At 36.6% G+C, this 144,179-nt stretch overlaps 2 protein-coding genes across 3 annotated transcripts; one reads left to right on the forward strand and one right to left on the reverse strand.

The window, feature by feature from the left end:
- Positions 1-31,557: 31,557 nt before the first annotated feature.
- On the forward strand, positions 31,558-94,838 carry LOC131162940 (agamous-like MADS-box protein AGL11). 2 transcript variants are annotated; one of them, XM_058119568.1, is made up of 9 exons: positions 31,558-31,744; positions 32,824-33,021; positions 62,935-63,007; positions 78,596-78,657; positions 79,599-79,698; positions 92,535-92,576; positions 92,819-92,860; positions 94,163-94,317; positions 94,564-94,838. In XM_058119568.1, exons 2-9 carry the CDS (start codon positions 32,840-32,842, stop codon positions 94,565-94,567), a joined length of 660 nt encoding a protein of 219 aa, XP_057975551.1. In that variant the 5' UTR covers positions 31,558-31,744; positions 32,824-32,839; the 3' UTR covers positions 94,568-94,838. The 2 variants fall into 2 exon arrangements, with proteins under 2 accessions (XP_057975551.1, XP_057975552.1); XM_058119569.1 differs by lacking the exon at positions 92,819-92,860 and having other exon boundaries at positions 31,605-31,744.
- Positions 94,839-97,948: 3,110 nt separating this feature from the next.
- LOC131161381 (immune-associated nucleotide-binding protein 9-like) lies at positions 97,949-119,670 on the reverse strand. Its single transcript, XM_058117117.1, has 6 exons — positions 119,440-119,670; positions 118,831-119,063; positions 116,414-116,691; positions 108,843-109,007; positions 108,628-108,762; positions 97,949-98,340 (listed from the first exon to the last, which is right to left on the reverse strand). The coding sequence occupies exons 2-6, from the start codon at positions 119,060-119,062 to the stop codon at positions 98,128-98,130; spliced, it is 1,023 nt and encodes a 340-aa protein (XP_057973100.1). The 5' UTR covers position 119,063; positions 119,440-119,670; the 3' UTR covers positions 97,949-98,127.
- Between the last annotated feature and the right edge of the window lie 24,509 nt (positions 119,671-144,179).

The following is a 144,179-nucleotide window of genomic DNA, read 5'->3' on the forward strand; positions in this document are numbered from 1 at the left end:
TCTGGTTCAGTCGACTAAAATGACTTAAAGAATGCATTTAAGTTCTGATTTTCATTTGAAGTCACCCTTATTCATATAATATAACTTTTGAGTTATAAGAGACTTTTCATGTTATGTTTTAGGGACCTAAAGTCAATCTATGACCTTGAGCATTAAGTCCAAAAAATCCGACGTAATCCTAACAGTTCTGTGGTTCCCTATGGTCATTGAGCTTATTTGTCCTATCATGCATGCAGTGCATTAGTTATTATAGACCTTTGATAATAATTACAAACCCTTGATAAAAAAAATACAACTTAAAACAAAAATCATTCTTCATGCGCTGCTCCTTTACAATTCCATGGATTATATCGGGTTATGCTCGTTTAGGTGCTCTTTATGGCTTCCAAATTGCATCATCATCTGTGGTAACTAAAACATAAACATGATCAAATATTCAAAGCACATAGATGAGATATTATGGTTTGTCATAATCAAAACAGGGATCTGACCAAAAAGTAAACACTTACTTTTCTTTCTCGTAAGCTGCGTCAAAGGACCCGACAATCTAGAAAAACTCTCGACGAATCGACGATAGTGTCTCGCCAGACCCAAGAAACTTCTATTCTCATGCACGTTCTTCGGTCTTGCCCAGTTAACTACCGCCTCCACTTTACTCGGATCCACTGAAATCCCCTTCTTGGACACTACATGTCCCAGAAATGCAACCTGCTCCAGCCAGAATTCGCATTTCTTGAATTTAGCAAAAAACTTCTTCTCTTTGAGTACCTAAAGAACCAATCTCAAAAGAGCTTCATGTTCTGCTAGACTCCTCGAATAAACCAGGATGTCATCGATAAACACCACCACGAATCGATCTAGGTACTCATGGAAAACCCTGTTCATCAGGTCCATGAATGTCGCAGACGCATTCGTCAATTCGAACGGCATCACCAAGAACTCGTAATGGACATACCGGGTCTGAAATGCAGTCTTTGGTACATCCCCTAATTTCACCCTCAACTGATGATATTCATATCATAGATCAATCTTGGAGAAAACCTGTGTGCCCTTTAGCTGATCAAACATATCGTCTATACAGGGTAACAGGTATTTATTCTTCACTATCACCTTATTAATCTCCTAGTAGTCAATGCACATCCTCATTGACCCATCCTTCTTCTTTACGAACAACACCGGCGCTCCCTAGGGTGATACGCTCAATCTGATGAAACCCTTATCCAGAAGTTCCTGTAACTGCTCTTTTAACTCCTTTAGTTCAGCCAGCGCCATTCTATATAAAGCTTTAGAAATGGGTGTCGTCCCTAGAGCTAACTCAATGGAAAATTCTACCTCGTGGTCAACAAGTAATCCTAGTAAGTCCTCTGGAAAGATATCCGAGAACTCCCTTATCATTGGGATATTCTCCAGCTTCAGTCCTTACTTTGGTGCTTCTTTCACATATGCAAGATACTCGTGGCAGCCCTCTCAAATCAACCTCTTTGCCTGAATCGTTGAAAGGATCTATGGTGTAGAACACACATGTGACCCAATGAATTTGAACTCTTACTCCCCTGGAGGTCTGAACACTACCTCCTTTCTGTGGCAATCAACGCTTGTGTAGCTAGATGCTAGCCAATCCATCCCCAAAATGACATCAAACACATACATGTAAAAAACAATTAGGCTAGCAGGCAACATCCTCCACTGAATCTCCACTGGGTAGCCTTTGATCACCTTACTACATACCACAACTGACCCCATTGGCAAGACCACCCCTAACTCGGCATCTAACAACTAAGTCTCTGCCCCATATAATTTAACCGAACCTCGAGACACGAAGGAGTGCATCGCACCTGAATCAAACAATACAACAGCACTATTCGACAAAAAGGAAATAATACCTGTCACCATGTCACCATAATTCTCTGCATCCCTCAGCGTAAACGAGTACACCCACGCCTGGTTGGTGTTCCTTTGGTGACCACCTTGGGGTGCCTGATTACCTCCCCGATATTGAGGCTATGGAGGTGCATAGTTCAATGTCGCGCGACAGTCTCGCGCCATATGTCCAACCCCACCGCACCGATAGAAAATAGTTTGTCCTCCCCTGCACTCACCCTAATGCCTTTAATGGCATCTGGAACAAATAAGACGCTAAAAACTCCCCTAACGGGCTTGAGATCCCATATCCTATCGCTAGCTTGAGAAAGTACCAAGCCGCCTTCATGAACCCTAACTAGTGCTGGTCTGAAACCCCCTGAGGCAATGGGCCTCTTCTTTTAGTTTGCGGCTCTCTCCTCCTCCTGAATACTGGCCTCAACTGTCATGGCCCTGTCCACCAGCTTAAAGAAACTTTGAGTCAACAATGCCACCACTTGTGCCCGTATTCCCTGCCTCAAACCTCTCTCGAAAAATTCAAGCTTTCCTCGACTCATTTGGGACCATATGCGGAGCGAAACGGGATAGCTCCATGAACCTAGCCATATACTGTTGTATAGTCATGGGTCCCTAGGTAAGATGCAGGAACTCCTGAGCTTTCGCCTCTTAAGTGATAGTAGGGAAGTATCTATCAAAAAAGACCTCCTTGAAACGGCTCCAGGTGATAGATGTATGTCCTGGATATTGTTCCTCAACCATCTTCACTTATCTCCACCACCTCTTTGCTTCTCCTACCAATTTAAAGGTGGCAAACTACACCTTTTGCTCCTCTGTGCACTCCAGCACCCCCAGCAGCTCCTCCATCCCCTAAACCCAATCTTCAGCTGCAATCGGGTTCGCTCCTCCTAAAAATGCCGGAAGATTCATCTGGGTCAACTAATGAAAAGTGCAACCCCTATTAGCCAGTGGCTGATCCTACTTCCTGGAGTCCCTCCAAGTTTCCTTCCTAACCTATCGTGCTATACTTCGCAACACTGCCGAGGCATCAGCATCGTCCTCGCTGGAGGTATCCACATGATTATGCCCTCCAACCATGACATCCTTTTCCCTGGGATCCATCTTGAAGATATGATAGAAACAGACTTAGAAACTCCTCATTTTTCATAATTGAAGAAGTATGAAATGAAGAAACTACTAATACGTATGAATTCTCAATTTAAAGATTCATTCCTCTAGTTCTATCACAAACCGACAAGGTATCAATCTCCAACATAACACTGACTCCACACATGTACTCGACCGCCCTAATGTCTTAACCTAAATTTCCGAGCTCCAGTTTCTCAACCCAGAAACGAAACCATCGATGGATTTACCATGGTTTTCCTGAAATCGTCATTTTAGGAAAAACACAGAAAACCGTCAAAGGAACTCCGCCTCTAAGCTTCCAGACCAAAACCCAACCCAATATACCCACTCTCATCCTTATCCTATCTTCACCTATACTCTGGTAATTATCAACCATCAAATTCTATAGAACCAAGCAAACATAGGCTCTGATACCAACTGTAATGCCCTGACCCGCCACGTGGGGTCGGGTGCTACTTTAGTGACGTATGTGTACCTAATACCATAGTCAATACATAAATATAGTGGAAATAATGAAAAATTCATCAACATACATTACTAGAGTGCTAAACTACTTTTATACACAAGGGTCTCCAAGAAAATCCTCTTGGTAACTTCTCGTCGACGAGACACGCATCCACGTCGGCGATCCCAAGAAGCATGTTCTTTAAAATTTCCTTTCTTTCCTTTCCTTTATTATTTAATTGGTATAATTCACTAGGTCTCTACACCTAAATTCTGACTTAGCTGAAGATCTAGAAACAATATACTGCTTATTAGACTTACAACTAATTAGATTGTCACCCAGAAAAACAACAAAACTAGTAACAAACCCCCTAGTATCTCGACAAGCTGCCCAATCTGAGTTTGTATAAACCTTCAGTTGAAAATTACCTAAAACAGTAGAGAAAAATAAACCCAAACCCACTATACTTTTGATATATATTGCACCCCTCTATAAGTTGCAATCATATGGGATGTTCTAAGTTTACTCATGAATTGCTTAACCTTTGACAAAAAAGTCAGTATGACCTTGTTCTAGTCAAATATCATCAACCTCAAACTAATTGCTGTAGTGGAAAATCTTGAGTTCATCACCATCGCTAAATTACAACCAAATTCTGATCCATTGGTTATTCAGCTGGTTTACAACCAGCAAGCCACCAATCCTCAATCTTTCTAATGAATACTTCTTTGACCAAATGATCCCTTTAGAAGACCTAGCGCCTCTAAACACCCAAAAATATTTCAGAGGCCTAAAACTTTTAACCTAAATGATTATTCAATAAGTCTTCAAGAATCCATAGCATTACATCATATTGCTAGCCATTAGAATATCATCAACATATCTAAAGCATGATATAGTTCTCCCTTCAATCTTAAAAAAGAGATATCTGTTTTTTGATTGAGTAAAACCGCATCTGTCAAGTAATAGAACAATTTAGCAAACCAGTATCGTGAAGCTGTTTTAACCATACAATGATTTTTTAAGCTGGCAAAACCAGAGTTAGGCTCCCCCTGGCTATCAAAACTAGGTGCAGTACATTAACTCTCATGAAGGTTCACCTGAAGAAAAAGCATTATTCACATCTTTTGAATACTGTAGCTAGTTCTGACACAGCAATTGAAAGAAAAAGACGAACGGTAGCAAGTTTTTTGGCTACAAGTACTAAAGTCTCATTTAGTAAAACCCTCTATGAGTGGACCCTTTAGCACAAATCGAGCCTTACACTTTCAAATTGCCTTAGAATTAAATTTTCAATTTATAGACACCATCTACAGCCCAACATGATTTTTGCCAATAGTTAAAGGAACTACATCTCATTATCTTTTGCTCTAAGGCTGAAATTTCTCTGCATCACTCTCCTTCAGGACGGGAAGAATGGCTTAAGCAAGTTTTAGGTTCAAACGATAGAGTGGGCTAGAACAAAATGCTTATGAGAAACAGATTAATTTCTCTAAGATAGTAAGAGCTGAGAGGATGGGAAGTTTTCTGCAGAATAGAGCCAACACTTGTGAATGAGATGAATTAGGAAATTGTACATGGCCTGGTTTGAAGTGATAAGACTGAAGATATGTAGGAGGATGCCTTCACAACGAGTTGATCTCCTAGGAGATCAAACTTGGGGAAGAGAGACTGAAGTATGCTCTGAAATGTTGAAACTGAATCTGAGTTAGATAGGAGCAGGAAGATCAGATGTTGGGGAGTAAAGAAGAAAGGGATTCAGAATCTAGAGCAATGTGGGTAAGAACAAAGAAAAATTTTGGAGAAAAAGAAATAATCCAAGAAGGAAAAATGTGAGAAAGATTGGTAAAGGAACCGCAATTTCATGAATATTACCACATCTAGAAATATATCACACCTGGTTTCCAAATTTAACAATTTCTAGCGTTCTAACCTAGAAAGATACCAAGAAAATTAAGTTCACAGCTCTATGAGAGATTCAGCTCCATTTGAGAAAGTGTAGAACCAAACACAAGCATTCAAACACTTTTAGATGAGAATAAGAAGGTGGCTTATTTATAAAAGTTCAAAGCTCTTATAAGAACGAACAAGACATTGGAGTTTGTTAATAAGGTAACACTGTAAGAACACTATCCCCCACCCCCCCAAAATAGATATGAACCTTAGCGTTAAAGAGCAAGTCGTGCCACATTAAGAATATGTTTGTGTTCCTTTCACAACAAATTTTTGTTGTGGTGTAGAAACACAACTCAACGATGATAACCCCTTTAGAAGCAAGAAAGATGTTAAGCAATTCAGGTCCTTTATCACCTAATATAATTCTGGATTTTTGAAGAAGTTGGTCTATATGAACAAAAACAAGATTGTACAAAGAACCCCTTATGATTTTGATTTCATTAAAAAAATCCAAGTACTCTAGAAAATCACTCTACTATGGAAAAAAGTACTGAAAAATCCTTCCTTTGTAGAATTGACTATGCCCCATATATCACAATACCAATGAACAGAACCAGTAATCTTATTATTGTTAACTGGAAAGGGCAACTCGTTTTTGTTTTAGCGAGGATAGGTAAGTAGATGGACCAAATTCAGAAGACAATGAGGATATGTTTTATTTAAAAGATGTCATATGTAAAAACTAGGATGTCCTAATCGAAAATCCCAAGGCTACATTTTTGACGTAACAAAACCAAGTACTAGAGTGGTCACTGTGCAAATCAAGAGAGGAATTGGAAGTATTCAATCTGTACAGGCTATTTTGCAATTCACCCGTCCCAATAATCTTCCAAGTTGCCAAGTCCTGCAGAAAACATTTGTCAGCTTGAACAATTAAGCAACAATTTAAGGTAGAAGTAATCTTGCTGACTGAAATCAAATTGAATGAAAAAGTAGGGACACAAAGCACATTTTTCAGGAGGAGAGTAGGACTAAAAATAATGTCACCAATATGTGTGACATTAGTACAAGCACCATTCAGTAATTTGACTGAATATGGCACTGCTGTTGGTGGATTAGTATATAAACTTGGAGAATGAACCATGTGATCTGAAGCACCACTGTCAATCATCCAAGTATATGGAGTTAAAGAATGTGTAGCAAGACAAAATGAAGTGATATGACTTGAAAAATTTGGTCATAAAGCCATATTGGCTGAAAAAATAGAAGTGGAGGATGACTGTGGCTTGAGGAGAGCCAACAATTGTTGATACGAACTATAGTAAGGGACATATGGGTGGATGAATTATCATCAACCACAGAAGCTTGTTGAACTGAATTTACAGAAGTAGATCCAGCCTTGGTTCTGTCCTTGAACTTATAGTTAGGAGGATATCCATGCAACTTGTAGCATTTATCAACAATATGTCCAGCTAGACCACAATGACTAAAAAGTTGTAATGACCCAAAGAATAATGGTAAATAAATAATAATAAAATAGGGAGAAAAGGAAATAAAAAGGGGGCTTAGAAGGTCGTGTTCGTTGACGACGCAACATATTGAGCTCGTCAACGAGGGTGCTCTTCGTCGGCAAGGAAATACCGAGAGGGGGTTTTTGGTGATTCTAAATTTCGTCGAAGAGGGGAGAGTTCGTCGACGAGTTATCTTCATGACCTCGTCGACGAGGTGAAGTGGCTCGTCGACGAGGTCCAGTGTATAAATAGGCCAAATCTTCATTTTTGGCTGAAAACTTACACGCAGAATTTTCTTTCTCTCTCCTCTTCGGCTCCCACCCCTTCTCTCTTAATTTCTGGGTTCGTTCTTTGCCGGATCGACAATCCGAACCCACCAAGAAACTCCTGGGGAAGTTCTCTGCACATCTCCTGGAGTGGATTGTCGGTGGGACGAGTTTGAAATTCATCCCAAATTCAGGGTAAGACTTTTATTTAGTATTTGGTCTTCTTTGTAGTTGTAGGAAACATAGTATGCGTAGAAATACTGAAATTTTGTTATGAAAAATGTCATTTTTAGGGTGTTGAATGGGAAACCCTGTGGGTGCAAGACTGTTTATTTTAGGGGCTTTTCAGGACTCGGGTAAGGGGATAAATTAAGTTAGTTATTTTATGAAAATGTATGTATGTTACTACAACATCTAATTTCAGGAAAATAAATATATTTATACATGCTTTATGTTTGGGAAATACTACTGTAAACGATGATATGTTTAAATATGTATGAAACCTATTTCATGTGGCATGAGTAAAATTTATAATGAAATACTGTTTTCTGCAAATATGATAAAGATATGGATTTTTATAATGGAAAACTGACGTACGGGCCAAGAATTTTATATGATTTGCCGGTGTACGGGTCGAGCTATGGATATGATTTGCCAGCGCACGGGCCAAGCTATGGTAAAATATGAAATGCCGGCGTACAGCCCAATGATTTTATAATGTATATAAATATGAAAAATGATGTGATGATATTGATTTAACAATTAATAGTATGAAATATCCATGTATCACAGTTTGATTATATGCTATATGTTATCAGAACCTGGTTGGCTTGGTTTAGGCTAGCACTTGCACAGTATAAATGTTATGTGTTCATGATCATCATGATATTGTGTTAACGCTACTGTACGGAGTAGCATGAGGACGGATAGTTGATGTGGTTTTAAGAAGTGTGAGCGCCCCTGGTGTATGAACCAGGTCAAACAAACCCATCGGACTTACAGACTGTACTTTTGACTTGATAGTGGTTGGCCAATCATTGTTAGGTCCCGCCTTCGGGTCACACAACCTAGTCATGTGGGGGTAATACATGACAACAGCCAGCTAACCTACCAGGGTTGTTTTCGTATTATTACTATGGTATGAGATGAGTTATGCTTGTAGAAATCCAGTATGTTCTGTTACGCTATGATTAAATATGTTTTTCCCAAAAATGACTAATACAGTTACTGAATATGTTACGTATATGATTCTATGTATAACACAGAATTACTTATGTTGCCACACACTAGTATTAGTTTATTTCCTTTACTGAGAGGTGTCTTGCCCCGAATTACATGAAATTTTCAGGAGCCCTTGACAGGAGAGTGGATAAAGATCCGTTGGGATAGATTCAGCTGACCTGCCCTTTTTGAAGGGTAAGTATTTTGTTAGGGTCAGATGGTTTTGGTGAGAAGTGGCTTTAGAATTCTTTTTGGGATGTATATATGAACATAATGGATGTAGTAACTCTAGTATTGAAATAAATGGTGTATGTTTATGATATTAAGATTTTATGTTTCCTGCTGCTTAGGCTTCCGTGTTGTGTTTCTGGTATGTCCCTGGTATCCATGGGTTCAGGTTGTTTATGACCTACTGGATTTGATATGTTGATATTGTATTTTATTATTTTAAAAGGAAAAAAAATATATGTGAAAATTAAGCGGGTCGTTACAAAAGTAATCTAGAACAATCATTTCCTTTAAAATTGATCTTAAAAGAAGTCTCAGATTTTGTTGTCAAGGTAACTGATTCAATAGAAACAAGAGCATTTCTAATGCCTCGCCTCTCTTTTTGTATAACAAGGGAAAAAAGCATTATTAATAGAAGGCAAGAGATCCATCATCAAAATTTGACCTCTCACATTATCAAAAATATCATTAAGTCCCATAAGAAATGTCATAAGGTAAGATTGATGATGATATTGAGTAAGAACATTAGATGAATTGCATGTGCATCCACGATAATAACAAGGTAAATGCTGATAGTTCAGAAGTTCATCCCACAACACCTTTAAATCTGTAAAATACATGCTCACATCACTTTGATTTTGGCGTAGGGCAGAAATAGCAGTTTGCAACTCAAAAATCCGAGGTCCATTGCCTTGCGAGAAATGCTCTTTCAGCTCAAGCCACATTGCTCTTGAGGAATTAACATATATAACACTCTAAGCAATCTTTGAGGACAAAGAATTTAGAAGCCAAGACAAAACAACAGCGTCACATTTGCTCCAAGAAGAAAACAGAGGATCATCCTTGGCTGGAACAGAAAGAGATCCATCAATGAAGCCAAGCTTATTTTGTGCCTTCAGAGATAGAAACATTGATCGAGACCATGAATGATAGTTATTGTTGCTTAGTTTCTCGCTCACCAATAGAACTCCAGGATGATCGGCATTGGTGAGAAAATAAGGACTGCGTGGATCAGATTCGACATTTGTAGCGGAATTTGCCGAGAGAGTTTTAGGAGAAATTTCTGTCATGATCGAAAAAGAGGGAGAATCGAGAACGAAGAGAAATGAAGAAGGAGATTCAACCTTCGTCCGATTGATTCGTCAAACGCAAACAGAAATTCCTAGCGATTTGATTTCAAGTCGCGCGCACACTCCCGCCTCGACACTGTCTGATACCAAATCAGAAAATGAATTTCAATTCTATATATAAACTGTGAACAACACAAGGTTTATATAGGCAAATACCCATGGACAAAACAGTAATTTACCATACCTAAATACAAACTAATATTACTGAAAATAAAAATAGGAAAAAAAATAGTAAAACTTAATAGGCACACTTAAAGTGTCTCTTCAATGCATAAATTTAAAATACAAAGACCCAGAGAAATCGTCCATACAAGTAATCCAAGAAAAGGAAGCTCTTTTCGGAGGTTTGAAAGCATGAATCTCATGATATAAATTTATATTTGTAAAGATTTAAAAAATACAATATAATCTTATACAATGTACCATTCAAATCTATACAAATCCTATTTCATGCTAAGAAGCAGGGTAAATTTTTATTCGTCAATTGTTTTAGAACGTGACCTTGTCGAGGGATGCTGTCATTTGTTTTCTGCAGCGGGCAATCCAAAATTATGATAAAAAGTGCAACGACACATTCCAGAAGATGAAGCCCAAATAGAAAATAATAAAAAGATTAAAAAAAAAAAACTCCGGTATCATTTCTTGAATCGTGTAAACAGAGAGAAAAGAGCACGCCAGTCTATGGAGCATTCAAAGAAAAAATATATATGTTCAATTATTTAGGGGGTTGAGCTTCCTTCTTGATGTCCACAAAAGCTGCATACATATGTACTCAATCTTCAGCTTCTTCTTGCTGACCTTTGGTTTGCTTAATCTGTGCAATGGTGAAACGGGTGGTACAGGCACCTTGCTATACACATATATGGAGCGGCAGGCAGCGTTCATTTTTTGTTTTGAACTCATATCTCAGTGTTAAATCAACCAAGATCTACACTGCTTGCTGTAAAATCCATCCTTTCTTTACTTAGCTTCCTGACTATTGCATGTTCCTCAATACTTGATAAAAGATCTTCCTCACTCCTCGTCTTGTCACCGTTCAAATCCTTCCTTCCTCTCTCGATCTATAGGATGTCCCTCTGCAGGAAACCCTTTTTTGTGTTAACTCTCTTCCCAATTCTTTCTTTCCCCGGCCCTTCATGTACAAACATACATGCATAAATTGGTACCTAGTTTTTAAAATATTTTGTGTAAATTATTTTTTAGAGATCGAAGGAGATCGATATATGGGAAGGGGAAAGACACAGATAAAAAGAATAGAGAACACAACCAACAGGCAGGTAACATTCTGCAAGAGGAGGAATGGGCTGTTGAAGAAAGCTTATGAACTGTCAGTGTTGTGCGATGCTGACTGCTGAGTTAGCCCTCATCGTCTTCTCTAGCCATGGCCGTGTCTTCCCCTTTCCCTTTCCCTTTCCCTTTCCCACTTCCATTTCCGTCTTTCCTTTTTCCTTCTTTCATTATTTAATTAATTAATTTCCTCCTCCTCCTCCTCCTCCCTATATATAATGTATTGTTTTACTGCTAAACTTTTTTTTTTTAAACAATAAAACTGAATGAATTTTATTAAAACCAGAACAAGCTGACTCAAGCCAGAAGCTTGAGAAACTCCTGTCTTCTCCTCTCTCTTTTTTTTTTTTTGCATTTATTTCTTATTTTTCTGTATTGCATTCCATTTTTTATACTTTTCTCATGTATTTCCCTATTTTGTATTTTTCTCTGCTGTATTTGTCCAAACAGTGTAATAATAAAAATCGATTCTTATTATATTTGGATCCTAGACAAAATGAGATGTCTGACATTAGGCATGGTTGTCCAATATCAAAAAAGGATGAAAAACAAATAAAATCATAGAATAAAAGTTTTGTTTTGTTGAATTCAAATGTAATATTTAGTTAATCAAGTACTATTCGTGAAAATGGAGTGTAGGAAATACGAATATCTTCCCTTCGCATAATCCGTAATCCTCAATGCTAGCTCCAATTATTCAACCATTACTATAGGTTCCTTGCCCCTAGGTTTTAATTTAGAAGACTATGATTGATAGTGATTAGGTGATCCAACTGAGTGTAATTAGGTAAATAACAAATTAATAGTGATTTGTAAAATCAAAATCAAACCTGCCCCTTTCTTCCCCTCCTAACATACACAGGGCTTTGTGCATTTAAGTTTATGTGTTTTTTGTTTTTTTGATCAAGCTACTTGGGCGAGATGAAAATCAAAAATAATTTGCTTGGGAGCTTAAATTTAAAAGCTAAATTTGAATAAAAATATTATAGAAATTTCATTTATAAATTTAATTTGAAGCTTGAAAAAAATTCTTTTTATAATGAAAAGGAAAGCACACTTTCTAAGGGTGGTGCACCTATTCCAAACTTTAAAAACTAATTGAGTTTTTGTAGTGGGGGTCAATAGTTTTAACGTATTTTTAACTATTTTTTACTTGGGGAAAAAAATACCCTTCACCAAAATCACCTATCATCATCTTCAAAGCATGATCAAAAAAAGAAGGTTTCCATACTTTAATCTATGCTCTTTAAATGCTTTTTGTTTGACAGTTTTTAATTTTATCAAACCTTAATTTTATTTTCATGAATTAATTAAATGAAATGCAATATATAATTTTGTATAGATCCAATTTAAAATAAAAAATTGATGTACAACTCCAAACCAAAAACCTCCAAAAAAAGAACAAAAACAAAAACATATAACATCTTATTATGAAACTACTAGGGTCTGTTTGGATTAATAATTTTGCTTGAGGGAAAAAAAAAAGGAAGGGAATATAAAGAGAAAACTCATTTTCCCTTATATTTTTCTTTTATAGTAAATACTATTAAAAAATGAAAGTATTAATTCAATTATTTTGTTGGGGTTACAAAAAACTTTAATTCAATTACTACCTTTTTTTTTCTTTAAAAAAAAAAAAGAGGGCATCACCTCCTATTTTTATTAAAAAACCTCTTACTTATGGCGGAGGAATATTGTGGTTCCAACCTTGAGACTTGGAGACAACAAAATCAAACCCCAAGACTCTAAAATAACTTAACCAACTTATTCAAAACCAATAAACCAATGACCACCAACCTAACAAATAAATAAGAACTAAACAACTATAAGTGGAAAACAAACGAAATCTAGAAAATAACACAAAGCATCACGAGCGCAAGGAAGGAAATCCCAACAAATCCAATCAAATCATTCCCCTGACTTGCTGTGGAAGATCATCCTGACAACTATAATCGAGATATACCAGATTCACCCTACTTGGCAAAGAAATCCGCACTTTTATTCGTCTCCCTGTAAACATGCTCCACTTTGTACTGTATGCCTCTTAATGCTAGTACAAGCTCTTCCCACAATTCCCATAAGTTCCAAGCTAAACACTTCCCTGAATTTATCCACTGAACCAACAAAGCAGAGTCACATGCAATCTCCACTTGATTAAATCCGAGATCATTGCACAGTTTAATCCCTATAATAATCGCCTTCAATTCAATCATATTATTGGTTTCATAACTTAGTAATGAGGAAAAAAGCTACTTTAAATAAACTTTTTTCATCTCTTATCACGCCTCCACCACCACAATTACTTGGGTTACCTCTACGACTTCCATCCACATTCAACTTAACTCAACCTATCTTAGGTTTACACCATCTGACTACATGAAGAAAACGAACCCTCACATTTTTTACTTGAATATCCAAAGCACGAAGGATTGCAATATCTGTGTAAGAAGCAGGTGCACATTTAGTTAACTTGTTTGAAATGGATCTCAGCCAATATTTAATATCAAGTTAGACAGTTCTCATCGAATCATAAATTGATTCCATCCTGGCCCTACATCGACAAGTTCAAAGTCTCCAAATGATGAGACTAGGTACAAGACCTACCAAAATGCCTAACTATGAGGCTCGTATTGCACAACTAAATCAGACATTAACTCTGGCTTTCCATGTATTTGTTGCCATACAACTAACACCTAACGCCACTGCTACTTGTTTCCATACCTCCTGAGCAAAAGATCCCGTGCAATACACATGGTCTAGAGATTCAATCTTGGCATTTGAACAACAATCACATCGAGAGGCCATCTGAACCCCTACTTCTTTAATACGAGTATCAACCGGAAGAGAAGCGAACCAAGACTTCAACATACAAATTGACACCCTTTTTGGCAACATAAGGTGCTAGATCCATTTTGCAACTAAGAATTCCTCTTTACGCTCCCTTATAATTTCCCAAGCACTTGCCGTGGTAAATTTCCCATCTGTTGAAGGTTCCCAAATTACTATATCTGGACCCTCCTTGCAAGAAATAGCAAAGTTCATTACTTTCTTAGCCCAATCTTCACCCAACAGATCCACTAATAAATCAACATTCCACCCATCTCTATCCCAACAATCTCATGTTCGTAGCTTATGGTTTCTGATTTCCTGAACCTTAGCACAAAAGGGACCAGAGACTAACCATCGATCAAACCAGAAAGAGACTGACCCTTTTTTAATTTGAACATGAACATGCTTTAATACTTCAGGTATCACACGAACAATCGATTTCCAAAATATGGTTCCTTTATCTGGTTTCATTTCTCTCAAGTGGTGTCTATTATACAAATACTTGGCTTTAAAGAATTGAGTCCATAGATTATCCATATTTAACAATCTCCACACAAACTTCATATGCAATGATTTTTTTACTTCCTCAAAATCCTTAATACCCAAACCACCCTCACAAAGAGGCTTACATATATTAGACCAGGAACACCATTTCCTTTTCCTTTTATCATTTACTCCACTCCAAAAAAAAATTCAATAACATATAATTTATCTTTGTGAAGACAATATTAGGAATGTCCATTACTGCCAATTGATGAACCGCCATTGATGATAATACATGCTTAATTAAAATTAAGTGGCCCCCTTGAGATAAAAGCTTAAATTTCCAACCTGCTATCTTTTTCCTCAATTTAGCAACTAGGGCTCTAAAATACGGGCCGTAAGACGACCCAATACCAAAGGAACACCCAAGTATGAAGCAGGGAATCCTCCTTCCGCAAAGCCAGTTGTCCTTAACAAGGATCTCTTCCGAGCATAAACAATTCTCTTTGACAAAAAAAATACTTGACTTGTCTTTATTTATCATTTGACCAGACCAATCCTCATATTTCTTAAGAGTCTTAATAAGTATTCGAATGGAACTTCTCTTACCATTAACAAAAATAAGAATGTCATCCACATAAAGAAGGTGAGATAACAAAGGCACCCCATGAGGATGATAGTAAGCCCCTATCTTATTCTCCATAAAATTTTTCTTTAGAAGCCAAGAAAGAACTTCCTGTAAAATAACAAATAGATAAAGAGATAGAGGGTCTCCTTGGTGAAGCCCTCGAGAAGGTTTAAAGAAACCTTTATAAGTGTCATTCATCATAATGGAGAACCAAGGAGAGGAAATACATTCCGCCACTAAACCACAAAATCTCCGTGAGAATCCAAAGTGTTGACTCTATGAGTCCAATCCTGTTTTGATAATGATAAATCACTTGGTATTTGATTTGTGCATTGAGTTTGTGAACTTGAACTATATTAACCATGCACGGAGGGATAACGAGTCATGGAAGCCATAAAATAAAGCATACATATCTTGGTAAGATCCATGGAACTCAAAGAGTACGAGAATCAAGATGCAAGCGAAAAAGTTCAAGAACATCTTGGGAAGGGGTACTTAAAACTCATGTATTTACATTTTCATATGATTTAATTTGAGGCTCAACATATACCCTAGAATGACTTTAGGATTCATGCATTTTATGAACATCATTAGGGGACTTTCATGGACTTTGAAATATTCTTAAAACCCTGGAAAGTATTTTTATAAAGGACCCAAGAATGAGAGCAAAACAAAATTTTAAATTAGAAAATAAAAATTCAAGAAATGACCACTTCGGTAGCCTGAACTCAACCTCAGTCGCCTGAATAATTTCTTCAGGAGTCTAAAGATTAAGTTCGTTAGCCTGAAGAATTAATGGAAAACACAGAAACTGGCCGAGGCACTTCGGTCGCCTAAACTTGGGACTTGAGGCGCCTAAACTCGCCACTTTAGAAGCCTGAACCATACTTCAGTTGCCTAACCATGTATTCCAATTTAATTTTTCAAAATCTTAAGGAATTTCAGTCGCCTAGCCTTCGATCTCAGTCGCCTGAACTTGCAAAAAAATTTAAAAAATCAGATTTTTATTAAAAGAACTTGTGATATATTTCTTTGATCCAACGGTTGAGATCAACTCTAAGGGTAAGACACTATATATACTAAATATCTAAACCCTAGTACGCGAGCCAAGATCAACAAGAAGAAAAGAGAACATTTTTTGAAAGCGAATTGAGAATGTTGAGCACTTTGTTATACGATTGCCTGCACTTCAACTTATACTTATCAAGTTGGGTCAAATCAATTCAGAAAAACAAAGGGATCTCATATACACTTCTTGATTTCATTCTGGTATTGAGGTTTGGTAAAACAATCTTCTAATTAAGAGTTATTCTCATAGAGTTTCATTCTCTAAATAGATTTGTGGATTGATATTCATTTTTCAAAGAGCTTGGTATTGCAAAATTTATTTTTGGTTAAGTATTAAGAGGTTGATCTTGAGTGTGCGTATATATTAAATCACTTTGATAAGGTTACCACTTGAAAAGAGTTTTAGCTATTGATTAAATATTTTAGGTTCAAGTGAGTTTTTCCATTCAAAGAATTGATATTTTTAATATTACAAATCCACTTGATTAGATATCCTTGGAGTTCATAAATACATATATTGTTGAAGGATATTTTTTTTATATATATTTGCATATTACAAAGATCGTGGTGCGATTGAACATTTGAAAGAAAGTTTTTTATTTAGATCTTATACTATTCAAGACTCATTTTTTCAATAAGATCATATTTGATAATTGATCATCGCGTCTTCAAAGCTATTACTCATACAAATATTTTGGGAGATTTGACAAAAAGAGAATTGTGTGTTGAAGCATATCATACATAAATGATTGTATCTTTTTATACATTCTGAGCTTCAAATTTTATTATATGTTAATGTATTAGGAATTTGAATTGTACTCACGAGCTTTTGTTTGGAAGCAATTTTGAGTGTTTTTACAAATTTCATTGTATTTACGGTCCAGCTTGTGAACTGGGTTTGAGGAGAGAGTTGTATCTCTTGTAAGTAGCGGAATAAGAAGGAGTTGTACCTCTTGTAAGAGGCGGATTGTAAGGGAAGTTCCATCCCAATTTAAGGAGCAGGGATTATAGTGAAATCCTTGAGTGGGTTGCTCAAGGCAATGACGTAGGCCGAGTTAGCTAAACCTCGTAAAAATTGCGTTTGTCTTCTCTCTTCCCTTAACTCTTTACTTTCCGCACTACATTTTATTTATTCGTATTGCATGTGTATGTTGATTAATGTTACACACAATTAATTGGATAAAAAGAACTCATTGATAAAATAATTTTAATTCTGTCATAAATCCTTGAAATTGATTTATTAAATATACAAATAGGGATTAAGTGGTAATATGTTCAAAGAATTTAAAATATCCAATTCACCCCCCTCTTGGAATTATACTTAAATCAACACAAAGCTTTCCAAAACCAAGTTTAAAAAATCTCAAACAACCCTATCATATGCCTTAGTCATGTCCACTTTGATCATTGCATTTCCACCATTAGACTTCTTATGTAGAGAATGGACCATTTCTTGTCCCAATGAAATATTCTCAAATATACTTCTACTAGAAATGAAAGCTCCCTGCTCCAAAGAAATCAATGCAGACAATAAACCTGTCATCCTCGCAACAATAATTTTTGAAAAAAAAATGTAGATAACACTATAAAGACTAATAGGCCTAAACTTGTCAAAACTTTGGGGATTCTGAACTTTTGGGATTAGAACAATGTAAGATGCAGAATAAAATCTAAGAAGATGAGACCCAGCAAAAAAAATCTCTAGCTGCATCGATCACCTCTTCTTTTACAATATCCCAAAAATCATGGAAAAAAGCTAAACCAAAACCATCCGGACCTGAGCTACTATTTCTCGGGATAGAAAGAATAGAATCCCTTACCTCCACCTCGGACAGTTCACGACAAAGAGCAATATTCTCCTCTTTAGAAACCATAGGAGATATTATATCAATGAGATTAGTTGTTTGACTGGGGCCTACACCTGTTAAGAAGGTTCGAAAATACCTTACTGCACCCTCATGAACAGCCTCCATAGAATCCAACACTTCTCCATTCGGAAGTTTCAATGAATGAATCATAGTATTCTTCCTCTTTTGAAATGCATGATAGAACTTTGTATTGTTATTCCCCGCCTCCAACCACTTCTTTTTGGCTAGCTGAAAAATACGAATCTCCTCCCTCTTTTCCCAAGCTTCCAACTCGAGTTTAGTAAGGAAGAAATCTTCCTCCATTTATGGCGAATCCCTTTCCTGAAGCTGAGCCTCTAGAAACTCCATACTTTCCTCCAATTTTTTAATGTTCTAATGCACATGTCCAAAAACCTATTTGTTCCAGTTTCAGATTGCAACTTTCATATGCTTCAATTTAGCAGCAAGTCTAACTAAACTCGTGCCATGTGATTCCTCCCTCCAGGTTTCCTCCATGCAAGACTTAAAGACTAATGAGTGCTCCACATATTCTGATATCTAAAAGGAGAAGGACCATACCGATGCAAATTTCTATGAAATTGAATAATCAATGGGTTATGATCTGAAGTCCTCCTCTTTCCATACTCAAAATAAATATATGGCAAAGATTGGAGAAGATTCGAATTATAAAGGACCTTATCCAATTTTTCCCAACTTTGAGAATTTCCACTGTGACCATTACACCAAGACATGTTGCTACCAGTACCAACCAAATCCGTAAGACCACAGTTGTCCAAGCAAGTATTAAATTCCTCTATAGCCGATAATGACCTCGTATGACCATGTAACACCCTGACTCCATACGTAGGCTCGGAGTGCTACCAATCCACTTAGTTACCTAATAATCCACATTTTAATATCATTTATGTAGCGAAAAATATAATTACAATCTTCCAACAAATATAATACCAGAATTTTCTAAATCTATCTATATTCTAACATAAATCATACATCCACCTATATTCACATATAAACATATCTCCAAAACATAATCCCCAAATACCAGTATGTTTTACAACCATCCATCACTCAGAAGACTTAAAACATAAAACATAAAAAATAAAATATCTACATCCCAAAATATTATCAAAATTATACCCTTTTCCTCAAAAGTGCTATCTCAGCTCGAGCTCTCTAAGCTCGATCTCGTGGAGGTCTTGAAAAAGATTAGTTCATATTTGAGTGAGCCACATCTCAGTAAGGAAAGAAACAATATATATTAAAACAGTGTGTGGCCAACATGAGTTTATATATAACATAATATTTAACATTTGAAAATCGTTAACATAATTTCTAAAACCGTTCTCTGAAACTAATCAAACACATACAAGGTATTTTACCCACGAGATTACCTAAGGATAGGGGTGATTATCCGCCCATACAAGTAGCACCCCTCTGCTTTGATACCATTTATAATGCCCCGACCCCCTACGTGGGCCTGGAGTGCTACTAATCCACTCAGTTACCTGATAATTCACATTCTAATATGATTTATGCAGTGGAAAATATAACTACAATCTTTCAAAAAATATAATACCATAATTTTCTAAATCTATCTATATTCTAACATAAATCATACATCCACCTGTAATCCCCAAATATCAGTATGTTTCACAACCATCCATTACTGAGAAGACTTAAAACATAAAACATAAAATATCTACATCCCAACATATTATCAAAATTATACCCTTTTCCTCAAAAGTGCTATCACAACTCGAGCTCTCTGAGCTCAATCCCGTGGAGGTCCTTGTTGACTTTTTGAGTCTGATTCCTATTTTGATGCAGACAAACAACATATTTCTTATGTGTGTATTTAGCATGTGAACAGGTCCATTTATTTAACACACACATAAGGAAACAACGATGGAAGCTTGTAGGATTTAAAGACTATACGATCAAGCGCATTCCATGAAGTTAGAAAAGAAAAAAGATGAAGAAGACGTTTTATTTGTTATATATGCATTTAATTTTATATCTCTGGTCTGTAATAATGCATGCACCTGCATGATGTGTTTGAATGCTCAGAACGACCATAGATAGACCCTAGGGACCAGCACATCTCACCAAAAATATTTTTCTAAAAAGACTTAAAATTATACAAAGTTTTTGGAATAGGTTTAGGGTCAAAATCGAGGCTAAAACGAAGTTTACGAAAACTTCGATCGACCGAAGGTCGACCGACACCGAATTTTTTCGATATCTTCAAAAGGACCTAGAAATAACCCTAGGACTCTCACTCATACACTTATATATGTTAGTAATTTGAATAGGGTGTTTGTTGTCTGAAATAGGACCGAAATGCACAAAGTGTGCACACTCGATTGATTGACCATTCATGTTTAAAAGTTCCCAATCAGCTGAAATCAGACTAGGTTAACAGATTGACTATACCCCAGTCGACCGAACTCACTTAGTTCATTTAAACCCGGTCGACCGAACTACCTTGGAATCAACTTTTTGACAACCTGGTTGACCGAGCCCAAAATGTATTCCAACGCTCTGGTCGATTGAGGGTCCTCGGGAGATGCCCTAACGCCCTGGTCGACCAAACTTAATAGTTCAAATCTTCCTGGTCGACCGAACCATGCTATTAAAAAAAAATCGCCTTTGGGAACCTCGCCTTGTTGACTAAGCTTCCAGTTCAATTTCCACCTAGTCGACCGAACCTCAAGAACTTCGGTCGAACGAACTTATCCTGGTCGACCAGTGCTCCCGGCTTGGAATTTTTTTAAGCTTTATTAAAACTTAATTAAACTTTTTCAAAATATCGAGCATTTCCCTCAATGGTCAGATTTGTTGAAAATTTATAAATACTCCCTAATAACTCCATATTAGTAACTTTGATTAACTCAAACTTTCTATCTAATCCATTGTTAATCAAAGTTTCCCCAAAATGTTTTTATTGTTTTAAATCATTATCTTGGGGCCAATTTTTTATACAAAACTCTCTAACTCTCTTCCACTCTTTCATTTCAAAATTACTCTTGAAGAGAGGATATTTGTAGTTGGGTATTTATTTTTACATGCTTACTCTCACTTATTCTTTATTCTTTGAAAATCGTTTTGAAAGTATAGCTTTAGTTTTCTCCCGATTATTTTCTTGATAAATATATTTTGGGAGAAGTTATTCATTGCACAAATATTTTATTGAGCTTAACACCAAGATTCTCCAAGTATTTCTAACTTGCATAAATCTTTGTTGGAGAACATAATACTCATTTTTCATATACATTCTATTTGTGCAAAAATTATTGAAAAATAAAAACCCTAGGTTCTCCTATATCTTTATTGAAATACCTTTTGGGAGAAAACTTTTTATTAGGGTTTAAATATAGTTAAGCACCCTTACTCCCCTGAGCATTATTTCATATCATTGGAGTGCATACTTTTATTGAACTTATTGTGTACATCTCTGCTTGTATTTTTCAGAAGCATTTTCATGAACAAAAATAGTTTTATTGTAATGATTGGGTTCAACCATTAATTGAACTGGGGAGTCTCAGTTCCATGAATAAGACAGGTTCGGTTCAGCCTGAAATTGAACTGGGGAGTTTTAGTCCCGTAAGTGAGACTAGTTCATCTTAACCTAATAATTGAGCCGGGGTTTTCCTCGTCCCGTAAGGAGATGATGTAAAAGGCTTTTGCTCCGCCCAGTTAAGTGAGCAGGTATGGTGGAATCCTTGGGGGGTTTGCCCAAGGCGGGGATGTAGGCTGGTTTGGTCGAACCTCGATAACAAATATGGCATCGCTTTCTCTATCTTATTTAAATTCCTATACTTTAATTTCAGAATGTGTATGAATGTTTATTTAATGTCAGAATTATTCTCATACACACATTTGATTTAAATAAGATACTGCACACTTGTATGTTTGCTTTTATTGTTAAACTCGCTTTACATATACGTATATATGTTGAATGGGATATGAACTGTGGTGAATCGGCAAAATGTTTTAAATTAGTAAAAAATGTTTTAAAACCCAATTCACCCCCCTCCTTCTTGGGATCACACCAATTCCAACAGTCCTCAAAAAATTAGTTCATATTCAGGTGAGACACATCTCAGTAAGGAAAGAAACAATATATATTAAAATAATGTGTGGCCAACATGAGTTTATATATAACATAATATTTAACATTTGAAAATCGTTAACATAATTTCTTAAATCATTCTCTAAACCTAATCAAACACATGTAAGGTCTTTTACCCACGAGATTTCCTAAGGATAGGGGTGATTATCTGCTCATACAAGTAGCACCCCTCTACTCTAATACATTAGGCAACCCAAAGGTTACAGTTAAAGCATGTTAGGGCACTCACCTTACTCAGTAAGCCCTCAAGTGATAGATTAATCTTATACTCACACAGTTTATGCAAAATTTTACCGGCGAAGGCTCCCAAGAATAGGATAATCTACCCGCTCATAAAAGTAGTTTCCCTTTGCCCTAGCACGTTATGCAGCCTATTGCTACATTTGATACAACCAGGGCACTCGCCTTTCTCAGCAAGCCCTCATGCGAAGAGTTTGCCTCACCCAAACGTAACATGTCCTACTAGAATAAATACTTCTAATACCATAATACATTATTATGTTTGTCATTATTCTGTATCTCTCAACTGCTCATGTTTTCATCTTTTACTTTTCATTTCATTTCACTTTACGTGACTCTTTCCTATTTTACATTGTTCACATTTCACATTTCATTTCCATTTCATTAATTTCCATTTTCATTTCATTTCATTTCATACCCAGCATCTTTCAGTTGTTTTACTCAACATCTTTCAGCTATTTTACTCAATATTTTTCAGCTGTCATACATTTACCCAACATCTTTCAGCTGTTTTACTCAACATTTTTCAACTTTTTTACCCAACATATTTTAGCTATTTACATGGTTGCATTAATACACACAAGCAGCATAGTTCATATCATATTTCATTCTCAATATATTACGTACTTAACCTGCAACTCATACATTTAACATATATTTGCATACAACTTATATTTACTCATGCCACACAATTTATCAATAAAATTCATACATATTCCTTATAAAATAAGTCAACCCACATTTAGAATTTAAACACTAAAAATATAATTTTCATTTATTACATAATTATCCTGAAAATATTTCTCACTTTCACTAGTTCATTTTCGCATATACGTATCTAATAAACAACCCTTAACTCAGAAAAACATAATATAAATGGTTGGCATTTTAAACTCATACAGAGACATATACACCTATATATAACACAATTTATTTTTCATTAAATTCATAAAAATTCTGGTTTAATATATATTTTTTCCCTTACTTGATTTCCTGCATTAAGCCAAAAGGGACCCTGGAAAGATGCTTGTGGCATTCACCCGAACCCTAAAATTAAAAATTCTAGTTCCATTAAATTAATCCTAAATAAAATATTATTTTAATATTTTCTAGGCTCATGAAATCCAAATCAATAATTATACCCTCAAATATAGTCAATTTATTTATTTTCCCAAATCTCACTCTTGCTTTGGAGTGGGGTATAGAAAATCCTAAATGGAAATTTATCCCAGGCAAAATGACGACAATCGCGACTAGGACACCGTGGTGGTGCCCGATCGTCGATTTAACGGCAGATTTAAAATAAAATTGAGAAATTAGGAAAAAATTATCTTACCCTAGGAATAGTACCTAAACCACTTTCACGACAAATCCACTCTAGTAGAAATGTCGGTGGAGGAACTAGGAATCTAACGATATCTTCCGTTTCCCGATCCGCCGCCAATCCATTGAGAAATTAAGAGAGAGGGAGAAATAGAGACGGAGGCGAGCTGGGGCGCACAGGAAATTTTCACTTGGGGGGGGGGGGGCGTGAGTCTTTGCAAAAACCAAATCCATCTCCTTCAGGAGAGTTACCCTTCCTTATATATATTATATATTATAATAATATATTATATTATATTAATATATATTAATATGTTAGGTTATATAATTTAATTAACGATTATCATTATTTAATTTAGTTAATTATTTAATTCAATTTAATTTAATTTTAAATTGAAATTTTTTTTATTTTTATTTATTTATTTATTTTTATCATTATTATTTTTTTACTTTTTTATTTTTATTTTTTTATTTTTCTTAGATCACTACACACCACCAATACGTTCTGAATATGAACGAATGATATTAAAATCTCCCGCCACTAACTAAGGGAAATTATCCCTCTTTACAAACTTCAAAACATTCCAAAGTTCTCGGCGATCTGTTTGACGACATTTAGCATAAAAAAATGAAGTCAAGAAATTATGTTCCACAAAACTAAAAATACCCGAAATAACTTGATCAGACATATGTTGTAACTCAAAGTGCACTTCCTCTTCCCAAAACATCCAAAGTTTACCCTCCACTGATGCATTCGCGCAAAAATTCAAAAAATTTAGAAAGTCAGCCCATTGCAACATCCGACTTTTATAAAAAAATGACTTTGAAAGAACCAAAATAGAAGGCAAAAATTTCCTCATTAACTTTTGTAAACGACTTTTAGACGTGCCTAAACCCCGCACGTTCCACACTAGAATTGTATTAATCATAAATCAAGTTTCTTTGGACAGGTAATAATCCATTGAGACTTCTTCTCACTTTGCCCATTAATATCCTTCAACTTAACCAACAAAACATGTAAATCATCATTCGAACAATAACCTTTTTCCAATGGGAGTTTCTCTTAAGTATTTGTCTCCACCTCCTTATCCGATTCACAATTATGTGGGACATACCTGGGCATGATTGTACACTCTTGTTGCAAGATTTCTGAAACCATATTACTAGATGTCATCAACTGATCACGCACTACTATACCATCTTCCACTAACAGAATATCAGCGTCGGGAGCACCCATGACTAGTTCAACAATCTCCTCCCTCTACATGATCTTATACTGTTTTGTGTTCATCTGCAAAATCTCCACTTCAGGCCTCGGATCTTTAGAACAAACTCCCCCTCTTCCATCTCTCTTTGTAGAACTGTCTCAACCACTGGCAAAATTTGTGATGTCGTTACACCCTCTTGAACATTAGCCACCTCTGAAGGTTCTTCAACAATGCATGAATCTATCAATTCTCTCTGAACTTTCTTCCCTTTATCCAATTTTTTCACATGCCAAACTTCTTATCGATTTTCTTGTCTAGCATTTTTCATATCCTTACTTCTATCCCCAATTTTCTGTTTCCTTTCACCCACTTGGCATTTTATCTTTGAATGCCCTTGTCTATGACATTTCTCACAATAAAATCCTTACTTTTCGTACCTCACTTCCTGCCAAATTTTCTGATTTGAAAAAACCACAATCGGGAAAGCATCCACTTGATTTGCCAATAAATCCACCTCCACGCACATTCTCGCACCTGTAGCCCTAGTTTGGTTAAGCGTAGCATTGTCAGTTCCCAGGTATCGACCAAATCTCGTGGCTAGAATTTGTAAATAATCAGGCATGTACATATGCATCGGAAGACCAGAGAGAAATAACCATTGAGGGGCCAAGGATGGTTCCAGCTTCTGATTAAAATCCTTTGTCCATCGAAAAAGATGAAATGGAAACCTAGCCAAAATCCTTCCTTCACGGGACCATCCATTAAGAAAATCTCATTCATTCTTCATCTGAACCAGTACGTGAAAATCATCCATGAAACTAACAGAAGGGATCTCCGAAAGGCCCCACGACTTTATGATATTTAAATAGATAACGTCAATGGATGGTCTAGAGCGCAAAAATTTTAAAACCAATGCAAATCAAAAATCTTCCGCCACTTTGTTCATCTCAGCTTCAGAGAATATGAAACCAATATCTCCATCCACATCAACAGGATATCTCATTGGTAGTTTGAAAGAGGAAGACGACGAGTTAACGGCATGAGAACGCGATATTACATGGGCATATGACAAAGGTCTTGAACCATTTTTCAAAAGAGGCCCCATTGGTGGAGGATCCCCCAAAGGGCCGGCAGGTGCCGCCATCAAAACTCTAGACCATAGGCGTCTTACTTCAACGAAATATTAGATGGTTGAAGAGAGATATACTTGATTAAGGATGTTTCGAGTACCGGTAGAAAAATGGCTTGCCAAATTCAATGTCCTGGAGATCCGGCAGATGGCGAGATGGGTGACTGTCTATGGTTGCAGCTAGTGACTCTGCTCTCTGGCGAATCGCGCACAGCGGGAAGAGGCTGGGGATGTGGATGTGGGATGCGAGCAGGGGAGAGTCAGAGCTCGAAGTCCCTGTGGGTGTCGAATTTCCCCCAGGTTCTAAAATCTAGACTATCGTCGCGAGACTCCTTTGCAAAACTCAGAATTGTGCAGGTTGCCGTTTGAGTCTCCTCTGCAATCCCCGAATGACTCCCTCATGTTCCCGAAATTGCCATCATCTCGAAGTCGTCATCATGAGAGCTTCTCCTCTGTAAATCACAGAAATGGCACAGACCGCCGTCTGAGTCTCCTCTACGAATCCCCGAACGGCACCGAGTCATTGTCGTCGTCGTCGCGAGAGCTAGGGTTCGTCGCCGTCATCGCAAGGGCTAGGGAAGGGGAGGAAAGAGGCGAAGAGCCTGGAGAAGGCGAAGCGGAGACGAGGGAAAGCAGTGATATTAGCTCAACATTTTGAAGGATTGATTTCTAATATTTTTTTTAGTTGTTATTTGTTAACTTTGATTTTTCTAAAGAAATGTAATTTTATTAAAGAAAAAAAAAAAAACAAGCAAAGAACTTGGAATTCTTAAAGAGGCCCTTATATAGAAAGAGTGGAGATGTGAATAACCTCCCATACTAGAGAAAATATATGAAAACTCTTCCCAGTCTAAAGATGACAAAAATGCATTGGACCTAGTCCACTAATATAAATTTGTATAGCATCGATCAAACATCATTGCTACTATGGAGCATTTGTCCCTGAAAATTCTATCATTCCTCTCTTTCCAAATTTCCCAGCATATAACTGTGCGTCGAGAAAAAAAATGATTGGCATTTTTATTATTAATGTTTGGTAAAATTCATATATGTCAAAAATAAAGAAAAAATGAGGAAAGAAGAATTCTTGTTATGGTAAAAACTTCATTTATTTCAATTATTTAAAAAGAAGAAAAACAAGAAAATAGAACATCCATTGAATTTCAAGTATTCAGTTTTACCAATAAGATGTAGAGACTTACTTCACATTTGGAATTATATAGAAATAACTATTTACTTGAAAGAGGTCTACTTAAAATTTTGGAAAAACATTAACGAATGATAGCTTATTTGTCAATATAAGCAAATAATAAGTTCTGTTTAGTGAACATCTTTAACTTAATCTAAAATTATTTTTATTTGAATTTTATAGTATAAAAATGCCTTACATTTTTTTTGTGCATAGTATTTTTAATTTGAACTTGAATGTTATGTATTTGATCACGTGTTTTTAAAAATAATAATATTTTTTGAACAAAATTAATAATTAAATGTAACGTGTGTGAAATTACACCCCATCCATAACACGGGTACTCAACTAGTATTTTTTTTTTTTTATTACATAGGAACTCCAACCACCAACGAGCCCTTCAGACCCTCTGATGCCGCACCAAACTGTGATCAACATCGCCAAGGCTTCTTTTAATTAATAGTAGAGATATTCCTTTAATCACATCATGTTTGAACTTGGAAACATGTCAATACCAAGGTGGGGTAGCCCATTTTGGTTGCCAAAATATTTGGTGACTATTAAAAAATCAAACAAGTATGGACAACTAAACTATTGGTTCCACAACTTGCCTATTTATTTTAGAAAATAGAGTAGTCACTTTATTTTAGTTTTATGAAGGTAAAGTAAAGGAAAACTTTTAGGAGTATCATTGTGAATAGGGGTAACAAATTTTTTTCATGGAATTCAAAGAACTAGCACCCTAAAACTTCCATTTTATGAATGGTTACTATATCTATTGTGTGTGTCTCCCTTTTCGGGAAAAAAAAAAAGATCTTTTAATCTCTATCCAACAACTATATCATGGATAGTTCATTAAAAAATTAAAATTTTCAGAGCAGTTTAACTTTTTGAAGAAAAAAACTATGAAACTTGAAAATGATGATTTTTCACTTTGTTTTTTAAGAGGAAAGCCATAAAATTGATGTCATTCATTATTAGAGGACTTGACCAATCTCATCAAATGTCACAAAAATATTATAATATCGTAGAAAAATAAAGTAGAACATGAAAATAATGAAGACTCAACATTCTGGTCAGATCGTCCATGAAGAGGTGAACGAATGCCTACATGCATATTCTACAATATTTAAATTTTCATGCAATTTTCATTGAATCCAAAGCACAACCCTACTCTAAATTAATCTTTGATGAGATGCCATCACTCAAAAGCAAAATGTGCATGTTGAAATCATGCAAAATCATTCATATATGCCAACTCATGTTCTCAAATAAGTTATAAAAAAGAATGAGATGCAACTAATACAAAAAATAAAAAGATGTAAAACTAACCTGAAGATTGCTTTTCAATGTAGATAATATCAAAGAGAAAAAATTCTTACTCGAATCAATCATGGAAATATAGGAGGGATGGAAACATGGAAACAAAAGAAAAAATGGAAATGTTGGTAATGAGAGATCTCCTCTAAGTATGCATAAAATTTCTTTAAGTCTTAGTCATTATACTCTATTTTCCCTCTCAACGTGTGCGCCAAAATGGTTCATGTATGATCTGTTTATAGGTCATGCTAAATTGGAGGAAAATAAGTTTGGATTTTTAATATTGAAAATTTAAGTTTAAACTAAAATAATTACCAACTACCAACATCCTCAATTGTTGTCTGACATGTGGCATCGATTGGGTCATGTGGCACAACCAAAATAACCAACCAATCACAAGGAAAACATTCAAAATTCAAATTTGCACTAAACTGTCAACCGCCCTAGGAGACTGGTTAACCATGTGCAAATGGCTCCAACAATCTTCATGTATGCATGAAAAAATAAGGAGGAGAAGGGACCAGTCGACTGCCTTGTGAAAAATTTGGTCTTCCTTTATTTATTTTTATCTATAATTTTGATTTTTTAAAACTAAGTTAAGAATTGTTTGGTAAAAGAATGACCATCAACAAAACCTAAATCAAATCGACAATGAACATAGGGCTATGTTTGTGTATGTTTTCGAGAATCTTGAGGTGAGAGGGGTCTTTATTTATGTAAGGCCACTTAATATTTAATGACTGGGTAATTTGAATAGATTGAAATATATGTTAAAATCAATTCGGTGTTTGATTTGGGAGACATGTTGTGCATGCTCCTGGGACTCATCAAGTAAGGGCAATCTTGATTTATTTATGCATGGTTGTCCAATATTAATGAATTTAAAAATAAATTAAATTTATATTTAATTTAAAAAAGGGATAGTTTAGACTATAGAACTGAGTCAAACTGGTTTAATTGGTTTGACCAGTCAATGGAGATGAACATAGGTTAACCCGAGTCAAATTGGGTTGACCTGGTCAAGGTAGATAGAGAGAGGCTAGGGGTCCCACCAATGTGTCACCCACCTAAATGTGATGCATGGCACCCACTAAACGGCTAATTTATTATCTTTATTTTATTTTATTTAGTTTTCATTTTAAAAAAATATAAAAAAATGACACATGGTAGGATGATGTCATCATGACGTCATCTACCACATGGCACTACACTAATGGCCCAAAATCAACAACACAGATTGGTGACATGCCAGCAATTTTGTCATTCATATAAAACACAACACGAACAGCCGAGATTTCACCACGTCACTAGGCGACAGCAGCTTGACGACACCCAAAACGTGTGGATGACGTGGACGCGCCATGTGTCACCTCCCAATTGATGACATGCGGCCAACTATCGAAAAAATAATTTATATTTTTTTTTCTTAATGTCTAGTCTACATTTGATCATTAGTAGTTACAAACCTAAACTATGATTGGTTAAGGGAAATAAAATATTATTGCCACACATAACAATCTAGGTGTTGACTTGATTAACCTTTAATAGGGAAATATTTTGGCCAAGGATGCTATAGTAATAGTGATCTATAAAGTATTGATACTCCAAAAAAATCACGTCATTCATACATGTATAGAGTAGGTATTTATACAAATCAAGTGCAACCCAGTAGATATTTATTTTCATTTTAATTTTAAATGCAAGCATGTTTAGGTAAGCAAGGGATGTGCGTAAGTTAGATAAGTGGGTATGCGTATGATGTTGACTCAATTGTAATCTTTTTTTTTTTCAAAAAATTAAAATAAAAACCAACATCTAAATATCAAATATAAAATTTTGAATTATGTAGCTATGGATTTCAAATCTTTGTTTCTTATCAAGAAAGAGTAGGATTATAACTAGTGTGAGGAGACAATGAAATACAAGAGATTTGTGCAAATAATTGGGAACCATTTGAGCTTGACAATGTTCTTAAAGCTGCAAACATTTCTTTTAATGAACGAAAGAAGTTATGCTATAGGTTGATGATGGCAAACCAACATTGTTACCGTTGTTTGATCATGAAGACAACTCTTTCTTTCTTTCTTTCTTTTCTTTTTCTCTTTTTGCCTTTAGTTTTAGAGTAAAGACACTGTATTTAAATTATTAATTCATACATTGTATCAACGTGATATGCTAACATAGAGATAATTTTTTTTAAAAGGTGCTATATTCAGTTTATCATAATGGATATTCTGTCATATTGTAATGTATTGCAATCATTTCATGTGTTTTTAACTTTGAGAACACATACTAATATTTTTTTTAACGATTAAATTTAGTATACACCAACCCAACACTACTAATTAATTCTCGTATACATATAAAATAAAATTAAGGTTGTATTACAATATTCAGACTATATATACATACTAGTACAAATGCTTGGTGTACTATTTTGAAGACAAATTAATTTTGTGTACTATTTTTTTAATATCTTATCTACGTACAGAAGTAGGGTTTAATATATATAAGTTGGTAGGGTTTGAAGGTCTAAAAATTCTATGCGTGGAATTAGGGTTTGATTTGAAAATTAACCATTTGTGAACTAGGCACAGAATTTTCCAGGAGTTACACGTACACCTGCTTGATTGCCATTATATGTATTATATATGTGTGGGGGGGAAAAGGTACTGGGCCTTGCCATTTATGAAAGAGCACAGAGCATCAAACAGGTAGTCCTCTTTTTCCTATCTTGTACATACACCAGCTTGTATTCTGCGATACACCAACCCTAACCAATCTAGGTATGAGATTTTATGCATATATACATAGAGAGAGAGAGAGAGAGAGAGAGAGAGAGAGAGAGAGAGAGAGAGAGAGCATAGCATTGGTCAATATTAATAACTGGGATAGATTACACGAAATTAACATGTTGTTGGAGGGCATATTAGTCAGTAAAGTATGTAATGGGCACTTTTCTTTGCAGTTTTCGGTTGGAACTTTGGCCTGTAAAGCACCCCAGTTCTCCTACGTCCTTTTATTAGCATTTGGCAACAACCCATTAATTCCAACGTCGTTTGCCTGGCTGACCACGACAATTCTCTCTCTCTCTCTCTCTGCAGAAAATTAAAAGAAAGAAAGTGATGTGTATGAGTGGAGGGCAGGCAAGGGAGTGAGGGAGGGAGTGGCATATATATCATCAAGTGCCTCGTCTGTGTATATATGAGCTTTGGATTTGCACAACCCCCAAGCTTAATTTCCGAAAGCTGATCAGTTATAGCTACTCCATCGCCCGGATCTAATTGGAACTAAGCGAGCTATAGCTACCCCCCACGCGCCCCAGCAGCTCCTGCAGGTAGTCTGTCTGTACATGTAAACTCGTTTCCATTTTCTTCTGAAATTTATTAAAGAAGCTAGCTAGCTTTTCCTCATGGAGCTCAGCTACCCTCCCTCTTCAATCCCTCTTTAATTAATATTATTACGAAGAAGACCGATCTCTTTCTTCTTCTTCTTCTTCTTCTTCTTCTTCTTTCTTTGACCTAGCTGTCCTGCTACCATTCAAGTTAACCTGATCATGGTTCCTCTCCTTTTGAGTTCAACCAGGTATTTTTAGTTACTTGATCTAACACGTTTTACTAATATTTTAATATTCATATTTTAATTAATTAGGCATATATATATATATATATATATATATATATATGAATATGTGTGTGTATAATATATATCTACAAATGTTTTGGAAGAAAAAATCAGTCTAGCTCCTAGTCTTTCAGGGGGTAAAAAAGGGGGTTGAGTTTACTTCTTGATGTCCACAAAAGCTGCATACATATCTGCTCAATCTTCAGCTTCTTCTTGCTGAACTTTGGTTTGCTTAATTTGCGCAATGGTGAAACACGTGGTACATGCACCTTGCTATACACATATATGGAGCGGCAGGCAGTATTCTTTTTTTGTTTTGAACTCAGATCTCAGTGTTAAATCAACCCAGATCTACACTGCTTGCTGTAAAATCCATCCTTTCTTTACTTAGCTTCCTGAATATTGCATGTTCCTCAATACTTGATAAAAGATCTTCCTCACTTCTTGTCTTGTCACCATTCAAATCCTTCCTTCCTCTCTCAATCTATAGGATGTCCTTCTGCAGAAAACCCTTTTTTGTGTTAACTCTCTTCTCAATTCTTTCTTTCCCCGGCCCTTCCCTTAATGTACATAACATATTTTAGTGTTAACTCTCTTCCCAATTCTTTCTTTCCCCGGCCCTTCCTTCATGTACATACACACATGCATGTGTGTGTGTGTGTGTATATATATATATATATATCTTTGCCCATTTAATTTAATTTTAGGAAGTAGTCAAGAGGCAGACGAAGAATATATTATTAGTTAAATTGGTACCTAGTTTTTAAAATATTTTGTGTAAATTATTTTTAGAGATCGAAGGAGATCGATGGGAAGGGGAAAGATAGAGATAAAAAGAATAGAGAACACAACAAACAGGCAGGTAACATTCTGCAAGAGGAGGAATGGGCTGTTGAAGAAAGCTTATGAACTGTCAGTGTTGTGTGATGCTGAATTAGCCCTCATCGTCTTCTCCAGCCGTGGCCGTGTCTACGAGTTTGCTAACCCCAAGTAACTATTATCTCCGCAACCCCCTTTCCCATTTCCATTTCCATCTTTCTTTTTTCCTTCTTTCATTATTTAATTAATTTCCCCCTCCTCCCTATATATAATATATTGTTTTACTGCTACACTTATAATATATATATATATATATATATATAAAATTTAGTGCATGAATATTAATTAATTGTTCCTGTTTTTATTTTTTATTTTTATATATATATTTTTTAGTGATCTGGATTAAGGATCCTCTCCTTTTGAAATCCCCTTTATATACATAAAAATATTGATTGAGTGGATTTCATGTTATAGGTTTGCATAGTGGCATTAATTATAACACTTCATCTAATAAGTGTCATTCATAAATGTAATATACAATGAAAATACAAAAAAAGACACACACACACACACACACACATATATATATATATATATAAACGTGGAAATAGCTATTAGATGCAGACCATGGAACAAAATCAGTTCCTCTCCTTTCCCCTTTTGGTTTCTGCATCACGTAAATTAAACTTGCAGTGTCTTCAGTCTATTGAACCTATATATATTCAGACATCTAGCTAGCCAGTACCAACATTTTAAAGGGTAAGGTACTAAGATGATTGTTATACAGAAAAATAATTACCAATTAATTAGTAGGAGAATGTATAAGTTAAATTTAATCCCATGGCTCTATTCCTTGACATAATAAAAATTAAGGAAACACGACTGATGACGTATTTCATATATATATATTTGTGTGTGCATGCGTTTGTTATATTTGTAGGATCTTAACAATTTCGTTTCTTATTGCAAAGTTGGGTGCATCTGGGATAATTGATTAAGCATGTGTGCCATTCTAATTTTCACTCCAGTTTTCTATTCACAGTCAAGATTTTCTCCTGCGTGATTCATGCATTTGCATGTGTGGGTGTGAGAGCATGGATACAATTAAGCAAAATTAGTTCTTATATTTTGTAGGAACTAATTTTGTTTCTACGTTCATAGGATAGGCTTATTGTATTGTTCACATTGAAACAATGATATGTGCTGATGATAATTTAAAAATAAAGCAATTATGTAAACAAAAATGTTTATGTTGTATCATAACCTAATCAAATCTAGTCTATGCCCTGATTCAACTTATATGGGACCCTTAATTAATTTTCTATCGGAAGAACCTCTAATACATCCTGGAATATGGTCCACTGTGTATGGACCCAACCCGTTTCATATATAAATGTATAATAAGTCACACATATATATATATATATATATATATATATATATATATATGTGTGTGTGTGTGTGTGTGTGTGTGTGTGTGTGTGTGGGTTGGGTTGTGTGTGCGCGCGCATAAGTTAACATTATATGTATGCAAAAGCTTGATAGTTTCATTCTTTTGGTAGGAATTAATATTGTGTTTTGAAGTATGAATTTCGAACTTTAAATTTAAATTTAGATAAATTTGAATAAATTTTAATACAACTTTGTGTTAAATAGGGGGTAAATGTATTTGACGTTAGATGGAATTTTTGAATGCTTGTGATTCGTATGTCACTTGATTATACCATTATTTGACACGTTGAAAAATCACTCTTTCGCCCAATTTATCTGTAGATGTAGGCCACGTTCAAAGCCAAATAATTAAATATTGGACATGTTGCATTTAGTGTTGCGTGCTTGTTTTAGGATTAATTTAATTACAATGTTTTAGAATTAGTTTAATTATACTGTTAATTAGCAAACACAACTAGCAAGGGAAGATAATAGGAATTAACCATGTTCCTATTTTATTAATTTGGCTGTGGTAATATGTTGTAATTTTCTGGGACTTGATCGAGTTCAAGTTAATTATGGTAGTTTGATTAATTATGAGGCCAAAACCTGATAATATCATATAATTAGTTGAGTCCACTGGTTGATGGAGAAATTATTACTTTCTCTGGTTGATGTATTAATTGCAAGACAAAATTTATCAGTTTTAATTAATTACTTTATCTTAATTAATCAGTCATTATACAATTCATAGGGTGCATAATTATATATATTAATTGGGATATTATTTACCATTACTATCTAGATAAATTTGATTATAATCGGGTTGCATATATTATTAACATCTAATTTTCAAAATATTGTACATGATTTATATGTTGTTTAAAGATGGTTAACTTTAATCAAGCTAGCTGTTCCAAAAGAAAAAAAATATTTATTAATGGGATATATTCAACATCTTCTAATAGTAAGTTCAATTTCATTCCATTCCCATGTATGCCTTAAATGTGTAGCTAGAATTATAGCATTAATCAAAATTATGTACATAGTAGTATTAGGTTTTTTTTTTTTTTATATGTTTAGTTTGCAAGTTATTCTCGTGTCAACTTATGTCTACCGCATTGTTCAAAGTTAGCATCCCCCAGTCCATGCTTTCCTTTTGCATTCATATGTAGTATTCAAAAATTGTGCATTTGATCTTTGTTGCTAACATTTAGTAAATGTACTAAAAACTAAAAGCCATCTTTAAATTTGTTCCATTTTCAATCCTCACTACATAACAAGGACAAAATTGCAAGGTATTTGTGAAACTTTAAACTTGTGTTCAAACTTTGATAAGGTAAATAAAATGTTGATAATGTTGGGGACGGCGAGAGTGATGATGGTCAAAGCACAAAATTCCAACACAAACCTTTGATAAGAAGTAAATATGTACTGGGTATTTGTTTTCAAAGAAGAACAATTGTATTTGCAGCACACTAAAACTACATAGTTTCATGTAGAATATATACAGGATTTACAAGCACTAGTTCTACAAGTAAATGCTAAAAATAAGGCTAAGAATCCGATCAGTTATAACTTTTAAAAACAAAATCAAAATTCAAAATTCAATCTTTGATTTACTTGCTGTTAGACCCATGATTGTTGTTTGATTTGCTGCTTGTTGATCTTCACCGGGATTTGATGAATCGTCCTTTATACGCCCCTGCAAGATGGAGGTGTCATCAGCTACTCCAATCTTGTTTCTGAGAATTTCTATACGTGACCTTAACAAAGGTTTTGTTAAGAGATCAACAAGTTGATCTTGAGTATTTACATGATGAACATTTAGGGTACCCTTTTGCACAATATCACGAACAAAATGTAAGTCAATCTGAATATGCTTCATCTGTGAATGCTGGACAGGATTAAAACTCAATTGGGTTGCTTCTAAATTATCGCATAACAGTTTTGGAGAGGTTGGAATAGTGAAGCCGAGTTCAAAAAATAAAGAGAGGAGCCATAATGTTTTTGAGGCAGCGTTTGCAAGTGCTCGATATTCAACTTCAGTTGATGATCTTGCGATGGTCCTTTGTTTTTTTTGAACTCCAAGATATGGGGTTAGAACCAAGGAAGCTTATGTAAGCTGAAGTTGATTTTCGATCATCAAAGTTACTGCCTAATTAGCATCGGAGTAGGTGGTGAGATTTGGAGATAAGCTCTTATGGATGTGAGTCCCATGAAAAATAATATGCTTCAAGTATCGAAGCAGTCTTTTTGCAGCTGTCCAGTGAGTTGTTGTAGGTTTATACATAAATTGAGACAACTTATTCACAACAAATGCAATGTCCGAGTGTGTAAGTGATAAATATTGTGGCCACCAATGAAACTTCGAAATTCTGTGCTATCAACCGACGATGTTCCATTAATTAATGTAAGCGTGCAGTGCTTGTGGACAGCAGGGTGGTAACATCTTTTGCACCTTGCATATTGGTCTTTGTCAATAAATCTCTGATGTATTTGTGTTGGGATAGGAAGAGCCCTTTTGTTGTTGGAAAAACCTCTATACCCAAGAAGAAATGAACCTGGCCCAGATCTTTTAAAGAAAATTGATTGCTAAGTTGGGTAATAATTGATGAAACAAAGGTAGAATCATTTCCTGTGATAACCAAATCATCCACATTGTGATACCCCGTGGAAAGAAATGTTTAAAAAGGATTAGATGTTACTAACCATATCAACAAGGTGCACATTTCTTTTCGAGAGCCATCCCTTAAGAACTCCACAGTCAAGCGTGATTGGCTTGGAGTAATCTTGGGATGGGTGACCTTCTGGGAAGTTTTCTCAAGAAGTGTGTGAGTGAGGACAAAACATAATGAAAAGGACACGTGTTGGTCTATGAGGCCAGTCATTAGTCCGATAAGACCTGCCCCCCTATTGTCTAGTCTAGGTGGAGGAAGAGAGACGCAGTACTCCCTGACAGACCCAGGTTGAGGCGTTACAAAATGGTGTCCGAGCAATTACCCAGCTTGAAGTGTGATGAGATTCACATCGCCTAGGTTTGGAAATGTGGGTTCGCAACGAGGACGTTGTGTTATGTAAGTGGGAGAGAATGTGATACCCCGTGGAAAGAAAGGCTTAAAAAGGATTAGATGATACTACCCATATCAATAAGGTGCACCTTTTTTTTTGGAAGTCTTCCCATAAGAACTTCACCGTTAAGCGTGCTTGACTTGGAGTAATCTTAGGATGGGTGACCTTCTGGAAAATTTTCTTAGGAAGTGTGTGAGTGAAGACAAAACACACTAAAAATAACACGTGTTGGTCTGTAGAGCCAGTCATTAGTTCGATAAAGCCCGCCCCCTTGTTGTCTGGTTTAGGTGGAGGAGGAGAGATGCAGTGCTCCCTCACAGACCCAGGTTGAGGCGTTACACACATACACCAAAAAATAGCAAATAACATATTTGGATTTGTAAATGAACAAGGAAGAGACGGCCTTGGAATTTTGGAAACCAAAATCCAAGATTGCTCCTTTTAGAGCTGAATACCATGCTCGTGGGGCTTGTTTAAGACCATAAAATTGCTTTCTTTTTCCTGCAGACATGGTTAGGTTTTGTCTCATCTTTGAAGCCTGAAGGTTGGACCATGGATACATTCTTAATTAATTTCCCATGCAAGAATGCATTATTGACATCAAGTTGTCTCAAGGACCACCCTTGTGTCACTACAACTGTTAAAACAGTCCTGATTGTGGCTGGTTTACAACTGAACTAAAAGTTTCCTTGTAGTCCAGACCTGGTCGTTGATTGTAACCCTTTGCTGCAAGTCTTACCTTAAAGCGATCAATTGGCTTTTCGTTTCACCCGAAACACCCATTTGCAACCTATAGGAGTACACTTAGGTGGCAAGACTAGATCCCATGTGTCATGTCTCATTAGAGCTGTGAGCTCTTCATACATTGCTTGTCTCCAGTGAGGCTCACGGAGTGCATGACTCACACAACTGGGTTCAATAGTAGGGGAAATTGGGTGTTTTGTGACCGCATGAAATTGTTTGGGTTTATATATTTGATTCATTAACCGAGTAAACCTGGGATGAATTCTTTGTGGTTAGGAGACTCTCAGAATAGGGGATTTCCGTGAGATTTCCGTGTGAGATTAGGGCAAGGTAATGTCTTGGTGTATAGATGGATAAGAACCCTCAGTGTGATGCGTAAAATTGGGTCTAGGACATGACGGAGTTTCTAAAAAATTTAAGTAATTATGCGAAGGATGATCAGAGGGAGTGCCTAAAGATGATGCGGAAATGGTGACACGATTCGAGTTCACTAGTTGGGGTTGCGGTGGAGGCGGCACACTTATGGGTGGAGCTGCGATCTGAAACGGAAGCTGGACGGAGTGTTGTGCAGGAAGAGAAGTCGTGAATGGGTTTTGTGTCTTATCGAAGGTAACGTGGCGAGAGATGTATATTTCTCGTAGTTAAATCAAAACACTTGTAGGTATTCTGGGTCTGATAATAACCTATGAATAGACACGGGATTGCTTTTGGTTGAAGTTTATTTTTGTTGTAAGGTTTCGTAAGTGGGAAACAAAGACAACCAAATTTTCGTAATTTTAGATAATTTGGTATTTGTTTGAATAAGGCTTCAAATGGAGATTTATTTTGTAACAAGGAAGTGGGTTGCCGGTTAATGAAATAAGCGGCGGTGGAAAAAGCATGAAGCCAGTAGGACAAGGGGAGAGACGCATCATGTAAAAGAGTGAGACCCGTTTCCACTAAATGATGATGGTGACGCTCGGAAATGCCATTTTTTTGTTATATGTGAGGAGCAGTAGTATAGTGACTTATTCCATGAATAGAGAGATATTGTTTAAGTACAATATATTCGCCACCATTGTCAGAATAAAGACTTTTTATTTTTGTTGCAAATTTTGTTTCAACGAGATGCTTGAATTAAGGAAAAATACTACTCACATTGGATTTTGTCGCCATAGGATAAAACCAAATGTACTTAGTAAAATGATTAACCAGGATTAAATAAAAATGAGACCCATCAAGGCCAACTATGTTGGAAGGTCCCCAAACATCTGTGTAATGAGATCAAGTGGTGCGCGACTTTGGAGACTATTTGAACGAAATGGTTGTTTGTGTGCTTTATTAATTGAGCAAGAGATACAAAGAAGAGACACTTTCTCTTTGTTTATTGGAAGCAAAAAATAATTAACAAGATGCTGAATAATTTTTTGAGACAGATGTCCTAGATGCTTGTGCCAACCATCGAGCGACGTCCGCTTGTGCACATTTGCAACTATTTTGGAAGTAGAGACCAGTGAGTCCAAAAACACGTAAACACAATTTTCGCATTCGCCTTTGAGAAGGACCGCCCCCGTGATCTGATCCTTCGCAAGAAAAAATGTGGGATGAAACTCAATAAAAACTTTATTTTGAGTAGTGAAATGATGAATGAAGACCAGGTTTTTACGTATACTAGGAACACAAAGGGTATCATTTAAATGAAAAGTGCGGGTGGGTGAATTGAATACCAAAGAACCTATGTGTGAGACACGCAAACTGATCCATCACCGATGACAATTTCATCATATTCGGAGCGAACCGATAAATTTGCAAGATCGTCAATGATATTGTGAGAAGTAGCCGAGTCAATGAGCCACTTGATGTCTGAAGCTGGTGCGGTAGAAATACAATTTTTGGATGCCTCAGAGAGATTTATTCTAGGGCAATATTTAGCTATACGGCCCAATTGATCACAAAGTTGACACTTAGGTTGATACCGGTGCTAGCCATTGGGTTTATTAAACTTCTTGTTGTCCTGTGGGCCGCTATTAGAGCAATTGTGGGCTGAATAGCCATTAGTTTTGGGCTAACTAGATTTATTACTTTTGGTGAAGCCCCTGGAATTGTTGTTTTCGCCTGAAGAATTGGGAAAAGTCCTCCTCCTAGAGAAGTTAGTTGTGGCGACGAGTTGCTGCGTAGAGGATTCAAGTTGACGCAAATAACTCTCAAGACTCATGAGAAGATCATGGAGTTCTTCAAAAGGGATTGGGCGTTCTCTCGCACGAATAGGAGCAACAATCTCCCGAAAGTCTGGTCCCAGACCATGGAGAATGTAGAGAGTAAGATCATCCTCAAAAATAGGATGATCGATGAGTGCAATCTCATCAGCAAAGGCCTTAATGGTGTGCATATAGTCTTGAATCAAACGATTGTCTTTCTTGATTAATGTAAGTTCCTCCTTCAATTGCATTGCATGACTCTGTGATTTACTGGCATACATCATTTTTAATTTTTTCTATGCTTGTTGGATGTGGTAGCAGCAAAGATGTATGGAGTTATGGTGGATGAAGTGGAGGTGAGAATGGCACTGAGAATTAATTTGTCCCGCTTTACCCAATGAGTTTTTTGAAGGGCAAAATTAGAGGAATTTTTTATGGGAGGACACAGTTTATCACGGGTAACATAGTCAATTAAATTTAGCCAATAAGTAGAGCTTCAAATTGGGCGTGTCATTAAGGAAATGTGGAGGGAGTGAGTTTTTCATTGATCTAGGTTGTGATGTTTAAGGCAATCATAGGAGCATCTGTGGTGGGTAGCAGATTGTTTGTGGGTGCAGAAAACATTTCAAGAGTAGGGATCGAATTCTCGTTGGAGTTTGATAGCTCTGATACCATGATAAGAAGTAAATATGCACTGGGTATTTGTTTTCATAGAAGAACAATTGTATTGCAGCACACTAAAACTACATAATTTCGTGTAGAATATATACAAGATTTACAAGCACTAGTTCTACAAGTAAATGCTAAAAATAAGGCTAAGAATCCAATTAGTTATAACTTTTAAAAACAGAATCAAAATTCAAAATTCAATCTTTGATTTGCTTGCTATTAGACCCGTGATTGTTGCTTGATTTTCTGCTTGTTTGATCTTCACCGGGATTTGATGAATCGTCCTTTATAACCTTCCCCTAGTCTAATAATCACACTGTAAAATAATTAATTATCTAATAATTTGAAATAATAATTAGTAGTAAAAAAGATATAAACCAATCGCACAATCACAAAGGGAACACCAAATTTAGTGGAAAACTCTTTGGTATGAAGGAGAAAAATCACAGGACCAAAGTCCACTTCCAATCTTCCACTATGTTAAATATGTAGTTGGTTACAATAAGTCTTCTTCGGTCAAAAATAAAGGCATATATCAACTAAAACATCAAAAATAAGAAATTCTTGGCATACAAATCGACGTAAGTCATCACCAACAAAAGGTGGAATCAAACTTCAAGGAAAATGGAGAGATCTCACCAAAAATAGAGGTTGTTGTCCAAGCCACGAAAACCAATGTAAATGACCTCCAAATTACAATCAACCCAATCAGATTGAAGAAAGACAAGTTATGAACATGGTATCAAAATTTCATCTTGATCGGACAATAAATCACCATATAATTATATTGATCAATCTAACTGTAGACACCTCTAGCCCCAACTTTCATCCAGTTTTCTTCTCTACTTTTTTCACCCTTCTTGGCTGCCACAACAATGCATGAAAAGTACTAACTCCGGCCACCCATAACTCCCCTAATTAGTTGCCTATGATCAATCATCTTCTAAGAAAATCACATCAAATTATTTAATGAACCAATCCTTTCATGACACCTACGTTGGGCTATTCCAAAACATAAAAATCTTCTTCTTCCACTTAGAAATGGATTCCAATTAGGCATTGGCCAAGACATCCAAATGGACCACTCACACGTGTTGGCCATCCTCCACATAAGGAAACCCAACAAATCTCCCCCTCGTGACTATGTGGAAGAATTCACCATACCGTCAATTATACAACAAGTTTTATGTTTCTTCCTTTTAAAAAAAAAATGGCATCTCCATTTATTTATTAATATACCCTCACTTTTGGCGGAGGAATACCGTAGTTACATGAAAAGTAATGGGAGATAACATATAGAAAAAACTTAAAGGCCTCCCAAAAACAATACCAACATGCAACCAAAAGAGGACTACAAATCCAAACAAATCAAAACAAGGAAGTTTTATGTTTCTTCCTTGATATATAAGGATTTTTCCATCATGTCTTAATCATTGTCATCAATATGAATCTTTCTAATTTCTAACAAATCAAAATCCAATGCATCTTTAATCAAATGGTATTCCACATTAATGTGTTTAGATCGTGAATGAAAAGTGTGATTCTTACAAAAATGAATTGCACTTTGACTCACAATGCAACACATACCTCTCTTGCTTAAATTCAAGCTCCTATAGAAATATTTTCATCCACAACACTTCTTTGCAAGCTTCAGGAGTTGCAATGAACTCCAATTCAATAGCAAAAATGGCAACACAATTTTGTAACTTTGACTAACAAGCCATAGCTCCACTTGTGAAAGTAATCAAGTACACTGATATAGACTTTTTAGTATTAGCATCTCTAGCCATGTTTGCATCTATGTAACCAACTAGTAATGGTTTCCCATTCCCAAAGTAAACACATATGGAGAAGGTACCTCACATGTACTTAAGAATCTATTCACAACATTCCAATGCTTTTTACCAAGATTGGAGAGAAATCTACTAACACCTCCAACTGCATAAGCTATCTCTGGCATTGTACAAACCATTGCATAGATCAAACTTCCAACTGCAAAAGCATATGGAACTATTCTCATCTCTTCCTTCTCTTTTTTAGTGGAAGAACATTGCTTGGAACTTATTTTGATGTGATTAGCTAGAGAAGAGCTAACTGCCTTAGACCTATCCATGTTGAATCTTCCCAGCACTTTCTTAATGCACTTTTCCTATGATAACGACAACTTCTTGGCTTTCCTGTAACGAGTGATTTACATGCCTAGGATTTTCTTTGTTGCATAATGCAAATAAAATACGAAAATTACCATCCTTTGAAAGCATTTGTGTTTTACATAATTAAATACATTTGTCCCATATTTAAAAGTTTAAATTTATTTAAAATTAGATTATTTGTCATATAAGATAGTATTAACTTTCAACTAAGTTTGCACAAATTCAAATTCAAAACCTGCAATTTAAGTTATAAGGGATTAAGGATTTTGAAAAAAAAAAATGGAGGCTATATGATCCTTCATGGACATGTTACTCTAGTAATCATTAGCTCAATAAGCCTATTGGTTCACAACTCTTACATATTAGGTTATATTTGTCATTCCTAATTTTTTTCCTTATTTTTTCTATCTTCATTTTGTTGCCCAATTTAACTTTGTTTATTCTTTTTATGTATTAGTTTATTAAAAAGATAAAATAAAAAAAAGTTCAGTCCTAGTGTGGTCATGGGTATCATGCTTCCATCTTGTTAGAGTATCCCTATAGAAATCTTCAACTTCAAATTTTGGGTTAGCTAAGGATTGTTTTTCAAGAGATAAAATGAAATTTATTCATGATTCAGTGGTCAAGCAAGCAAGGAGCTTGATGAGCCAAAACTGATGCAACAAAGCTAAGTCATAGTACGTCTATCAACCAAAGAAAAACAAAGTTTTAGAGACAACAATACTCCAAAACCTCCTAACACATTAATTTTTACACTTCCTTGTCCACTTGTGGCTACTATGGACCTAGAAGATGAGGCCTAGTAGTGGAAACTTTGAGAATAGCTAAAAAATTTCAATTGCCCATGTTGAATCAATCTCAACCAAAGGTAGCCATGATTTTTTGGAATTTCCCCCCCCCCCCCCCAAAAAAAATCCACTCCTAAAAATTGATTGCAAAAGCAACTCCAATATATAGAATATGTTATTCTAAATTGTAGTTGCAATCACTTAAGTTGAGCTGAATAGATTTTAGAACCACCCCCCCCCCCCCCAAAATATCCACTCCTAAAAATTGATTGAAAAATCGACTCCAATATATAGAATATGTTATTCTGAATTGTAGTTGCAATCACTTAAGTCGAGTTGAATAGATTTTAGAAATTCTTGAGGTTCCTCTCCTTTCAAATTCCCAAAACACCACTATTGATATCAAGAAGCTTAGCTTTTTCAATGTACCTTTTCATATTGGTGGATTTCCAACTATGGAGCAACTCTTTGAATGACTTTGGTATGAACCAATGCAGCTTTATCTAGCAAAAGAGTGTAGACTAAATGGTCCATGTGTAGTCACAAAGAATAAAAAGACGATCCACTTCTTCCGTGTGTTGTTTGCATAAGCAGCAGTAAGAAGTCATATACCAGCCTCTCCTCTACAAGTTATCCCCTACAAGAATTATGTTTCAAGCAACAAGCCATGTGAAGAACGACAACAGTCTTCATAGAACTATTTTTTCATAGACATCGATCTATTTGGTAGAATTTGAATGGACAAAAAACTTATTTTTCCTTAGGTTTGACAAAAAGGCAAAGACCTCCACTGAGATTTTAAAAATGTTACAGACTTCCTCTAAAGTTTACCAAAAGGATACAAACTTAACTCTCCTCAAAAAATTAATCCTTCTTGTAAAATACAAGAGGAGGTTTGTGCTTTTTTGGCAAATCTCAAGGTAGATGCTTGGAATTCTTGAAATCTCAACTAGATCTATGAAATTTTTGCAATCTCAAGGGAGGTTATTATCTTTTTACTAAATCTCAAGAGACATCAATGTCTTTTGCCCAATTTAATTTTATAGAATCAAAATGTATAAAATAGAATTAGGCATGTCTATAGTAATTATCATATTATATAAAGTTACCTCATCATTATAACAAATAGAATAAGAGCACGAGCAAAATTTTTCTAGTTGCTAAAGGAGGGAGGTCAAACGAAATACTTTTGATCCCTCACCTTGATTGTATCGAATATGAACAATCTAAGTTTAACCAGCATATCCCATAACTAGTCCTTTTGATCTTAACCTCGCTAGTTACAATGAAACAAATGCCCTCATTCAATTCTAGGATATCTATTTTCTGTTACTTCATTTTTCCCTAGCAAAAGGCATGTCATTCTTGACTCTCCTAGTTAAAGATTTGTCAGCTATACCATCATACATAACAAATGGTCTTCCCTTAACTTGTGTTGATAGCTAGGTAACCTATTCAAAGGCCTACTTATCATGTTATTTATAAGTAGTATGTCATACTTCATGATATTTATATGAGTGTGTGTGTGTGTGTGTGTGTGTGTGTGTGTTGGTTTAATACCTTGCGTGCATACTGTGCTCATCAACATTAGTTAATTGTTCTGCATGCATGTGACTCCATCTTGATTTTGGATTATATAGCCATTGGGTTGATTAATCTACTTAAATTGGAGCTCCTTTCTATTCTAGGTACTTAGTACAATGTAACTTTTAGGACAATTAAAAGAGTTTGGATGATTTATAAATGATTAAATAAATTATAATAAACTTAAATAATATGAAGTAATGAAAAAAATAATAATAATAATAAATAAATAAATAAAATACCATTCAAAAACTAAATTTTCAAATCAAATGCAGATAATTCTCATTTGAGAAACCAAGTATTCACAAACAAAAGCCAACAAAAACTGATCCAGCTCATTTAATTAATAACCTCCAACTTAAAATCAAATATAGAGAAAATGGAGAAGGTAGCTAGATAGCATTTGGGGCTTTTGCATGTATTAAAATGTTATGATATCTTTATCTCTACTATTTTAAAGTTTGAGTTCTTCTTTCTTGAATTGATTCTTAAATTACCTATAACATCCATATAATATAATCATAATTTTTCTAAAACATCCCTATAATAATTCATAACTATCCGAAATGCCCTTATAATTAATCATATCTACTCTTTAAATCAAAGTTATATACCGTTCATTTTCTCTATAATTATTTTCTCAAAATAATACAAATTGTTTATAAAAAAAATGTTGCGGAGCACTCATGGAGTATAAATACGTAGTTAGAATAAAAGCGATTCAACTAATTGGTTTGTATTTTTCTAATTTTAAAATATCCCAAACTTGTATTCGGGAGCATGAATTTTAATTCTCATATTTGAGTATATATTTGGAAGAAATTAAGTACAATTTTGTGTTGCATTCTATTAATCTAAATCCATATAAATCCAAATGAAGGTCTAAATTTCAAGCTCCCAAATATGTGGTAATAATCTACCTTAACAAAATAATGAAAAATACAAAAACAAAAACAAAAACAAAAGGCAAAGAACATTGACCTTTCATGAGATTTGACAAAAAAAAAAAAAAAAAAACATAGACCTCAACTATGGTTTGGCAAAGAAACACGCACCTCTCCTCAACTCAAGAATTTCAAGCTCCCGTGACATTTGATTTTTTGGACACAAGCTTGCCTATTTGCAAATACCAAGGAAGGTTTGTGTTCACTACACAAAAAATGAATCGTCTTCAATATTGCATTGACCCACTAAAACAGAAGCAACATAAAATCATTCCATCAATGCACGGCATACAGCTTTCTACCAAAAAAATGAAAAGAGTACCCCCCCCCCCCCATCTTATACTTAGGATTGTTGTGCTCTTGCCTTGAAGAAAGCCTACCATGATCTAGTCCCAAATTGAGGAGACATTATTGAGGAAATTTATCTTTTTATGTTATTTGTGTGTTTATTTTTTAAATACTTTACATATAGTAAATGGGTTATGTCTCTAATAATAATAAATGAAAGATTCATTTACTGTGTAGCATCTAAAAAAACATACTGATATATAGAGAGAAAGTATTATAATTCTTATAAGAGAAGCTAATGTTGTTGCATGACATTTTTTCTTCATTGCTAGCTTTCAAACTGTCATGCTCAAATCTAAATTTTTGATCTTTGGTCAAGTGGGAGGTCCTTCAGACAAGAATACTTAAGGGATAGTTTACCTCTTATCTTAAATTTCTTTTTGTTCGAGAACAAAATTAAAATTGGAGATGTTCTATATGAAAGTTTCAAATTTTAATAATTGAAACTTAATTGATAAGTGAATAATTTTCTCTTCGGGTGAGAAAGTAGCGCATGGTATGGATAAAATGATTTTTCTTCTCCTCCTTTTCATTAATAACTTTTGGCTGCTTAAATAGACAAAGCCGCGTACAAGACAACCAAAATAAAAGGAATTCAAACACACATAAAACAGAGCATGCAAATACAAGTAAAAAAAAAAACAGAGCGTATGAAAGAAGAAACGATTGAATATTTTCTTTATTACTTTGTTCATATGTACATCCCAATATATAATACAATTACCTAATCTAAATAAGGAAACAATTTCCTTACTGAATAATATCAAATTCCCCATATTTACCCACTTCCCTAATTTGTATATTATTTACATTGTTACTCGGGATTGAGATTTTAACACTCCCCCTCAAGTTGGATCATAAATATTAATCATCTCCAAGTTGCTAATAAGATCATCAAAACTCTGTCGTCCCAACCCTTTAGTGAGAATATCTACAGTTTGTTCTTTGGTTGGTACATAAATCATACATATAATTCCTTCTTCAATTTTCTCTTTGATGAAGTGTCTGTCCACTTCCACATGTTTAGTCCTGTCATGTTGAACTGGATTAAGAGAGATGTCGATAGCTGCCTTATTGTCACTGTAGAGTTTGATAGGAAAGTTCACCAAGACCCGTAATTCTTCCAAGAGTTTTCCTAACCATAATCCTTCACATTTCCCTTGAGCGACTGCCCTGAATTCAGCTTCAGCACTACTACGAGCCACCACATTATGTTTTTTGCTTCTCCAAGTTACGAGATTTTCCCAGACGAATGTACAATAACCAGTGGTGGACCTTTTATCTTCCACTGATCCTACCCAATCTGCATCTATAAAGATCTCTACTTCCTTGCTTTCACATTTCTTAAAGAAGAGTCCTCTTCCTAGGGATCCCTTGAGATATCTAAGGATCTTGTATACAGCATCTAAGTGAACTTCTTTTGGTGAATGCATGTGTTGACTTACTACACTGACTGCAAATGCAATATCTGGTCTAGTATGTGATAGGTAGACCATCTTGCCAACCAATCTCTGATACCTCTCCTTTTCTACTGGTTTTCCACAATCTTCAACCCTCTTTACTGTTTCAATTGGGGTTTCGCTAGGATTGCATCCCAGCATGCCAGTTTCAACTAGGAGGTCAGTAACATACTTTTGTTGAGAGACACTAATTCCCTTTTTCGTTCTTGCCACTTTCATGCCCAAAAAATACCGCATCTGTTCCAAGTCTTTAACTTCAAACTCAGTAGCTAGAACCTTCTTCAATCTCTCCATTTCTACAGTATCATCGCCAGTAAGGATTATATCATCAACATACACTATTAGAATTGTTCTCTTACCTCTTTCAGATTGTTGGAAGAACAGTGTATGGTCTGATTGCCCTTGTCAATACCCTTGATTCTTTAGTACCTTTGCAAATCTGTCGAACCACGCTCTAGGAGATTGTTTGAGGCCATATAACGATTTCTTGAGTTTACACTCTCTATTTTCTTCACTTGTTCTACTAAATCCCGGTGGTATAGTCATGTATACTTCCTCTTCTAATTCTCCATTTAAGAAAGCATTTTTAATATCAAGTTGTTGCAGTGGCGAATCTAAATTAGCTGCCAAGGACAAGAGAACCGGAACTGTATTTAAATTTTCTACTGGTGCAAATGTTTCAGTATAGTCAATGTCGTAAGTCTATGTAAAGCCTTTTGCAACAAGTCTGGCTTTATATCTTTCAATCGTTCCATCAGATTTATATTTTACTGTGAAGACCCATTTACCACTGGCTTCTTCCCTTTCGGTAGATCTGTCAACTTCCAAGTTCAATTTTTTTCCAGGGCTCGCATTTCTTCCATGACTGCCTCTCTTCATTTCGGTATATCTAGAGCTTCCTGAATGTTTTTTTGACATTTTCATCCTGTCAAGGTTAGAGACAAACGCACAATATCCTGTAGACAAACTTTTATAAGACATGTATTTCGACCAAGGGTATTGAGTATATGACCTGGTTTGTTTTCTGATTGCAATAGGTAAATTGATATCATTAGGTGCAGGATTATCAGAGGAAGACTCAATTACCAAATCGGGATTAGGCATGGGCTCATGGTTATTTGGAGCCATCACCGGTTCCAATGCTCTTGGTGCCTCAGGTATGAGATTCTCCCTCTTCTTTGTTTTCGGCTTTCTTGAGTAAACCAGTATGTCTGCGTTGTTTTGCTCTCCTACATCTCCCCCTGAGGGTAAGTGTTCCATTGTGTTTGGCAAGTCAGGAAGTAATGCAATGGAAGGCTCAATAGATGGGTCAAGGAATGGAGTAGCAGTAGTAACCGGAGAGAATGACGTAGATTCAGTAGTAAAGAGATCAAAGAATCGATCTTCGCTCCATTTCTCCCCCTGAAGAGAGGGCTTTGGGAAATAAGGAGTGGTGTCAAAGAAAGTGACATCAAGACTAACAAACAGTCATTTTGAGGCCAGATCATAGCATTTGTAGCCTTTCTAGGTAGGTGAATAACCAAGGAAGACACATTTAATGGCACGAGGATCCAATTTATCGCAATGGTGTGCATGGACATGAACAAAAGCAGTACAACCAAAGATTTTCAATGGGAGACTGGAAGGGAGTCGATATGTAGGAAAGTGTTCCTGGAATTTCTGATGATGGGTGACAAATGAAAGTGCTCGACTTGGCATTCGATTAATGAGATGTGTGGCTGTGAAGATGGCATCGCCCCAAAAATAATGTTTCATGTTGGTAGTAAACATTAATGCTCGGGCTACTTCAAGTATATGTCTATTTTTTTCATTTAGCAACCCCATTTTGTTGAGGAGTATCCACACAAGAGCTTTGATGAACAATCCCATTATCTTGAAGATAAGTTCCCAGGATGGTATTAAAATATTCCATACCATTATCAGTACGTAAAATCTGAATATGAGTCTGGAACTGTGTATGAATCATGGTATGAAAATCGATGAAAATGGAGCGGACTTCAGTTTTGTCTTTCAGTAAGTATACCCAACAAAGACGAGTATGGTCATCGATAAAGGTAACAAACCATTTTGTATTGGTGCGATTTAGGGAACGTGAGGGACCCCATACATCACTTTGAAACATAGTAAATGGGCGAGATGGTTTGTATAGGGATGATGGAAAAGAAGTACGACGATGCTTAGCAAGCTCACATACTTCACATTGAAACTCAGAAGCCATTTTATTTGAATAAATAGAAGGAAACAAATGTTTTAAATATTGAAAATTGGGATAACCCATCTGTGAATGGCATAACAAAGTTGACTATTTCTAGAAGTAGATGCAGAATCACAAATTGCGGTATTACATAGTTCACTCAAACTTGCCTCCTCAAAGTAGTAGAGTCCCTCATACGCTTTAGCAGTGCCAATCGTTTTCCCCGATGATAAGTCCTGAAAAACACAATGAGAGGAAACAAATTTGGTAGAACAATTCGAGTCTTTTGTTAACTGACTGATGGATAATAGATTGCAAGATAACTTGGGGACATGTAGGACCGATTATAAAGTTAAAGAATCAGATATGCAAATACTTCCTTTTCCAGCAACTGGTGAGAGAGAGTAATCTGCAATTTTTACCCTCAAATTCCTGGCATATGGTGAGTAGGATGAAAAATATTGATAAGACCCAGTCATATGATTGGATGCACCCGAATCAATTATCCATGGAGATTTGTAACAGGATGTAGTATTTAAAGCTGACAGATAATTACCTCGGTGAGCCAGGGAACCAGAGGAAGACTGACCCGATGTTTGCATTAATGAAATCATCTTATATAGTTGATCCAACTATTCAGGACTGAATGCACTGCTGGAAGAGGTATTGTTGTTCTCTCCTTGTAATCTTTCAGTTGATCCGTCAATGCTGGCCTGGTACACATGATTTTTTTTGTATTGTCTCGGTTTCCAATCTGTCGGTTTTCCATGAATCTCCCAGTAGGTATTTTTTAAATGACCTGTTTTTTGGCAATGTTCACACCATAATTTACCTTTTTGTGGTCGTTGACTAGGTCCCCCTGGGCCTTTTGATACAAGAGTCGAGACATCCAGCCCAGCGTGTCCAGCGTACCCATCTAATTTTTGGGCTGATACGGGTACAGGGAGGTCTAGCCCAGCAGGTTCATTTTGAGGTCGCAGCATCACACGCCTCCTCTTCTCTTCCCTCCTGACCTCTGCGAAGACTTCTTGGGGAGAAGGGAGAGGTCCCCGGCTAAGGATCTGCCCCCTCATGTTGTTGAGCTCTCAATTCAAGCCGACAAGAAACTCAAAGACCCTCTCGTTTTCGAGCCTCCTTCGGTATCTCGTGCTGTCATTGGAGCACTCCCACTCCTCGTCGATGCTTAGATCAAGCTCCTGCCAGAGATGAGTCATCTCCATGAAATACTCGGTAACACCTCTCTCCCCTTGCCACATATGCCACAATTGGGTCTTGATGTTGAAGATTTGCGAGTAGCTTTCGACGTCGGAGTATGTCTCACGTACAGCTTCCTAGACTTCCTTCGCCGTTGGCAAGAACAAGTAGACTTTTCCGATTGATGGTTTTGATGAGCCAAGCTATGACCATGGAATTTTTGGACCTCCATCTTTGCAAGGCTATAGCATCGGAAGGGTCTGGTTTCCTCCACTCACCGGTAAGATATCCGAGCTTCCCTTTTCCCTCAATCACCAATTTCATAGACTGAGCCTATTCACGGAAATTTTTTCCGTTTAATTTTTCCATGAGAGTGGAAAGACTGTGTTGTCCAGCCCATTCGAACCCCCACCGGATGTGGCCTCTGAGTCACCGATGATGTTTGCAAGAGAGGTAGAGCCTCTGCTATTGACGGTGCTGTTAGCTATCGTTTAGCTAGATTTAACAAAACCTAGCTCTGATACCATGAAAGAAGAAACGATTGAATATTTTCTTTATTACTTTGTTCATATGTACATCCCAAGATATAATACAATTACCTAATCTAAATAAGGAAACAATTTCCTTACTGAATAATATCAAATCCCCCATATTTACCCATTTCCCTAATTTGTATATTATTTACAATGATACTCGGGATTGAGATTTTAACAGCGTAACTGACAGAAAACTGCCACGACCATTCGCATGTAAATCTGCCACGATCCAATCCACTCATGCATTGTTCTTCACGTGTTTAATTGCCCTATCCACTACCAACGTCGCATGCATGCCGCATGTGTGACGGAAAACTGCCATGACCACAAGTAAAAAAAAAAAAGAAAAAACATAGCACGTCTATCCTCCTCCCAAATATTTGGGATTTGGCTTGAAACCTTTAGCTGAATATCGTGGCTTAACATTACTTCCCCCACCAAGGGGACTCTTGTCCTTAAGGTCCACATCTGGAAATTGTTTAAGCAATGACTGGTGCATCTCCCTCGTGGCCTCTTCAGCAGGTAAATGTTTCCATTAATTGAACCAAGTATTCTTTCTTCAAATTTATTGCCCCGTTTGACCCATCGAGTATCCAGAATGTGTTGAGACTCAAGTACGATCACCCCTTCATCAGTTACGGGTGGCAACTCAGTAGAAGGCATTGTACGCTCGCCAATAAACTTCTTTAAGAGGGAAATGTGAAAAATTGGATGAATGCAGGCTTCCACTGGCAGCATAAGTTTGTAAGCAACTACTCCAATTTTTTGTATCATGGGATACGACCCATAAAATTGACTTACAAGCTTTTGGTGGGCACGTTTAAAAATTGATTGTTGCCGATAGGGATGCAACTTAAGAAACACCATGTCACCTACTTCGAATGTTACATCCCTCCTCTTTTGATCAACCATTTGTTTCATGTAATTGATGGAGGTTTCCAAATTGGCTTTAAGCTATCGTAGTATCTCATCTCTAGTCATCAGATGCTCATCCACTTCATTGAAGGAATAAAAATTGTTACGATAAAACGAGACTAAGGGAGGCGGACGCCCCGTATAATGCCTAAAATGGAGTCATTACAGTTGAGGCATGGTACTTTGTATTATACCATAACCCAACCCAAGGAAGATAGGCACTCGACTTATGTGTCCATTGATGCACAAAGCACCGAAGATACTGCTCCACATAGCGGTTGACTACTTCCATTTGGTAGTCAGCTTGCGGATGATAGGCAGAGCTAAGTTGTAACTTGGTTCCCGAAATTTGAAAGAATTCTTGCCAAATCCTGCTAATAAAGACCAAATCACGATCACTAATAATGGATTTTGGAAGACCATGCAACTTGATAATTCCCTCCACAAATTTTTCAACCACACCTTTAGTAGTAAATGGATGAGTTAAGGTTAAGAAATGTGCATATTTACTTAACCTGTCAACTACTACCAATATTGTTTCCTTGCCGTTGGACATAGGTAGTCCTTCAATGAAGTCGAGAGTGATATCATCCCATACTTGGAAAGGAATGGGCAATGGTTGGAGAAGCCCCGCAGGTGAGAGTGTCTCTAATTTCATCTTTTGGCAAACTACACATCGCTTGACATATTCTTGGACTTATCGATACATTTTAGGCCAGTAAAACTGTTGAGCCAGCTGCTTGAATGTACACAACACTCCTGAATTCTTCCCCCCCCCCCCCCCCCCCCCCCCCCGGATTTTGGTGTCGTGAGCCTCATGTAGCAACCTTGTTCACCACTCCCCTTGGAAAGGAATGAGTACCCTGCCTTTGAAGTAGAATGACCTTTGTCGTTGTGTATATGGCCCATCGGTTTGAGTCTTGACCAATTGGGCGATTGACTGAATGTAAGGATCTCCTTCATATGCCTTCCAAACTTCATCCCGCATGGTCACAGAGGGTATATGGAGGTGATTAAGGACTAGATTGTTGGGTTTGCGTGAGAGGGCATCTGCAGCTGAATTTTCACAGCCTGGGTGATAAGTGATCTCATATTCGTAGCCTAGTAATTTGGCTACCCATTTTTGTTGCTCTAATGTCGCCAAACATTGTTCCAAAAAATATTTTAAGCTGCATTAGTCAGTTTAAATACAGAACTTCATCCCCAATAAATATGGTCGCCATACACGTATAGCTTCCACAATTGCAAGCATCTCTTTGGCGTAGGTTGAACATGATTTTTTTTGTAATTCCGGCCAGTGCACGGCTCATAGAGGTGATGGGCTTGCCTTGTTGAGTTAAAACAACGTCTATTCCCTCCCATGCAGTGTCAGTTTCTATGGTGAAGGGCTCATTGAAATTGGGCATCGCCAAAATAGGTGTGGTGGTCATTGCTTGTTTAGGAGTCATGAAGGCTACTTCGGCATGCTCGTTCCATCCGAACTGCCCTTTCTTGAGGGGATTGGTAAGGGATCAAGCGATGATGCCATAATTCCGAACAAATTTCATGTAATATCCTGTCAAGCCTAAAAAACCATGTAATTCAAAAATATTAGTTGGTTGAGGCCACACAACCATGGTTGCAATTTTGTGATTATCGACCTTCACTCCTTGAGGCGTAACAATGTGCCCCAAATATTCTAACTCCTATTGGTTGAATGCACACTTGTTGGCCTTGGCAAAAAAATTGATGCTACCACAAAATTTCCAAGGTTTGTTTAACGCCATATGCCTATCCCAAGTATAACTATATACGAGAATATCATCGAAGAAAACCAAAATAAACTTTCAAAGATACGATCGAAATATAGAATTCATGATGGCTTGAAATGTAGAGGGTGCATTACATAGGCCAAACGACATCACTAAATATTTGTAATGACCGTTGTGAGTACGAAAAGCAGTTTTGAGTATGTCAGAAGGATTTACTTTTACTTGGTGATATTCGGCCCTTAGATCGAGCTTGGTAAAGTACAATGCACCATGTAGTTCATCCAACATGTCATCTACTTTCGGAATGGGATTTCGGTCCTTGATGGTGGTGGTATTGAGTGCGTGGTAGTCTATACAAAATCGCCAACTTCCATCCTTTTTCTTCACCAATAATACTGGCAATGAAAATGGACTGGTGCTCGGACAAATGAGGTTGGAATTCAGCATCTCTTGAACTTGTTTTTCAATTTCTCCTTTTTGGAAATGGGCATATCGATATGGGCGTACATTAATTGGCTTGGTCCCCTCCTTAAGCGTAATGCAATGCTCTACCTTGGGCACAAGTGGCAGACTCGAGGGCTCCTGGAACATGTCTGTATAGTCTTTTAGCAACGTCTGCATGTCTTGCTTCTTATCATAAGGTGGGGCATCATGTGATGTTGGTCCCATGGTTGGTTGAAAGCACATCACAAATAACGCATGGCCTTAGTGGAACTCCTTCGATATTTCTTTTGTTGATGCCACCTGAATTTCTTGCACGTCCACACCTTGCAGCCTTTAGTCTTGATTTTCTCAAATAAAGTTTATGGCCAAGTGTTTCCAGTTACAAACCACAGAGCCAAGAATTTCGAGCCATTGCACACCAAGTACAAGGTCAAGACCTATTAAGGGCAAAGAAAAAAGGGTGAGGTAAAACTCGGTGCCCTGTAACTCCACTCATACCTTATCACATCACCCCTAACACTTTAGTATTTCTCCATTGTCCACCCGGACGAAAAATGCCTTTGTGGGTACGACTGGCAACCTAAGCATGCTTGCCAAACGATCGCTGATGAAATTATGCGTCGACCCATTGTCAACCAAAACCACTACTTCATGAGGGCCCATTCTTTCTGTTATGCGCATGGTTCTTGGACCCGTCCACACTGTTACTACATGCAACATGATTTCTGTTTCCATTTCATGTTCTCGTACCTCTCCTATTTCTCCACCTTGGTCTCCCTTCAACATTTGCTTATCAGTAATGTATTTACATACCACATTACCCGCATGCCTCTCCAAGAGTAATAACTGTGGTTTTTGACATCTATGCCCAGCTATGAAGTGTTCATTATAGTTGACATAGAGACCTTGAGCCCTTCTCCTTTGCATTTCCTCCCATGTTAAGCGCCTGATAGGCACAGTCAGGGTAGCAGGAACTACACGCGTGGTTTGTGGAGGAGCTAAAGGAGCTCTTGTAGTTGGTGGTCGCATGAACTGTTGCTGTCATGAAAGATGCTCATCTCGCATTCAAGCTAAATTAATGGCGTCCTTGAGGGATTGCAGTTTAAATATTTGAATCCCATCAGAAATCTCAGCCTTCAAGCCGCCCATGAACATCCCCACCAACGCCTTCTGTGTCTATCCATGCACATTGTTGCCAAGCTTCTCAAACTCGCATTGATAGTATCTCAATGTTCCCAGTTGCCTAATCCTTGAGAGAGATTCATCAAAGTCTTCACATCCTGACGGACCGAAGTGAGCCCATAATTCCTCTTCGAATTTTCCCCATGAGATTAAATGTCCTTCTTCTTGTAACGTCCTGCGAAGCCACTGCCACCACTGGTTGGCCTCCCCTTCAAGGTGGTACGCAGCCATGGGAACTTTTTGGTTTTCAATAGTTCAAGAATTGTTCCACTCGATTGAACCACTCTATTGGATCGTCTCCAGAGAAGCGTGGAAATTCTAACTTGGCTGATTTTTACGAGACGATTTGCTGACCCCATCTTGGTTGTCTCGGTGGTGATTGCCATGGTTTGAGGTCTCCAGATTAGAGAGCAACATATTCAAAAGTTGACTAAGAGTTTCCTCCAAATGGTGGAATTTTTTGTTCATACCAAACTCCATTTGCTCTAGTCCTTCTTGAACTGCACTGAGCCCATACTCCAAGTGCTCAATACGCTTCTTGTTCATACCAAACTCCATTTGCTATAGTCCTTCTTGAACTGCACCGAGCACATACTCCTAGTGCTCAATATACTTCTTGTTAGTTCCCATAAGTGACCCCGTTCTGATACCAATGATAAGTCCCAACACAGAAACTCAATTGATAAGTGAATTATTTTCTCTTTAAGTGCGAATGTACGGCATGGTATGGATAAAATGATTTTTCTTCTTCTCCTTTACATTGATAACTTTTGGCTACTTAAATAAACAAAGCCACGTACAGGAAAACTAAAATAAAAGGAACTCAAACACACGTAAAACAGAGCATGCAAATACACGTTAAATAGAGAGTAACTGACGAAAAACTATCATAACCATTCGCACGTAAATCTGCCATGATCCCCTCCACTCCTACGTTTTTTTTTCACGGGTTTAATGGCCCTGTCCACTACCGACGTTGCATGCATGCCTTATGTGTGATGAAAAACTACCACGACCACACGTAAAAAAAAAAAAACTGAGCACGTCTATCCTCCTCCCAAATATATGGGATTTGGCTTGAAACCTCTAGCTGAATGTCATGGTTTAATGTCACGGTCCAACTATTTTCACACCCTTATGAAGGGTCGTGCGGCGCTAGCTAAAGCACTCTTGTTTAACTAGCCAGTCAATAGTTTACCAACATTCATCCACGAAACACTTTCATTAGCATTCAATCAAATAGCATCGGAAACAGTAAGCATTCATGAAAGCAGTGGCAAGCAAGTAGTAAACATTGAATCTACGCAATTCATTAACAACACCTCCGTTAACATTGTGTGCTTAGCGAGGGAGGCAAGTAGGTTAAACATGTTGACAATAGCTAGTGAGTTTTACAATGATTGATGAACACTCACCCTCCCCTAAAGAGGTTTTTATGTAATTATCATCCTAGCACTAAGAAACATCAAAGTGATCGAGGAGTCAAACTGCCTTATTTGGCATACAAAGACTCTACTAGTAGAAAATAACCCTACACTAGTATTTATATGATGGAAACCCATCCTAAGCACTTGAGATAAGCAGTCACAAGCAAGCATAATGCCCTGAACAAGCTTACCTCATGATATTCTCCCCCACTTATGCCGTCGACATCCTCGTAGACTTTGGCGGTACGTACACTTCAATTTTGTCCATGAATGGTTGAATATCTTTTGCAGAAATCCAGCTGATTTCTTTGTCATCAAGGCATTTCCATTTCACTAGGAACTTCTACCGCTTCTTCCTTTAGGATATGAACTTTCTATCAGCAAGGATCTCTTCAACTTCATGTCTGTCAAGTTGCACTGTCTTCAACTCTGCTCTGTTGAACTGACTTCTGCTCAGATCATTGGTGTAGGCGTTGAATGGCTTGAGGCAGCTGACATGAAACTGTGGTATTCTCCCCTGATCTGCCCACTTCTTCATCTGCTTAGAAGCTTTCTCCAAATAGGCTTGGGCAAACTCTTCATTCTGTCTACATTCTCTAGTGAAGATGTACGCCTTGGGACTCTTTCATCTTTACGGCTCGCCCAATGAGTGAGGTAACAGTGGTAGCTGGCTTGTAACAAGCTCAAAATGGCTCTTGTTGGTTGTTGAGCTCTTTTGGGCATTGCCACAAAACGAAGCCACATCAAGTAGTTGCACACCACTCACCTGGTTGTCGTTGACAAAATGGTGCAAGTACTCATCTAACAGCTCTTGAATCTCTTCATCTATCCGTTTGTCTGTCGGTGATAACTCAAAGAGATATCAAGATGTGACCTGAATATCCTAAAAAATTTTGTTAAGAAGTTGTCAGTGAACATTAAGTCTCCGTCAAAAATAATAACTTAGGGAACACCCCAATGTATCACAACAGTCACAAGGAACAATTGTGTCATCTCCTTTGTCGAATAGTACTTTGGTGCGGCCATGAAAGTACCATACTTTTTCTACTCCCCCTTGTCTTGTTGGCAAATGAGACAAGTTTTGATATAATCAACCACATCATTCCGCATGTGCGGCCAACAATACATCCCTGGTAGTCCTGTCATTGGAGTCATTCTCTGCGAATACCCCTCAACGAACTTCCGGCAATATCTGGTAAGGCCAAGAAAGGAACGCAACTCCTTCCTTGTAGTGGGGATCTTCCGTTCTCGAATCATCCTTACCTTCTCCATACCCCTTCGGATACAACCCTTGTTCAACCACATGACCAAGGAATTTGTTGCTCCACTAAGCAAAAGAGAACTTCCCTTTCTTTACATACAGTCTATTTTCCCTCAGCCTATCGAACACCTTTTGTAGATGCTCGTCATGTTTCCTCTAAAACAATTCCGATGCTCCCAACAGTGCTTTGGAAAGGAGAATACATCTCGCTTCCAATTCATCAAGTTGTTTTCCCAACTCTACTATCTCTGGAGGCGTCATCCGACATGGCCCTTTAGTAGGTGGTTTCACTCCTAATAACAACTCGATCTCATGCCCCATAGTCCGTCGTGAAGGCAAATTATGAGGCAGCTTATCCGGCAACACCTCCTTGTACTTATCCAACACCGCTTGGATGGTCGTAGGCTCCAGCTCTTAGCCTACTTCTTTGTCTACCACCATCATGGCTAAACGTGTCTGCTCACCCTGACCCAATCCCTCATTGAGTTGTATGGCTAAAAGGGACTTCCCATTGTCTCCTTTTTTTGCAATGACTTGCACTATGCACGAGTGATCTCCCATCAGACATAGGGAACCAATTGAAGGCATCAGCACTGCCCTCATCCCCCTTAGGAACTTCATTCTTAGAATGATTGGAAAGTCATCCAATGGCACCACTATGAAATTTGCATGACTTTCCCACTGTCCAAGCTTCACAGTCACTTGCTTGGCTACTCCCAAAGTAGGCTAGGCTACAGAATTAACTGCTTTCATGCGTCTTGTATCCTTCTCTAAGGATAAGTTGAGTCTCCATGCTTTCGACTGCGAAAAAAATTGTGAATAGCCCCCATATCCACCATAGCGTGGGTACTCTTCCCATTGATCCTCAAGTCTATAAACATAACCCTTTTGCTCGTGTAACTTTCAGTGCTTTTTCTTGCTTTTCCAATGTGCTCTCCAGCCGCATTGAACCCACCTTTGGGGCATCATCCTCTTCCTCCTCACTTTCCAACTCTTTTCTTGAAGTGGAAGCTTGTAAGGCATTAAGTAATCGCTTGTGTTGACACTCACTCACTCTATGAGATCCACCACACAAGTAGCACGAAATTTTACTCTTCCCCTTTCCATTGGGTGTGTTGAACCCTTGAGACAACGAAACTTCCTTTGAGGTTAATGATTTAGAGTCAGCTCCCCCGCTCATGGCTTTGCTTTTCTTGAAAGACTTTCCACTGTTTCCCTCTCTACCAAACTGTTTGGATGAAGCGGTATCATCATCAGCGTAGTTAGTTAAGCATTCTGCAGCAGCTTGTGCAATTGACAAGTCTTGAATCCTTTGCCTATGAAGTTCAATTCTTGCCCACAGTTTCATCCCCTCTAGAAAATAGAACAACTTATCCTTCTCCGATATGTCTCTGATATCCAATATCAAAGCAGAAAATTATTTCACATATTCCCTGATCGACCTCATATGCTTGAGATCTCTTAGTTTTCTCCTTACATTATAGTCGACATTCTCAAGAAAGAACTGGGCCTTGAGCTCTCTCTTCAAGTCTGCCCAACTATCGATTACACAGCTTCCATTTTCAATTTCTCTATACTTGGTACGCCACCATAGTTTGGCGTCACCAACCAAGTACATGGTCGCAATATCTACCTTTGCCTATTATGAGGTCATCCTTACAGCGTGAAAGTACTGCTCCACATCAAACAATAAGTTCTCTAACTCCTTGGCATCATGGGCACCCCCATACGACCTGGGTTCTAATACCTTGGTCTTACTAATTCCCGGAGTGTTGGAGTTCCCCATAGCAAGAACTATCAGATTGACCTTTGCATCCAAATAAGTCATCCGCGACTGCAAAGTTTCAACTGTGTGGCGAAAGTCCTCTAACGTGTTGCCTATCAAACATGCTTGATATTTTTGTGATCCCATCACTTCATCAACAAGTTCTCTCATCTGAGCCGCCTCCGCGGCCACAGTATTGGTTGTTGCCTCAACTTGTTCTTCCAACACGATGATTCGCTCAACATTGTTTGGTGCCATGGTCACTTACCAAAGCTTTCCAAATCCCACAACGAAGGCAATCGAATTCACACAGCAACTCAACCTTGGGCTCTGATACTAAGTGTCACGGTTTGACTATTTTCACACCCTTGTGAAGGGCCATGCGGCGCTAGTTAAATCACTCTTATTTAACTAACCAGCCAATCGTTTACCAACATTCATCCATGAAATACTTTCATTAGCATTCAATCAAATAGCAGCGGAAATAGTAACCATTCCTGAAAGCAGTGGCAAGCAAGCAATAAATATTGAATCTACGCAATTCATTAACAACACCTTCGTTGACATTATGTGCTTAGCGAGGGAGGCAAGTAGGCTAAACACGTTGACAATAGCTAGTGAGTTTTACAATGATTGATGAACACTCACCCTCCCCTAAAGAGGTTTTTATGTAATTATCATCTTGGCACTAGGAAACATTAAAGTAATTGAAGAGTCATACTGCCTTATTTGGCATACAAAGACTCTACTAGTAGAAAATAACCCTACACTAGTATTTACATGATGGAAACTTATCCCAAGCACACGAAATAAGCGGTCACAGGCAAGCATAATGCCCTGAACAAGCTTAACTTGTGACACTTAACATACCCTTTTGAAAGTTTTGATCTTACTAAAAAACAAACCTAAGACATTTGCACTGGCACTCATTTTTGAGTTAGAATTTCTTGTTTCATGAAAAAAAAACAAAGTGATAGGGCTCAGGTAGTAATACATGCTTGAAACTTCAATTTAAAAATAAAAAAAAACTAGCTAGTTTTGTATATGTTGAGCTTCATTTCTTTTCTTCTTTTGTCAATTAAAGGCTTACATTGGCTTGATTACATAATGGGAGATAGACTATCCCCACAACATATCATTCCCTATCCCCACAACATCTCATTCCCACTTTTTCAAGGAGTCTATCTCATACCACATACTATTTTCACCTATTCCAGGACTTGAACATGCAACCGGAAACATGAAAGTCTCAAACTTTAATCATCGTGATGTTTCTCTAGAGACGCTGATCTCCAAAATGAGTATTTAGATAAAATTTACCAGTTTTAGGTGTATACCATTAGCGTTAAGCATATTTTTCTTCTTAAATGAAATTTATTATTCTACCATATTTTTTTAATTTAATTAAAAAATTATTCTATGCCTCTAACCTATTATGAATTATAATGAATTGGCGAGCAAATATTAATTATGTATAGATACAGATTTAATTATTTGACATATTTAATATTTTTTTAATACCACAACTAGTTTTTTATTTTTCAAATAATATTTTATGGTGAATCTGTAAGAATATATAATAAAAAGTTAACAGCATTTACATTAGAGAATTTTATTTTTCACTTCTAGCTACTCATCAGTTGTCACACGATCGGGATGAATGCGTAGTATATATTTAATGTTTGATGAAGTAAATTAAATCTTTTACACTTATTATTTTTTATAATATATAAAAATTCTTTTTCAAATTCTCTGATGTTTGCTCTTTGATCTATAAAATGTTTTAGTTCTTTGAAATATTATTAAAAAAAAAAGTTAACAATTGTTTTTTACAACTTAACAGACCACATAAATAATCAACCAACTAATGCGCGGATAACGTTTGATCATTTTCTTAGTTTTAGTATTTCACCTTTTCTTCTGGACTCCTGCCCCTCCCTGCTTGTGTGCCAACCTTCTTTTAATAGTTTAGTGTTTATTGCTTCTTTTTAACACTGGGATTTTTTATTGTTGTTGTTTTTTTTTTTTAAACCCGTGCCATGCAGCATAAATTCAACTATAGAAAGATACAAGAAGGCAACTTCAGAGAACTCGTCGGCTCCAGAGATCAATGCTCATGTAAGTAATCTCAATGTTACAATTACCATGAAATTTTGTTTTCGGTGCACAAACTTTTTATTGTAATCTGTCATTATAATCGTCAAGTGATGCCCAAAAAATTCCCACGAAAAACAGTTCTCAGCTATGTGATCCGTAATTTTCAACAAAACCCAAAAAGCCGAAGGCACAACAGAAAGATTTTAAATTTGAATGTTTGGTTTGATGAATGCTCTGCCATTGATGGATTCATAATGATAGAAAATCAAAAAACTAAATTCATGTTGAAAGTAATGCTATAGTGTTGCTAATTCATGGGTTGTTGATTTTACATCCTCAGTGTCTTGGGTGATTAGGCATTTACTGATAGGGAGGGAGGTGGAGGTATCTCATCTTAAGTTTGCAGATGATACTATTTTCGTCTTGGAGAATTGTGTTGGGAAATTTCTCAAGGTCCTTATTTTGTTAACAATTTTTTAGAAGAGTTTGAGGTTAAAGATAAATGTTCAAAGCAGGGTGGCAGGCATTGATTTGAGTCATGTTGACTTGGAGGTTTCAGGTCTTTTTATCTGATTGTGACTCTTGGGCTTGTTCTCTATGGTATCTAGGTCTTCCTTTAGGGGGATAGTCCTTTTTCTGTAGTTTTTTTGGATCTATTGATTTGAGGGAGTGGGGAGGAGTCTAGAAGGTCGGAAGAGGGATTATTTATTGTTAGGGGTGGGATCGCATTTATTAGTACTTCCCTTTCTAATATTCTCTTTTTTTTAATCCCTTTTTAGAATCCCTTTGGGTGTGGCAGAGACTTTGGAGAGAATTATGAGAGATCTTCTTGTTCAGGTTCAAAGGGATCACTTTGTTAGCTGGGATGTGGTTAAGAGACCAAAATCAAAGGGGTCATTGGGACTTGTTCATGTGGCATCTAAAGTATATCTTTAATTGGAAAGTCGTTATGGAGGTTCCCCTTAGAGATTAATTCCTTATGACACTGGGTTATTAATTAAAAGTAGGTATGGATTTCAATGGAATTGGTAAGATGCAAAAGGAAGTGGCAATGATTCATACAAAATCCCGTGGAAGTTTGTTGTCCAGATTGATTGTCTATTGTTTCCTCGTACTTATTTTTGGAGGATATTTGGCTGGGAGAGGTTTCATTGGTGTTGTTGGTGCCTCACCTTTTCATCTAGTGTTCATAATGCACCAATTCAGATTTTTTTTTTCTATTCAAAAAGGGACTCTGTTTCATAGGCTTCCATTTCTTTAGAAGTCTCAATGAAAGTGAGGTTGATGAGCTTGCATACATATTGGGTGTGTTGGATCCTTTTGAAGTGGGTAATCATTGTAGAATTGTTTTATGGAGGATAGTTGGCAGGGAGAGGTTTCGTTCTAGCTGTTGGTGCCTCACCTTTTCATCTTGTGTTCATCATGCACCAACTTCATATTTTTTTTTCTTTTCAAAAGAGAGATTTGTTTCATGAGACTTCCATTTCTTTAGAAGTCTCAATGAAAGCAAGATTGATGAGCTTACATCCTTATTTGGTGTGTTGGATTCTTATGTTCCTACCTATTAGGGAAGATGACCAGGTTTGGACAAGACATTCTTCAAGGTCTTTCTCTTCAAATCTTTCTCCATTAATCTTCTAAAACCTTCAAATCCTAGCGCCTTTTCCTTTGAATAAAGTTGTTTGGCAGGCAAAGGTTTCTTTTAAGATTTATGCTTTCATCTCGAGTCTAGCTCTCAACACGATTAATACAAATGAATTGCTACAAATAAGGAGACCTTATAAGGCTCTCAGCCTAGATGTTTGTATGTTGTGTCATGAGTCAAACATGACTAATGCCAACCTTTTTCTTCATTGCTGGGTGGAAAGACAACTTTGAAATACTGTATTTTCTTATTTTGGCAAGGTGTGGATGGCCCCACAAAATGTGTATGATTTTTTGTTGATGAGATTTTGGGGTTGTGGGAAGAGTAGAAGAGGAAGAGTTTCGTGGATTTGTGCAGTGTATGTGTTCTTTGAACTACATGACTCAAGAGGAATGAGAAAATTTTCAAGAATCACATGACTTTTCATTTTCTGGATCGAGCTATTTTTATTATCTTATTTTTTTTTTCTGGGCACACTCTTTTGAGGTTGTTTTTTATATTGGGAGGGGGGTGGGGGTGCATGTCCCTATCCAATCTTCAAAGGCATTGGAAGGCAGCATTGTTGTAAGTATTTTTTCCTTTTGCAGAGGATGCCTTATCCTCCATTCTTTATTCTTTTAAACTTGTTAAATCTTGATATACATTGTTGGCCAACAACCTAATAGCTTAATCTTTTAAGTAAAATGGTAATCTAACATGGTATCAAAGCGCGATCCAACCTAGACCCTATTCTTCTCAGTCATTGCTGGAAAAGCCATTCCCACAGGTGTCCTTCTGAGATCCACCTTCCCCCCTCATTATTTCACAAAACCAACCATATACTCGAACACAGAACCCTCCAAAGCCTAACCCCACAAAACTCCATCGCCAAAGGAGCTCCCACGCCACTCGCCAGCCAGATGCCGACAGTGCCGACCCCACACAGCTCAAAAATCCAGCCTTCTTCAGCCATGCACTCATGGTACTCCATTAATCTCTGTTCGGGGCTTGTTAAGGCTTTTTTCTGAGTTTTTTAGAGCAGTGGCAGTGTTTGTATCTCCAATTGTGACGTTATGCCAGTGCTATATCCGTCATTGAGTTGTTCACCTTGTCTGTGGTTGTGTCGGTGCTTCACATAGTTTGTGATTGTGCCGATAAATTTTGATTGTTCTTCTTGTTTGACATTGGTGTGGCTGCTGATTTATGAGTGTCAGGATGGAATCTATGAATCCAAAAAATTTGTTTCCTACATCGCTGCCACAGATAACAACTCAAAAGTTGGATGGGAAGAACTATGTCCAATAGTCTAAAGTTGTTTGCGTTTATTTAGTGGGATTAGGAAAATCTAACCACTTGCTCTAATTTGATCCTTCTAATTAGAAGACAAAAGAAGCGTGGGTTCAAGAAGATGCCTTGATTGTTTCCTTCTTATGGAATTCGATGGAGCCACAGATTGCACGTATGTGTATGCATCTAGATCCATGCAAGGATATTTGGAGATAGGAGTATTGCAGATTATTTTGGAGATATAAGGCATATTCATGAGGAACTTAACATCGTGCAACCTATAACTACAGACATTCGTGAGATGCAGAAGAAGAGGGTGCAGATGACAATCCTTCGTGTTCTAGCGGGCTTGAGACCCAATTTTGAGGTAGTCCAGACCCAAATGCTTAGTAATGCAGAGCTGCCATCATTTTTTTTATGTTTATTCTTGTGACCTTCATGATTCCTTTAGCATGCATTCTCATACTCCTGCATTTGGCTCTAAGAGGAAAGTTTTTGCTACACAGGGTGATTCTAGTTCTCTACCAAAAAACTACAAAAGTTTTTAAGGTGGTTCAAGTGGCTGTGGTGGTAGAGATGAATTAGGTAGAGGTACTCCTCACAAGTGCACTCATGTGGATGGAGTAATCATACTAATGAGCATTGTAGGGATCTCCATGGTAGCACTTCACATGTTGCCAACATAGCCACCACCGACTTCATACGTTTGGGGGCAGCCAATGTAGTCACCACCGACTCCCCATCTTTGGGTTCAAGTGGGGCCCAACATATTGTATCCATGTTAGAAGAAGAGCATTCTAAGTTCCAACATTATCAAACAAATAGCTTCTCTTCTCATTGCATCTCTTGCCCAAAGAGGTAATCCCAAAGTATGCTTGTCATCCAGTACTTCTCATCCTAGTCCTTGGGTTATAGACTCTGCTTCCATTAATCATATCATAGGTATACCTAGGTTCTTCTCCACTCTTCAATATCCTGCAAATTTACCTTATGTTTACACTTGCTGATGGATTCAAATCCCACTTCTTCTATTTCTCTTCTTTTGGTTTTGTATATTCCCAAATTTCTTTTCAATCTTGTGCCTATCAGTAAGATTACTAAATCCATGAATTGTTCATTAACAGTCTTCCCTGATTTTGTGGTTATTCAGGATTTGAAGATAAGGAAGATGATTGGTGGAGGGCGTGAAGCTAGTGGACTCTATCATTTTGAATCCTTTTACCGCCTGCACTACTGCTATGACACCTTTCCAAATTCATTGTCGCCTTTGTCATCCTTCACTGGAAAAGTTTAAATTTCATGTTCCTAGTTTGAGTTTTGTTTCTAGTCTTGATTGTGAGTCTTGTCACTTGGGAAAGCACCGTCATGTCCCTTTCTCTTCCTGAGTCAATAAACAGGCTGCAAGCCCTTTTATGTTAGTTCATTCTGATGTTTGGGGTCCTAGTAGAGTTGTATCCAAGTTGGGTTTCGGTACTTTGTGAACTTTGTAGATGATTACTCAAGAATGACCTGGTTATATTTAATAAAAGGTCATTTCGAGTTATTTCATGTATTTTGTGCCTTTTGTTCTAAAATAAAGACTCAATTTGGTTTGCCAATTCGAAGGCTTCGAAGTGATATTGCTAAAGAGTATTTTAGTGCACAATTCATTACTTTTATGGCTCAGTTTGGTATTATCCATCAATCATCCTATGCCCACACTCCTCAACAAAATGGGGTTGCAAGGAGAAAAAATAGAAATAGTCTTGAAATCACTCAGGCCTTATTTTATCATATGCATGTACCTAAAACTGCCTATTATCTTATCAACTGGATGACATCCTTTGTTCTTAGTGGTAAAATTCCCTACTCTATTCTCTTTCCTAATTCACCTTTACTCTCTCTCCCTCCTCGTATATTTGGGTGTATGTCCTTTGTTCATCAATTAACTGCTAGGGTGGATAAGTTGGATCCTCGTGCTATAAAATGTGTCTTTGTAGGCTACTCATATGCTCAAAAGGGATATCGTTGTTATAGTCATGTGCTACATCGCTTCTTTGTTCTTGCCAATGTTACCTTCTTTGAGTCTACACCTTACTACACCAGTCCTTGAGTGCTTCTGAGCTCAATGAGTCTCTTCCTTTGCCTAATCTTCTAGATTCTACTTTGTTATCCTTGCCCAACCAACCATCTAAGTCTCCATATAGTTCGGTTCCTTCTCATCATCTTGATCATCCTAATTTGCAGGTGTATTCATGATGGCGGCTCCAAGGAAGGTGAGTCCCCTCTAGCTTCTACTACCACACCTTTAATTGGTTTCCTCGTCTGATGATCATACTTCTCATTATGTTGATCCTCCTATTGTTGTTCGAAAAGGTAAACACACATGTACTCAACATCCCATCTCTAACTATATTTGTTATGACTCCTTCTCACCCTCCTATTATTGTTTTGTTACTGCTTTATCATCTACTACCCTTCCTTAATTTATTTTGAAAGCCTTAGCCCATTATGGGTGGAGGAATTCCATGGTTGAATAGATGAATGCTTTAGATGACAATGGCACTTGGGACTTGGTGCCTCTTCCTCTTGACAATTCTGTAGTTGGTTGTCGCTAGATTTACGCTATGAAAGTCAACCCTGGTGGTTTTGTGGCTCATCTAAAGGCCTGTCTTGTTGCTAAGGGATATACTTAGGTGTATGATCTAGATTATTCTAATACTTTTTCTCTGGTTTCCAAACCATGTTTTATCATCATACTTAATCAGGTAGGATACTTCTTGTTTTTTATGTGGATGATATTGTTATTACAGGTGATCATGATAAAGGTATTCAGAGTCTCAAACTTTTTCTACAAACTATGTTTCAAACCAAAGATTTGGGACCATTGAAATACTTCTTGGGTATTGAAGTATCTAGATCTCATATAGGAACTGATTTATCACAAAGGAAGTATGTTCTTGATCTTTTGGATGAAATTGGTTTGTTGGGATCTAAACTGATTGACACACCTATGGATACTAACGGCAAGTTAGTGTCGGATATGAGTGTTTTGCTACCTAATCCTAGGCAATGCCGGAGACTTGTTGGAAAGTTGAATTATCTCACAATTACTCGCACGGATATATCTTTTGCAACAAGTGTTGTGAGTCAATTTCTAGATTCTCCGAGGACTAATTATTGGGATGCAGTAATTTGCATCTTGAGATATCTCAAAGGTGCACCCAGGAGAGCTCTTTTATTTCATGATCCACAACCAGGACTGTATCTTGGTTGGTGATAATTTGGTTTCTTGAAAGAGTAAGTAACAAACTATGCTATCCAGGTCAAGTGCTAAATCAGAATATAGAGCTATGGCTCACACTACTTGTGACTTGTCTAGTTGAAGAACATGTCGGAAGAATTGGGTATTTCTTATTCTGAGCCTATTAAGTTTATGTGTGACATCAAGCTGCTCTTCATATTGCCTCCAACCCAGCCTTTCATGAATGGATGAAGCACATCGAAGTTGATTGCCACTTTGTTCAAGAGAAACTTGTGCAAAAGCTAATTTCTACCGCTTATGTGAAGTCTGATATGCATCTTGCTGATTTGTTTACCAAAGCGTTGGAGGGTTGCTCGTGTTAAATTTTTTTGTAACAAGCTAGGAGCATATGAAATTTATGCTCCAGATTGAGGGGGAGTGTTAGAAGTTACTAATGTCTTTTAGTATTATTATTAAGTGTGTTAGTATGTTAATTAGTGAGAGTTAGTAAGTGTATTATTGTCATTAGAATGTATTTAATTTGTATTATAAATAGAGGGACAGACCTATCTTAAAGTTAGGTCATTCATTTTAATCAAAATCTCAACATAGTATCAAAGCTGGTTACCAGGAGGTCTTGGGTTCTAGTCTTGTTGCCAGTGTTTATTGCTGGTGTTTAAAAAAAATTATTGTATTCCTGATAATATGTGTTACTTATCATGCATTTATCTCTCCATGTGCTATCGGGCTGCACATACGAGGGAGTGTTAAAGTTTGATATACATCGTTGGTCCACAACCCAACAACTTAAGCTTTTAGGTAAAGTGGTCATCTAACAAACCTTTAATGGAATTTTTTGCTATTTAAAAGAAAATATATAAACTGCATCCTATAATATTCTTGTTCATTGAAATTTCTCTTTTTTCCACACCAACTATATATACAAAAATTTCTACTACATATACTGGCATACCATTGCCAATAGTAGCACCATTTTCTCCATTGTCACAACCATATCCATCAGGTTTGACAGCCGCCATCCACCAGCCAACATCATATAAGCGCTTTGCCTATATTAACCATAGAAAGATCTCCATATGCACACCTTACCACTCCCGCAGGAAGGCCTTAATATGCACATATTATGGTTGTTTTGTGAACACAAAGAGAGAAATTGGGTAAGTGGTGTTCTATGGCTTAATTAAGAGAGATCAGCAGTTTGAATACAAAAAAAATGTTTTGTCACATATTCTTCAAGCCTCATTTTTTTTTCTATGTCCTTCAAGTTTTTTTACATGTTTCAATTTCTTTAATCCATACCATTTAATATGGGTGATGTTGGTTTATTTTGTTATGTTAGCAATTTAATTAGTTCATTCATTAATCCGTACAAAGTGTCTCAATCCCACAACCGTGTACTAGGAAGATCTTGGCTATATAAGGATGGAGTAAGTCTCAAGCGTTTACATGGGTTAAAACTGTGAGGCTAAATGGCCTAAAAAAACAATACCTAACCAAAGTTGGTTGGGAGCATTACAATTAGAGCCATCTAAGGGGTGCTATCATATAGGTGAATCTCACACATATGTGGACCACTTTGATGAGGCATCATTTGGCCATGCATTGGACATTATCCTGCATGCGGTATCTATGACTTAGCATCACTTTGCATCTCATGCCATCCCTTGTTCATGTATTGGTCATTGGCCTATATGCGGTAAGTGCAATTAGCATCATCACTTCATCATATGCATTCATCATCGACATGCATGTGCTCGGCTATGTGTTGCTACCGAGCCATGGATGACCTGTTGTGCTTGCATGGTAATGGTACACTTGCATTTCCTTTTTCAAGTGTTCCAGGCCTATAGTATAGATACCACGCTTCTATCCTTAGTAGACTCGTGTGTTTTAAGCGTTAAGTGTTCTTATTGTTGTCTAAAACCTCTACCCTCTTTGCCTGAATTAGGGAGGGACAAATCAGAGTGACATAGGATTGAATCTAGGTGGACTGTGGAAACAAAGCCACTCTACCATTTACAATACCCCGTCACGTATTTAAGTCGTCTGCAAAGGATTCCCCACTGCTTGGTGGAAATTTTACTTCAAGGCAAACTGCACAACTCATCCTCCGCTGTCAAAGATCACACAAGACAGCCTAGCACAACCCGATATCGAGCATGTACTGTGGATATCTTGGTTATATAAGGATGGAGTAGGTCTCAATGGAACAAAAGCACAAGGCTCAATGAGCCAAAAAAATGAGAATACGTAACTAGAGTTGGTTGAGACCTGTACACATACCATGGTCACCACTTAGTTTCTCTTAATGAATGTATCTTTTTGATTAGTGCATTTGGTCCAAAATCTTTTTCTTTAGAAAGATTTTCCTCAAGTCTGGATTGGTGGGAGAACATGATTCAACTTGGTCAGTTTGTGCAACTTCTTTGAATGATCTAGACCCATCGAGTCTTTTCTATTCCCAAGATTTCATTTCATTAAAGTGCAGATCTACTGAGATCTCCAATTGACTGACCTTTGGATAAGAAAGATAGCCTTTTGATTCATATTTGCAGCCAATAAAGCTATATTTCTCTCTCTGTTTTCTTTTTCATAAAAAATTTACATAATTTTATAGAGAATATCGAATCATCCTAAGAATTTGAAATCTCTTACCACCAAACAGTTGTCTGAAGTTGTTTCTGATTGATTTAGGATTTAGATTGTTGTTTAGCTGCTTGTACCCAAAAATTGTTTGGAAGGTCTTTCATTTTCAGCATGCTTCAAGCCATCTTGCCTATAGTCAGATTCTTCCTTTTCACTCCATTCTTTTGTGGCGTGTCATCAGTTATTAGTTGTCATTAGATTCCTTCACTTCTGCAATAGCTTATGAATTCTTTGCCATGATCTGTTCTGGCCTTTTGGGCACCTTCAATGGATGGCTATTTCGTCTTCCACCAACTTTGTCAAATTGAGGAAATTGAAGAATGCTTCTAGTTTTTGCTCAAGAAGCAGGCTCAATTTATCTCACGAAAAGATGAAAATATATTTTTTCTGTTTATTTCCAGGAGGAATTTCTTCTTGATCCTCATATCTTTGCATGTACAAGTTCAAGCGGGGCATTCTTTTCGCCAAGAAGCTTTTAGAAATGGCAGTCTCTGCATTTTTCCATGAATATACCATTAAAAATATTTTGATATTTTTCAATTTTTGGAAGTCCAATCACCAAGTTTTTAAGATTTAAGTGTTTTGTCGTTCAAACATGTATATCTTTAGTGCCCTAGAGTCATCAACTTTATTAGCGTTTTTTTGGTGACATGATAAGTGGAATGTCATTACTTGGTGTCATTTTGACATTTGCACCTAATGAGGTATTTCCGTTGTTTATTTTGCAATTGTCTCTACTGAAGTTTACTTAACTTTTTGAATTAATTTCTTAACGCTCAATAAAATTGAGTCAAACCTGTAACATAAATAACATCATCCCATCACTCAATTTGACCTTGGAGGATATTTGATTGCCTATTTTAACAAAGCATTTTTTTATTCCCAGTCATGAGAATATTGCAGCCACGGGCAAGGTAACCTTTGTTAAGTGACTCTTGATGTTTGCCTAAATAGTGATAGAAAACTTGTTATGGGTCATTCTCCTTGGAAAAGTTTACTTAATTATTTTCATTTTTTTGATACCAATGATCTCTTCGGGAATTTCTGGAACTTGGCAAGTGCTTGCATGTTAATCTGCACATTAGATTATTAGATTTACCACAAACTAAAATAGTTGATGGCAGATTGCATTAGGATAATTCTAGGTGATCATATTTTGTTTGAATATTTCAAATAAGAATTCTACATTAGTTTGAGGATATTTTTTTATATCATTAATTTTAATTACTTTAGGGATGATTAATTTTTGGATGACTAATTGAGTCTCACGTTGCTCTTTCCCTCTCTCTCACCAATCTCTTTCCCTCTCCCTCATGTCTGATTATCTCCCTCCTCCTTCCCCCATCTCTTTGCTTTCTCTTTCTATCTTCTTCTCCTCTTTTTGCTCTCTTTTCTCTTCCTATTCTCTTTGTCTAATCAATCAATTTTCTATCTCTTCTTCTCTGTTGCTGTCCACATCAATTGTAGAGCAAGATTTTGAGTTACCAATTCTATTTGTTCATTCGTTGTAATTTTCCTTTAGATTAAGTAACTAAAACCAAGAAGTATGGCCTGTGTGTCAATATTACCACTAACCTTTTATTGGGTTAGAGTAGTGATATTGGACAAGAAACCAAACAATTGCACTGATCCTTGTTTGTGATTAAAGGAGAAGAACTAGACAAGGGTTGTTATGTTTAATTAATTAGTTTACTATATGTCTTTAGTTTAATTAGTACAGAATTATGTGTATTCGGGGCTTGTTTGTAATATTTGTGTATTTCAGAGTTATGTTTGTAATTTCATCCAGCTTTAGGGGTAAATACGTAATTTCATGTATTAGTTGCTCTTTTATAAATAGTGTGTAAAAGCCATGTAGAAATTAACAAACAAATAAACAAAACCAAGCCTTAGTCCCACTAGGTGGGGTCAGCTATATGAATCCTTTTTCGCCAATTTATGCAATCATGGACCATTTCTTTTGATAGATTCAAGGATATTAAATCCTTAGTCACTATCTCTTTCCAAGGTATTTTAGGTCTACTCATACCCTATCTACTACCCCCCCACAGTATCTAAGTCACTCTTCCTCACGGGTGCACTATGTGGCCTACATTGTAAGCGTCCATACTATCTGAGTTGTCCCTTCCTTATCTTATCTTCTATAGGAGCTACACCTAACTTACCACGAATATGTTCATTCCTTAATTTATCTTTCAATGTTATACCACTCATCCATCTAAGCATTCTCATCTCAGAAACTTTTACTTTTTGGATATTATGTTTCTTCGTTGCCCAACATTCCGTTCCATATAACATAGTTGGTCTTATAGTTGTCCTATAAAACTTATCTTTCAATTTTAAGGGTATTCTACGATCAAAGAGCACACTTGAAGCACTTCTCCATTTTTCCCAACCTGCTTTAACTCTATGCATTACATCATCTTTGATTTCTCATTCAACTTGCATAATAGATCCAAGGTATCGAAATTTACAAGTGTTATTTATTTCTTCATCATCAAGTTTAACTTTGTCTCCAATATTCCGCCTATCATTACCAAAATTACATTTCATATATTCTATCTTATTTCTACTTATCCTAAAGCATCTAGATTCCAAAATTTCTCTCCATAATTCTAACTCAACCTCTACTCCGTCCCTAGTTTCGTCAATTAATACAATATCATCTGCAAACAACATACACCAAGGGACCTCCTTTTGAATACTCTTAGTCAATTGGTCCATCACTAAAGCAAAAAGATAAGGACTCAAAGCAGATCCTTGATGTACACCTATGGTGATTGAAAATTCTCTAGTTTCTCCATCTATAGTCCTTACACACTAGTCATTACTCCATCGTACATATCTTTAATGACATCGGTATACCTACTACATACACCCTTTTTTTCTAAAACCCACCATAGAACTTCCCTAGATATCCTATCATATGCTTTCTCAGGGTCAATAAATATCATATGCAAGTCCCTCTTCTTTTCCCTAAATTTTTCCATTAATCTTCTTAAAAGATAAATAGCTTCTGTGGCAGATCTCCCAGGCATAAAACCAAATTGATTTTCTGAGACCTTCGTTTCTAACCTTAATCTTTGTTCAACTACCCTTTCCTATAGTTTCATCGTATGACTCATAAGTTTAATTCCGCGATAGTTATTACAATTTTGAATATCTCCTTTATTTTTGTATATAGGTATTAAAGTGATTTTCCTCCATTTCATCTGGCATTTTCTTAGTTTTTACAATTGTATTAAATAAATTAGCTAACCATATAATTCCGTTATCACCTAAGCATTTCTAAACTTCAATGGGGATGTTATCTGATCCCATAGCTTTCCCATTTTTCATCTTTTTTAGTGCAAACTTAACTTCATTAAATAAATTTCATATTTTTAGTTTTTTCCCCATTTGACAATTCTAAGTTTAAGTCTTCTATTTGGTTTTCATTAAACAACTTACTAATGTAACTTCACCATCTTTCTTTAATGTCTTCGTCCTTAACCAAGACAATATCATCCTCACTTTTTATATGTTTTACATTTCTTAAGTCCTTACTCTTCCTTTCTCTAGCTTTAGCAAGTTTAAATATATCTTTTTCCCCTTATTTTGTACCTAATCTATCATACAAACTATTAAATAATCTATATTTAGCTTCACTAACGGCCTTTTTTGCATCTTTTCTTGCTTCCGTATATTTTTCAAAGTTATCTCTATTTCTACATTTTTGCCACGTTTTATACCAAATTCTTCTTATCTTTATGCTTTTTTGTACATCTTTATCCCACCACCAACTCTCTTTGCTATTCAAGAATTTTCTTCTTGATTCACCTAAAATCTCTTTTGTTATCTTTTTAATAGAGCTAGCGAATCTATTCCAAAGAGTATTTGTATCTATCTCCTATGGTTCGATCCCCATCTTTGATCATTTTATCTTTAAATTTTATTATATTTTCTCCTTTTAGGTTCCACCATTTAGTTCTCTTACACTAGTTTATTTTATCTTTTTTCTTCCATTTTTTTATACACATATCTAACACTAAGACTCTATGTTGTGTGATTAGGCTTTCACTTGGAATAACTTTACAATCCTTGCATGATAAACGATCAACCGTCCTAGTAAAAAAATCTATTTGACTTCTATTTTGTCCACTTTTAAAGGCTATTAAGTGTTCTTCTCTTTTCTTAAAGCAAGTATTCATTATACTTAAATCATATGACATAGCGAAGTCTAAGATCATCTCCCCAGACTCATTTTTGTCACCATATCCATATCCTTTATGTATCCTCACATAATTTTTATTATCTCTTCCAATGTGTCCATTCAAATCTCCTCCTATAAATATTTTCTCAATCCCTGGTATGCCTTGTGTAATACATTAATACTATCCATATCTTCCCAAAATTGTCTGTTAAGATTTTCTGCTAAGCCAACTTGAGGAGCATAAGCACTAATGATATTTATTATCTCTTGTCCTAATACCATCTTGATTTTTATAATTCTATCCCCTACTCTAGTTACATCCACAACGCTATCTTTTAAGTTTTTGTCTATAATAATGCCTACTCCATTGTTATGTTTTTCTTTTTGCAGTGTACCAAAGTTTAAATCTTGATTTATCAATTTCTCTAACTTTCTCCCCCACCCACTTAGTTTCTTGAAGGCAAATTATATTAATTCTTCTTCTGATCATTGTATCCACAATTTCCATGCTTTTACCTGTAAGTGTCCCTATATTCCAAGTTGCTAATCTAATTCTAGTTTCTTGAACTAACATCTTTACCTACCCACGTCTAGAATGATGCAGGAACCCTCGCATATTTGACACCGTACCTGGGCGCCGACACGGCGTGTCGCTTCGGAGCGACGACCTAGCCCACCCTCGCCCACTTTTCGCTACACCCAGGTGGTTCAAGTGCAATGCGTCACTCGTAGGGGATGCCCCAGCAAATATTCGGTAAGGATTCATATCATAGTGATCTAACAAATTTTACGCTGACTGTCAGCTACCTAACCCAACCCTCCTCCTTTACCCGGGCTTGGGACTGGCTGTGTGTGAAAAAATTTGAACATTAAGTGCATCACAGGTGAAGTTGCCATGTAGAAGTTGGCTGATGAATTTGAATTGAATTGAATGCGTGATTCCCCCTTGTATCGCCTCTCTCCTCTTCCTTCTTTCTTCTTCCCCATTCTTCTCTTCTTATCTCTCATGGATGCAGATCCTCGATGCTGTTCCACATGAAGTTGCCACTATTTTATACAAATTGGTCAACCATAAATGTGGTTGAAGTGCCAAAATATTTTGCAGACGCATCACCGTCTTAGCTAGCATGTCAAACATTGGTTGATATACCATAGTAGCTCAGTCCAATTTAATTGACCAACCTATATATAGTGGTGTTTATGTACTAGATTAAAAGATTAGCAATCAAATTGACGAGTTCACTATAGTTGATTGTTTTTTATGTAAATCATTTCTTTGGTCCTGCTTTGCTGCCATATAATTATTCTAGCGTCCCTTTCTCTCTTTCTGAAAGCCCATACCTTCTATTTTTAGGGTTCCTCCATTTTAAAATGTTGATTTTTGAAGGAAATTTCTGGCTCCAAATTTGTTCCTGGAGATCCAGACATTCCATTTTTAGCCTCAACAGAACCCATGAGCATGTAAAGGAAAAGACTAACAATCTACCTTAAATCTTGGAGAAATGAAGAGGGTTTTCATTTGAATGCTCTAATAATTATAGCTTCCCCATCAATACTGGTAGAGCAAAGCTAAATGTTCTATTGCTTGAGGTTGATACTTGATGCTGTGGCAAAACTGAAAGAAATGAGACTGACAAGGTTTGGCTCAAAATTATATTGGGTGTTGGCATGCTGTAGGAGGCCAGAGAGAGAGACAGAACTATGACATATTGTATCACTTGCATCAGGATATGTAGGAGACTTTGTTTTTATGATGAAGCTTACAGTAACTTGCATTTATTAGATATAAGAAAAAGCAAGCGTTTTAACTGTCAACTGATGTAGCTTTATTGCTGATTCATAAAACTTTGAGCACCTATCATATCTTGCATGTTTTTTTAAAAGAAAACCTACTAGGCCATTAAAAATTGCTTTTTTGACATGATTCTCAAGAACATAATTTTGAAAGTAGTTATACCACTAGAATAATTCTTGGAATTTTTTTCTTTCTAGCAGTTGTATTGTTCAATGTATAGATTTAATATTTCTCTATTACATAAATATTCAAGTCACAGAAACAGTCTCTCTGAATGTGGAGGTAAGGCTCAATAGTGCCCTCACTAGAACCAAAATATTGTGTGGAGTCTTTGTGCATTGGGACCTAGGTTTCACATTATTGCACAAATATTCACCTAGTTAAGATACAGCTTGAGGAATCTATTGTCAATGTGATAATTCATCAACTATATTAATTGATTTATTATATAGAGGAAATTAGAGGACCATGTGGCTAAATCTTTATGCTGACAATGCTCGTAAATCCGCCAGCAATGCTGATCTTCGTCTTAAAACACTTTTTCCATCTCATCCATGACAAGCACTACAATTAAATCATCATGATTTAGTTTAGCTCACATATGTAAAATTGTAACTACTATGCATGTTTACCATTTTTCTTGCAGTGACAATAATAAGTAGTTTTTTTTTTTCTTGGCACAATAATTAGTAATTGAGCTCAACAGTTCTCCTTTTATTTGATGGATGTACATTGAAGTATATGAACCTAACTAAAATATTTTCGTTCTCTACTGTTTACTTTTTTCTAATTTTTTTTTTTTGTGTAATGGGCAACTATAGTACTATCGACAAGAATCAGCAAAGCTGCACCAACAAATACAAATGCTGGAGAATCATAACAGGTAATTTCCAACACATTAATATTTCTGTGTGGAGGTAATAAGCTCCTCAACAAATATCAAATAGAAGAAATATCAAGCATGAACGTTAAAATTGACGTTTTATGAACTGTGATACCTAGGATCATCCTAGAAGACCCCAGGTTAAAAATTTTATTCTGCTTCAGTTGTTTTGGTGGTTCAGGTGTTCAAGAGAATTCAGCCACATTTCATCAAATGGCTTTCTAATAGCTGTAAATTCCTTTTTCCTAGTTTGTTCATGCTTTGAGTTGCAGGGGAAGGGGTTTATCTCTTGCTGGCAGGTTATGAGGGTATTTTTTTTTTATTTTTCTTTAGGCTTTCCCATTTTGAGGCTGCATCATTTTTTTTTTTCCTTTTCCCTCTTTCCTCCATTCAGACACCCACTGCCTGTGATTTTCAGGTCTTCTTTATTACATTCTTATCCCTTCATCTAACAATATTTCAATTGTTATTTTCAAAAGGAAAAATCTCCCCAAAGTCATGTTCCCCTATGCACGGAGGCATTAAGTACTCCCATGTATGCACAGAGGCATTCATGTGCACACAAACACAGAGAAATTATTCCATAAATTTGATTCACAAATTAAACCCTCACCATGAAATAGGGCATTGGAAGGTGCTTGATCTCTTATTTCTTTCACTATGCCCCACTACTACCAGGCAATATAATGCAGCTATTGCTAGTAACAATTTGGATTGATCAAAACCTCTTTGAAAATTGAAATATATATATACATAGGTTCAAATAATGATAATAAATGTGTATATTAGTTCAATTCCTTCTTAGATTTAGATGGCATGATTCATTTTCATATGTGTATCGCATTTTTGTAGTGAAGGATGATGATTAAAACTAAACTTTACCATTTATAGTTTAGCACTCGAAAGGTATATCTACTCATACTTTTCTCATTTGCTCAAAGGCATTTGACGGGTGATTGCTTGGATTCCCTAACCCCAAAGGAGCTAAAGCAATTGGAGAATAGACTTGAAAGAGGCATCACAAGAATCCGATCAAAGAAGGTAATAAATGCTAAGAGAAAAAAAATCAAGTTATTTCTTGAAGTGCATGTTTTCATAAGAGCTGTGGTGATTTACAATTTGTAGTCTCTTCAAATGTCAATAATTATTTAATTAGGCTTGTGTTAATTGGGTTGTGGTTACTTTTGTAGAATCACAGTCAACCTTTTTCTTTGGACAAAGGATCCATGGTAGCTTCATAGAACCAATGAAGCACTTCTACCCTATGGGACACATGCGTACACTTGTGTCACGGTTCGACTATTTTCACACCCTTGTAAAGGGCCGTGCGGCGCTAGCTAAAGCACTCTTGCTTAACTAGCCAACCTATTGTTTACCAACATTCATCTACGAAACACTTTCATTAGCATTCATTCAAATAGCAGCAGAAACAATAATCAATTCATGAAAGTCGTGGCAAGCAAGCAGCAAACATTGAAGCAAACATAATTCATTAACAACACCTCCATTGACATCATGTGTTTAGCAAGGGAGGCAAGTAGGCTAAACACGTTGACAATAGCTAGTGAGTTTTACAATGACTAACGAACACTCACCCTCCCCTAAAGAGCTTTCTAGGCTATTCTCACTCTGGCACTAGGAAACATCAAAGTGACCGAGGAGTCATACTGCCTTATTTGGCATACAATGAAATAAATACTGGAAAATAACCCTACACTAGTATTTATATGATGAAAACTCATCCCAAACACACGAGACAAGCGGTCACAGGCAAGCATAATGCGGTTGACGTCCTCGTAGACTTTGACGCTAGGTACACTTCAACTTTGTCCACGAACGGTTGCATATCTTCCGCAAAAACCCAGCTAATTTCTTCATCACCAAGGCCTTTCCACTCCACTAAGAACTCCTACTGCTTCTTCCTTGAGGATATGAACTCTCTGTCTGCAAGGATATCTTCAACTTCACGTCTGTCAGGTTGAACTGTACTCACTTCTGCTCTGGTTGACTGACTTCTGCTTGGATCGTCGGTGTCGGCGTTGTACGGCTTGAGGCAGCTGACGTGAAACACAGGATACACTTTCATCCAAATCGGAGGGTCGATTTTGTAGGAGACCTTCCCGACTTTGGCCAAGATGGGGACTGGTCTTTTATATTTGCGAAGTAGTCTCCTATCTTGTCCTCATAATGACCTGACCTGTTCAAGATTGAGCTTAACAAGCACCAAGTCACCTATGTTGAAGTGTTGCGGTCTTTTCCCCTAATTTGCCCAGTTCTTCATCCGCTTAGTAGCTTCCTCCAAGTAGGTTCGGGCAATCTCAGCATTCTATCTCCATTCTCTAGTGAAAATGTACGCCCTGGGACTCTTTCCTCTGTACGGCTCATCCACTGTGTGAGGTAACAGCGGCTGCTGGCCTGTAACAAGCTCAAAAGGACTCTTGTTGGTTGTTGAGTGAAACAGAATTGAGCCACATCAAGTAGTTGCACCCAATTCTTCTGGTTTGCGTTGATGAAATGGCGCAAGTACTCTTCTAGTAGCCCATTGAATCTTTCCGTCTGTCCATCTGTCTGTGGGTGATAACTTGAAGAGATTTCAAGTTGTGAACCGAGGATTCTGAAAAGTTCTGTCCAGAATTTGCCGGTGAATCTTGAGTCTCGGTCACTAACAATGTCTTGGGGAACACCCCAATATTTCACAATATTCTTGAAAAACAATTGTATTGTCTCCTCCGCCGAACAGTACTTTGGTGCAGCTATGAATGTACCATACTTCGAAAATCTGTCTATAATAACAAGTATAGACCCTACAACTCCCACTTTGGGTAGGTTGGTGACTTTCCCATAGTTTGGACGCTATTGGTAGGGGCTCCAACAACCCTACAATTTTCCTCCGCTCCACCTTGTCTTGTTGGCAAGTGAGATAAGTTCAGGTATAATCAACCACATCATCACGCATGTGTGGCCAATAGTACCCCTGCTTGAATTAGGCCAAAGTGCGCTGCCATCTTGGATGTTCGGCCCACATGGTATCATGACATTCCTTCAACAATGTCTTCCTCAAATCACCAGCTCATGGCACAAAGAGCCGCTTACCATGTGTCATCAACAATCCATCTTCCATCTAGAACTTTCGTGCTTTCCCTTCTTCGATGAGCTTCATTAAGTTCTGCGCAATTGGATCTTTGGCAAAGTTCTCCTTGATGCGCTCTCGCATCGTTGCAGTAACAGTACTCAAAGTCAAATGTGCTACCATTTGTAAGGCCGCCAGCTCGGCCTTCCTACTCAGTGCATCCACGACTTGGTTCAATCGCCCCACCTTGTGCTCAAAGGAAAAATCAAATTCTGCCAAGAATTCCTGCCATCGGCCCTGCTTGGGTGTCAACTTTGGCTGTGTGAAGAAATGGCTAAAACCTGAGTTATCTATTTTCACCACAAACCTTGACCCAAGTAAGTAATGCCTCCACACATGAAGACAATGTATCATCGCTAGCATCTCCTTCTCTTGAGCTGTGTACTTCCGCTCTGCTTCACTAAGCTTATGGCTTTCGTACACAACAGGATGTCCCTCCTGTAACAAGACTCGTCCAAGGGCAAAGCCTGATGCATCTGTCTGTACCTTAAGGGGTTTCATGACATCCGAAAGAGCAAGTACCGGATCTTTCATCATGGCACCCTTCAAGTCATCAAAGGCTCCCTGGCACTTCTCTGTCCAGTTCAACCCATGACCCTTCTTTAGTTGTTCTGTCATAGGAGCCGTTCTCTGTGAATACCCCTCTACGAACTCCCTATAGTAGTTGGCAAGGCCAAGAAAGGAACACAGCTCCTTCACTGTCGTTGGGATCTTCCATTCTTGAATTGCCCTTACCTTCTCCATAACCATCTTGATATGACCTTATTCAATCACATAACCAAGGAATTTGATGCTCCGTTGAGCGAAAGAACACTTCTCTTTCTTCACATACAGACTATTCCCCTTCAGTCTATCTAACACCTTCCGTAGATGCTCTTTATATTCCTCCAGAGTGGAACTGTAGACAATAATATCATCCAGGTACACCACGACAAACTTGTCAAGGTACTCACGAAAAACCTGGTTCCTCAAGGTACAAAATGTTGCAAGAGCATTTGTCAACCCAAATGGCATCACCAAGAATTCATATGCCCCATACCGTGTCACACAAGTAGTCTTTGGCTCATCCCCATCAGCAATCCCACCTGATAGTAGCCTGACCTCAAGTCAAGTTTAGTGAAGTACTTGGCATGACTCAACTGATCCAATAAATCAACAATCAACGGAATAGGATACTTGTTGCGCACTGTCACCTTGTTAAACGCGCGGTAGTCTACACACATCCGCAGACTCCCATCATGTTTCTTTTGAAACAGCACCGGTGCTCCGAATGGTGCTTTGGAAGGGCGAACATATCCCGCGTCCAATTACTCATCAAGTTGCTTCCTCAATTCTGCTAGCTCTGGAGGCGCCATCTGATATGGCCCTTTTGCAGGTGGTTTCACTCTTGGAAACAGCTCGATCTCATGCTCCACAGTCCATTGTGAAGGCAAATTGTGAGGTAGCTTATCCGACAACACCTCCTTGTACTCATCCAACACCGCTTGGATGGTCGTAGGCTCCAGCTCTTGGCCTACTTCTTTGTCTACCACCACCGTGGCTAGACGTGTCTGCTCACCCTGACCCAATCTCTTATTGAGTTGTATGGCTGAAAAGGACTTCCTGTCGTCTCCTTTCATCACAACGACTTGCACCATGCACGAGTGATCTCTCATCAGACACAGGGAACCAGCCGAAGGCATCAGCACTGCCCTCGTCGCCCTTAGGAACTCCATTCCTAGAATGACTAGAAAGTCATCCAATGGCACCGCTATGAAATTCACATAACCTTTCCACTGTCCAAGCTTCACAGTCACTTGCTTGGCTACTCCCAAAGTAGGCTGGGCTACAGAGTTAACTGCTTTCATGTGTCCTGTATCCTTCTTTAAGGATAAGTTGAGTCTCCATGCTTCCAACTGCAAAACAAAATTATGAGTAGCCCCCGTATCCACCATAGCGCAGGTACTCTTCCCATTTACCCTCTAGTCCACAAACATTAACCCTTTTGCTTGTGTAACTGTCGATGCTTTTGCCTGCTTTTCCAATGCGTTCACCAGCCGCATTGAACCCACCTCCGGGGCATCATCCTCTTCCTCCTCGCTTTCCACCACTTTCCCGAAGTGGAAGCTTGTAAGGCATTGAGTAATTCCTTGTGTTGACACTCACTCACTCTATGAAGTCCCTCCACACAAGTAGCATGAAAATTTACTCTTCCCCTTTCCATTGGGTGTGTTGAACCCTTGAGACAACGAAGCTTCCTTTAAGGTTGATGATTTAGAGTCGGCTCCCCCACTCTTGGGTTTGCCTTTCTTGAAAGACTTTCCACCGTTTCCCTCTCTGCCAAACCGTTTAGATGAAGCAGTATCATCACCAGCGTAGTCAGTCAAGCGTTCTACAGCAGCTTGTGCAGTAGACAAGTTTTGAACCCTTTGCCTATGAAGTTCAGTTCTTGCTCACGGTTTCATCCCCTCTAGAAAATAGAACAACTTGTCCTTCTCCAACATATCCCGAATATCCAACATCAAAGCAGAAAATTGTTTCACATATTCCTTAATCAACCCCGTATGCTTGAAATCTCTCAGTTTTCTCCTTGCATTATACTCAACATTATCAGGAAAGAATTGGGCCTTGAGCTCTCTCTTCAAGTCTGCCCAACTGTCGATTACACAGTGTCCAGTTTCAATCTCTTGGTACTTGGTACGCCACCACAGTTTGGCATCACCAACCAAGTAAATGGTCGTCGTATTCACCTTTGCCTATTTTGAGGCCATCCTCACAGCGCGAGAGTATTGCTCCACATTAAACAAGAGTTCTCCAACTCCTTGGCATCCCGGGCACCCCCATACGTCCTGAGTTCTAGTACCTTGGTCTTGCTAACTCCCGGAGTGTTGGAGTTTCCCATAGCAAAAACCATCTGATTCAGCTTTACATCTAGATCCACCATCCGAGATTGCAAAGTTTCCACTGTATGGCGAAAGTCCTCTAACATCTCACCTAGCAAACTTTCTTGATGCTTTTATGATCCCATCACTTCATCAACAAGTTCTCTTATCTGGGCCACCTCCGCAGCCACAGTATTGGTTGTTGCCTCAACCTATGCTTCCAGCACGCTGATCCTCTCAGCATTGTTTGGTGCCATGGTCACTTATCAAAACTTTCCAAATCCCACAACGAAGGTAACTGAATTCTCGTAGCAACTGAGCCTTGGGCTCTGATACCAAGTGTCATGGTCTGACTATTTTCACACCCTTGTGAAGGGTCATGCGGCGCTTGCTAAAGCACTCTTGCTTAACTAGCCAGCCTATCGTTTACCAACATTCATCCACGAAACACTTTCATTAGCATTCATTCAAATAGCAGCAGAAACATCAATTCATGAAAGTCGTGGCAAGCAAGTAGCAAACATTGAAGCAAACATAATTCATTAACAACACCTCTGTTGACATCATGTGTTTAGCGAGGGAGGCTAGTAGGCTAAACACGTTGACAATAGCTAGTGAGTTTTACAATGACTAATGAACACTCACCCTCCCCTAAAGAGCTTTCTAGGCTATTCTCACTCTGGCACTAGGAAACATCAAAGTGACCGAGGAGTCATACTGCCTTATTTGGCATACAATGAAATAAATACTGGAAAATAACCCTACACTAGCATTTACATGATGGAAACCCATCCCAAACACACGAGGCAAGTGGTCACAGGCAAGCATAATGCCCTGAACAAGCTTAGCTCGTGACAACTCACATGTACCTCCCCTATTGTTACCTTCATCATTATAAAAAAAAATTGCATCACCCCTAGCAACTAGAACAAAGCCAAACTACCACAACAACAAAAATCCCTACACTTTACATCACTATCCATAGGAGGCGTACCAGACAAAGATATTTATAGTAACAAACCAGCAAAAGGATGATAAAGTATTGCAAGCCATGCCACAACCCACTTGGAGCAAATGATTAGATGGGGAGGGGGTGCAACCTTTGAGACAGCCCAATGTTTGACAAATCACTCCACAATCCAATTGTCACCTTTTCTAATTCTTTTTCTAGTTAAACCATTTTTACATTCCAAAACTTAAGGTCTCTTATTTCCACCATCAACCAAACAACACTTGTTATCTTCTGGAGCTGCTAATGCAGCATGTTGGCTGCTCAATATGCTAAATACTGCTCTTCCTTTCACATTTGAAACTATCCTATGTTCAAGATCAAGCCTCACCCAAATACTAGTTAACACACTTGAGTCTTGTACCCCTCCTTGTCCAACCCCCTAGCCACACCCAAAGGCGCTATGGAGAAGTCATTTTCATGAACAGAGTCAGCACCTTCAAAATAAGATGTAGCAACCTGTTATATCAGAGGCAAATAATTGGGGGAACAAAATATCATCCATTGTGGGCTCGAAATATTACATCTCCACTTGGTCATTTTTTTGTTGGCTAGTAGTTGTACCACAGTACCATTCTGCTCTTGATGTTAAATGCATGAATCCTAATTCTATGCAATACACATTCAAAACATCGACTTTTGACCCCCTAGATACCAAGCACTAAATCCAAGTGGACACATAATATTTCAAACCCAAAATGGATGATATTTTGTTTTCCTAGTTATTTGCCTCTGATATAGCAAGTTACAACATCTTATTTTGAAGATTGTCGACCCTATTTATGAAAAGCACTTTTCTATATACCAAGTACCCCGTATCTTTTTTCATGCCATTAACCTCACACTACATTCTTCCACATTTGAGAACTACCATCACCACTATTCTCCTTAGAGATTTGTAACTCGAGAATCACCGTCAAAGTTTCAAGAAACTTCTTTTGATCTCTATGTACTTGTCCAGGACAAACTGACTAACATTTTCCATACTATTTTATTCCAATTTGAAGAAATTTCCCTCTCTCCCTAATAATTTTTTTCCCCGATTTAGAAGGCACAAAAAGAAATTACCACAAAACAATTTGGCTATTAAGGACCATACTCTTTATGATTTGTATCCTATGCAAGAAGGGAATGGAATTGGCCTTTATAATTGTACATAGTCGTTGTCGACATATCCCAGAGCGGACCATGCATGGAGGAATGGCGATCTCGATAAATGAGAAATGTTTGATAATTGAGGAGGTGTCAATGTATGCAGTAAAAGTGTAGAGGAACAATGGTGACTGCGAGAAATGGGATCCATAAAGTCCAAGGAGTCGCCATTTACCATTTATTTTTTATAGGTATGGTTAGATCACCTAATTCATTCTGATTGATTGGTCTTTAAGTCAAACCTAAGGCCAAAGGAACGGTAGTTAAGGTCTGCGTCACCAGAATCAAGTTCAGCAGTCAGTGATGCGAGGGAAAGGTACCAGCACCCCCTACACATTTGTTCATCAAATAATACATGATTAGTCTAAGATTGCCTTCAAATTCAACTGATCAAGACTTTATTTCTTTCATTTTATTCATTTACAAAGCCTTTAACTATTGGATAGCCCTATGAAAGACAAAAACTATCCTCACCTAAGGATCTCCAAGGTGTGCGAAGACACAACCCCAACAATCCCCCATGAGGATTAATTTATTGTGCTCTTCTTATTTTAAACGTCTCATTTACCTAACCTTTAGATATTGGGAAGCCTTGCATTAGACAAAATCCCCACCCACCTCCAATTTCTCAAAGGTATGCAAAGACATAACCCCCAATACTAGAGGAAAATTCATTATGGATGTTGGTTTATTCGGATCAAAATAGCATACTAACACACAAAGACAAAAGAGACGCAAAAAAACATGATAAACTAACACACAGAATACATATATATGAGTAGACATGCAACACACTATGCAAACATGCACATAATCACATATACAAACATACATGCATGGCATACACGAATGGTGCACGCAAAATTTAGAGAGTTTAATATAATCACCATCAAGTGAACCTAAAGTGATTCTGCTAAACCCTCTGCCCCTCAAGAGATGATTGAGGACTAAATAAACTCATTTCATTAGGCCCCTTATAGGGGTGGTGCACATGCACACACAAGCAAATGAGTACATGCAATCATGTAGCCAAACATCAAGAAACACACTCAAACATGCAAGAAAAGCCACTAAAAGTCAAAATACATTGAAAAATGATTATAAAAAAAAAAAAAAACATACAAGAAATATCCTACAAATTTTCCTAAATTTTTCTCTATTTTTTAGAATTTTTATACAATTTTTAATGATTTTTAAAGGAATTATCAGGAATTTTTCTTAATTTTTCTACATTTTTTAGTGATTCTTATCAAACTAATAAAGCACTAACACGTGGCATGGCCATGTGTCAACCACCGGACGTATCTTCCCCTCTTTCTTTTCCCTGTTCATGTACGTAAAAGGTTAAACGGCCTCCATCACTGCAGTAAGGCCAGCTCACACCGCTGCCGCAGATGGCCAACAACTAGCCGACGTCGTCAGTTGCTGCTAACTCACCAAAGATCATCTTTGGCTATTTTTTTTGTTTTTTCTCTCTCTACTCTCTTTCATCCATTACTCTCTATCTCTACTCTTCTTTGGCTATTTTTTTTGTTTTTTCTCTCTCTACTCTCTTTCATCCATTACTCTCTATCTCTACTCTTTCAACTCTGTTTTTTTTTTTTTGTTTTTTTTTATTTTATTTTCTCTGCAATTTGTGTCTCTCTGTATCTTCCTTCCTCTTCCCCCCCCCCCCCCACCCTCCCGCCCTCTCTCCTCAACAATTCATTGCTCTCTCTCCTCTGCTCTCTCATCTCTTTCTCTCCTCTTCTTCTGTCTCTCATCTACTCTCGTGCTCTGTTTCTAATTTTCATGCTCTGACTTTTAATTCTAAACTCTTTTTTTTTTCATTTTCTTCCTAAAATTTAGTTCTCAACTAACAAATAAAACTCACCCTATGTTTAATTCACTTGTCCATTCTAACTTCAAATTAGACAGATAACACACTCAAAATTCGGTTCTAATTTTGAAACTTGTCACATGCCTGATCACTTTTAATTAGATTTCCAAATTTACATACCTTGATGTACTTAGTTTCATTTCTGATTTTTCTCAAATCATTAAATGGGCTTTATTTACGCATATATCAATCAGATTATTTCTTCCTAAAAAAACAGCATGTTTGTCAATTTTGGAAAAAATATATTGAAAAATCTGACTTCAAAAACATAGTATCCCATTCAAATACCTTCAAACTCTCCTGCTTTGATCGCATTCACTAACCAACAGGCATTAATTTTAGTATAATGTAGAATTTAGAGAGCTAAATGGCTGAACTGACTAAAAAAATTAGATGGAACCTGAATCCGAGATCCTCTATCTTCACCTTTAATCTTCAGACTTTCCTATGTTCAGCACTCTGGATTCTTTAATCTGCTCTTTCAAGCTTCATCCCTAATTCTCTGATTCTCCTATATTAGCTACTGCTCTCTGCTGCCTTATCTTTCCATTCTCTACTTTTGTTGTCTTCTTGCAGCTTTGATTTCTTCTTCTTCTTCAATAACCTTCCAGTTTCTTTGATGGAAATCGAGAATGATTAAAATAGAATTAAGGGGGAGAGGAGAGAGTCTAATGTGTAGAGTCCTTTGAAATGCAGTGCCACCCCCCCCCCCCCCACCCCCCCAATTCTTTTGAACGGTTCATGCCCCTTAAATAGCTTCCCATTTTTCCTCTTTATTTGATTATTTTGTTTTCCAAATATTTTGCAATTGGTTGGAAGAAATCTCCAAATTAACACTTATTTTACAATTATTTTTGTGTTGGTTTTGATTGAAAAAGGGAGATGGTGCCATGTGGCAAAGGTTTAGAGGAAATATGCCATGGTTAAAGGGAGAGGATAAAGTGTGGGGGAGTGCATGGGAGTTTGGGTGTGAGCTCAAGGGAATAAATTCTATGTGTGCATGTGTGCATGATTAGTTAGTGAAATGGGAGGTTAGGGAGTGTGACTGTGTGATTTAAAGACATTTGGGTGATTAAATGTGCTAAAAATGAAATTGAGTGAAATTGGGGATAGTATGTGAATTGTATGTGTGAAATTGTGTGAATTCTGGGCATATAGTGTGTGAATTGGACATTAATTTGGTGAATATGGTGTTAATTGGTGTCAATGCACGAGTTTGGTTTCAAATTGAGTTTAAAAGGCAGGCTTGGCAAGGGGTTTGATTTTTGGGATTCAAGGTTTGATTGAGCTCAATTTGAAAGATTGAAGTTCAATTGGGCCTTAATTTTTTAAATCAAGGTTTATTTTGACCCTAATTTTGCAATAAAATGGTCAATTGAGCCCTAATTCCAAAATTGAAGAATTTTATAGCTTAACTGATTCTTAATTTGAAGAATTAAATTGAATTTGATGAAAGTGAAGTTATGTGGTTTGAGTTTGATGCTTGTGTGAACTTTCCATGTTTTTGTGCTTTGTGTGTAGGTTTTATGATTCAAATTTGATGACTTCATGCATGTTATGCAAATGAAAATGCCATGAAGGTGGAGTTTAATGATTTTGTGTTGGTTTTATGATGTTTAGCTAGAATATGGATGTTTTGAGTTTTGAAAATGACATTTGAGAAAGTGAAGATGTAACACATGCAAACTTTCGAGAACAACACCCCTTTATCTTTTTTATTTTTGTAAAAATGGGAGGATAAGTGAAGAGAGTGAAGCTTTAAGGGAAGCTGAGTATGGAAAGACTCTAAAAGAAGTTGAGAAACCATTAAATTAAGGGGAGGGGGGAGAGGGGAAAAGTAAGGGGAGAAAAGAAGATCTTTTCTTTGTATTTATGCTCAATGGAGGACATTTTTTGGTTTTCTAATTTCTTAAAGACTTAAATGAAAACAAGTAAGGGAGTTTTAAAAGCTTTTATTCAATCGAAAGGGAACTAATCTACTAGAAAGGAAAATGATGCAAAAATGCAAAGAAAATTCAATGAAAATAGCCAAGAGGCCCGATTTCAAGAAAACGGGCTCACAAACCCCTAAACAATGGGTATGGAGACCCTAACTGGTGTCCTTGAGGGCTCAAAGTAGGCTTAGACAAAATTAGATGTGTACAATCGCCATATAATTTTCATTTCTTTTCTCTCCTCATCCATTCCATTCTAGCATACCAAACATTGGAGTTACAATATGTACCTAGGAAAGGAATGGACTCGAGTTTCTCATTTGATTTCTTAATATTTTTCAATCTCATTTCATTCCACGAACTAAATATGACCTAAAAATCTTAGCCTACTCTTTTTCAAAATATGAATGAAAGCTCTCCAATTTTCTGGTTCAAATTTCAAGTAAAACATTTTCCCTTCAATCCTCATTCATCTAAGAGGTACATGAATCCCCATTTAGCATTGCCCACCAAGCCACAAAAAATTGTGTTAAGACCATGTTTTCTCTGCTCTAGGTTGGTGAGCCACTTTTTACCAAAATTGTATTAGATTCTGGTTCTCTGCATCAGGCTCGTAAGCCACGTTTTGCGGGTACATGAGAAGTATAAATAGATAGTTAGGAAATAGTACATCATTTGTTCTATGAATCCATTTGAATTATGGACTCTAACAATGCAAACCTTCTGGCAACCCCCGAGTCACAGGAAATCTTCAACTAATTAGCATTGGGTTGAGTTGACATTGGCTTGTCAATAAAGGTTTAATTTTCAATGAATCTATGGTTGCAACTACATTCTTGTCCAAGTTAGTGAGAAGGCTGTGGAAAATCAAAGATACTTTTAATCATATAATGCTTTGGTGAAAATTGGGTAGGCATTGAATAATCATATCAAGAATTATTGCTTCGCTGATCAATTGGTGGTGGTGGGAGGAGTTATTCCTGTGTTAAGAGTATTTGACATTTCCTTTTTACACTGTCTTTGACTTGAGGGGAGTGCTTTGTGTAGGGTTTCTATATCTATATAGACTCTCTTGCAATATACTTACCTACCTGAATGCGATGAAAAGTCTCTCTTCTTACTAATAAAAAACAAAAAGAAAAAAAAAAATGCAGGGATTTTCATCTCAAACCTCCCAAACCTCCGGAAAATAAATAAACTGATATCGAGGCCAACAAGAATAGAATGAGGTTTGAAATTCTCCTGATCAAAGACAGAAACCATAAAAATTGAGGCAAAAATATTTTTAAAAGCTGCTTATATCATCTGTTGGCCTTAGAACCTAAATTGCACAAATCACTTTCTTCGTGAAAATGCAATAGTGGCTTAGCAACGACCCTCAGGTTGAATGATTGTTCTATTTTGATAACTTAATCTGTCTGTACTGTAGTAGATCGATATGACAACTAATACATGCAGTTGAAGACAGAAAACTGCCACCAAATTTTCACAATCACTAATCATGCCAGAGAAAAATATTTGACGGCCCTCATGGAATAAAAGAAACAACCAAAATAGCTATGCGCATGGGATCAACAAAAAGACCTATTTTTCTTTTTTTTACCTTTGGTTTATTCAAACATGGAATGTTTTATCATGCAATTTAAAGTGGCACATTGAACTATAGATACATAATTTATTTCATATTGGTTCAACTGTATGCATGTAATTTGACATGTACGCATGCTTTTTGAAGAAAGTTGATTACATTTATACCCATATGGCGTGAACAAGTGCTCTAACATTTTTAGCACTACTATTTTCCTTTACAACTGGATACATTTTTTTTGTATCAATCAGCTTTTGACATATTAACTGTATCAGTTTCTTTCTTTCAGTCTAATGTTGTCTTTTTTTTTTTTTAATGTAACAGCATGAAATGTTGCTGGCTGAAGTTGAATGTTTTCAAAAAAGGGTAATATCTCTTAATACACCCTCTGCTGCTTGATCCTTAGTTTGCCTGTCTTTGTTATTCTTCAATTACTTGATTGCCATGTTTGTATGGAGTTCAAGCTTTGGATTTGAATTTGCGTGGAATTCGACAAGACATCATACAATTTTTGTATTTTCTATTTTGTTCAAATCGTTGCTCCCACATGTGGGGTAAGAAAAATTCATTACTGACTAATTAATTGTGGAAACACTCTTAATTCCCAGGAAGTAGAACTAGAGAAGGAAAACGCGTTCCTTCGAAATAAGGTACTTTTTGCACAAGTATACTTTCTTCATGCTTTCAACTGTTATGCATGTGAGAAGTTAATGTGCATTTTATCCTAGGATGATTATTGCTCACCAAAAACAGAAGCTTTGTCACTGTTTGATAAAATGGCTAGAATTTTGTGAGAAATGAAACCTCACATATAAGTACACAACCGCATGAAAGAAGAGTCGTTTGGCTTCAAATGCAACCTACGTCAACATCATTGGAAGGGGAGGTCATTTTTGGTTTGTGGAGTGGAATGAGATTAGAATGGAACAAAATGCATGAAAAACTGAATGAAGAATACCAAGAAATGAAGCGATAAATTCATTTTCATTCCATTCCCACATACCAAACATATAGTCACAATGACCACCCCTTCATAATTAGGGCCTTGCCCTACTGTTAAGCACCAAACCCTAAAATAGAAGTGGATTACTCTTGCTGATAAAGTCATTTTCATTCCATTCCCACATACCAAACATATAGTTACAATGACCACCCCTGATTCATGATTTAGGGCTTTGCCCTACTGTCGAGTACCAAACCCTAAAATAGTAGTGGACTACTCTTGCTCATCAATTGCTATTACATGGGTTTATGACTTCGCACTTTGGTCTGTATGAATCAAGTCAAGGTTGAAACAGCGCCTTCTCAAAATATCAAACATGAAAATCTTGCTTGAAAATATGCTCTGATGCATCAGATTTCCACGCCCATTTTCTGTGATTCTTAAACATGCAATTAGTGTGGGATATAAATTAACACAAGGAAGTGAGAATATAATTAAATTATAAAATTAGGTAAAAATTTAAATATAAAATATTAATTTTATTAAAAAAAAAATAACATTTTGATTGGAGCTGATGATGTTTGATTGGGGGCAGTGATGTAAGAAATTTTGTTCAGCCTACATGAATCAGTTTATTCATACAAGGGAAGAAACTGGGATAGGGAAGGACATCTTTAAATAGGTGAGTACAATTTGAGATGGCATCACCACAATTATTTGGCATTCATATGGTTCTCCCCCAATTTCCACTTCAGCTGTCATGTGTGTGGCCATACAAAAACTTACCTAACCGAGGGACAGTTTTATTTAGTTTACTGTGATGATACCCACGTTTTTTATTTTGGTGTTGTATGTGATTATACTACAGCAAAAGTTCAAAAAATTTCACTGATTGGGCCATCACTTCCAGTTTAGCACTCTTGCAGTTACTAGTAGAATTTGATAATATTGCTTCTTCGACCTTTAGAACAAATACAATTCAACATATGGAACATTTTCAAAACTTCAGATTGCAGAAGTTGAGAGGTTTCAGCAATTAAGCATAGCGGCTGGGCAAGGGTTGAATGCAATTCAGGCCTATGAATCTCGCAATTTCTTTCACCCAAATATTCTGGAGGATGGACCTGGCTACTCACTTCCAGACAAGAAGAAACTTCATCTTGGGTAACTGACTTATTGCCTTTTCTTTAAATTTATACTAAATTGCATCTGACATAAATTCTCAAAAACACTCGATCTCTTCGATATCTGTGGAACAGCAAAAGAATAATGATAAACCACACATTTCTGCCTCTGTGATTGAATCTTTACCTACATATAGCTAATCGAAAAAGAAATAGATTTGAAACCCGGATGCTTCATTGACTTGATTTTTACTTGTTTCTTGTTTGGTTGGCATTAATCATGCAGGTAGGTCAATGGAGAGCACTGCTAGCTTGAAGCATATAGTATTTATACTATCTCTGCGTGACATATAAAATAAAAGTATCTTTTGCTGCTACTCTTCAGACAATATTGATGCATTAACGTCACAGGCAATGGCATGCCTGGATGTATTTATATGACTTGGTTTTCTGCACCATATAATTATATGAAATTAAAACAAGAACTATATACATAGATATTCAACAACAGTGAATATGATATTTCATAGTTGGAACTCCTTCCTTGCAGGTGGGGAGCTATATTAATTTGTGCTTCTTCCATCTCCTCAAACAATAACTATACTAATTTTGCGCTTCCTTTGATTGAATTTCTAATTTATAAATTAAAAAAAAAAAACAGAAATCAAAGAACAATGACATGTAGCATAAATTTTTTGCTTACCCATTTGCTATTTTTTTTTTTTTGGATAACCAAACAAACAATAGCAATTTTTTTATATTTTATTTTATTTTCCCTCATTTTTTTTTTTTTTCCCTAGATCCAAATGAATCTATAAGAATATGGTCTCGAGTATAGAAAGATTCACCGAGTAAATGTTCGCTTAGGGCCAAACACTTTGCAAAAAACCAAACCTTATGATCCTATTTAGGTGCTCACATTACATGAATTGATATCAATTTAGGTGATGGTTATGTTTGGAATTTTAATCAAAGATGAACAATTTTCTTGCAATTCTTCATATTTTATACATCATTAATGTTTTTTATTTTTAATTATATTGGAATCCAAATTTTAAATTTGAATTTGTGGATAAAATGCAACATGAACTAAACCTAATTTTGTTCAAATGCATACAAATTTAAAATTAAAATTTGAAGTTTATGCTCCCAAAAACATCTTAACATTAAATTTAAAGTTAAATTTCATGTATTTAGTTTTGCTGCCATGCCCTATTTTGGAAAATATTTTTGTATGTTAATTTTTTCGAAAACATTTTGTACTAAAACAACAGCATTTTAGTAAAATGAAAAAAATAATAATAAGGAATTGCATTATTATAAGCACTTTTAGGTTCTTTTTCGAAAACATTCTCAGTCAACTATATGAGTAATAAATAATAGATGCAAACCTTACAAACCCAAGGAGAAGTAATTCATTTTTATTTCTTTTTTTTTTTTATTCATTGGGGTTTATATACTATGTGTTATATAACTATATGTTATATTTGTCCACAAATATAAGTACTTCAAAAAATATATTTAACTATTTGAAATCACTCATTTACATTTGACCCCTAAAACTGTTAAAAGTGGTAGAATTTTTTACAAATTTTAAAATTTAAATATTACATAATGAGTAATTCTTAAGCGTCTAAGTGCTAATATGACATTTATATATTGTTGTATTAATGAAAAAACAATATTTTCCTTCAAAGAAGCAAATATTTTTCTACTAAAAATACTATTTACAAAAATAAATTATTTTAATTTGTCGAAGCATGGAAGGCAAAACTTTAATTTTAGCTGTGTACTCCTTTAGACTAGAATAATTTTTTAAAATAATTTGGTAATTTATATTAAAAAAAATGCTATTATTATCAAATTAATAATAATTTAAATATTTTATGAATCCATAGCAAGAAATAAATAGGTAATAATTATTTGCAAATTTCATTCTAATAACATTTATTTTCTTCCTATATCATGTCAAATAAAATAATTAATTAATAATTATTTATTTATTTATTTTTATACATTTTTTATTATATTTCATCTTATTATAAAAATTAATTATTTCCCAAACCCATATCAACAGCAATATAAATCATCAATCATAGCATATAAAAAATTCAAATAACTCATTGATGAGGTCAGCCATGAATTAAACTCAACATCCAATAAAACAACAAAAGATAAAGGCTCCATTCAAGAGCTTTTGATGCTTAGACGACAATAAAATAATTATAACTAAGCATCTTCAATCGAATAGCTTCCATTTTATAATTTTTGTTGTGAAAAAACAATATATTCAGTACATAATTATAAAATATTCCCTTGATTTTCATGTTTGCATAATTTTTCAAGATTTATATATAGAAGATTGAAATCATAGAATAACACATGATGACATTTGTTCAATTCTTACTTTTCACTTTCAACCCTTATTTTTTAGTTTTCTCAAACTTGTATAAAAAAAAAAAAAAATTAGAAACAATAAACAATGTTCTTTAACTTCGCTACATAAATTTTAAAAACTAAAAAATAAAGTGACATTTTTGTAATTATCTAAAAAATTAAAAATAAAATAATTATTTTTCACAAGCCAAGAATAACACGGTGATATTTTTATAATTATTTAGAAAACTAAAAATAAACAAAACATAAAGACTCATTTAATTGTGAAAATTAGTTTTCATTTTTTATTTTTTAAAAAATACAAAAAAGTTAGTTAATTTTTTAGTTTGACAACATGAATCAAACAAAAAATAATTAAAAAAATTTGACATTATTTACTTGTAAATATAATTTTATTTTTCATTTCTAATTTTAAAATAAAATACCATATTAATATTTATTTTTTAAAATTTATATGAAAATGTGAGAACTATCCATCTTTCCATTATTTTCTAAATTTTTAATTTCTTAGTTTGTGTATAAGAGCATATAATTCAAATCTTAAACCTTGATTATGAGGACTATGAAATAAGTACTTTTTAAATCAGCACAAATCCAAATTCAAATTCCAAAATTCATAATCCCTAATATTTATTATATATTCTTTTAAAAAATTATCAGAGATCAGATAAATTTTATGCCGACTCTTCACTACCTGCAAACCCCCTCTTTTACCTGAACTTGGGGTAAGCTCTGTGTGAAAAAATTAGGATAATAAGTGCATCACAGGCAAAGCTATAAATTAGCATAAATTAACGCCACCTAGTGTACTTAAGACTTTGTTTTTTTGTTGTTATTTAATCTTTTAAAAAATTAAAAACAAATTATTTTTTATAATTATTTTGAAATCTAAAAATAAAAATGAGAAATTATTTTGTACGAGTATACAAACTCTTTAAATTCTCGCTTTCTAACATCAATCTGGAAAACTAAAAATAAACTGACTTACAATTCTTTAAAAACTAAAAACAAAAAAAAATTAAAAATATTTCCCATAAATAAATGGACCCTAACTGTTTTCGAAACAAACGGGGGCTTGCTGGTAGCAAGCTAAACAATTGTGTTTTTTTCACTTGCGTTTTGGCCTGACAAATGGAATGATTCCAAGCGCAAGCCACAACTTATAAGGATGGCTTGTTGGACTTGGAAAAAGCTCAATTTATCAAGTCAAATTAAAATTCAAGTCCGTTCAAAGCTACTAGAAGCAGCTGAGGAGTAATCTACAGACAGCAAAATTGAAAGGTAAATAGGAAAGTGCAGGTCTCCATAGCTCTTTAAAGTTAAACGCCTCAGCAACATCGATATTTACACGCGGAGTTATAATCATGATAGTAAGTAACAATTGTATTGCAATAACAGCAATCGACAGAGCCAGAAAATTAAAGTTCTATATTGTTGGTGTGTGCAATTTTCATCACAAAATGGCACACCGGCCACTTTCAGCTTGCTTACGGAGCTCCTCGGTCTCCCTCTGTGCTTTCTCCAAATTTTCTCTAAGCTTGCGAATTTCATTCTCTGATCTCATTTGAGCTGCTTGGGCAATCTTTTCAGCCTCTAACCGCGCAGCTTGCTCTTCAGCCAATTGCTGCTCCAGTCGCCAAGTTGTCTCCCTCAGCTTCAATTCAACCTAAACAAAACATCATAAGCCCATTAATACCTACCTGAAACACATCATTTTAATGAACATCTAAGACCTAGCACAGACTAGTGCAAGGGCACATAGCATGGAGCCCATATTTTTGTGTGGGTTAAGTATGCTTTCATACTGGCGTAGGGAATCTTGCTGTGGGATGTCAACATTCTCATTCCAACTATTCACCTGCGAGCAAAATTAACTTCTAATAGCTCCAAGATGCAGGATTTCCATCTCTAAGGGGCACTGTCAGAGCCATTACCCAGTATGCTTTTTGGCATCATCTTCCCAAGACCCAAGCGCCCATCTTCCTTAGACCTACAAACCACCTCTCACCTAATAAAAAGATCCCCTTTACTTCCCTACCCTTGCCCTCTTACAAATTTTTCAATCTTATTTAGCTGCCCAGCACGAATCCCATACATAGACAAAGGAATGGTAGAGAGGGAGGCCTGAAAAAGGGTCATACATGCACTTAATGAGAATAAAGCGCTCTTTACCCATTTAAGCGCCTCACCACCTTAGTCATCACAAGATCCCAACAACCTAGAGACCTAGGACCACCATACAAAGAAACTCCTAAATAAATTTAAAGGACAACCTAAAACATTGGACCCAACTAAAGAAGTCAACTCCAACATCTTACCAAAACCAAGATTAATGTTCAACCCAAAAATCTAAATAATATTAAGGATATTCAAAAAATATTCACTATAATCATCTAAAGAAGATAACAGTATCATCCACAAACCATAAATGGGACACTCCCTCACTGCCTACCCCAGTACCTCCCACAAACCCTAGTCCACTGCCCTATCTATCATTCCCCTCAAAGCATCCACAAGAATAATTGAAGAAGAAAGGAAATAACAAACCCCCTCGCCTAAGACCCCTTTTAAGACCTAAACCACAATTAGGTTTTCCATTAATAATCATTGAATGATGCATTAGGGACATTCTCTTAACTGAAGACTGCTACCTCATACTGGATCCCTTCTTTATAAGAACCTTGTCCAGAAGGTTCCAACTAACACCATCATAAACAATTTCAAAGTCCAGCCTAAAGATCCCTGTCCCTTTCTATGAAAATGTCCTTCACCACATCATTAGCTACTAATCTCCCTCCACCCCACCCCCCCTCCCCCCACCCCAAAAAAAAAAAAAACAGGGCCCAACCGACACAAGCACATAGAGCTTATGAAATAGTATCACATGACACTGAAGTTAACCTATTCACAAGAACTTTAGCAATAATCTTACACCCAATTGTTACAAAGCTAATAGGTCAAAAATCCAACACTTAGAACAACTCTTCTTTAGGATCAAAGTGATAAATGTATAATTAATACTTCAAACCCTCAAACGTAGGGTCTAAATAATCTTCCCGAGTACAGAGAATAGTAACAAAAATAAATATAAATAAAAAAACTAAAAATACAAGTAATCTCTTCAACAGTCAACCTACAATCTCTAACAACCTGCCCCCTTACCTAGACTAAAATCCTCTATTTAGATTCCATCTCATCTTCCCCTTGGTCAATCTACGAAAAAATTGAGTCACAATTGCCCTTTAGATTCACACTTCCTTACGAATTATACCCTCAAGTGCATTTTGCAAAGATATTAGTAACCTCATAATCTGAAAGCCAGCGCCCCCCCCCCCCCCCCCCCCCCCCTCCCCCAAAAAAAAAAAACCCATATATATAATCAAATCAAGGTGAATAGGAATATCAGAAATCAGAGAGAGAATTGATATGATTATGGGAAAAGAGTAGGAAGAAGAAGAAGAACAGAGCAGAATAGAAGAGAGAAGAGGCATGGACAGCAGGGGGCAGAACAGAATAGGGAGAGAAAAAGAAGAGAGAAAAACAGAACAGAGGAAGAAAAAGAAGGAAGCTACACACATGCATGTGATTGAGAGAGAGAGAGAGAGAGAGAAACTGCAATAGCAATTCTGAATCAAACAATACCTGTCAAAACAACTTACATGTGTAGCATTTATACCAATTATTACTAACACATATTTACATAAAAACCTCAACAAAATACAAAATTACAGAGTACCAAGGAAAGTACTTTGCACAATACAAAGGAAACCCTACTACAAGCACAATTTTCTAATATATGCCGAAAATAAGTGTGCTGAATGAGCAGCCTGAAATATGTAGGTGGTCCTCCATGATAAGGTCACCTATTGTTTCAGCTTTGTAGACCCTAAAATGTCCCCAAAAATAAATAAATAAATAAATAAATTCAACTGCTTCAATACCTCTTTTAGTCTAGCCAACCCCACTTAGTGGGACTAAGGCTTGGTTTTGTTGTAATACCTCTTTTAGTCTCCGGAGTTTTTCATAAACCTAAAACCCTCCCACCCCCTAACAGAACACCCACTCTGGGTATCCCTAATCAAGGAATAAAAAAAAATGACAGTCAGTCCTTTATTAGTATTAAATACTTAAAAAAAAAAACCACTTCCAAGATTGTCTATGTCTGAGTCACAGGTAACAAGTTGTCCAAGACTGTAGCATTAGGTAAATTGGACGACCTTATGACAACGATAGGTCTCACCCTTCATTTGTAATACCAAGTACATAACAATGACCATAATACCCTCACTAACTCGGGCATTAAACACATCAATAACACATAGCAATAATGCTAATAACTAAAGTAACCAATAGCATTTTCCCTTAAGCATAGATATCAAATGCTACTAGCTTGTTAAAATGGATGAAACACGAGCAATCTCCAAGGCATTAATGAATAAATAAAGAAGTTGGAATTCAGACTTCATGTGAATGGTTGTAGCAAGCTTTTGTGCAAGTTTCTTCTAAATAAAGTGACAATCAACTTCAATGTGTTTTGTCCACTCAAGACTAGATTGGAGGCAGTAAGAATTGCAGCTTGATTATCTCACATCAATTCCAGAGGCCGAAAATGTGGAAAATTAAGTTCCTCCAACACGTACTTTAACCAAACAAGTTTCCATGTAGTGTAGGCCATGGCCAAATAATCTAAGTATCACTCAACCATGCCCCAACAGTTTATTTCTTACTTTCCAGGATACCAAGTTACCACCAACTCCAGCCCAATATACATTTATATATCCTTGAATATAAGTGTGACCTAGATCCCAATAAAAGATATTTGTGCACCTTTAAAGTATCTAAAGATACAAATGATGGCATCCCAACGACCTTTCCTTCACAAATCAAGAAACTAACAACATTTATTGTTAAAATATACTTTGTTCAACTTTCCAACAAGTCTCCAATATCGTCTAGCGTGTTGACCAACAAATCACCCACATCTAAAACTAAGTTGCTGTTAGGATCCATGGGCGTATAGGTTTAAATCCCAACAGCACATTCTAATTTAAAAGGCCAATAGCATACTTCCTTTATGACAAAACAGTCCCCATAAAAGATTTGGAAACTACTATACCCAGGAAGTATTTCAATGGCCCTAAATTTTTTATCTAAAATTTAGTCTGTAGAAAATGCTTTAGGTGCCAGATACCTTGATCATTGGTAATGACAAATACAAGTGGTCTATCATACACCATTGAAGAGTAACTCAAGTATTACAACATCGAATTGACCAAACCATACTCTAAAGACTACTTTAGACCATACAATAATTTCTTGAGCCAACACACTAATCTTGACTCTCCTAAGCAACAAACTCAGGTGGTTGCACCAGACAGACGTCCTCCTGAAAAAACACCATGTCAGAAACAATTCCTCATGTCTAATTGATGCAGAGGCTTGTGACAAGTGGTGGCTAAGGAGATGAAGGCAAGCTTGGTGACCGAAGAGAATGTATTTGAATAATTCAAACCGTACACTTGAGTATATCTATTAGGAACATGGTGGCCCTTCAGACGAGCCACAAAGCCGTTGGGATTGACTTTCACAGTATACACCACCAACCATAGACCTAGTTCCCAATTACCATTATCCTATAATGCACACATCTCTTGTGCCATTGTAGTCCTCCACCCATAACAATACAAGGCTTCAAAAACATTTTTAAGAATAGAAACAGAAGATAGAGTACTAACAAAATAGTAATACAAGGGTGACAAGAAAACATAACAAACAAAATTAGAGATTGTATATTGTGTTTCAAATAACAATGGAAAGATCAACATCTTGGGAAATGTGATCCATAAGATGAGGAAACCAAAGTCATAGAAGTAGAAGCTGGTGAAGGCTCTTCCACTTGAGTCGCCGTTGTGTTTACACCTAAAAATTAGGATGATCAAGACAAAAATGACAAACTAAATGATGTAGGCGGATGATGTAGTAAAGATAATAAGCCAAAATCAAAAAAGCTACACAGAGGAAAGGACTCATTGAGGTCAAAGGCGCTCAAGGAATTTGAATAGAATGGCATAGACTAGAAAAGGTTATGCAAGATAATACTAACATCAATATTCCATTTTTGAGAAAATGAGTAGCCTAAAAAATACATTTATAGCACTAGGATCCAACTTACGTACCCTAGGGGTTAATTGAGGAACAAAGGACACACACCTGAATATACAAGGAGGTCAAGAGAATAAAGGAGCATTCAGGGAGAGAAGAAGTAGGTAATTTTACCACCAAGAACTGAGAAATGCATTCTGTTGAAATGAGGCTGTGAGCATAGTATCACTCAAAAACACTGGGCATTCATCTGATAAAGTAGGTACATGAGTGACTTCAAAGATATGTCTATATTTACCTCACTACAACTCCATTTGGGTGTGGAGTGCAGGTGGCCCTCCTATAGTGGCAGATTTGCATAGGATTATGAGGGTTTAGGTCGAATCATGCTTTAATACCATGTTGAAGTATGGGGTAAATTGAAAGACCTAATCACAATGATAGGTCTAACCCTCTATTTATAATATATGCCAAGTACATAACAATGAAGAAAACAACAATGAAGAAAACTAGTCCATTGACTTACCATGGAAACAACTCTAGTCTTCCCCTTTCCCTTTCAGATTAATGTCCATTATCTTGGGATAACTTAAATGAACTTATCAACCAAAACTTTGAGACTTTTCATTTTACATATCATGAGTTTTTAAAAGAACAAGCTTTAAAGCAATATCTGAAGAATCAAGTCGCTTTTATGCGCCTATTGGGACTTTTGTCACTTTGAGCTTGTCTTGAACAATGGTCAATCATGCTACTAGATATGACATGAATGGTCTTAAATTTCCATAACAGATTTTCTACATTCCCATTGAAATTTCCACTTTCCCACACCCATGCAATAAACTAGAAAAAAAAAAAAGCCCAATTTCCATCTTACAGAATTTCCGAAGCATTTAAAATGTATAGAAATTGTTAAATTTCAAAGAAATTTGTCACAAATATGGCTATTGAACAAAATTTTGTAGGAGTTGAAATTTGAGTTTCAAAATTCCACAATATTAACTCAATATAGTGGGCAGGCATCCCCTTGATGCCTTTTCAATAAAGCTTCCTTTACTTATAAATATATATATATATATATATATATATAACTCAATGTAGTGTTTTTTCTATAAGATGACAACAGAAATTTTGAGGATTTATTAATTCTTTTACAAATTTCGACAAATTTGATTTGAGTAAATAAATCTTTTGATTTAAAATGGAATTGAAGTTTTAAGAAAGTGCTAAATTGCATTTGTGTATGAACTATTATCTATTTGGGTCATGGATTTCATTTCAATGAAATTGAAGTTTTTTATATGCTTATCGTTTTATAGTTTTTGCACATTCTAAACCACATTTGGAATTCATGAATACTTATTTCAGCTCTAATCATTCATCAAGCCGCCTATTAAACAGTTTCTAAAGTTAAATAAAATATTTTGATGTTCTACTACAAATATCCATAATTTTCTTTTACAATCAACATCAAATTTTCTATCAAATTTTATACATACTTGAAGCCCCAAAGTTTAGTGAAAACTCAAATATTGAAATCTTGGGGGTATGAACATAGCCATCCTATGTTTGTTTAGAGATGCAGGGGAAATATTTAATCAAATTATAAACCTACAGATGCTTAATCCATGATTCAAGCTGTAAGCTGATCCTTGGAATAATTTTTTCTTTTTAAACTAGATTGAGCCTTGTATTAGTTCATCTAAATCTTTTTTTTTTTTTTTTTTATAGAAAGAAATTATTCGTTAATAGGAAGAGAGTTTACAAGGGGGAGAAAAGGCATCTCCCAAAAAAATCTGGAACAAACCAGAGAAAACTAAAATATCAAAAGACAGAAATCAAGCCAACCAATTGTTCCAATCCTGTTTAAATCCTGAAAGCTACCATCTTTAAAAATTCCAAACCCAATACACCGTAAAGAAGTCAAGAACTGAATCTTTTCCCACACCAAATACAAATTCAACTTCTTCCTGGAAAAAGCCTGCGCATTTTGTTCCAGCCAAAAGACCCCATAAAACTGCATACTTACTACACTTCCATAGAGCTGCTCTTTCCTTCCTTCTTCCAAAGCTTGCGAAAAAGTGATTAACGAAACTTCCACTGAATAAGAGCAAACCCAACTCTCTTTCATAACAATGAACAAAATCCTCCATGCAAAATCACAATGCAAAAAGATGTGAGAGGCTGTTTTGGAATTCCTATAACAGAGCATGCAAACATCTGGAGAGAGAGCCTTCAAAGGTCTCCTACTTTGCAGCAAGTTATTGGTATTAATTTTGTTAAGCACAACCAACCAAGCAGACACTTTAATTTTTGGGGAAACTTTAACCTTCCAAATAACTGAATAAAGAGGAAAGGGATAATTTTGAATAGGTCAAAAATTCAAAGAATGATTTACAAGAAAACACTCCTAAATGATCCAGAAACTAAGAACATCTCTACCCGAGGATAATTTGCAATTGTTCAATACAAACAACAAAGAAGACAACTCCGCCATCCCCCTATCATTCAAAGGTCTCTTGAAATGAAGATTCCAAGAGACGGGAAAGCCCCTCCCATGATCCAAAAAGAAAGAAATAACTTTGTTTTGCTCATAGCACAATCTAAAAAGATGCAGAAAAGAAATGGAAAAATAATCATTCCCAAGCCATGAGTCTTTACAAAAACAAATCCGGAATCCACTCCCCACTACAAATTTAGTTTTAGGGGTAAAAATAGAGTAAATCTAGGAAATAGGCCTCCACAGACTCCCCAGAGAACATCTCAAGCTAGCACTGGTATCCCACCCATTCTCATCCAACCTAAACTTACTACGAATAACTCTATGCCATGGGGAATTATCTTCCAAGGGGAAGTCCCACAATCATTTAGCTAAAAGAGCAGTGTTTTCAAACACTAAGTTAACAAGATCCAACCCCCCTCCGTCCCCCCCTTCTTCTTTTTAGACTCACTAACCTTCACCCAATTTACTAAATGGTCCAACAACCCCCAAAACTAGCCCACAAAAAACCCCTTATAATTCTCTCCAGCTTGCTAGCGGCTCCCACTAGAATTCTAAAAAAAAAATAACAAAATACAAAGGGATACTAGAGAAACAAGCCTGGATAAGCATAATTCTACCGCCAAAAGAGAAAAGGGCACCTTTTCAACCGTCTAATCTCTTCATAATCCTCTCCACTATTGGATTCCAAATATCCGTCCTTCTAGGATCCCACCCAGTGGGTGGGACCCCTAAATAAGTCAGGGGCCACTCCAATAAACCACACCCCGCTTCTGCTGCCCAAACTCCAATCCTCTCATCGAGGGCATTTAAGACTGCTAAACCATTTTTCCCCATATTATTCTTAAGCAATGAAACTCTTAAAAACATTAAGAATACCCAAAATTCTTCTAAACGAAAGATTATGGTTGTCAAAAAAGAAAATGGTATAATCAGCAAATTGAAGATATGAGACTACAACCCCTCCATTCCCCACACCGCATCCTTTAACCAAACCTCTTATCAACTGCCCTATCCACCATCCTACTTAAAATATCAGCTACAGCCTACAAGTACGAATAAAAGGGGGGATAACGGGTCACCTTGTCTAATGCCTCTCTAAACAGTAAACCAAGATTTAAATTCACCATTAACAATAACCTAAAACAACACATTAGACTAGCAACCCCTAATCCACATACGACTTCCCAAAACCCTTTTTCACAAAGACGTTACAAGGGTCCTCCGAAACAGGGACGACTAACTTAGAAACAAGGTAGGGACTAAGCCCATAGCCAAGGTCAAAAGGCAAGTTTCCCACAACATTTAAAGCATTCACATGGTCACAATTGCACTTGGAATAATCTGTACCAACTTGTGCAAGATCTGAGTTTGAGTGAAGACTAGCACTCTCCATTTGCAGCGAACTCAATTCCGGATTCTCCTCCTTGTTAGCCTCACCCTCTTCTAGCTCTTCATCAAGATTTTTGAACAACTGAAACAATCCTTCATCCTTGAATTCAGCTCTCATCTCATCAACTAGAAGCTCCTTCTCCAACTCGCACATGCTGCTCATCTCCTCATCAGAATCAAACATTGAACCCTCTTCCATATCCCCTTCAACATTCAAGTTCCTCGACTCAATATGACCAGCTGCTGCTATTTCAACTTGCTTGCCAAAGTCAGCACCATCTTTCTCCCGCACCCTGTCACAGGTTCCCAGAAAGCGAACACTCCTATAAACTCAGCCCAGCCACCTCTTCTCAATTTTCTAGTAAACATTCCACCCCTTTCGAACCCAGGCCTAGTATGTTGCAGTTCTGAATTTAGGCACTCAACATTTGAGCTTTCTGAATTTAGGCACTCAACATTTGAGCTTTTTTCCTTAATGACCCAAACAGCTTTCATCTTTCTCTACTCAATATAACCCATGTGATTGTGCAAGGAAACCATTTCTGAATCCGTCTTCGACTTAGGCCCCCCTCTTAACTACATCAGCATAAGATGAATACAGCGAGAGCCTTTGGACCACTTCTCCCCAAAATGAATGCCTATGAACTGATGTTCATTGAACTGCAGTCCAAACACCTCCAACCGACTCTTTTAGCAAAAAATGCAGTGGTGGTCGGCAAAAACACTAGCAAGGCTTCAAAATGTATTTACTCCTACCATTTTCACAGAGCTTCAATCCCCCACACTAGTCCTAGCCTTGCCAAATCTTGTTCCTTGTTGGCTCTCTGCAATCCCAACAATAGCCTCGAAAATCACTCCCAACATCTTCAAGATCCAGACCAGCTCTTCCTTCGCCAGCATGATGAATGAGATGAATTTCCCAGTGTATTCCGTTAAATGCTAAATCACAGAATCCAGCCAACCACCGAGAACACTTTCAATTCTAAGGGAAGCAAACTCTCCCATTTTTGATTCAAGCACCTACAGGGGCCTTTGGAAATCCAAAAAAGTCAACAGGATGGATAAGAGAGGACTAGAATGAACAGTAGAATGACGAGGAAGTTATGCGAGGCTAGGGATCAACTTGCAACCTGTCAGGTAACTGAGAAATCAAGATTCATTGCAAGGGTTTGGAAAGGTGTAAATGATCTTAAAGGAAAGGAAAGGAAATGATCGTCATGAGGCGTCGAAGAGGGAGTTTCAGTCGAGACAAGTGGTCAAAGTAAGAAGTTGAACATTCAAAGAGAAGGATACAATCGTTGCAAGGGCCTCTGCCATCACCGGTATTTGGTACGAAGTCAATAAGGTTGTCAAAGGAAGCTGGATACAAAAGTATTTGGAGTCGAAGCTAGGGCTCGTGAACAGGAAGGATGATAGATGGCAGGGGAGGCCTAGAAGGGGGAATAGAAGTAGACATGAGGGAGAAGGCTGCCATGCATGAGTACTCGAAGGGTAGAGAAAGTCGCGCCAAGAGGGACACCTCATCTCTTCATTATCTCTAGCCCCTCTTAGTCCATCTAAATCAGACATAAAATGCATATGATCTAGTGCAGAAAGAAGTAGGATCTGTTTTATATATCTGACTTAGTCCATCTAAATCAGATACTTAGAACTAAATCAGATACTTAAAAACAGATCCTACTTCTTTCTGCACTAGACCATATGCATTTTATATTATTTTATGATTAAATTATGCACAAAAGTAACAATTCTTTTCAGTACACACGCATTTCTGGCTCCTGAGGATTCTAGTGCATTTTCCTGACAATTTACATTTTTTATAGGTAATTTCTGACAATAGATGTCACTTGCACAGTTACAGTACAGAGGTTGATGCCATGATTCTGGCCATAAAATAGATGCATTGTCAGACATCTGCATTCAACAATCAAATGAGAGAACATGGGTAGCAAAATGTACCATCTCAGTTATTCGTTTGAGTTGCCCTTCATATGCAATTTGCATCTGCTCCTTTAATTCAGAAATTTCTCGTTTAGAGTACCCCTTCAAGGAATCAACCTCTTCTGTCTGATCACGCAACCTCATAGCCCCTTTCTGTCAAAGAAATATAGTGACCATCCGCATATTTCATAGATAAAGTATCAAAAGATGCTGAAGATTAAGAACACACTCACTTTCACTTCAGCAAAAAACTCATCGGTGTATGGTTGTCCACCATTCTGTGTGAGGACCCTGTTAACAAGGGAGGAAAGCTGCAGCACTTGGTCAGCATTCTTAAGTTCATCCTTGGTTTTGTTATCAAAGAGTATCCGTCGATTTTCACACAGGCGTAGAATTTCCTACATCAAAGTTATGAACAATTTAGTAGCTACTCGTACAATTTGGCATTTTTACCCAAACAAATTAAGAGCCACTCATGTAGGCCACTGGATGCTAGAGGAAAAGACATTTTAAAATCAAAGATACACGGTTATGGGATTTAAATTTGATGCCTAACTATTCACGGTCTAGACATGCTAGTTTAATTATGATGGTGTGCTACTCTGGGTGTTTATTACAAAAGTTGCTTCATTTATTTTTTTGTTCAGCAAAGAAAAATTTTATTAGAGCGAAACTGCATCAAGAAGATTCCATTCAGGTACTGCGAAATTAAGAGAAAACTAGACAATACACCAGTCACTGAAGTACATCCAGGAAATCAAGAATAACAGAGAAGTCCATCTCAGGCATCCCACTATGCCAACTGGAGATTATAGAACTCCAGTTATCTTTGACAGCCTGCAAAGAAGAGACCATCCCATCGAAAGACCTTCTGTTCCTTTCTTTCAAGACCACCTTAAAAATAAATAGCAAGGGGAGGTAAAAGAAATAGGGCCATGCATTATAATTAATCATATATTTTCATGGAAATTACAACCATGATTGATTCAACATTGCACCTGGGGTTAGAATTGCTTCACATCATTCCAAAAGAAAGTATAATTACTGCTGCAATTCTCAAAAATTGTTGTCTTAATTGTTCAAAGAAGTTGCAAGAATTTATATTGGCTTTTGTAATCCTAATCTTTACAATGACTTGATATCCAAAATAGTAAATTACCTAAATCAAGCAACACCAGAATAAACCCAAGAGAGCACAAATACTATTAAGAAATACTTGTGGACAGAAATTCTGTCTCTTTTTCAGTGCATATAAACTATTCAGATTTGTCCATACACAGTGAAATTAAGAAAGATCCTAATGGCCTTCGCCTTCATTCCCAATGTAACACAAAATTCTTAATTTTGAACCCTAACCAATAAACAAAATCCACACAATATTCACAAAGTTAACTATCACAGTACCATGACAGCATCTAAACAATCTCCTAAACCCTTTATACCTCCCGATCTTAAAAGGCCACAATTTTCACACATATTTTCACAACCTTTTTCCCTAAAATAACGCCACCAATTACCCTCAGGAACGTTAACTTGGTATCATTGTGTGCTTTTCACAATATGGGAGTTCCTACAAACTATGGACGAAATTAAGAAAAAAAAAAAAGCTTCAAGATTAACAAAAGCATAAATATTAATGATAATTTTTATAGCATTCAACAAGGTAAAATAGTGATTGAGTAGTGGAGAAAATTCCAAAGAATTAACTATCAAGTACAGAGTAAGACTTCAAGATAGATAAAATCAGAAAATAAATTTTAAAGTTGTCAACAAGGTACAATGAAAGTGGTTGATTTTGAGCAAAAGTTCAAAGAATTAACTGCCTAGGACAGCATAAGTGATGATGAGTCAAATATCTCAAGTACAATTAGTTGAACTAGCAAGATTTTTTAATGAAAAATGAATTAGGAGGATCAGCAAACACCCTTAAAAAAAACACTAAAAAGAAATAGGACCAACAACATCAAGCTAATAAAGCCAGCCAATCAGTGTATATTAAAATAGAAAGAGGATCAAGGATCCCCTCGTCTCACCCCCATTGAAGCCAAAAACCAAGTCGTAGGTCCTCCACTAATAATCATTGACAACCCTAATGCACCCTCTCCATTTCACATGAAAAGCTTTCTTAACAAAAGCATTATTTAAGAAGCTCCAACTCCCCCTATCATAGGCCTTCTCAAAATCAAATTTAAAACAGTGAAACTTTCATCAACTCCTTTTAACTTCTTCCACAACCTCATTGGCCACATGAACAGCATCTAAAATCTGTCTACCTCCAACAAAAGCAGATTGGAAATAGAAGCAACCATTGCCACTTCTCTAAGCCTATTACTAAGAACTTTCACGTAATCAAACTAGTAGGCTGAAATCCCTGATTTAATGATCCTTCTTAGGGACAAAAGACAAGGAAGTGGAATCCATTTTCTTAGGAATCAACAAGCAAAGATTGAGAGGGTATAGTACCCTTACCTTGCAGCCCTAAAGCGGAAATGCCGATATAATTATTTGATGCACCATTTCTGGTGTAAGGGCAGGTGTACCGTGTATGTTTCTTGGTGATTCCCTTATCTCTTGAAAGAGTAAGAAACAAGATCGTGTTTCCAAATCTTCGACCGACTCAGAGTACCATGCCATGTCAGCAACCTGCTCGAAGATTGTGTGGCTCCATGGCTTACTTGCTGAAATAGATTTTCCTCAATCTACTCCCACTCCTCTTCATGCTGATAATACGAGTGCTATTCAGATCGCTACAAATCCCGTCTATCATGAGCGTACCAAACATATCGAGGTGGACTGCCATTCTATTCGGGAAGTTGTCGATACTCTGGATATCTCTCTTCCACATGTCTCAAGGGACCTTCAGATAGTGGACGTCTTCACCAAAGCTATGACACGACTATGTCATCAGTTTCTTGTTGGCAAATTGATGCTTCTTGATCGACCGGGCGGGATGTTAGTAGGATAGACAACAAACTTACCATAAATTGTTCAACATTTATTTAGGAAACAAATCTATCAAACCTACCATAAATTGTTGTATAGTTATTTAGGAAATAGATCTATAAATATCTTTCCTGAATTAGGGGTCAATGCTTAATGTTAGGAGATGCAGTAATAAGGATGCTTAATGTTAGGAGATGCTGTAATTAGGAGATATAGTAATTAAGGGATATATTGTAATTAGGGAAAATGACTTCTATATAAGAAAAGGACCACTCTATTGAGAGTAATTCATTGAGAAAATCTGGCATCCGGCCCCCTACAGCAACAATGAAGGACTCTCAACACATTGAAGATACCAAGAATCAAAGTCCCACGGAGAAAGTAGGCTCCTGCCCTCACTGCGGCCACTGCATCAGCATCTCATGAAAAGCCTTGCACAACCAGTGGCCTTGAAGACATGAGTGTAACCACATGCTGTTTCGCTCAAGTGACCATGGACGACTTGAACATGAGCAGACGGCCGGATTCCTCTCAAATCAGTTTTGAAAACAGTGGGACCTCTCCCAGGCCCAAGGATTCAATTGCTTTAAAGCCTTTGGTGAGAGCCTCTTATTAGGCCCAAAGACTTCTCTTTTCCTTCCCACATTCCAAAACCAAGCCCTTTTCACTCCTTTAATGGCAAAGGTCCAACAGTCCCCCCTGATCTATCCCATAATCCTGGGCCCAGAAAAACCCATGTTTCAATTAAGGAGGTTGGACACCCATCACCTAGCGCCCCCAGTGGCCTTCGCAACACAGAAAGTGTCCTCCCTGTCTCTAACAATACCAAGAATAAAGTGACCAACTCATAAGCTTCTTCAAGGAGTCTGGTTGATGTTCAGGAAAGTTTTGGAACCACGCCTGACAAAACTCCTCCATCCAAACCTAGCCTTGATATCAGTGTGTGATAAAGCACTCTTGGAGTACAACCTTCGTGGTCACCAACTTTAAGGAATTCAGATGCACTGACAGTGACAGTGACAGTAACCAGTACAAGGGTCAGGTTTCTAATTGGGTTCCTCAGAAGGCCGGGACGGTGAGCAAAGTCATTGAATCATTTGATGGCTTTAAGAAAAAAACTATTGAGACTACCTGAGGAAATAGAGAAAAAAATGAGAAGGAAGGCAAACAAAACCTTGGGAGGAACACTAGTACACAAAAAGAATGATAATAGCAAGGGTTTGAAGAAATTTTCAGTAAAATATAGCAGGAGTGGGAGTTTTCCAGACCCTGAGGAGGCTGGCTGCGGCAGGGTTATTTGCTGGAGCTATGACCGTAACACTAATTTTTTGGAACTTGGGATAAAAATGATGAAGCTAAAAGGCATGCTGTCTGTGAAGCGCTTCTTGAAAGAATGGAAAGGGGATGTGATCTGTCTGCAGGAAACTAAGCTAAATACTCATAACAAGAGCCTGATCACCAGTATCTAATGATGCAACAAATAGCAGCTGAATTTACCACAAGGCCGATGGAGTGCTGGAGGGATCCAGGTTATGGGGAAGGATGACACAGTTGAACTAGTTGAGCACCCAACTGGAGCCTTGCCAGTGTCCTGTCTCTTCAGGAAGTTGGATGACAGGTTTCCCAGTTTTTTACTGGTGTGCACAGACGAGGTGAAAGACGATCCAGACACGTGTTTTGGAATGAGCTCTATGAAGTTGGACCAAAATGGAATGCTCCACAGCTTATTGAAGGCATGGTGTGTTTCCCTCATGAAAGGAACAAGTTAACCTTGGAGAATGCACATGAAAGAGTTTAGGGATTTCCTTCACGTGAATGCTCCTATTGACCTCCCACTTGTTTGGGGCCATTTTACCTGGTGCAACTCAAAAGCAACTCGTTCTTTCTCAAAAATCAACAGTTTTTTAATCTCAATGGTGTGGGAGATGTATTTTACCAAAGTTACCAAAACCTTCTCCCTAGGCCTACATCTGAACACTTCCACATTTTGTTGGACACCAGAGGAATAAAGTGAGGGCCAACTCTTTTTTTGCTTCAAAAACATGTAGCTTAAACAAGAAGGTTTTTGAAGCTTATCAAGGAATGTTGGTCTACAATCCACATTGAAGGATTCGCAAGATTCGTTCTTACTTCCAAGTTGAAAGAGATTACAGAATAACTCAAATGATGTGATAGAAACGCCTTAAGAGATGTACATCTAACAAAATCAGCTATTTTAAGAACAATTCAGGATCTTGATGCGCAAGAAATTTCTCAAGACCTTAAGAATGAAGAAAAAGCAAGACAGACCTTCTCGCAAAAAGAATCATTCCATCACACAGCCAATACACATAGGAGATACAACACCCTCCCACAAGAATTCTTCCATTGCACAGCCAATGCTCAAATAAAATACAACACCTTGAACAGAGTTGTAATTAATGGTGAAACAGTACATGAAGATGGGGACATTAAAGAAGGTGTTTGTAATTTCTACAAAACCCTTTAATTCGTGGCCTTCTACCTGGAGACCACAGGTTGAGTTGATAAATTTCAGCAAAATCTGCACCTCTACTGCTAGGTGGCTGGAGCATTGAAATTCTCTTGAGAAATTGTAATGGTGATAAAGCTCCAGATTTTACGTCACCATGGTTTTTTTCCCATACAAATTGGGATGTTCTCAAAGCTGCTGTCATTGAGGTCATTGATGAGTTCCATTCTACAGGAAGATTTGTAGACAAGATGAACTCTACCTTTACTGCATCGATCCCTAAGAAGGTGGGGGCTATTAACATCAAAGATGTTTGACTGATTAGTTTCGCAGGGCAGTGTCTGCAAGCTTCTATCCAAGGTTCTCGCCTCATGACAGAAAAAAACAACCTGGAAGTCATAGTACAGCACCAAGATGCTTTTGTTAAAGGAAGGCAAATCTTGGATACTTTAGTCATTGCTTCAGAAAATGTGGATAACCACTCTAGAGATGGAAAGGGGGGAATTGTATGCAAACTCAATGTGAAAGAAGCCTTTCACCATGTTTGTGAAGGACTTTCTTTTGTAAATTCTCAACAAAAAAACAAAAAAAAGGTTTTGAGAACTTATGGTGCAAATGGATTGGGCAGGGCATCCTAAACCATCGTTTTCAATTCCCATTAAAAGATGCCCATCCGGCTTCTTCCACTCTTCTAGGGGATTACGACAAGGCGACACCCCCCCCAAATCTCCTTTGCTTTTCATCATTGTCATGGAGGTTCTCAGCCTCGCTGCAAAATGCCACAGGAACAAGACTCTTAAAAAAAGGGCTGATGGTGGATGGAAATGGTAGGGAGCTAAAAGTTTCTCACCTCCTCTTTGCCGATGATACCACAATCTTCTGTGGGGCAGGCTCATCAAATTCTTAATCTCAGATGGCTTATTTTTTTGCTCTGAAGCAATTTCTGGATTGAAAGTCAATTAAGGAAAGACAAACTTTTACACCATAGGAATGTGAATAATGGCAATTTCTTGGCTGGTATCATGGGTTGCAAGCTTGGGACCTTTCCTTTAAATTAAATTGGTCTCTTTTTGGTGTAAAGTTCAAGGAAAAAATATTTTTGGGAAGCTAAGGATTCAAAGAAAAAAAAATTGGCTGGCTGGAAGCCTAATTACTTCTCTATAGGTAGTAGTCTCACTCTCAGCAAAAGCACCCTGTCCAACCTCTCAGTATACTCCAGGTCTCTCTTCCCTATCCCCGCTCTGTGGCCAAAATATTGAAGGGCATTGGAAAAAGATATCTTTTGGGGAAACATGGGGGAGGTTGTTAAGTTCCATTTAGTTAAAAGGTAAGTTGTTCGGCAACAAGCCAAAGAAGCAGCTTGGGTCTTAAATCTCTCACACTTGTCACCTGGCAGTCCCATGGGATAAGTGTTCGGAAGTTGATCGTTAAAGGTTTGGAGGATTTCTTCACATTCATCCTTCCATGTTGAAAGTGGGAACAATACTTTCTTTTGGCATGACAGCTGGTGTGGCTCATCTCCTCTCAGTTCTCAATTCCATACTATTTTCAATCTTTCCCACAACAACGATGCTTTGGTGAGTATCCATGTGGATCACTCCGTCAACTAGACAGCTTGGAACATCCCATTCATTAGAAATGCCCATGATTGGGAGATCGATTATTTTGATGACTTTTTTAAGTAATGTCCCCAGTGGGACCAATCGGGATGTGCCTTTATGGAAGCTCAACAAAAATGACTGCTTCATGGTGAGTCCTCCTACAAGCAGCTAGACAGCCACTCTGAGGCCCGGCTTAATAGCTATTTTGAGAACTCTTGAGCCAAACAAAGTTGCTTTTTTTTTTACTGAAGATCCTCACTCTAAATAACCTTTAGAGATGGGCTTTGCATCAGTCAGTATATGCTTCCTACACAAAGAAGATGCTGAAAATGCAGACCATTTGCTACTCCACTGCCCCTGGACCAGAATTTTTTGGAATCTAACTTCTTCTCTTACGGGAGAGCATTATGTCACTGCTAAAACTGTGGGAAAGGAAGCCTGGGCATGGAAGGGTATTTCTATGAATAGAGAAAGCCAGAAAAGGAAATAGCATTGTCCTTGATGGACACACTATCAAAGTTGATTTATTTTTTTCCCTCTTTTCTTTCGCTTGAAGTTGGGTGGCACCGCCCTGATTCCCTATTTATGACATCTATTTTTACTAATCAAAAAAAAAAGATATATACAAAAAATCTACATGCATATACAAACAACATCATCCGCAGTCAAAGCACAGAAAATGAGCAGGCCATATATCACTTGCAACACTATGATGAAATTATCAAAATATAAGCAACTAAATCAAAGATTTATGAAAGTGCTGAGGTTAAACCAAGTTATGGAAAGTAACCTTTAGAGAGTCAGGACACTCTCGACCCAAATAATCTTCCAATGTTTCATCATTTTCTTCAAGTTCATCCCCACCAGTAAAAACAACAATCATGTAGTTAACAATTTTATTCCCAAACAACATCTGCAAGCTACGAAGTGCAGCTTCTTCTTCTTTTGAAAAGCGTGTTCTAACAGAGAAAACCACTAGGACTGCATGGATTCCATCCTTCGCCAAGTTGATACATCTGACTATTTCTTTGCCAACAAACTCAGATTCCACAGAAGAATCAAACAATCCTAAAAAATATCAACAAAATTTTAAATATGTCAACAACTTCAAATAGAATAGCTTTTAAAGAGGAAATTCTGGAACATAACAATATGCGTGCATGTGTGTTTATGTGTTATGAAGTGTAAACAAAAAATCTAGTGGAGGTCACATGAACACTTATGAGACCAGCCTCTTCTACCATTGTTTATATTTTGCCTAGACGAGCATCTCATTAAACATATCAATACTCAATTTGATTTAATTTTTACACTCTACTAATCAGTATCATAATTAGTTCATTAATTTTTCTTATTTGTTAGGATTATATATAGTAATGAAGTGTTATTTTTTTATATCTTTGACTTCAGTATACATCATATGTCCAAAATGTATCATAGTTTTTAGTAAATGCGCATATAATGTCTTCTTTGGGTTCATAACGATATCAAAATAATATTTTCATCATGGAAGTTTTAAAATATAATTAAATATCATTTATTAAATGGCATTGATCAGCAAAAATCATCACCAAGAAGTATTAGGAGAGTCAAATTTGATTTTGAATCAAGAATCAAAATCTTAATTTTGCGAATGAAGAATTTACAATCAAATCCTTGGCATTCTAAAAATCCATTGTATGATAAATGTATATGTCTAAAACAAAGTTACAAACAACGTACATTAAAAATGAAATAGATTTGAGGAAAATTGAATGATCATGTACCTTAATTTACATACACATACAAATTTATGTATGTATGAAAAGTCTAGTATTCATATGAAAGTTGAAAAAGTTAAAATGTCTCATCTTTTAAATGTAAAATGGTCTCAAATGTCTCCATATCTAAACACTCCTAGCTTCAAAACAAACTATGCATGAGGAGAACTAAACAAATGGAGGACTTGCCAAACTCTATAGAAAAAGTTCAGGAAACTTAAATTTTGAAAACAATTCAAAAGAGAGGTAAAAGCAGAAATATGTTGTCTATTGGCTTTCAGCAACAGAGTAGTGAATTTTCTGTTTTTTTAATCATTGAGTTCCATTAGGAAGCAAATAGATATTTTAGAATTTGGTCGAACGTGAACGCTTACAAATCCTGAATTGTAAGATTCAAATTGCTATCATAATAGTTGGATCAAAAATTGCACTACTTGAGGCCAATTCTCACATTTCAATTTGCCTACTAGATTCAAATCGATAGACTAGTGAATCAAATCAACTCCTCTGATTTGAATTGAAAATCATATGCTTTAGACAACTATGATCAAGGCAATACAACATGAAAGGAATTATTACATAAATTTTTTATGAAATGATTCTGCAAGGGCAATTCAATTGTTATAAACTATATAAAATTATTTTAAAATTTAGATATGATATGTCTTCTTTCATATATCCAGCCATCCAGGTATCTACATTGAAATGTCATTTTGCATTCAAAAATATTTAAAATATAAATAAATATCAATTTATTTTAAAAATAATATTCATCTGTGCCAATTAAAATGTTAAATGCAATGTCTTCTTTAACATGTATGAGTACCAATTGGGCTAAAATATAATTGGAAACAAAAAGCAAATCAAGAAACAAGTCTTAAATCATACTAGGTGGATCTGCTACAAGAATCATCTTCCGCAATATCTTCTAACAAATGTCAAACCCTTGCCTATTACCACATTCCACGTTATTATTGGTCTACCTCTCCCCCTCCTCCTGCCAGGCTGCCACTAGCATTAACTAGCTCACACCTCCTTATGCTTATTTGGCCTACCCATGCTCCAACCATCTTAACAGCCTTTCACCTATCATATCTTGTACAAGTGCTTTGTCTAACTTGCCACGAATATGTTCATTATTTAGTTTATCTCGAAGAATTGTACCACTCGTTGGCCTTAGTAACTTTTACATTTTGAATGTGTTGTTTCTTACTTGATTATCATTCTTCTAATCCATAGGTCATAGCTGATCTAATATTGGCAGAAATTTTGAGTTGGTACGCATATTCTGATACTAACTTATGTTACTTGTACCACATAATCTTCAAAGATATTTTTATATTTTCTGTTAAAGTTTCACCTGTTGATGCATACTGCTCGGTCTACACACTCCAGGCTTATGTTCTAAATAGTAATAATGATAATAACAAAATTTGCATGGCCATACCTGGAGTATCAATGACATTCACCACTTGGCCATCCCTCAGCACAGCTGTCTGTAATTCACAAGTATTAGTAACGCCAGATGAGCTGGCCCTGGACTTGAAGGCCTTTCTTCCGAGTATACTATTGCCAGTCGCACTTTTGCCATTTCCAGTCCGCCCAACCAAAACCACAGTCCGAACCCCATTGGACGGGGAAGCCAGCTCCCAATCATCATCTATCGCACTTCCACCCATCCTAAAGTAGTATCAATTGTCACCAAACGACGACAACCCAAACATCAATCCACTTATGTTAAACACAATAAATATACTGCAAACATAATATCCACATCTTCAGATCATGAACTCCCATTAGTAAAAATTACTTCTTTTTTTCAAATTTTAGAGATTTGATGGGACTGATCGGACCCAGATCGATAGCAAGAAGAAAGGGTTGTTTCGCTCAGAATCAGATCGAACATAAAATGGAAAGGTATAAAAGAAAGATTAGGAATGGGTAAATTAGAAAAGGAATAAACACACAAAATATAATCATTAAAAGCGAAGGACTAGAAATTAAGGGCAAGAACCACAAGAAAGTAACACAATCCACAAAAAGGAAATAAGATTACCTGCGCAATCTTCTGCCTGTTAACACGCAAAAGAAGATGAAAAGAATAGAAATTGGCTGTGAGAGAACGAGCAGATGAAAAGACGAGCAGTGTTGGAGGAACTTGGACCCTCCAATCAAAGTCGACGGGTCGAGAGAGAGATAAGGATTCGAGTATTAGATCGTTAATAATACTCCAGACTAAGCTACCTAAAAAGTAGTACGTAACTTGTATAAATTAACTTCTCTTAACATCTCATAAACCTCTGTTGACTTCTCTTAACATTTAGTAAAAAAATAAAAATTTCTACTAAAACTCTAAAAATCGAATAAACCTCCTTTTTGAAATTTCAAAATTCTACACTTCAAACATCTCATAAACCTCCCATCACATTTGATTTTGGAACACTTATATACTTAAAAATTTTATCCTTTTGTCGAATTTAATAAAAGGTTATGTCTTTTGACAAACTTTAAAGGAGATTTGCGAAATTTTCAAAATCTCAAGAAAGATCTTTAAAACTTTTGAAGCCTTATATAAGTTCTTATTTTTTTGTCGTACCTCAAATGAGGTAAGTATCTTTTACTCATAAATTTATCATAATTTTTTATTTGAATTTGAGATGAACTGAAATATTTAATGTGTTTACTAAATAAACAAATAAAATAGTTTGAATGAACTAATTTAATTTTTATATAATATATACTAACAATGTACACAAACTTTGATCCCTATAAGGATATTTTGAACAATTTATTATCAAAAACGGAATTTTATAGGATTTATTGTAAGAAAAATTTATATTATTTTATAAATATTCTCTTAAAATGATTCACATTTCACCTTTATTTTATGGTTCCAATAACTACATTAAATGATAGTTGTAATTGTTTACATTCCACATTAAGTACACTTGGTGGTTATGTATCCAATTAGTGCATGAATTAATAGTCTTACTAGTGATAAAGTTACAAACTCTTCATATTTGTTCCTTGATGGATGGAACTAATGAGGAAACTCAAAAGTCATAAAAGTTATGTGAAAGGTCTCTAGTCTTGCCTATAAAAAGGTCTGTGTATTCCATCAATCTATTCCATCAAGTCTAAGCTAAAGATTATAAGACACTTTATAAAATTATAGTTCTCTTTTCTAGAGATTGAAGTAACTATTAGTAGTATATTTACAAATCAAACACAATGGACGTAAGTACAAATTTCTTCTACTGCTCATGTTTTTAATATGTTATTCTGTTTGATATTCTTTCATTTGATATCAGAGTCAAGCCTCTTAGCCTATGCTTGATTTGTCATATTGATTTTATTTGGAGTTATTTTGGTGCTAAAGTTTTTTCACTCAAATAACTAATCAATCTTGGAAGTCAATATAAATGTCATGTGGCTTGATTTAAAATTTCGAGAGTAGTCATAGCATCCCAATAAAGCAAATCAATTTAAAAGTTTGTGCCACAATATGGTTATTGGTATTAAAAATTGTAATTAAGTTATAAAGTTAGTTACCCAACCCGAGAAGTTGTTGATTTTATAATTTAATTAGCATGAGAAAGTAAATTTATCAATGTAGCGAGGTTGCCCTAATGCCCTTAGGATAATGGGTAACTTTTTGTCATATTGATTAAATTTATTTGTCTTACTAGTAAATTCATGTGTTTTGCAACTTTGGCCCATAGGAAGGTGGAGTTTACTATATAAAGTTTTAATATTTTATTTCATAGCATTAAAGTCATTTCTTGGTTTTGCAATTTTTTCTTTAGTTAATATTGCACAACATTTTCCAATACTTGAAGATAATAATTTTTCTAGCTGGAAGGATTCCATTATGTTTACTATTGGGTACATAGATCTCGATTATGCACTTCGGGTAGTGAAACCACCTACCCCTAAGGATGGTGACGCTCAAGAAGTCTTTGATAAGCATGCATGGTGGGAGCAAACCAATAGTTTAAGTCTAATGCTCATAAAGTCCCGTATGGGAAAGAGTATTAGAAATGTGATTGGCGATCATGAACATGTTAAAGATTTTTTGAAGGCAATCGAAGATCATTTTGTCAGTTCTGACAAAGCTCTTACTAGTACCCTAATGAAAAAATTCACCAGCAAAACTTTTGACAACTCTAAAAGTGTTCGTGCTCACATCATGGAGATGAGGGACTTAGCGGCTGGATTAAAATCCTTAAAGATAGAGATTGAGGAACCATTTTTGGTTCACTTCATTCTGAACTCTCTTCCACTAGAGTATGGACATTGCAAATTTTCATACAATACTCATAAATAAAATTGGACAATAACGGAACTCATGACCATGTGTGTTCAAGAGGAAAAGAGGTTGAAGCATGACAAACCAAAAAGTGCTCACTTGGTGGCTTATGCAAAGTTAAAAACCAAAAGGGGCAAATTCGACCAAGGCAATAAGAAGCAAAATTTGTCAATAAAGAAAAATGACGATAAGGCACTTAAATGTTTCTTTTGTCACAAGAAAGGTCATATGAAGAAGAATTGCCTGAAATACAAGAAATGGTTAGAAAAGAAAGGTAAACTCTTATCTCTAGTATGTCATGAATCTTTTTTTGTAGAAGCTCCTAAAAATTCTGTGTGGATTGATTATGGTTCTATAATCCATATTGTTAATACGATGCAAGGATTTCTCAACCTAATGAAGCTAACGGAAAATGAGTGATTTGTCTATTCAAGAAATAAAGGACAATCTTCAATCATGGGTGTTGGGAAATTTAGAATAATTTTTCAATCGGGATTTGTTTTAGATTTAAATAATGCATTTTATACACTAGAATTTTCAAGAAACTTGATTTTTGTTTCGAGGTTGGCTGCAATGGGTTATGGTTTCTGTGAGGCCCCGACTCGCCAAGTGGGGCCCGAGTGCCACGTGTTCCATTCACTTGCATCTGATACCATAATTATCATGCACGCAGCGGAACATAATAAATAACCTCAAATAAATACCAGAGTTCTATATAACAACTCAAAAACAAACACTACAACATCCAGATGTTTATATCCACAACCAGTATTTAAAACATAATCCCGTACAAAAATATTTATACATATTTCGGTATCTCACAATACCCCAAAAAGAAATCACCAAAAATAATCTCAGCCTAGGGCTTCAAACTTGGTCTCCAAAAGAACCTAAAAAATTGTTAATCCACTAGGGTGAGACACTTCTCAGTAAGGATGGAATAAATTATAACAGTGTATGACAATTGAGTTTTAATATTTATATCTCAAAATAAACTGCTTCTCATATAACATCAATAACAATTGAGAAAACGTACCACTGATAACATCACTAATATATGATATTATCCGCACATCCAAAATGCACAAGTACATAATTTTTATGCAGGCGAAAGTTCCCAAGGATAAGGAAGATTACCCGCCCATACAAGTAGCTTCCCTCTGCTCTGGTACTAAAAACTACCTACCAGAGCACTCACCTTACTCAGTAAGCCCTTAGGTGAAGTATTACCTCGCCGCCAGTCCACAGATAATTATTATTTTAAAGGCGAAGGTTTCCAAGGATCGGGATGTCTACCCGCCCATACAAGTAGCAACCCTTTGCACTGATACCAAAAAACTACCTAGCAGAGCACTCGCCTTTCTTAGCAAGCCCCCGGTGGTATGTTTACCTCGCCGCATGCACACACATGCATTCACAATATGTTATACCATTATTTTTATGCTATAATTAAATTCACATGTGCACAACACATCCACACAGAAATCATGCATCTCATACTTCATCTTCCAATGTCCTCAGTACGTGGCCCACACATAACAACTGCGTACATGTCAGTATGTGGCTCATACAGGCACCTACATACTTCTTATCTACACGTGACCCACACAGGCACCACTACCGACACAGGGTACATAACATGGCCCACACAGGAGCCATTATCCACACAGGATATAACGTGGCCCACACAGGCACCACTACCCACACAGGGTATATAACATGGCCCACACAGGCGCCATTATCCACACAGGATATAACGTGGTCCACACAGGCACCACTACCCACACAAGGTATATAACATGGCCCACACAGGCGCCATTATTCACCAGTATCCAATCCCCATGACCTACCCGTCATACATCAGTAGAACAAGCTCCTCGACCTGCCAACGTCACATCATCATTTGTATATAGGCAATATAACAACCTCCTCATGCCAACGTTATATTGAGATGCATACGAATAACTACACCAGTTAGTTCACACAGACGCATCAAATCATTTCCACATAGGAATCCAACAGATTAATACATTCTCACACAGTAATCCAACGGATCAATACATTTCCACACAGTATCCCCATAGATCAATACATTTCCACACAGGAGTCAAACATAACAACTCATTCATCATGCCATAATCATTTCAAACACCCCCACATGCAAACCCAAATACCACGGTAATTCATATTCAATTTATTAGGAAAAATTACTCCCATGTCACACAAATTTAATATCATAAGCAATTATCCCAAATATAAATCTTAAACAAAAATCATCATTTTTACAGTAATCAGGCTATTCTGAAAATCATATAGATAAATAATAAATTCCATATGTTCATAAATAATTGGTTCACCTTAATAAAATACTAATATAATTTTATTCCCTTTTACCTGATTCCCTGAACCACGCCTGCAGGACTCCCAAATTTATACCCGCGACACTCACCCGAACCCTGATTCAATCATATCAATCCCAAAAAAAATATTATTTTAACCCTTCATAATTTACAATAATTGAATAATAATTAATTTCTAAATAACCCATTTATCCTAATTTTGGGTTATTTCTACGACGACCCCACGAGAAATTCGCTCTACTGGACTTGTAGAGAATCATCCTTAGATTCTCGTGGTGGTGTCCGATCGCCCATTTGGCTTAAAATTTAGGAAAAATTGAGATAAAAATGAGAATTTGACTTACCCCGAGAGATATGTCAATGCTACTTCTACAACAAATCCACTTCGGTAGATATGTCGGTGGCGAAGAATGGAGTTCAGTGGTATTCTCTGATTTTCAATTGGACGAGAATCTGCCTCGAAATCGTAGAAAGAAGAAGAGTGGAGAGTGTGAGAGAATATATTTAATTTTTCTTTCTCTTTCCTTCTGTTCAGAGCGCGTGAATTTGCTTTTTTTTTTCTTTCCTTCTTCTCTTCCTGTTTCTCCGAAGACTTAACCTTTAAGTTTTCTTTTCTTTTCTTTTTTTTCTTTCCTTTATCCTCTTTAACCTTTATCCTACTTTAACCTTATCATATACTTATATATATTACTTACATATATACTTATATATATATATATATATATATATATATATAATTAAATATACATATATATATATATATCCACAATCCTCAAATTTCTTAATTTAATTAATTTTCTTAATAATAATTAATTAATTAATAATAATAATTTTTTGAATTAATAATTTTTTATTTTATTTTATTTTATTTTTTTGGGTCGTTACAGTTTCTTATTTGAAAATTTTGTTACCATACTTAAAAATAAATTTCCTATTGGTATTGGTATTTTAGTTGAAAATATTTTCAAGCTTGACTTAGATTTTGATTTTGAGTAAAATTATTTATGTTTGAATGTTACTGATGGGATTAAAAGGAACCTTTTAGATGAAAGTTCCTCTTTATTATGGCATAAGAGATTGAGACATATCTCTTTAGAGAGGACTAAGAGATTAGTAAATGAAGGAATCCTAAAAACTTTTGATTTTACTAATTATGAGACTTGTGTGAACTGCATAAAGGGCAAGCAGACCAACAAGACATCTAAAGATTCAAGAAGGAGCTTAGACATTCTTGAACTCATACATACGAATATCTATGGACCATTCTCCACTCCTTGCCTAAATAGTCAGAGATTTTTTATTTCATTTATTGATAACTATTCTAGGTTTATGCATCTCTATCTTCTGAATGAAAAATCTTAAGCACTAGATGCTGTCAAGACTTATAAAGCAGAAGTAGAGAAACAAAGGGAAAAGAAAATCAAGGTCGTAAGATCTGACAGGGGAGGAGAATAGTATGGTAGGTACACAGAAAATGGACAAATGACTGGTCCATTTGCGCAATTCCTTGAGCAAGAAAGTATCGTTGCTCAATACAGTATCCAGGCACACCTCAACAAAATGGTGTATCTAAAAGAAAGAAGTGCACCCTTATGGACATGGTAAGGAGCATGATTGCTCATTCTAGTTTATCAACTAACCTTGTGGAGTGAAGCTCTAAAAACTATTGTGTATATATTAAATCGTGTTCCATCCAAGGTTGTTCCAAAGGCACCTTTTGAAAATTGGTTTGGATGGAAACCTAGTTTGAATCATACACACATATGGGGTTGTCCTATTGAGGTGAGGATTTATAATCCTCATATAAAGAAACTTGATCCTAGGACAATCAATGGGTTTTTCATTGGGTATGGGCTAAACTCTGAAGGTTTTGAGTTTTATTGTCCATCTCATAGTCCAAGAGTTGTTGAAGTAAGAAATGCAAGGTTTTCTTGAGGATTGTGAACCTAGTGAAAGTGATATTTCTTGAACTATTAAGTTCGAAGAGACACATGAACACGCTGTGGGGGATCATTTGGTTGAATTGAGTCTAAATTGATCGCAAGGTCATCAAGGACAACCATTTTCAGGACATAATGTTCACAAAGAAAAGGTTCAACCTGTAATAAGTAAATTGTTACAATCAAATTCTATTGAATCATTACCTAATGAGGAAGTAGTAGTTAGAAAATTCTCAAGAATAAGGAAACCTACAATTCCAGATGACTATGTTGTATACTTGACGAAGTCTGATTTTGATGTTGGACCTTAAAAAGATCCAATCACGTTTTCACAAGCCATGAGTGTAGATAAATCTACATTGTAGCTAGATGTCATGAAAGAAGAGTTGGAATCCATGCATAAGAACCAAGTTTGAGATCTCGTCAAATTACCAGAAGGGAAGGCAACTATCGATTGTAAATGGGTCTTTAGGACCAAGCACGATGCTTCTGGAAATGGCAAACGATAAAAGGCTAGATTGATTGCTAAGGGTTTCACTCAAAAGGAAGGCATTGATTATCATGAAACATTCTCTCCGGTTTTGCAGAAGTATTCATTTAGGATAATTATGGCTTTGGTAGCTCATTTTGACTCAGAATTACACCAAATGGATGTAAAAATGACAATGTAAAAATGACATTCCTTAATGGGGATCTTGATGAAGAAGTATACATGAGGCAGCCTGTGGGCTTTACTGATGATAGTCATAAAGTTTGGAAGCTAAAGAAGTCAATCTATGGTTTGAAACAGGCTTCTCACCAATGGTATTTAAAGTTTCAAAAGGTTATCATCTCATGTGGGTTTAATTAGAACACTATGGATCAATGTATATACCTTAAGGAGAGTGGGAGTAAGTTCATTTTCTTGGTCCTATATGTAGATGACATTCTACTTGCGAGTAATGATTTGGGTTTGCTATATGAGACTGTGCATTTTCTCTCTCGAAATTTTGAAGTGAAGGATTTGGATGAAGCTTCTTATGTCATTGGCATAGAGATTCACATAAATAGACAACAAAGAATTTTGGGTTTGTCTCAAAAGGCTTACATTGAAAAGGTTTTAGAGAGATTTGGTATGAAAAACTACAAGTCCTCAGTAGCTCTCATAGTCAAAGGGGATAAACTTCGAAAAGACCAGTCACCCCAACATGCATTGGAAATGGAGCAGATGAAATACATTCCTTATATAACGCCCCGAACCCTTAAACCCGGATCCGGTACGTTATACCTGATAAAATCCTGATAATCCGTAATCCATACTATACGCAACGGAAAAAACATAAATATAATCTCCATCAAACATAATACTATAATACTAGAGTTTCCTAGTTCTAACCATAAACCATCATTTCCATCTCTCACCTGTATTTTCATAAATACATACATCTCCAAAACATACTAATATTTTCACAATCATCCATTTCTCTACAAACTTAAAACATAAAACATAAGATATCTACATCCCAAAATATTATCAAAATTATACCCTTTTTCCTCCAAAAATACTATAAAATCTCGAGCTCTCTAAGCTCGATCTCGAGGAGGTCCTAAAAAAAAATACATTTATATTCGGGTGAAACACATCTCAGTAAGGGAAGAAACAAACATATTAAAACAGCGCGTGGCCAACATGAGGTAAATAGACATCATTTTAATTTCATTTGCAAATCATTACGTAACATTGAAATCATTTTCTGAACCTAAACAATCACATGCAAAGTTTTACTCACGAGATTACGCAAGGATAAAGGTGATTATCCGTCCATACAAGTAGAACTCCTTTGCTCTGATACTTAGGTAACACTAAGGTCACAACTAAAGCATATCAGGGCACTCACCTTACTCAGCAAACCCTCAAGTGTTAACTTAATCTCGTACTCATGCATTCAACAATAATTTACCGGTAAAGGCCCTAAGAATAGGGAAATCTACCCACCTATACAAATAGGTTCCCTTTGCCCTAGTGCGTTATGCAGCTACTGCCACATCTGAAGCTACTAGTGCACTTGCCTTTCTCAGCAAACCCCAGGCGAAGAGTTCGCCTTGCCTAATTGTAACATGTGCTACATACATAAATACTTCTAATAACATAATACTTTATTCCTTTCTGTCATTATTTAATCATATATATCTGTTCATATTCATAACTTAACATTGTATTGTATTTCACTTTAAGTGACTCTTTCCTATTCGTATCGTTCACATTTCACATTTCTTTTCATTGCATTGTCATTTCATTGCATAACATTTTCATTTCATTCCTTTGTAGTACAGCTGATCTTTAGCCATCATCAATTAGTTTCCACATATAAATGCATTAGAATCTGCTAACATAGCTGTCTTTCAGTTGTCTTATATTTATATGATTGCATTTAACATACACAAGCAACATCGTCCATATCATATTTTATTCATAAAGCTTTACTTACTTAACCTGCATCTCGTATATTTAATATATATTCGCACAGAATCTCATGCCACACAATTTAACAATAAAGTTCATATACATTTCTAAAAAAATAAGCCAACCAACATTTAACATTCATATACTGAAAATACATTTCATTCCTTACTTACTTCCTTAGAAAATTCCTTCTCACTTTCATTCGTTTACTTTCACATATACATAACTATATAAACAATCCTAGGTTCAGAAAACATAAATTTCATGGCTCGCATTTTCAAACCCACATATAAACATATATACATAAATAACACATAATTCATTTTAATTCATGAAAAAACTGATTTAATATATAAATTTCCCATAAATAACACATAATTCATTTTAATTCATGAAAAACTTAATTTAATATATAAATTTCCCCCTTACCTGACTTTCAAACTACGCCTGTAGGATCCCCGAACTGATACCCACAGCGTTCACCTGGACCCTGAATCCAAAAATCCTAACTTAATTAAAATAAATTCCAATTAACTTAAATCTTAAAAAAAATACTTATTTACTATTTCCTAGGCTCCAAATAACAACATTCCTTAAGACAATCCCAAAATAACTTACCCTGATTTTGGGATGTTTCCCAAACCTTACAACCCAACGATCAGCTCCTACAGCCTTGAAGAGAATGATCCCACAAACCTCATGGCAATTTCGGATTGTCAAACCAGATCAAAATCGGCCCAAAATTGAAGAGAGAAGGTTGGGAGTTCGTATTCAGAGAGAGAGAGAGGAGAGAGAGTTCAGAAAATTCACGCTGAAAATGAAGAACTCTTTATTTATAGGCAGGGCTTCGTCGACGAGACACGTCGATTCGTCGACAAGGCTTTATAGAGACTTTGTCGACGAGAAGATACCTTCGTCGACGAAATTCAGAGTTCCAAAAATATACTCTATCGGGATTCCTTCGTCGACGAAAAACCGAGTTCGCTGCCGAGCTTAAAAGGACATTCGTCAATGAATACAGGACATTCGTCGACGAGGCCTGTTATTTTCTTAAAAATTCTTCCTTTCTTCCCCTTATGTTCCTTTAATCCATTTTATTCATTATATTTTTTAATTATTTTAATTCCGAATCATTACACATTATGCATCTGCTGTGGGAAGTTTAATGTAGGCTTAGGTTTGCACTAGACCTGATTTTGTCGTTGGATTGTTGGGTCGCTACTAGAGTAACCCAGGATTCCAACATTGGGTAGCTATAAAGAAGGTGATGCAATATTTGCAAGGAACCAAGGATTACATGTTGACTTACAGACACACTGATTTTTTGGAAGTAATCGAGTATTCAGATTCAGATTTTGCCGGTTGTGTTGACAACAAAAAGTCAACCTCTGGATATATCTTTCTTCTTGCTAAAGGAGCTATATCCTAGAGGAGTGTGAAACAGAAAATTATTGCTACGTCTACTATGGAGGCAAAATTTATAGCCTACTATAAAGCATCAACACAAGCCTTATGGTTAAAGAATTTTATCAATGGTCTCAAAATTGTTGATTCTATAGAAAGACCGATAAAGATTCTTTGTGATAATTCTGTTGCAGTGTTCTTTTCTAAAAACAATAAAAGTGGAAGCAGAAGCAAGCATATTGACATAAAGTATCTTAGTGTGAGAAAGTATATCAAGAAAAAATTAGTTACAGGTGAACACACCACTACAGACTTGATGATTGCAGATCCAATGACCAAAGGTTTACCGGTTATGCAGTTTAAGGGTCATGTGGATAATATGGGCCTTTGTGGCATTTAGTTTTTTCTCTTCTTATACTTGTTGACATTTTGTCACACAGAGAGTTATTTTGATGAATTATTCAGTTTTATGCGTATAAAGATAAATTCATCATATCTATCGGGATATTAAGGTTGGTCCCGAATGACATTGATCATTCATAAAGTTTTTCCTAAAGTACTTACTTATGAAGTATTATGCATTGTAACACATAGAAGGGAATGCTTGATAAATAAAGCTCTACCGCTATGGTTGCTTGTGTAGTATGACTTAAGTGAGTGGGAGCAATCACAATAAAGATTATGCGCATGCAATTAAAGTTATATCATTTAGATAAAGAATCTGTGTTATGTGAACCAAGTGGGGGATTGTAAGAAATATTTATATTTTTTATAAATATTTCCTTAAAGTGATTCACATTTCACCTTTATTTTATGGTTCCAATAACCACATTAAGTGATAGTTGTGATTGTTTACATTCCATAGCAAGTGCACTTGGTGGTTATTTATCCAATGAGTGCATGAATTAATAGTCTTATTAGTGATAAAATTACAAACTCTTCATATTTGTTCCTTGATGGATGGGACTAATGAGGGAGCTCAAAAGTCATAAAAATTATGTGAAGGGTCCCTAGTCTTGCCTATAAAAGGGTCTGTGTATTCCATCAATCTATCCCATCAAGTCTAAGGTAAAGACTATAAGTGTAACGACCTGCTTAACTTATCAAATAATAAGCATATTTAAATATATGATCAACCCAACCCATGGGCAATGGGGATAGACCAGTCATAAACAGCGGAAACCTAAGCAGCAGTAAGTATAAAATTACAACCATCCAATCATAAAACATAATACCAGAGTCTACTTACACCAAAATAACATACATGTATTTTCAATCTCCTATAACATTCCAAATACAACTAGGATCTCACAACAAAATAATCCTGATCCTAATACAAAATCTTACCCTCCTAATGGGGTAACTTAACAAACTCAACGGCGGCCACGACCCGCCGGTCTCTCAGGGTCTCTTGAAAAATTAATTAAATTCGGGGGTGAGACACTTCTTAGTAAGGGAAAATAAACTAAATGCAGTTGTGTGGCAACATGAACATTTAATGCAATTATATATATATATATATATATATATATACAGTACATTTCATATTTCTGTAAACGTTCATCATATCGTGTTGAATAATCATATACTTTCATATTTGCTAATAAATCATATCGTTCATAAAACGTATGTTATAACTAGTAATACTGAAAATATACCCAAGATAAATAGTTAGCTGGTGTCATGTATTACCCCCCATGACGGGTTATGCAGCCCGAAGGTAGGTCCTGACAATGGCTGGCCGATCACTGCCGAGTCAAAAATGTCTGTAAGTACAATGGGCCTGCCACACCCTGGTCCGGACTGCTAGGTGGACGTCTACAACTCTACACTGAAAGCCACATCGACTATCCATCTCCCACCCCCTCGTGGGATGGTTAGCACAAGTCTGAACATAGATATCTGATCTATATAGCTATGGTACCGAGCTCCTGAAACTGAACTAAACTAACATCCGGGTTCTGATAGCATATAATACATGATATTCTAATATTTTTCATAATTTCATAAATACGGCCTCGCGCCGAAAATCATTTCATAAATAAGGCCTCGCGCCGAACATCATTTCATAAATACAGCCTCGCGCAGAACGTTTCATAAATACGGCCTCGCACCAAACATTTCATAAGTACAGCCTCGTGCCGAACATTTCATAAATACGGCCTCGCGCTGAACATTTCATAAATATGGCCTCGCGCCGGACATTTCATAAATACATATCATTATGAAAATATTCAATTATCATGTACTTATCAAAATCATCATAATATACTATATCTTTTCAGAACTCCTGAAAACATATACTATATCTTTTCATAACTCCTGAAAACATGTTTTATTCGTAAAATTTGTCATATCATTACCTTTCATGAAAAATAACGTTCATGCCACACAAAGCTAAGTAATTCCGTACATTTCATTCTAAAATCACCTTTTCCATATAATAGCAGTATTTTCCCAATAACATACATTTTCTCAATAATATTCAAATATTATGCATGTTTCCCTGAAAATTAATTTACTGATAAATAATAATAATACGCGTGGAAAATAACTGCTTTAGTTTATTTCCTTACCTGGCAACTAAAAAGCCCCTATGTATTCCTGGACTCACACCCGTAGGATTTCCTGATCAATTCTCTGAAAATGAAAACTCTCAGTACTAAACTTCAGTATTTTCATGTGAATATCATTTCTTATAACTACAGTAAGACCAAATTCGGCATAAAAAACCTTACCTCAACTTAGGGATGAATTTCAACGGAGTTCCACCGACGATCCGCTTCGGAAAATATGCAAAGAACTTCTCTAGGAGCGTCGTGGTGGCTTCAGATCCTTGAATCGGCAGAAATTCGACTCGAAATCGAAGAGAGAAGGGAGAGAAATCGAAGGGAGAGAGAGAAGTGAGATTTTTCTTAAATTATGTGTTTAAATCCAGTTTTTTGCTATTTATTGGGTCGAATTCATCAATGAGACACGTCACCTCATCGATGAGTCCTGTAGAAAGTTCGTCAACGAACCTACACCTTCGTCGATGAATTTCAGACTTCCCAAAATCCTCTCTTGGTATCTTCTCGTCGATGAAATTTGTCTTCGTCGACAAGGCCCTCTTGTACCTTCGTCGACGAATCCCTTGTTTTCATCGACGAGGACTTGATAAATTCTCTCAGTTATTTCTCCTAAAATGCAATTTCATCGACAAAGTCGACTGCCTCCTTCTGTTATTGTCTTCATTTCTCTCCCTTTTTTATTATTTAAATACCATTATTTTTCAGGTTATCACAAGAAGACACTTCATAAAATTATAGTTCTCTTTTTTAGAGATTGAAGTAGCTCTTAGTAGTATATTTACAAGTCAAGCACAATGGACGGAAGTACAAATTTCTTCCGCTGCTCATGTTTTTAATATGTTATTTTGTTTGAATATTCTTTCATCAATAACAATTTTTATGGCTACAATTTACATAGTTAATTAAATTTCTCTTAAAAAATTAAAGGAAAAAAATTGATAGTTCTTAAAGTAAGAAAAATAAAATTTCTAATTTTACCCATTCATAAGATATTCATGTAAAAGTTAAATTACTCATGTGTCCTAAAATTTAATTTCTAATGAACACTTCTGTATGAAAATATTATGGGTTAAGAGTAATTATATTCCATGGTATCTTTGCATCTTCTAATTAGATGTAATCCTTCAACTCCACCTCTAGTTATGTTGGGAAGTGTTTATTCATCTTCTCACATTTATCAAGGGAGTGGAAGTATCGTCGATTATTAGTCTTTAAGCAGTATAGATGAATTTGATTCACACTTTTAGGTCTATATATGTTTTGTAGTCCTCTATTAGTCTCTTTTGACTATTAGTTTCCCTAAATCTCAATCCATTAAAATCTTCTCTCTCTCTCTCTCTCTCTCTCTCTCTCTCTCTCTCTCTCTCTCTCTCTCTCTCTCTCTCTCTCTCTCTCTCTCTCTATCTATCTATCTATCTCTCTCTCTCTCTCTACCCCGTAAACATTTCTTCAAATGCATTGTCATGCTCATGAATTGCTTGCACTACTTAGTTGGCTATGCTAAACTCTATATGAAGGAGTCCACCTTTTGTTCCTCTTATGACAATTCCTTTTCGAAGTAGTTCCCGCATCTATAAAGCCTTTCTTTCTAGCTTTCCTCGATAGAACCGCACATGTACAATACCCCTATGACTCGACCACCTGTTATTACTTGAGATCCTTGATAAGTCTCACAACTCCTTCCTCCTTGTGCTAATCAAGATCATTGATTGCCAATACATTAACTTTATTTTGCTCATATAAGACAATTATGTTGAGACCATTTTGGCTCATTCTTTAGGTTCATCCACAATGACAAGTTTAGGCACAAGTGTCTTATGATGAAGGTTGACGACATAACTGCCACCAACTAAGTCGTTTGTGATTATTAAGGATTGACTTGTGACAACCCAAAATTTGCTCTAATACCAACTGTGACGACCCGAATATTTGCACAGTTGAAGATTTCTAATATATTTACCAGAGTACTAAAAACCTTTATTACAACAATATCTCCATTATCAAAATTAACATCTCTAAAAATTATAAACATTAAAAACAAAAGTAATTTAATATCTATTCTAAATAACTCTTACCATCCCACCCACGCTTCCGCTACACTACTCTGATTTCGATTAGACTCATCAGGGTATCTGAAATGTATGAAAATAATTGGGCGATACACCTCTCAATAAGTTTGGACTAGATTATTATCAGTGTGTGGCTAAAATGAGCTGTAGTATAAAAATACATTCAATAATTATATTTTAATAAAAATCGCATTTATAGATATTTAATTTAATAATTTAACTTTTAAACTCACATTTGTAAAATAGTGAACCACATATAAACAAATATACGTAATTTCTTTCAAATCATAATTTAAGCCTATCCTATGATCATAATCACATAAATACACAAATATGTATAAAGAACTCTTTCTTGGCCATGTCATGTTTAAACCCCATGATCGGGTTGTGCGATCTGAAGACAGGACTTAACTGGTTGGCGACCAACCAACCAGACTAAATCAAAAGTTTGTGTCTGTAAGATCAGTTTGCCTATCACATCCTCATATTCATTCCATACTTAGGCCAAACTAACTATCCACCGCCAACACTTCCACAACAATGTGGCTGCACTAATTGATACAAAAACAAAAAACGAACAGAGTATTGAAGATGGATGATTATACCATGATTAACACTGACTTATACCCTTCACATACTTGCATATAACCTAAGAGTTACACACTCAAGTTATTTATTGCATAGTTTCTCTTTATATGACTTTGTAATTCCACGAAGGTGTAGTTCATTCGTGTTAATCTGACTATATAAACTCTTGTATTTATATGGTATCTTATGAGACTGAATATACACATTCACGTGATTCGTAGCACTTAGGGTTCCTTGTGAGCACTAAAAGAACACCCGTGGCGACTATGACACCTTGTGAGGTATTCTTAAGCCATTTATCATTCTTTTGAGTTGTTAACATCAAATCAGAGTTCATGAAACTCAGTTTTCTTTTCTTTTGGATAATTCTTTGTACACTAATCTTTGTTTTTGACTTGTTAGCCTGGAGGTGACATCTAGTGGGGAGATAGAAACCTAGGTCTTATAGCCTACTCAAGATGTAAAGGCTGAACAACCTCTAGAAATAGATTTATTTCATGGACTCCTGTTCGAGCTTAATTCACATGGGTGGTATAAAGATAATAAAAGAAGTGTAATGATTGTCCTAACTGACCATGAAAATAAAGAAATTAAAGAATGAGCAGAAGAAAGAATAAAAGAAATATAAATGCACTAGAATGAGGTGTAAAATTAATATCTGCTCCAAACAAATACAACAAAAAGTCAGGGACACAACACATGTTCTCCACATATGAAGACTCTTCAACCGCCTAATGCCTCAAATGTATTTATGCCTGGTTTGTGAATAAGTTGATTTAGGGTGGTTTTGGTTAGATATGACGCGTAGGTGAGAAGTACTAAGGTGAAAGACCCGATGTAACGACCCAAAATTTCATACCATTTTTTTAAAATAAATAAATACTGTAAAATCATACTACTCTGAAGATATACTATAACATCTCGGTCCCAAAGTGGGCACTGAGGAATACCCGCTCATAAGATAACACACCTATGCAGGAGAAAACATAAAATCATATAACCATAATTACACTACCATAATTCAGTATTTTCCCAAAACATATATATATTGACTCTATGGGTCATACCATGTTTTGATTATGAAAAATACTCAGGTATTTAATGTTTACCGAGTTGATGTGCAGGTTTATCTTGGCAATATCCTATGATGGCACTCGGAGACCCGAAGGAAAATGAAGGCCCTAAATATATGTGTTGTAATTTATATTCGGGTCTGTATTATTTAAGTAGGAAAGGTCTGTAATAGTAAATAGGGCTTTGATTGTAATAATTGCATGCATCATCTGCAAGGTTTAATACGTAAGCTCTAAATGAAAATGACCTTAGACGGACCTTAGGGAATACCCTTCGGTCAACCGAAACACCGGATTTTTTTGATGCCCTAAAAAGGACCTAGAAATGACCTTAGGACACTCACTCGTGCATACACATGCTCGATTATTTGGAATAGGGTGTTTGTTGCATGAAATAGGACCGAAATGCACAAAATGTGCACCTTCGATCGACCGGCACCTCACATGTATTTTGCCCCCGGTCGACCAAACTTGGTCCGGTTCAACAAGTTGACCACATGCCGGTCGACCGACCTATGTAGTTCATTTTGGCCCCGGTAGACCGAACCCGATCCAGGTCAACAAGTTGACCACAACCCGGTCAACCGAACTATGTAGAGTTCATTTAGCCCCGGTCGACCGAACCTCCTGGGAGTCAACTTTTTTACCACCTGGTCAACCGAGGGTCCTCGGCAGTTGTCCTAACGCTATGGTCGACTGTTAGCTTTGGTGTATTCCCAAGAGGGGGGGTGAATTGGGTATTTAAAATTTATTCCTAGGTTTAGCTGGTTCAATACCAGTATTTCACAACCTAGGGTCTTTTTATATACACAAATCCAAATGCGCAGATAATATGCAGAAATTAAATCATGCACATCATTCACACAATAACATACATGTGCGGTAAATATAAAGTGCAAAAATATAAATAGACACATGATATGTTATCGGGGTTCGGCCAACTGTGCCTACGTCCCCGCTTCTAGCTCGCAAGCCCAAGGATTCCACTAATGGCTCACTTAACACGTGGAGTGGCACCTAATACAACCAGGTCAATTCAAGGGGCTGACATCAACCAACACGCCTTAACAGGATAACACACCTAACTTTCCTAACCGGGTCTAAGCCAATCTGGGACTATTTCACAAGGCTAGTCTCCCTCTTCAAGCCTGTACCTGAAAATACAACAGTATTTTTTTCAATCAAGTTGGTACAATGATTGTGCTTTCATGTAAAGCAGATATGTACCCAAATACATGCAGTATACTTAATCAATCACATACACATCATCAATGTAGGTAAATGTAAGCTCAGTGATGTGTATCTTTGTGCAAGTAACACTCAACAAGATATGATAACAAGTATGCTTAAGAGTGTTCTAAGACAAGCTATATCTTTGAAACAATTTATATCAAATCTCAATAACAAACTAGGATTTCAAAGATGCTAATCAGATAATCAAACTATCTTTAAAAGATTTCCTTCAATGAAATGAGCACAAGAATAGTTTGAAAAAGTATAATAGCTTGTAGAAAATATTTTACACAACAAAATCAAAACTATAGGACACTTGCAATAACAATGCAAATATCCTAAGCTTACTAGTTTATCCCAACACAAGATTTATTATATTCAAATCTGTGGGATAAACTTTGCTAACTCTCCAAAAATAATATCACACTTAAACAATCAAATGGGAGTATTAGCAATACTAGCAATCACAAGCACACTCACTAAGCTCTTACAATACCAAGATTTATCAAAGGAATGAGTATTTGAGGGTATTTGAGTAAAGTGAGATTTTCAAATAGAGAGGATTTTTTGTAGATTGTTTTTGGCTAATCTCTATTTAATCCTCACAAATGAAACCATATATATAGGCCAAGACCAAAATATAATCGTTTAGGACCTATAGGGTATTTTTAGAAAAGTTCTAAAATGCTTAGGGAGTATTAACCCAAATTAACTCAATTTGCCACAGTTAAATTATTTTTAACACGCCGTGGTTCGGGTGGCTGAGCCTAGGTTCGGTCGCCCAAACATACACAATTATAAAAGCCATTTAAATCAATTCGGCAGCCCGCGTCTCAGTTCGATCGCCCGAACAAAAGTCAGAGACATTTCTTCATAACTTCGGGTGCCCGGTCATAGGTTTAGTAACCCGAACTCGTGTGTTCGGTCGCCAAAGATCTGATTTGAACGCGAAAGTTTGACAGCCTGAGTTGGTGAAAAGTAACCTTCTAAGGGTTCGGGCGCCTGAGGGCAATATGATCATTTTGGGTTCAGTCGCCCGAAGCATGGTCAAACTGCTGACTTTCCAGCAGTTCGAGCGCCCGAGGAGTTTTGAACTCCTGAGGTTCGGTCACCCTACCTCTTACATACTTACCCTATTTTGTTTAATTTTATTTCAGTTCTTTCCCCTGAAAATGTAAGTGATTATGGGGACTTTCTGCACAATGTGTAGGAAGTTAGGGTCTTTTCAAGCACGCCCAAAAACCTGGCGTCGGTCGACCGAAGAGTGCCCTAAGGTCATTCGGTCTCTATGGGCAATCTATGACATTTTTGAGCTTACAAATGATATGCAGAGATTATTATAGACTGATATAACCTAATTACTATTACAGACCTATATTACATAAAATGAATTATAACAAGTCTTCAGGGTCTTTAGTTTTCAAGTCTTTATGTGCCACCAATATGATTTTCCTACTATGGTCCTGCACACAAACTTGGCAAATGTTAAATACCGGAGTATTTATCATAATCAAAACAGGGTATGACCCATGGGGTCAACATCGACCGAACTATCCAGTTCAAATATTCCTGGTCAACCGAACCGCGTTATTTTGAAAAATCGCCTTTCCTGATCGACCGACCCTGAAGTTCAAAATTGGCCCGGTCGACCGAGCCATATGAACTTCGGTCGACCGAGAGTGTTCTGGTCGACCGGTGCTCTCGGGTTGGTCTAAATTTATCGCGGTTAACTATTTTAAATGGGGTTAATTAGGGTTAAAATGATTTAAAATAAAATTAATAATACCCTACATGTCCTATCGGCTAAAATTCTTCCAATTTCTATAAATAGCCCATCATTTGCAAAGATTAAGTGGGATTAGCCATTTTGATTAGGAGAGAATCTCTGAAATTCCTAAAATCTATATACTCATTTCTAAGCCTTAACCACTCATACTTACCTTCTGTTATTGCCAAAAATCTTTTGTAAGTTGATTGAGTGATTATTCTTAAAGGTTCGCTCTCCTTGTTTGTTTGATTGAAACGATTTTCTTGAGAGCTAAACCTAAGTGTCCTTAGGAGGCTTTGCTAATAAGCCTATCCTAAGAAGACTTACATTTAGCTTCTGAGTATTGCATTCATGTTGCCATATCTTAGAAAGCTTGCATTTGTTTTGGGTTGAAAAAACATTTTCAAAAACATTCCCAAATATCTTGTGTGATTTATATCGACATATTTTTGAAAAGATATTTGTGTTTATGATAGTGATCTTTGTTGCAATATTCATTGACTTACATATATTTTTGCTGAATACAAAGATTAAATATCCTTTGCAAACCAAACATATACAGTACTTGAGCATCATACGATTGAGAAAATTTGCTGATTGAAATATATATATATATATATATATATATATATATGTTGTTTAGCTGATATCTTTGTTTGAGCACTTAGATTGAATACATCTTGTGATACAAAAATCATATAGGTTTGCACTCTCACGCACTCATTACATAGATAGTAAATATATTTTAAAGTTGAAATATTAGACCACACTGAGCTTACATATTAAATCATCTTGTGGTGTATGTGACTGAGCGCATTTGGGTACATATCTGCTTTACACAAAAGCGCAATCACTGTATTGATATTATTTGATTGTGAACATACTGTTGTATTTCTAGGTACGGGCTTGAAGAGGGAGACTAGCCCTTTGAAATAGTCCCAGATTCGCTTAGACTCGGTTAGGAAAGCTAGGTGCGTCATCCTGTTAAGGCGTATAGGTTGAGGTCAGCCCCGCTAATTGAACTGGTTGTAAAGGTTGAGATCAGCCCAGTGCTAATTGACTTGGTTGTAATCGGTGCCGCTCCATCCATTAAGTGAGCCTTTAGTGGAATCCTCGGGCTTGCGAGCAAGAGGCAAGGACGTAGGCACAGTTAGCCGAACCTCGATAACATATCGTGTGTTTGTTTATATTTCTGCACTCTATATTTACCACACGTGTATGTTATGGTGTGAGTGATGTGCATGATTTAAATTTCCATACATTATATCTCCTTGTGCATTTGGGATTGTATAGAAAGACCCTAGATAGTTAAATCATATTGATTTCTAATTTAACCTAGGAGAAAAGTTTAAAATGCAATTCACCCCCCTCTTGGGAATACACCAATTCTAACAATATATATACACATCTCTCCAGTATTCTCCACGAGAATATCTAGAATCTATGCAAAAATACATCTCTTAGTATTTACTTGCCCTACAGACAGGGCAATACAAGATCCCCTCTATCTCCGAGCCTGATCTGCTCGTCTAGTTGGATTACTTGAAATGTGTTAAATTACTGGGATGAGACAACTCTTAGTAAAACGAAATATGCTATTACCAGTGTGTGGCAACTGAGTTTACATGAACAATATACTTTTAATCAACTGAAATTGAGATAACATGCAAAATAAAATACAGTATAACTCACACCTATGTGGCTTAAAATACAATTGTTTTTGAACTTTCTATTTAATCATACTTTTAGTGTCCATAGGTATATCTTCTATTTTCTGTAAATCTATGTATATATATAACTGTGAAAACTTCTATGGATGGATAGCTACATGTCATGATTTGACCCCTCATGACAGGGTTGTGCGGCCCATAGGTAGGACTTAACATTGGTTAGCCTACTAGGATAAGTCAACTGAAACCTCTGTCGTTAGATCGACCGCCTCAACCTGGACTATCGGGGAGCCTACAATCTCTCCCAAGGCACGATCAACTACTTATAAAATCCACACACTATTTGAGATATATGATTGCACTCTACACTGTAATCATTACAGTACCGTGCTCTGTAATATGATATGGTTCATCAAGGTCTGATACTATATAATACTGTTGTATATCTTACTGGTTTACCATGATTCTGTAAAACTGTGTTAACCATAACGCTGTAATAAACTTATCTGTATAAACTGTATATATGTATGTTATGGTTCTGTAATATTTGTATATCATGGTATTATGAAAACTGTATATCTGAATAAACTATATAAATTATAGTTTTGTAAAACACAGAATAGTCATAACTTTATAAATAAAACTGTATAATATGTGTATCATAATTCTATAAAACCAGATAATCGTAATTCTGTAAAAGCTGTGTAGAATTCTGTACTATACCAATATTTCTCATGCCACACAAATAAATAAAATTCATTAACTATAATCTGTAAAATAGTATAATTTCTTACTCTGAAAACCCATAAACATATACTACACTTTACTAATAAAATTTCTGATTTAACTGGCATAGCATATTTCCCTTACCTCACTGACTGGGAGGCCTGACTCCAACTTTATTCTTATGCCCACAGTGTACTAAACTCCAAAACCCTGAAATAATATACATTTCCTAATTCAATCAATCTAAACTCATAATAATAACTATACTTGCCTTTTCCTAGGCTCACATATCTCTTTTATCCATAAAATTATAAACTACTAATTATTTATTAATGTTACCTGAGTTCATGAGAAAACACCTGCTGGGATCCTTAACCCATGCCTGTGGTGTTTGGAAACCCAAACCCTGAAATCACAACACTCTAGTTTAATCAACTCAACTTCAGTATATTTTCCTCTAACACAAGATCTAGGTTCAGAAAGACCTACTAACTATATAAATTCTAAAATAACATACTTACCCTAATTTTGGGATGTTGCCTAAACTTTTGAAACCAAAATTCTACTCCAGCTAACTTGTAGAGAATTTCCCCGGGATCATCGTAATAACTTCTAATTGTCGAAATGGGAAAAATCGGGGCCGGAATCGTATAGAGAAGTCAGAGGATCCGAATTCTAGAAAGAGAAAATAGAGGAAGGAAGGTTTTCTCGCCAAAAATCCAATTTTTGCGTATTTATAAGTGGTTGGCCATGTGGCTTCATCGACGAGACACGTGGCCTCTTCGAGGAACCACAAGAAGGGAGTTCGTCGACGAAGGCAATGAGTTCGTCGACGAACCAAGGTCTGAAATTTTTCCCTCTTGGTATCGTTTCATCGACGAGACATTGAGGCTCGTCCACAATTCATACACGGGCGTTCGTCGACAAAGGCAGGTAGTTCATCGACGAACCCTAACTTTGGTTCCTTTAGGAATTTTCCTTTCTCCCATTTATCCCTTTTTCTCTCTATTATTTCATTACTATTATTTTTCGGGTCTTGACACCTAACACCTCACAAATAGGTTGGATCCTTTTCAGACTAGTCCATTCCGTACATTTAGAGTTTGTTTCTTGCAATATGTGAGATATTTGATCATGACATTCCTTCTCACATATGACGAGTGAACCCATCTTTTTTGAGTGTTTTTTAGGGTATACCAGTGAGGCCGAGTCAAAACGACCGTTCTGTAGGTGTCTATGGATATCCTGAGTGTAACGAGTGATACACATTACACATGCCACGAGATTTCGCCTATTTATACTCGAATTTATATGGCTACATAAACTCTGAATTTTAATTGCTGGTTAACTTTATGTGAGTATATTGTTCTTAATGGCTATATAATGAGGAAACTTGCATGAATGACTTGCTTCGGAGTTGTGCGAATTGTGTATGAATGAGCTTGTGTGCAACCTGGTGATATTCCTATATGTAAAATGGTATATTTGTGTCACATGTGCATTCATCTAATATTCACCAAAATTGGTGTTTGTGGGTATCGCCCTTGATTGCATTCACGTTATTTTCTAGAGACTAACAAAACGCTAGTTGGGGGGTGTGATTACACGTCAAAGCTGCGTAATTAGGCATTTAAATTCATGCATTAGAGATTATAATTTTAATTAAATGCCTAATTATGTTCAATATTTTAATATTTCGCTCAATTTATAATATTTGGGTATTTGATAATTTTCGGATTTTGTGTATTTTATTATTGCAGGAAATTTTTTGGACATTAAAAGTTGAAATAAAAATGTACGCGGATCGTGCGTGAGAGAAATCATGTATGTGAACCATGCACGTGATTGAATACACGCAATTATTTGAAGTCGTGTGTGTGTGTGTGTAAAAATTAAAGAGCACTCGAGTCATGTATGTGTGAACACGAGAATACCACGTGAATGAGGGCTTTTGGAAAACTTTAAATGGCTTGAGGTGACCACGAGAGGGGCTTTGAAGCTCATGCATACATTCTAAAGAAGCAATCATGCATGAAGAGCCTGCCATGCATGCAACCAGGTAGCCATGTAGGAAGACATGGGATGTCCACGTGAAGGAACGGTGCATGCTTTGAAGGGTGTGTGCTGGGCTTGTGGCCGCTTACGTGAGTGGGCTGCTTGGGCTTATGAGTTAAGAAGAGAAGCTGGGCCGTGCACAGGAAGAAAGTGGATGGGGGGAAACATGCGCTGGACTGGAAAAGGAATGAAGGGCTTCATATCCGTGGGCTGATGTGACCACGTGACGGCCACATGCAGCATGCAACATCTTTAGGGTGCGTGAGGCAGCTTTTAAAAAGGGGTTTCACAAGGGTTTTTGAAGAGGAGGATGTCGTGGGAGGTCAGCGGTCTGTGCTGGTTCGCAACCAGCGCCGCAGGGGAGCCACAACAAGTTCTTTTAGGGTGAGGCGTTCTTTAGAATTTTTAGGGTTTCTTTAAGTTTTTTCCAGGCATCTATATCTTGGATTTCTCAATTTTGGTTGTCTTCTCCGATGCTCTGCTCGTTTCGCTCTCTATTGTCCAGTGGCAACTCTGCCATTTTCTCGTCGTTTTTTAGCCTTCGGCACTCACTACTGGTTTTCTTCGGCGTTCGTTCGACATTCTCTC

The sequence above is a fragment of the Malania oleifera genome, chromosome 8 (assembly GCF_029873635.1).
Source record: "Malania oleifera isolate guangnan ecotype guangnan chromosome 8, ASM2987363v1, whole genome shotgun sequence".
Classification (NCBI taxonomy): domain Eukaryota; kingdom Viridiplantae; phylum Streptophyta; class Magnoliopsida; order Santalales; family Ximeniaceae; genus Malania; species Malania oleifera.

Bases quoted from the DNA above. Each gene is read 5' to 3' on its own strand.
- LOC131162940 (XM_058119568.1), top strand. From the start codon at position 32,840: ATGGGAAGGGGAAAGATAGAGATAAAAAGAATAGAGAACACAACAAAC. The intron at 33,022-62,934 runs GTAACTATTATC...CGTGCCATGCAG, and splicing joins TACGAGTTTGCTAACCCCAA to CATAAATTCAACTATAGAAA. The intron at 92,861-94,162 runs GTACTTTTTGCA...TCAAAACTTCAG, and splicing joins ACGCGTTCCTTCGAAATAAG to ATTGCAGAAGTTGAGAGGTT.
- LOC131161381 (XM_058117117.1), bottom strand. From the start codon at position 119,062: ATGGGTGGAAGTGCGATAGATGATGATTGGGAGCTGGCTTCCCCGTCC. The intron at 109,008-116,413 runs GTTACTTTCCAT...ACTTTGATGTAG, and splicing joins AGTGTCCTGACTCTCTAAAG to GAAATTCTACGCCTGTGTGA. The intron at 108,763-108,842 runs GTGAGTGTGTTC...TTTCTTTGACAG, and splicing joins AGTTTTTTGCTGAAGTGAAA to AAAGGGGCTATGAGGTTGCG.